Below are 136,513 nucleotides of genomic sequence, written 5' to 3' on the forward strand. Positions count from 1 at the left end.
ATCTTCAGTAATCAGATCATGAGTTCAGCCAGCACACAACACGTATGATAACTGTGTTAAGTGTACAATTTCGGGTGCTGAAACCTCACAGTAAGTGAAGTCAGAGTCGGAGGACCCAGTTTGGCGCGGCAGTCTACTCCCTGAACCCAGAAGCTCTCTCCAGTGCTTGACAAACAGCACCATTCCCCCGCTCGCCTTCTTCATTTCCATCTGTATGCTATCACTTGGCTGTCAGCGGCCGGATTGGCCTGTAGTTCGCAGGATGAAAGGGAGAGAGATCCTGTTGAGTGAATAATCTTGCCAGTTTACAGAAGAGAGTGGATGTCAACTTGACAGACTGTGAGTAGCACACAGATTTGGGATTCATGGGCAATCCCATAGTCCCTTTAAGTCCGGACGTGTGAATGTGAAATCAATGGTACATCCATACAACAGTTTGTTTGCTGGACCCCGGGACGCTTTGTTATGAAAATAAGAGTCATGGATCTTCACCTTAAGGATTGAGCACACAGAATAGGAGAATATAAACACGGGCTTTCAGCATGAAAATCCTGATCTTTTTTTTTCTCTCTCTCTCTCTCTCTCTCTTTTTCTTTTACTGTAAATAAAAGCATGCACTATTCAAATACACCTATTTATCAACACAATGCAATTTGGAAAACACGAGAACCAGTGCGAATGATCAGGTGCTGTGTTCGTGTTAATACAAAATCCCTCTTGTGTAATTATATTCGCCGTGAGTGGGTTAATTTTAATTACCATATTTACCTGTGAAGCTTTAAATTAAAGTGTCACATCCTGAAGGTAAAGCTCACCATTGGAAAACATCCCCTCGGGACTTCGCACACACCACGTACAAACCACTTCAACCTCAGACACTATGTCACCATGATCTGTATCATAGCACATATTCAGTAGGCTTCAATGGCACCTTTATAGACATGTGCATCACCGTGTACGTATAACATAGCTGTCTGGGTTGGCACCGCCATCATGCCCTGCTGTTTATTTGATATGCAAAGGAGTGCTGTGGAGCAGCTCCACGGTCTCTGCTAAAGTACTTTACTCCTCACATAACCCAAAGTGGCAGCAGCAGCATCAGGATGAGCTCCAAGAGCGAGGTGGCTCCCTCTCAGTAATTTATAATGCACTTAACTCCTCTACCCTGTTGATTGTCTGCATTACCAAGAATCAAACACGAGGCAAAACAAATAAAAAATGCCACTTTTTATTCTGGTTTAACACCGTCGAGAGCACGAGTCTTTCATTGCGTTCCCGCTCATTCACATCAGGGTCTGTGTGGAACAGAAACAGGGATTACGGTGGCAAAGGAAAACCACTTCAAACTGCTTCCGTAAACACCATCAAAGAACAGTGGCTCGGAGAAGCCTGGGTGAAAAAAATGCGAAGAGGGGAAAAAATAAACACAAATGTGTCAGTTTAACAGTGCGGTTGAATTCAGTAGTTTGTGGAGAGAAGCCAAAAATATCATGATTGAAAACACTGCAGCGCTATTAAGATTCGCGAAACAGACACTGCAGGGACTCTGACCACACCCTTCATGCCAGTACGACAAGCCTTCCCAGAATACCGTGCTGCTGCCTCGAGCCAGGAGTCGTTCGGACTGCCCACCGCTCGGAGGTGGAGACCATTATTAAATATGCTCTGTGGAGGGCCTGCAGGTAGCTCCCAGGATCAGACACAGGGAGAGCAAGAGGGGGCTGTTTGGCTTAAGTGTTTTTTATTAGGATAGATGGAGACCTAAGCTCCATAACAGAGCTTCAGCCCTTTCTCCCAGACAGGGGCCCACTTTCCCCTTCTCGCTTCACACAGGCACACATAAAAACAACGGCCCCCTCGCAGACACGCCGCTCAAAAATGGCATGTTTCTCTTTTTTCTCTTGGCTCGGCCTTCTCCCTGTCAAAATACAAAACGCTCTCTGATGGAATTCTGCAATTTCCTTTATCATCTGCAACAAGGCCGTAATTATTGTCACTGAAAACAAAACTGCACAGAGGACTGACGGGGAAAAAAAACCATGTGTGTCCTCGCATGTGTGAAAATGAATGATGAACTTGTGAAACTCTGCCGTTCACTGTGCGTCTGCACTCCCAAACACAAAGCTGAAACACACTCGGCCAAATTTTGAGTTCTGGCTCCACCCCCGCTCCATATTTTTTCACACAATGCTGCGGCACATATTAGAGCCAGCTGGCCCGATGACATAACTTCCTCTTCCAGTTGTAACGATATGGCGACATGTGTAAAGCCTGCTTTTACACTGCCCATCACTGACACTGGAACACCCTGAACATCTGCTCCGAGAGGAGGACAGCAAGCCGGGGAAGGAGACCGCCTGCGTCCTTCAACTTGATCACCAGGAGCAGTTGTTAAAAGTCATTTTGAAGGGATGAACTTCATGTGAACTTTATAGTTACAGAACATATAGAATATAGAATATATATATATATATATATATATATATATATATATATATATATATATATATATATATATATATATATATATATATATATATATATATACTGTGTAATGTGTAATTAAACAACAAGGAGGTCAGGACAGGGTGAAATCTCCTGTCCTGACCTCCTTGTTGTCATCAGTGAATCCAGAGAAAAAACAACAAAAAAAAACATCTGCCTTGCCATCACTCCAAAACAGTGCTGCTTTTACGTGTGGGAACTACAGTGGCACAGAGGAGGAAGAAAAAGAGGGAGGAATAAGAGGAAAGAGGGATGGATTCACTTGAAAGATCCAGCTGTTAGGCCATCCGAACCCTGGGAAAGTCTGATGCTGTTTTTTAATGTATGGGCGATCACCTCGCCAGCACATCAGCCCGACTTATAAAGCCTCCTAAAAAATGTCGGGAACAGGTGGACGGGGAAGTTTGGCAAAGAGTGAAAGAGGCCGAATGCCAGGTCTGTTCTCTCTGCCAACATTATACGTCGCTTTGAACCCCCACCCCTCCTCCTTTTTTTTTTCTTTTTTTAAGTCCTGCGGGGCAATAAATCACTTTTATTTTGTAAATCTCTCCACACATAAACCACAACGCCATTACACATTTATGTCTCCACCTTTATGTATGTATGTCCGCATGTTGTATGCAGCAGGGGCAAGTAGATATGAAAAACTCATTCCGAAGCTTTAATGTGGTGCAATGCGGGTGAGGACTGTACAGCAGTGTGTATATTGACTTCTCTGTTTCTGTAATGTTTCATTGAATAAAACAAACAGCCAGCCCCCTCAATCCAGTTTTATCCATAACCTCTGAAATGAGACTTTATGTTTCATACAAACGGCATCTCGGTTACATCAATAATCCTGCAAATGAAATCGATTTCCCCTCCCGCTCTTCCAATTCTGATCACAGCTGGGTTCCCCATATGGAGTATTAATGGGGTGGAGCACCCTGAGCCTGATCTAAAGCTGGAGAATTCTGGGCACACCACAACATCAAATCCCACTGTAATTACCTTCATGCAAACACAGGGGCCCTCTCCAACACAATATGGGTTGAAGATTAGGATTTGTGTGCATTGTTTTTGACGCTGGAATTGATCTTGAAAATTGTTTGGTGCAATTTACCAAGATGCTTAAGAAAATTGAAGAGCGGCGACTGCACGGCATACAAATGTCTTGTTGTGCCGAGCACAATGTGCGAGCTCTAGGTGGCTCATCTACATTTTCTGACAGCGATGACTTTCGGGGACAATGCAACAATAGCTAATCGTCGTGTTTTCCATAAATTCAAATTACAGAGATCATAGATCTTGACAATCGTCACTCATCTTTTTTGCTCGACAAGAAATTCCCCAAATCGAAGATGAAACCAATTTTCCCCCTGCAGATGGCTAAGCAGCTGGTTCTTCTCAATTAGCTTACACATGTATTTGAGCCCAATTTTGGCACAGCAAATAAAATGCCATTTTGTCACCAGATTATGCTATCTGACATAAGGCTATTGTCTTAATTCCCTTAGGCTGTGGTGGAGGGAGAAAAAAAAATTCACTAAACATTCAGAAGGGCCAGGCTATATCCTGTCTTACAGATGCCGCTATCCCATCATGCACACCCCAGCCTTCTCTCTCCAGCAGGTGGGGGTGGTCATGCACCACGCAACACGGTTATGGGTTTAAGTCTGAAATCTACATACTGAAATGACTTCAGCTCTCTCGCACAATGCCAAACTTGCTGGAAGTCTGATGAGTTTATTTCATCAATTCCAGAAATGCTGCAGAGGGGGAGAGAAGGGGGGGAGAGAGAGAGAGGGAGGGGGGAGTGAGAGACGGACCGACAGAGAAAGAGAGATGGACAGAGTGAGAGGAGAGAGTCTATTTCTACATACAATAGCCTGTGTCCATCATCCTTGGAGTGTGTGTGTGTGTGTGTGTGTGTGTGTGTGTGCGTGTGTGCGTGTGTGTGTGTGTGTGTGTGCTTCCATCCCCTCTACCTACATAGATGTGTGGAAGTAAGTTTGATGTGGATCCTCTCTGCCCTCTGAGTAGCTCAGTGACTGCTGTCCATCTGCTCCAGGGTCTCAGGTGTGTGTTATCTCTTCCTGTGCCCCTGGGAACTTTCAACAGATATGCCAGTCAGCCTGGGCTGAACTGCTCTTGTAAATTACTCACTAAACAGCCCTGCCCTGGATTCTGCATTCGGGGGAAAATCAATTATTTGACCCCCCCTTACATTTCACAGTCCATTTTCAGCATGCTGGGGCCAATTACACCCAGCAGAAAGACTACTCTTTATGTCATTCCCACGATGACCTCCATCTTGCAGCTCCACACGGAGCACTGTTAATGCACCAACTACAAGCACTTGTGCCACGAAGGAGCGTGCTAATGCACTGGTTACCCACACTTTAGCCACACCAAGCACACAAATACAGCAGCTGAGAGGCAGCAGCACAGCCGCACATGCACAGCCAGCTGTAGTGTCTCTCAACTGGGAGGTGATCATCCCGTGTCCAGTGCACTGAGCGAACGCCACTGACGGGTTGACAGCCCTAATGAAAGCTGATTACCAGGAGGCATCTATTAATTTGTCCTTAATCATGACAAAGAGAGTCTGTGGCTAACAGCTGTGAAATGGCAGCCGCCGCGCGGAAATGAGGCTCAGGGAAAGGCCGGGGACAAGGGGTTAGGCCCTGCGCTGTCATTAACTGCCTGCCATTGTGTGTGCTCGCTCAGAGCTTAGCTACAGGTAACTCAATAAGATAACACAGAGCGCGCTCTGCCCTGCTCTTTGTGAGAGGCTATTGCTGTGAATCCTGGGCGGCTGAGCGAAGAATAGGAGGATATTGGTTTGCATGCTCGGAGCAGGAGTTCTTATGATCCAGGTGAGAAGCTGACAGTAACAGGTTTAAGCTCTGTTCCTTCATCTGCTGGAGGGGCGCTGAGGGAAAAGTCAATCACGGACTGAACAGGTTGCTGAATAAGGAACTGAGCTGGCTTTTCAAACAGACACAGTGCAACAAATGTGCTCAGTCAGGCCCTAATTTTAGATTTTTTAGAATATGAAGATGTAAATGACAAATCAGTCTTGTGTTGGAAAGGGACCAAAAATAAAGCAAAAACAAATACTGACTCCAATATACACAGATTTCATGCAGGGAGGACACATCATAATGAAATCATCATATTTGAATATTTACAGCTGTGTCAAATCCTGGATGGAGCTGCTTTGGTGGGTCGGTTAGAGTGATGTTCAGAGGAGGAGGTCCCTCTCATAAATGATCTGCCTGGCTACAGTGGCTAATGTGGTTTATAGGAGCCTTAGGAAGCACTGGGAGGGCAGATAATCACAGTGGCTGTCACAAAGTCTGTGACATAACAACAGAGTTCACCTCAATGAGTTATTACAAAACTTATGATGTTTGAATTTCTGTTGTCAGGAAGCACAATAATGCCTGATTGAAAATGATCACTTTGGGCCCAAAATACATCAAATCAAAGCTAAGTGGGCGTCACTCACTTTTTATTTGTATCAGACTGTTTTTTACAAGAAAAAATAAAAAACAGCAGACACATTTTTTGTTCTTGTCCTTAGGATCCCATCTTAGGTGTGGCAAAAAGCAACAGTTTTTTTTTATTAGAAGAATCAGAAATCCCTATATTACATTTGTTATGATCAAAACTAGCCAATTGACAACTAAAGCAACTTCGCAATCCAGCTAATAATACTTACCAGTCCGTCTACAAGAAGGCTGTTGGTGGCTGGGTTGTTACAAGTTATGGGTTATGCAAAATAAATAAAACAATTTTTAAGGAGGCAGTGCTATTTATATTCATTTTTAAATCTCCACTTCTACATGTTTGAGCCAGTAATCAATTTATTTATTTTATTTTGATATTTTTCTTAACCACATTTGCCATTTATACTGTCGTTACAACTACGCTGCTCTGAATGCTGTGTTGAGGGGAAGAGCTTGCAGGAAAACCTGGAACAACAATGCCTCGCCACATCAGGCCGCACTTTTTATACCAAAATCTACAAAAGACAACTGTTACATGAGGTGCTTGCTGTGCGATCTCCGCTTTTAAAAACTGCTCTCCACAAGTAGGCTACTGTAAGCACCACGTGCTGTTGATGAAAAGGTTTTTTTGCTAGCTAACATCAGCCATGTTAATTTTTCATTTTCAACTCATCTTATCTTGTGGCTCTGTTGGACTTTTAAACTACAACTCTCATGTTACTTTCATAATTAAAATGTATAAATAATGTAAAAAGGTTTCTGTAAGGGTCATTCTAACTTTTACTTTAGTCATTCTTAATGGGGATAATTGTACTTTTACTTGAGTTTAGATTTTTAGCTCTGTACTCACCGCTACAAGAGGGCCAGCTCTGCGTCTGTTGTGCCGCTATTTATTTTTTACGAATGATTAAAAGACAGTCCAAGATTTACTCTTGTCCTGCCTCCTGTAAGGTCACTCTTACTTTTTTCTCTTCTGAGCTCCCTCTTTTAATGTCCTCTTTATTAGTCTCTTCACCTCTGAACGCTCCCCAGTGCGCTTCCCAGGCAGAGTCACCGAGCATCTCTTCAAACTGAGCTAACTAGCTAACGTCATCTGGCATCACAGCTATCTGCTAACAGCAGCTACAGTGAGCAGCGGTTAGCGGATACATTAGCAACAAGCGGAGCTATCTGCCAATCGGGAAACTGCATGATTCACAGAGCAGCTAGGGGGCATCAGAAGGAAAACCAGAATACTTTCTATCCATAAAATATTGTGAAAAATATAAAGGTTGTGAAAGAGGCACCAATCTCCCCATAACAAGTCAGCGTACCATCAAATTATTTTGAAGCTGTCATTTTCAGGTAAAATAGTTATGTAATGATTCTTCAGTCATGGTTTGTGGCACAGACCGGGATGATTTGCTGTTGATAAGCGACCACTGAGCGCTTAGCTTGACCAAATGTCCATGCATCACTAATGTGAAATAATCTGAATAATCCTGTTAATTAGTGTCCTACAACACAGGCAGAATTGTGCAGTGATGCTGTTACATTCGCTCTGGAACATGTTTTGTATTACACTGTTCCTGTTTTGGATTGTTCGCTGCCTTTTTCTCATGTCAAACCACGTCTAGCCAGACACTGTACACATTTCCATGTGTAGTCAAGATGGAGTTGATTTGAGATCCATTGGTTTGTATTTCACTTTGTTTGAAATGAGGAATTTTGATTACATGGATTTTGACATACCACAATGAGACAAAAAAATCCCTTGTTCTGTCAGAGTTTGACATTTAGATGTAGATGTATAAGCATGATTTAGATGTTGTATAATAACCTTATACCCATGGTACATGTGATTCTCTCTGATGCTTTATATTTCTGTGTTTTCTTACCAGTCTAAAAAACATTCATCGTGATCGGGGGTAAGACTGCAGGGCTCGGATGTAACATGACAAACAAGGCAGAACATTTCGTTTGGCTTCATACGTATTAATTAGTGGAAATGGGCAGACATGTTGAGCAAACAGTCATTTAAGACTCTGCTGAGACACTGATGGGAGCCATGATTCAATTACATACCGAGCTCTTAGAGATGCAACAAGTATTTCAGCTCCAGACGGACGGACGGACAGACGGCAGCAGCCACATAGACCCATAACCGACTGACACACACTTTAGCAAAGCTAAATACTATTGGGAAAATGTGAAAAAAAAACAAGCAGATGAATATTTCTGGACCAATGAGCTATTTTGTTTATCATTCGTGCACATGTGATCATGTGACATCTTCTTCAACCTTTTAACCCCATATATTCAATTTTAGTTGCTTTTTAACAACTTTATGATCTCAAATAATTACAAATGTATGACTGAAACATATGTAATAACCATCTTAATAAAACTGTGTCAGACCATTTCGACCACGACCGGGTGGGGTCATTTTTCAGGTCCCTGTTTTGTATTTCGTTTATTTTAACAACAACAGAGACTGAAGGTGCAATTTTTTATCTACCATATGTGTAAACTTGCTATGAACTATTTATAGATTACAAAATAATGTATTAGATTTGATGTGCTACCAAAATATATATATGAAAAAATAATGCTTGAAAATGTATAATTGTGACAGAACAATCCAACGAGTTATATTTTGCTATTATTGAGAACCTCACAGTATATTCATCTGATTTAAAAGGTGTAACATAAAATAAATTGTCTACTAATCAGAAAACTGCAAAAGCTTTCCTACTACTTAAGTGCTTATTTGCATAACTTATAAGCCAGTTGCTGAATGTGTGCGTGATCAAGTGACACATCTTCAGACGGAACTCCTGTTTTTTTTTGTTGGTGTTTTAAGTGTTTTAAGTGTTCTGAGTTAAATTCAGTTGAGTTGGTTAATGTTTGATTATCACACACTTTTGAATCCGGCCGCACTGAGGAGACTGGATGATGGAATGCAGGCGCGGCGAGTGTTATTTTGTATTTTTTGTTTGCCATTTGGTCGGTGTTGTCGGCGTTGGGTTGGTGGCAGCGGGGAGTCGAGAGGCACCGCCAGCCTCACGCTGAGTCCCCTGGTGCTGCCCCCTCTCATCTACGAGAAGAGTCTCTTCTCCCCCTGCTAAGTTTGCAAAGTCCAATTTTCAGCTAATATGGAGGTCGCAACAGCAGGCGCAGAGGGCGTAGTAGGACATAATGGCTATGGGATTGTAAATATTGGTTTTAGAGAGACACAATTGGAGGGCAAGCGGAGAGAAATTTCCATAGAGTATGTGCTGGCGCCATTGGAGGCCTTGGTGCGGCAGAATAGATTTTCCATTCTAGTGTGTCACATTAGATTTTCGGAGGTGCTCAGTGGCAGGTACATGTCATTAGTAACACTTTAGCACAGTAATGAACCTTTTTATTTATCCGGTACTTCTCTCATGAATGAATAAGGAGCTGCTCCCCAACTGTGCCCAGCCGTGAGGAGCAGACAGAGGAGGCGGAGGGGGGAGAGAGGGGGAGAGAGACGGGGAGAATGGGAGAGAGAGAGAGAGAGAGAGAGACGGGAGCACCATGAAGTCGAAAAAGGGGAACGCGAAGCCCTGGGGAATGCTGAGGAGGGTTAAATGATCATTATTGTGACATTCACACACACACACACACACACAGACACACATGCGCTCACATATGCATCAGTGAACAAAAGAGCACACACACATGCGCACACGCGCGCACACACACACACACACACACACACACACACACACACACACACACGTGCACGCTCCCCACCTCCGCTCCCTGGGGTCCTGATCTGACACTCTATTTACACACACATTTACACAGTCTACTCCCTCCTTTATAAAGCTGACAGGTACTTAAGCGGTACATTACTCTGAGGAGCTCAAGCCTCACGGCGGTGTAACCAAACTGTCCATTCACCGCGAGCCTTGTCTCAGTGTTCATTCAATAATGGCCTCAGAGAAATGCAGCAGTAACGAGCAGCTTGTAACCGGGGCAGGCAAGGCAAGGCGAGGCAAGGCCGGGAGTCTGACGGCGAGCATCAGGAGACGTTTAAGATGGCCCGGGCTCATTGAGTGGAAGAGAAAAATCTGTCAGGGTTCAGTAGCTTGCAGACACAACGGTGGAGTTTCAGTCTCATGGGAGCTCGGCTCCTCCAGACCTGCCGATACCAGCAGAGCCGCTCTCTCTCCTGTGCCGCGTCACAAATCAATGCTACAAGAAGGTTTTGAGATCACCGAAAAACCAATAAGCACGTCTGTCTTAGGTCACCGACTCCCTTTACCGTCATATACAGGTGTCAAAACCTCAATCTCAGCACCTCCTCCTCCTCGGATCCTCTCAGATCAGACCAGCCCGGTGCAGTGAAGCGTTGAGAGTGGGCAATGGCTGGCGTGGTCAAGGCCCCATGTCACCCCCCCAGCATCCTCAGTGTTCATTTCCCTTTCATCTTGAGTGTGAAATCGCTGCCGGTGCAGCGCTGACCTCAGCATTAAGAGGTCAACTATTGAAATCTGATGTGCGCCTCTCTGGCTGAGGGACTTCAACAGATGGAGGGAAAGTGAGGAGAGGTAAGAAATGGAGAGAGAAGGGAGGCACTTCCCAACAAGTCGGCCATTATAGCCCTTAGAGTCTTAAAAGGTTACGTTGCTCTAAATAAGTTCAAGAATACCACATATTGGTGATAGTATCTGTCTTTTTCTAGACTCTAGATCTGATATTTTTAAGGATAAACCTTTGAGAAAAGATGATCGTTTTTGTGTGGAAGTGAACGTCTTTATACTCCTGCAAAATCACGACTACCGTAGCCTTTATCTGACTGAATTGGATATAGAAGAAGGGAAGAGAAATAAATTGGATATAACAGTAAAGGCAGTCATGATATACCCAATTATCATGGTCAAACAAATTCGCGATAACAATGTTTTTGCGATTCTTGAACTATGTGTATTGTGTGTTTCGTCTCCTTTTTGGCAAATAGATAACATGCAAAAATGGTGGAGAGAGTGTGTAAACATAACTTTTAAAAAAAGGGTCTAAGGCCAGACATCGTCGCTGGATTATCACATGATATTAGCATGAATATATGATTAACACAATGTTAACGTTTCAATTTTGAATATCACGATTTTCGCGTGTCTCAACACCCCTTAAGGAGAAAGCGTCTCCATTTATCTAAAGTCATGGTCGGTATCTATAAAAACATAATGTGTTCATAATAGTTTACACTATTTTATAATAGTCTCCATTTATTTGTGAGAAACTAATATCGCCGAGTAGAGACAACACCAAACCCCCAAACTTTGCAGCTTTTGGCAGCTCCCTCCAAAATACACGCCAGAACTCGGTGTCTCTGCGTGTTTCAAACATAAGGTTCTGCATTTAAAGTCAATTCGACACCTCATCTCAGTGTGAATCCCCTCCGAAAGCATATGCGATATGAAGCGTCAGAGAAGTTTTGAGGTCTTGTCTCATATTTCCCATCGGCTACACTTTCATCCCTCGCTCCGCAGCAGACCACCCCTAGCAACCCTGCCCAAATAAGGTGTTCTGCCTTCAGTGCTCTCCTCTCTGAAGAATCTGAGGAGTTCAGAATCTGCCGAAACTTTGGATCTCAAACACAAACATCTTTTATTCAAAGGGTGTCTGTAATCACAAATAAATAGCATTTCTAGCGATGAGCACAAGGCACAAGAGAGGGAGAGAGAGAGGAGCCTATCTCAGGAGCAGATAACTAGTAGATATGATTCCTTAGATAAGGAGCAATAATTTGGCTTTTAGAGATAGCTCCGGGGGCCGCTGTGCTGAGCTGCGCTGATTTACTGTGTGTATGGGAGGTTGTTTTTTTCCACATTTTTATCTCTCCTGTTGAAGAGCTTTTCATCTCTGATGATTTTCTCTCTTTTTTATGTATTTCCCCCAGAAGGTGAGATCACAAACCCACAGAAGGCAGAGTGGCATGTTTTAAAGCGATGGACAAAATACAAATATTTGAAAATGTATTTCATGGTAATTATGTCAGGTTTCATGGCCTTGGCACAGTACTGAGGCACAGCCTGGATGCCTTAATTTGTATAGAAACTGTAATCATTTGTTCATTTCAAGGTGAAAATTGCATTTTTTAATTTAAATTGTATCCTGCGTGATAGGCTATTATCTAGAAAAATTGTCGCTGTGTATGGCGGTCTATGCCCTGCCGTCACGCCTGTTTACGAGCCCACCTCTCCTGAGAAAGGGCTTATATATGAATCTCCTGACTGAATGCACCCAGCTTGTTCTTCACTTAGGGCCGCCACTGCACTCATTTCCATTTTTGTTATTAATATTAATTAGTTTGAGAGCACAGCTCAGATTTTAAATGTAAATCAAGCTCGGCTTCACAGTGATTTTTATCTCGCCCAGATTTCTTAGATTTACAACTTTACTCTGACTTTTCTCCTTTCGTTTCTTAAAAGATGGCTTTAAGGGAGGTGTGCATTGGTGTGTGTGTGTGTGTGTGTGTGTGTGTGTGTGTGTGTGTGTGTGTGTGTGTGTGCGTGTGTGTGTGTGTGTGTCTCTGAGCATGCATGTGCACACTTGCATTTGCGCTGTAGGACAAATAAGTCGAGTTATATCTCAAAAACCAAAATAAGACTGATCAAATGCAACAGAGGTAAAATATTTCCCTGACTGGGTCAAGGTTTCTGATAAATCAGATGACTTTAAGCTATGACAATATCCCATTTGAGCTCTTGCTTCTTACTTATACATGACAGATTGTCTATCTATAATACCTGAGAGGGGTAACCGTGAAATTAAAAATACCTAAAATGTTCTGAAAATAAGATTTTCTCCCTATGCAAAACACACAGTTGGGTAGCAGATATATGCACACCAAGCTGTGCGTCTGTGTCTGTGTCAGTGGGATCCTTGAGGTGACGAGCACAAAGCTGAGGCTCAGGTACACGGCGTATGCTGGCATAATTACAGGATTTGGAGGATTATTATACTGTAAGTGCTTTCATGGCGACAGCTGGGAGCTTTTTACTCCCCGTGACACATAATCTCAAAGAATAAAACCAAGACCCCCAGAGCATCTCTTAATCATTTCTCAGCATACCTGCACACGGCTCTGAACTCTCTTTCTGAAGACAGATTTGTAAAATTAGAATATAATTATCATATCTGCCATAAATCATTCTGTTTTGAAACGCACGTTTTTCTCTTAAAATGGAGACGTTTCTGGCCTGTTTTCCCTCCTCACTGAAGGCCCCACTGGTTGTTTGTGTTTCCTCTTCTTCTTTCTGGCTTTTCCTGACTCTATTTATCAGAGCATGGCCGGGTTCAGGAGCCGGGGTCCTAAATTAGATCTGAATCAGAGCCTCTATTCCATGGCTCAGGCTGAAAGCGAGTATGACCAGGCTGAGGCTGTGACTTCTCTATCACTGCCTCCTGAGCGAGCGATAGGGGCCTCCTGGTCTCTACTGCGAGGCTCAGGAGTTTCATTTCCATCCCTGTGATCTAAACAAACCCATTACCGCCAGCCAGTTATGCACAGGGGCAGTACGCAAGCCCGGGGCCTGAGGACACAGCCCACAGCTAAGCTACCGTGGCACAGAGCCACCTTCAATGGCCGTGTGTCCATATAGAGAGAGGAGAGGAGGAGCGGAGAGCCCGGGCCTCTGCACTTTATCTAAACCACTCCAGAGAGGCGAGTGGAATCGGCTCTTGTGGGCTCTGTTTATCCTCTGCTCCTGTAGTCAATCAATTAGGGGATCAAAGGGGGAGATGAGGGAAGTGTCGCAAAGCTCTCCCACACACCCCTGCCTGAGCCGCCACCTCGTCCAGTCTGAGTGACAGCAGACCGGAGGGGGACAAAACTCTCGGGGCCGGCACCTCAGGAGACAAGCCGGAGCAAAGGGGACAACCATAGCACATGCCAAGGTCTAATCTGGACAACCAGAACACAAACTTTCAGAGGAATATGTGAGGGATGACACAGAGGAGGCCAACAATGCATATTCAAAATGTTGAGGGGATCCACTTCGAGTCTTCTCAGGGTTGGGAGAATTTTGCTCTGGAATCGACCATATTCCCGCCTTATTGACATGCCGCTCCACAGCCCGAGAACAGTTGTGTGTTTTGTAATTAAGACACCGACGAGATTTGTATTTATTTATTTATTTTTTCCCCATTTGCATCAAACTTGAGTGAGCCTCGACGATGTGGAGTGGCGATAACGCTGCGGTTTGTTGCTGATCTGAATCTGTAAATCTAAAGAGAATACTAAACATTCTGCGTCTATTTATACTCACTGAGCCGTGCGAAGTGTGAAACATGAGCGACAGTCACCTCACGATGATAAACACATTTACTCTAAATACAAGTTCTATTCAGACGAGTGTTGAGCATCAGATCTTTCCCTCATTATGTGATTAGTGATGCGTTTAATTGCTTTCATTTAATCGCAAATAAACAGTAAAAATATTGGTGATTATTTTCTGGTGTAAAAAAAAATGAAATACATTTCTCACACTGTCACTAAATTATACATTCATTCTGTGGCTGTGGTGACTCCAGGACTCAATGGACAAACCCAATTCGTGTTTGAAATACCTCCGGCAGAGCTGATGGTAAAAAAAAAACTGAATGAGCTCAACTGTCCTGACGTGTAATATTATAAAGCACAGCGGATGCTTCCGTACCACAGCAGTTAGTCCCCCCATCCCCCAACTACATTCACACCATACCATAGAGATTTGGAGACAACATTCCCCCGGACAGCGCTGCTGGTCAGTGGACAGAATGAATGACTTCCTCCAGCTGCAACCAGACACGCTCTCAGTCTGCGTCTCTGAGTCGGAGACGTCTGAACTCTCATCACTCCCCAAACACATCACCAGCACCGGAGGCACTCGCCGGTGGACGGAGGACACACACATCCATACACTGATGAATGCACGTATACAAAATGAGCACAGGTGCACTCATAAACTTCACACCAGGGATGCAACCAGCAATTATTTGACTTTTTTCCCTTCATTTATTATTATATTTATAATGCCCTAATGAATGTGAGAAAATGCTAAATAACATCACAAATTGATGATGTATTTTGTTGTGTCTGACAAGCATATTCAGTTCACAGTGATACACGGGAGTGAAACGCAGAAAATTCTCACGTTCAAGAGGCTGAAACTAAAACATTTTTTGTCATTTTTGTTTGACCTAAAGTTGATTTTAATCTCTTAAACTCTTAAATACTTCCTTAGGTTTTCAGTACACTGTAAATCTGAGCAAGTAACTTCACTTAAAAAAAAGAATTACCAAGTAAAGTAGACTAATAACTTTTAATGACATTTAAACTTTTCAGCTCGTACAACTTACAAATGTAATAGTCTACTTTTCTGTGTCATTCTTTGGTAATCTGTTTTCTGATGTTTTTTTTAAAGTCAGCGTTTCAAATGTACAGTGTCGAGTGTTTTCAATTTATTACAAATCTTCATTCATGCTTTGTGATACTTTGAAACACAAGATGCAGCGCTTTTTTTTTGCATTATCCAATTAAATAGAAATGTTATGCATGTGCATCATTTTGTACACAAAATTCACATATATTTCACAGTAAAATAGTTACTTACTTTGTATGTATGAAACGGATTACCTCAAAGTAAAGTAGACTCATAATATTTAATTTCTACTACAACTTAAATGTATACTCTACATGGTCACTCTGAGGTTTCCTGACCTTTTTTTAAGAAAAGTCAGCCTATAAAATGTGCAGTGATGCATCTGGAAACATCTCAACTAGAATTTCAAAAAAAGGTTCTGCAGGTTTGACCATGATCGGCTGCACAACATGAGGAGATAAAAAATTGTTAATCATTTTTTGATTAATTGATGAATAACACTGTTTCACACACATGTATAGTGAAACTACGTTCTACAATATGACAAAGTGATTTTACTTTTAAGAAAAATTACCAAAGTAGACTAATAACTTTAAGTTCTTAAAACTTTTTAGCTCATAAACTAACATTTGACGGTCTACTTTACATTGTAATTCTGAGGTAATGTGTTTCCTGACTTTTTAAAAGTAAAGTCATCTTTTAAAATGTACAGTGTGACTGCAGTCAACATTTAATGTGTGAAGGAAAAGATGCAAGTCAATCAACACACAGGGGGAAAAAAAAGAGAGAAATGTCAGAATCAGTTTTGGATCTTTAATTGATAACAGTTACGCCAGTGTTACAGTAAACACACCAACAGGCTGAAGGTAGTAAATACCAGTACAAGTTTCCCACTACTCTAATACTTCATACAGCAGAATAAATTATACCATGATAATATACACACATGCGGAACAGAAGAAGGAGTAAAGCAAAGCACAGATGTCAGAAAGCAACTAAACAGGTTAAGGGTCAAACAGACGGGAGAGGGGGGAGAAGGAGTCGAATGCTTTAAATATCCAAATGTTTATTGACGCAAGTGTTAGAAATGGGTTTGATACACTAAAGACGAGTCTGAAATTCTTCCTTTTTAAAATATACACATGAGTGAGGCGTCTAAGCGGAGCAGCCGGAAGCGCTGCCGAGATTCAGTGCGGAGTCAACATTACTTTTTGACTTTTTCTCCAAAGTCTTATTGGTCCCACAAATCAAATGTGACTCGATTTCCCAGAACAGAGAGGGCTGTCTTCACCAGTGTCATTGTCGACCTGTCGACGGACCACCCGCACACAAGTCTCAGGAGGGTTCAGGTGTGTTCAGGTCCAGTCAGGTCTGTGAGATCAGGTGGTCGACAACAGCTTCCAAAGCCTTTCAAATGTACAGCAGTACTGTGGTCCAGGGAGTCAGTCTGTGTCCCCCGAGCTTTCCATCGAGCTCAGTTTGATCCTCCTTTGTACAATTTTCAATCGGAACATTTTTCATGGAATTTATATTTTTTTTACTAATTTATACAAATTCATTCTTGCCTGGGCCCGAACAAGAAACAGAACTTTTGGTAAAAAAAAAAACAAGTTAAATACAATTAAGAACAAAACCAACAGAAAAAGAACAAGCCAGTTAAAGGAAACTCAAATCAAACATTTACTTCCACAGGTCCCTCGCTTACCTACCACTCGACATAGTTTTGTTTTAGTATAAAACATACTCTTTATAAACAAACAATACACAATCTGCTCCAGCTACTGTACAGGTTTTCAGTTTTTAAAAGGCGACTGAGGACCGGATCCTGTCATCATCATCATGATCATCATCTTCATCAAAATCACAAAGATCTGGTCCTGGATCGCGTCAAAAAGTCAACTATGAGTGCTACACAAACGTCTCATATCCAGCTATCCTTTAAATTTTTTCTTCTTTTTTTTTTTTTTTTTTTTTTTTGTACATTTCAGTGAGTATGACAAAGTGGAGGATTAGAGGTGGCTCTGGGCCAGAACCAGAGAGGGGGGCCAATCAGCGGTGTTACCTGTGCCCTTTCACAACTGACTGGATTATATGATTTTCCAGAGTGCATGTGAATGGCACAGCTTGTGTACTTTCTTAATCTCGTAACAGAAAGAGCTGGAATGCTTATATCGGAGATGGAGGCTGTGGAATGTTTTCGAGGAATGTTTATTTCGTCCGAGAGTGGAAAACCAAACCGAAGGTGCATTTACAAAATGTGCTAATTAGTCTATAAAAACAGAAATACTGACGGGCGATGGGAAGGGTCACTGTGAATTAGCTTTGACATTATTTTTGTGTGATTTAATCTGCTTTACACTGCTAAAGTCACACAGGGTTTCCTGGCAGATGGGATTTGGGAGGAGTGGAGCGGGAGGGGGGGGGCTGAGTTAGCCCTCCTTGGCAAGGTCCATATTTCTAAACAAAATGCATTAATATCCCCAATCCTGTTTTTGCAAACAATGCCCCCCTCCCCATGGACCGCGGCTAAGGATGGGATGGAGGTTAGAAGGGGAAAGCTATTGGCCGCCAAAACGCTGCTTTAATTCCCTGCAGAATCCATCCAGCCAGACTTCCCACAGAGTGGCCAAGTTCTTTAGGAATGTCAAGATGAATATGAAAGTGGGAAGGTCAAATCGCTCACGAACATTAGAGCTCAGGGAACAGGCAGAGGAACAGCAGCTTGGAAAACAATCATCCTCTCTCTCGTGTGACTGTGCCGACACGCAGAACATGCACACGCAACAGACACTCACTCCCGAAATCGTCTCAGTCATCCACACTGTGTTTTACACACCAACATCTAACAGAGAAAAGAGATACGAATGGAATCAAAGAACAACATAAATCACATTAACCATAATCATATAACAGCAACAATAATCTTAACAATATCAAAAAGGAACAAGAAGAAGAGTCGTTCAAATGATATTGGCTTTGTTAACTACTATGAACAGCAAGGTCAAAGTACATGTTTTTGATGGCTCGTAATGTGTGCTGGACTGCAGCCACGACAAAAAGGGACCCGGGCCAAGGCGGCCGGCTATGCTGGGGTGTTCTGGGGTGCCGTCTGGCCTTCTGAGCAAAAACAAAAACAGGGTTTGGGGCTGGGGCGGGAGTACAGGGAGCAGGCAGAGACGCCCAGATATTGAGAAGAGAGGGTGCAGAGCCGCCTGGTGGTTGACAATGGTTTGAAAAGTTTAAAGTTCCATTCCCCGGAGAGCCTTGTCACACCCGCAAGCGTCACCCTTTCACAGCTGCGTGTCTGTGCGCTGATATCATGGCCGGAACTGCAGAGCGAGGCGAGCTGGAGTTGGAGTCCAGACTTGATGGAGCATGGAGGAGGGTGGCAGAGTGCGGAGGAGAGCGGTCGCAGGGCGAGCTTTAGTAGGCCTGACCCGTCTCCACCTGCAGCAGTCCCAGCACGGCCGAGTGGTCTCCCAGTTTCATCCTCCTCTGGGTGGACAAGCTCACGTTCTTGGCCAGGTAGTCGACGGCAGCTGAAAATAAAAGAGAACAAAACACACGTCAGACAGGTGGTAGATTCCTGAGACATATGTCCTATTCACTCTCATTTCATTTCTCTGATTAGGGCTGAAATAAGTTGTGGCAGAAGCGAGTGAGTCAAATGAAAAACAATTCATCAAGAGAGAGTGAAAGATAAAAACCCCTCCCCTGTCCCTTGTCTGAGGTTGGCACGCCGCTGGCACGGAGCATGTGCATCCTGGTAGAGTCTCCATGCTGTCACTCAGACGGCTCCCCGTGTGTGTTCTGTGTGCCAGTCTTCATTACACTTGGCATCTCTGATTTCATGCCCTCCACACTCCACATGGCCGATCATTTTCATCCTCAGACAGCAGCTCTCTCCTCTCTCCTCCATTCATTACCCATCTACTGTGCTCAATCACCATCTTAATTAACCTCACATCAGCTCACATCCGCACTGCCATCAGTTTCTCACTGCTGACAAAACGCCGGCGTGCACGCGCATGCGCGGAACATGACGGATCGGCACGCGCCCTCGTGCATTCACGCCCCACAACACAAACACATTAAAAAGGCAAACAGCAGATGCACAATGCAGCCGATCGCTACAAGGAGCTGCACACAAATACAAACAAATGTTAGCGAGCTGTAACCGGCACTGGAGCCGGCGCTGGCTAGCTTGTTGGGGAAGTGTGCTTCATTTTAGTTCTTATGAATGGCTGTGACAGCATCAGTCAATTATGCTAATCTAATAAAGCAAACTCTTTCCTGCCCTCAGGGTGTGTGTGTGTGTCTGTGTGTCTGTATGTGTGTGTGTCTGTGTGTGTGTGTGTGTGTGTGTGATGGAAAACAGAGGAAAAGGCAGAGAGAGAGAGGTGGGCAAGAGGACACTGTGGCCCCTAAGGGTGTGCCGTTCTTTGAAGTGGCCCTCTCCTCTTTCCCATCCAAATGGAGTGGGGTGTGACTAAGGCAGCTCTCTCAGAGGATGGTGGTGTTGGTGGTGGTGTGAGGGGGGGTCTTTATCAAGAGCACGTGTCTGCCTCCACCAACCAGGGTGCAAAGGTCAGGAGGCTCAAGGAGGTGGGCATCACTTTAAATCAACTTAAGGGGAGGATGTAAAAGAAAGCTCTCGTCTGGACACAAGAAGCAGCTCTTTATGCAACAATCATACTGAATGTAATTGTTAATACAGGTTTTACTCACTCTGGCCGTACTGGCTGTACTGGTAGCCCGCAGTGACGGGGTCCACGCTGTAGCTGGTGGCGCTGTAGGTGGGGGGGGCAGTATGACTGGGAGGAGGCCAGGCTGTCCACACTCTTGATGGTGTCCGAGCGCTGGCTGCAGCTGGCTGAGATGGGGTTGGAGCTCTCCAGGCTGCTGTGCAGGGGGGAAATGGAAAAGTCGTGCTGGGGCTGGGAGGGTACGGCGCTGGGGTTGCTCAGGATACTCATCACCTGGAGGGGGAAGGGGGAACGGAGGATGTTAGAAATTTGGAAAATTGAGGATCAAAGCATTGACAGAGTTGAGGGAAAGTACTTTTTCTCTGCAAATATAGAGCCATCCTGGCACTTCACGGTAAAGATGCCAATAGAAATACACCATTTCAACTTTGAAATAGGGGAAGGGAAAAACTTCCCCATATTTTTTTTTTTTTTTTTTTAAAGAGTAGGGGGAAGGATACATGGAGGGTGATGAGGTTAGAAAAAAGGAGAAAGGGAACAAGAGAGACTGTTTCCATTAGCTGGCGCTGCCAGTAAGTGTTCTGCTGTGGGACAGAAGGGTCCCAGGGTGATAATAGACCCACCATCCGTGCCAGACAGCCCCTGTCCCCGAGCCTGAGGCCTGAGCCCGAGCCTACAGCACAACAAGCACCAAGGGAGTCCCTAATCCCTCGCCCCTAGCCTACCCATCTCATGAATAGTAATGGAGTTGGAACTGGTAAATGATCCCTTCAGATCCCCACACAAAGTAGGCTCCACAAACCTTACTGAGGGGCCCGCTGATACTGCAGGTTGAGGCTCGCCTGAATATCACAGTGTGTATATTATTCATAGTGTATAAAAGCTTCCAATTCAATATTCTAGATTAATGTAATAGCATGTGACATTCGTCAGAAGAAGGTCTCAAAATATGTTAAAATGAAAGAGATTACCTCTAGTGCTCCTCCATTCTGAGGGACAGCGGCCCAGAACACTGTGGAGAATTTTGTTTTCTTATGCTGCGAGTTTCTTTAAGTGAAAAAGGAAAGTGTGTGTGTGTGGGAGGGGGTGGTAAAAAGGGAATTGTCCCACACATGCTTCCCTCCTATAGCAGGGAAGCCTTCCCTTCAACATCAGGTTCATGTTGAGTTTTGCTATGCTGCACTGGCCTTTGGCCCCTCGGCTGCTAAACCAATTAGCCCATCATGGAGGTAGTTACACAGGGGTGATGCACACGCAGACATATGTTTGCATGCATGCACAGATGCACAGACTCACAGAGGCAACGGAGGGGCAAGCCAAACAGTGCACAAACGATGCTCTAAGCCAGGGATATCCCACAGAGGGAAAATTAACCATATTCTGCAAATGAATCACATCTTTAGAAAAGGCCTCCCAGGAAATATAAAGCACTCGGAGCACATCAGAAACATAAAGGCTGGTTAGTCATTTCCACATGTTAATTCTATCAGTATGGAAACCCCCACCCCGTCCCCTCCACATCTGCGGACAAAGCATGTGACATCTATCCATAAGAGGGAGATTCATGGCCCTCTTCATGCCGGACACATGTGATGCTCCCTCCCATATGGAGCCGGGCTGCAGACTCTGAGGAGCAGCTTTGTAAAGGAGGGGAACGCTCGTTAAGTGTCCTGAGAGAGACAGCTGCAGGGCACGAGTCCATTTTAGTCATTGGTTAATTGGAGCTTGATTACATCGCTTCCTTATGAAATAGAAGAGCCAACAATTGGCCCGATTATTATTATTCATGCTCATGAAAGTTCTTCAAAAGGAAATGACTCCTTATCGTTGACATTGGAGCAGTTTTGCTATTTTAGTGAACGAGGATGGGCCGGCTACTTTAGAGTCTAACAAGTGTTGTCATGTGTGAGGACATCGCTTTTACTTCAGTTGTCCTTCTAAGCTTTTCTGCAGGTTCTCACTGCATCAGTTAGATTCGAAAATCAATGCTGTTTTCACCACCGTCCTCTGGGTCTGACGGAGGGACAGATGGAGTCGAACGAGCGCCATGTTTGGACTAAGCAAAGTTGTCTCCTTCAGACCACGTCTACAGTATTTTATGTTATAGCGAGGTCTGTTTTAACAGAGCGAGTTTGACCGTTTGATGTCCCCATAAGGAGCTCTCACTTCACATTCAGGGGTTAAATGATACCGAGTCACGTGAGCTCATAAAAAAAAAAAAAAAAAACGCCTGCAGCTGGATACCTTTACACACTTTTGTTGCTACAAATCTTTACAGATATTGAAGTGTGCAGCGGAGAATTTACTCCCAGAGAGGAATAAATCACTATTTTGTTATATTTCTATATATAACAGGAACACAGCTTGATAGACATTGAGGGAGTGTGGTTTTGGCTCAGCAAGCATATTGTCGATGCGATAGTTGACGGAGTTTCACTGGATGGGGTCTGCTGCACCAGGATTTAAATTACAACTCTCAGGTGCTTTAAACAAGACTTGTGGAGTTTGAATTTAAGAGCTGAGAAAGAAATCTTAACAGCCACATTATTCCTCCTAACACACTTTTACTCTCTTGCAGAGAAGACTTCCTCCCTCCCTCTCTCCCTCCCTCCCCCCCAAACACCCCCCGCCACCACCACCTCCCTCTCTTTCCTTGCATACGGCGTCCTCAGCAGCCCAGAGTTCGTTTGTTGTTCGGCGTTGTGTGAGTGCTGGTTTGGGAGATAATGCGAGCCAGGACCTAGTTTAAAGGACAATGCTCCAGGGCGTTCCCTGCCTCTCTCACACCCCTCCTCCTCCTCCTCCTCCTCCTCCTCCTCCTCCTCCTCCTCCTCTCCCCCCAACCCTCTCCTTTTTCCGCTCCCTCTCCTCTACAGATAGATTACTTTATAAATAATAATAAAAAAGTAATTAATTCTCTCAACTTCTGAGCCCTCCAGCCTGTGGCGAAGTGAATGGGGAGAGTGTAAATTGATACAATGTGCATCCTTTCAGATAAATAAATAGCGCACTTGAGAGACAAAAAGAGGCCCTTTCAAACCTCCCTAATTTCTTCAACAGTCAAATTACATTTTTTTTTTGTCCGCGTGAATGTTTGCCGAGATGTTCTTTGTTGGGTTTGCTTTCCAGAATAAAACAATGTGACAAAAACACAAGCTGAGAGAAACACTGAGGAAAAAATAAAAACAAAGGGGGGAAAGTTAGCAGGGAGGTTAGCAAAGAAATAGTGAGGACGTGACCAGGATTTAATTTTTTTTAATGAAAACTTGTTGGTGTTTTGTACTTCCAGTGTCTCGTGCGATATTAAAATGTGCAGCATTTTTGTCATTTTCTACTCGAGTCTGTCACTCAGAAAAATGACGACTACTCGTCACCTGACGAAATCGAGCGGACGCGCAAACTCTTGCGTTGCACTAAAACAAAAAAAAAATCCACAAACGTACAGAGAGGAAGTGGCGCTGAGAAAAATATGATAGCCCATAGGAAGAGGGCGAGGGGGGGGGGGGCAGAGGAGGGAAGAGAAAGTGATATAGAGTGAGTGAGAGGAAAGTGGAGGCTTTGGGAAGTACAAAGACTCCTGTAGGACTGCGCTGGCCTGAGGGCTAGCCTGCCTGGAGAGCTGATAGGAGCCCCTTCTGTTCCATTCCCAGCGCCAGCGCCAACACACCCCACTCCACAAATACTCTTAATCTGCGCAAGACTGGATTAGTTCCTCTGTCACCGATAGCTCCCTGTTCTGCCCAAATCAAAATGCCCCCAAGATGTACCTTTAAGTTAGGCAGAGGTCACCGGGGCAGACAGGGAAAAATGAGCACTCCAAATGTCTGTAAGTTATCTGAGCGCTGCAGAATAGCATCTTGCACCTTAGCTGATCGGCCTGGCTGATATTCGGCTTCAGCGGAGAGTGATTAAAGATCCACAGTGATGACACTGAATTTCAGATCAATATTTGAAGGCCAGTCCTGAGGGTGTGATTACAGGAAGAGAATTGTGTTTAATTCTGTGACCCGGGAGTCACACAGATCCAGTGTGTGGAAAGTGTCTGACTTTGAAAACATAAAATTTAGACTCTTAATAATGTCCAAACACAAATACAAAAAATTGCTAAATTTCATGCCTTAAAATTCTCAGTTAAAAAAAAATCTGAATCAAACTCTTAAAAACCTGAAAATGAACAAACACAAATGAAGTAAATAACAAATAAAAATATCAGGGATCCCCCCCCCCCCTCCTCCAAGTCAGTCGACTCCTGCTCCCACAATGTTCCACCCTTCCCCCATCCCTCACATGAGAGGGCCGGCCCAGCGGGCAGTAAGGCCCCTCATCTGAGCAGACAAAATGACTATTTAAAAATAACAGTGATTGCATAAATTGAATTAAAGCGTTTTGGTCACGGTGGAGGTGGCGCGAGGGGTGGCGTGGGGCCGCAGCAGACAGCCGGGATGGTGGCAGGCAGCAGATGACGGGCTCTGGCCTGCATGCCACTGCGTTAATTGGCCGCGGCACATTAATAAAAACTGAAAAGTGTCTTCCACCACCAGTGCCATAGGATGAAGAGACAGAGGCAGAGTGAGAGGTAGGCGGGGGGGGGGGGGGGTTTGGTGCTGGAGGGAGCGAGAGATGGGCCTTTGAAGAATGTGGTGCATATGGGGGGCTGGGGCGGGGTGCTAATTGTGTTCAATTAATTGGCTGATTGGCACTGACAGAATCTGGGCATTGACAAGGCAGGCACAGATGAGGACGATTAGTGGGCACTGGAACAAGCTGTCACTCCTCACAACATGTTAGCCACCCTGCGCTCCGTCAGGCTGCCCATGCATACAAAGGAGGCTCGAACAAGCAGAGATGGAACAGAATTCATATTTATTTTAAGGTTCTTCGTCTACTCTTTGCAACTTTCCATTTAATAAATCCCCTGCAGCCCACTTTAGCTCATGCTTGCCTGAATGTTCAAGAAAGCGCAGCTGCTGGAGCTGAGGGAAGCCCAGACACCCCCCCCCCCCCCCGTCCCTCCTAAACGTCCCAGAGTATAAGCTATAAACTTGGCCCTGCACTAACCAGAGGTTAATATGCCGTCTATTGGACTGCAATTGGAGAACGTGTGGGGAGCAATCCTCTATTCTCTGCTAGTGATATGCTTGAGTAACTATGGGATGGATTCAGCCACTGGGAACAAGAGAGGCCCCTTCAATGCACACACATAGGCACGCACGCACACACACACACACACACACACACTCTTCAACTCCCCGCACCTTGCACCGACGCCTCTCCTAAATTAAACGGCAGATTTTCTGATTCCAGGAGAGTGGTTTCAGCCAGGCAGGGCCTGTGTGTGTGTGTGTGTGTGTGTGTGTGTGTGTGTGTGTGTGTGTGTGTGTGTGTGTGTGTGTGTGTGTGTGAGGGAGCAGCTCCAGAAGCAAAGCGAGGCGGATCGAGGGAGTGGAGGAGCAAGAAGAGGGGGAGGAAGAAGAGGAGGAGGAGGAGGCGGAGGGGAGGTGGGGGTTGTTTGCTAAAAACAGCAGGGGCCAGGTCTAGTGAAAAATGTCAGGTCAAATTGTTCTTGACAGTGTTAATATCTGCACCTCATAGCCATAATTACATGTAAATAAATAGTGAAATAGCTCTCAGCTGGAGACTGAGAGGGAGCGAGCTGCTGCATGAGACAAGCAGCTGAGGACCAAACCGCCTCCCATATTCTCATCTTATTGTCAGAAGGAAGAAAGGCGGAGAGAGAGCCGTGGAGGAGACACGTGCAACGAAGCATGCTGCCAAATAGATACTCATTTTTCTGGCCTTTTGCGAAGGCTAAGAAAACTGTGAAGAAGGGGACCAAGAGACCAATGGGGGACATGCGAAAAAAGAGATGGAGGGGGAGGAAGGAGGGACAGACTGAGAAAACGCGGGTGAGAGAAGAAGTCAGAGAGAGTATTAATCACAGCCATGCACCTGTCAGAGTGGCATCTGGAACTAAAAGGAACCACATGCAGCTAGACAACATCCCGAGACCTCCGGCTAGCAGGACAAGTTCACAGCAAACTCCATCTTCCCCCTGCACCCTGACCCCTGACCCCGGGGAGGTGGGTCACGTAGCGTATGTCGAACAGACACTTCACCTGCTTTATTATTATTATTATTATTATTATTATTATTATTATTATTATTATTATTACTATTTCAGTGTGAGTCACCTTCAAATTGTGTGTGGAAATCGTCGCAGATGAGCATGTGACACACTGTACGCCTGTGTGTAATAGGTATTTCAGATAGGATCGATGTCTGTGCCTATACTTTAATAAAAGGCCGTACCACTCTCCACCTTATAGGCATTTCAACTGCGTGGGACACACAGCGTGTGAATCAGTCTCAGTCATTTTCTTCCTTAAATCCCCATCTTCCAGGATTTACTGAAATTCATATTGGCTGCCTCTGCAAGATAAATGTAAATCACATTCCCTTATATTTACTATTTATCAGGATGCAGCAGCTCACTTTCAGCAGGAAATATCTCTCACCCGCACACAAACACCCTTGCATTTAAATAGCATTTTTATTGTCCGCCGTAGCCTTTCATCTGGGCGTAGGGAGAAGAGCTGCCTCTCCAGGGGAGAGAGTTGGAGCAAGAAGGGAGGAAGGTGGGGAGAGAGGGAGAGAGAGAGAGAGAGAGAGAGAGAGAGAGAGAGAGAGAGAGCAAAGCACTATTGGCAAGGCATCATGGGATGACAAAAAGCCAAATGGAGGGAAGGAAGGTTGGTAGGTGAAAAATAGATTATGAATACATAAAGCTCCGACCCAAAATATTTTGGAATGAGGAAGAAAATGGCTTCACTTGGGTGCTCAGGAGACCTGAACGATGGAGGGAGCAACAAATGGCTCAGGTGTGCAGATGGCGAGCAAGCTGCGTTTAAACAGCTATGACCATAATGTGCACTGTGATTCTGAAGCGTGGACTGAGAAACAATGCTATTACTGATCAGTAGAAACAAACTATCCGGCAGGAGACGAGGGCCAGCGACACACGGCTTCGACGAGTGCAGAGGTGCATTTCTAGTGTCGCAGACGCAGAATCTTTCCTCCGAGTTCAAAAGTGTTGCACAACAACAGCAAACACTAATAATCTGTGCAGAAACAGTATAGCCAGTGGATATGATTTACAGTCCCTGGATTTTCTTGGCAGCTGCCAACCGCAGGTCTCTTTTTTCTGAAAGCCTCTTACATCTTTTTTTATACTTGCCAAATTGAAACAGTATTTGTTTTAATGGGAGTTCTAATTAACCAGTATGTATTCCCCCTCTTGCTCTGCGAGTGGCTGAGCTGTGAATGCAGGCTATGTGCTCATCCCCTTTGATTTGTTGTCAGTGGAGCCTGCCAGCTGACACAGTGCCCGGTGAGAGGCTTAATGCCCAAGTTTTAATAATGTGGGGGACTACATGAATCTCCCCCTCTCATTGGTATTCAGGTGCAGAATGTCTTGTTAGAAGTCAGGGAGGGAGGCGGAATGAAGCCAGCGCTCCAGATTGTTCCGTACATTTTCCCCTCACCATTTTTTTTTTTTTTTTTTTTGGCAACGGCAGAGCTTGCTTCTTAAAAATAATTCATCCCGTTTTTAAAAGAAGCGTCTGCGCTAGCTAATGGAAGAGCAGCAGCACAGTTTGGAGTCTCCCCTGGCTTATCTCTCTCAGACAGTTGTGGGGAGTCGCTGGTGAGCATGGTGTCAGCGTGCGTGGTACGGTGCAGCGCCGCGCGGGCAGGCAGGCCTGGGGACACAGATCAAAGGGAGGCAGGGGTGAGAGCCGCTCTGCCTCTGATCCCGTGTACGTGTGTGTGTGTTTCTGTGTGTGTGTGTGTATGTATGTATGTGTGGAGGCCCGGCCCACTCACACAGCCCAAAGGCCCTCCTCAGATACACACACACACACACACACACACACACACATCCTTGTCATTCCAAAACACACAACACTTTCATAAAACTGCAAAACAGAAAAAAAAAAAAAGAAAAAAAGAAAGTTCCTCACAAAACTTTGTGAACTTCCTTCGTCAAAACAGCAATAAGATCTCCGTCCACCGCACCTACGGAGCACGCAGACTCCGTCCAGGATAACCTCGGATTGCCGCAAAAGCACTCAACAATGTATTTTCCTCTCCATCTATCACCTGGTGTCATTATTTTCTAGACATTTCTCCGAGGAGTGAAACCCAAGCTCTGCCACTGCTGAGCTCCTCTTGCTTGGCTTCAGCTCTCCGGTCGGTGCAGTTGTTTTCTTTCCTCTCCCAGCAGGTGTCCCTGTCATGCAATAATGAGGAATTCAGCCCGCAAATGCACCGGCCATGGACACCGCTTCAAAGAATCATTTGAAAAAGTATCTAAAAAGGCTCTTTAGTGTTTCCCATTACAAGGCTGTGTTGAAAATGCACAATGTTCTTGAGAGATGGCTGTAAAAGCATGACCTCTTCGGTTAATGGGGAAAGCTGTATGTCCAAAGAAAAATATTGCTTGTTTGTTTTGTGGGGAGAATTCAGATTTGAAGCATCATGAGGGCTATTTAAAATGAAATAATACAAATGAAAGAGACCGTAAGGGAAAAGCGGACGCAGGCCTAAATCTCCAGGTAAGGATAGAGGAATAGTGGAATGCCTGTCCTCCGTGCCCTTGCCTTTCCTTCTTTCCAACACCTGCTGTGCCGCTAAATGAAACAAGACCAACAACAAAACACACTTCTGGTTTCATACCTTTTGCCCAGCCATGCACAGCTTCACTCTCACCACCCCTAATACACTGCCTCCCTCAACCAGCCAAACACGCTGTATATCCCACAATGACAGCGACCAGTTTGAGGGTGCACGGCTTTTTCCACCGCCTGTAATGGGAAAATGTGTGCTGTCGGGATAGGTTATGGGATTGGGATGGACGCGAGCTCCTGTCGGGACTGCTGAACGCTGCAGGATTCCATTACAGACTTGGCACCTTGCCACCGCAGCCCATTTACTGTGAATCAGAGAATTTCTGTCAATCTTTACAGCAACAGCTAGGCCATCAATGCCAGACACTTGAAGAAATAGCTTGCACATACCAATGCACAAGCATATCTCCCGCAAACAGATGCTGTCTGTAACTTACAATATCAAATTCTCATTTCCATCTCGATAGAGAGTCTCTTTGTGTTGCTCCTTTTTCCATTACAGGGGGAGGGAAGAATTTGCTGTAAATCATGAAAAATAAACTGAATGCGGGAGAATCTTTTTTTTTGGCTAAAAGTGATTTGCCGTTTGAGTGAAATTTGTTTAAATGCAAAGACAAACAAGGTAAACTTAGTGTTTATTGTGTGAGGGAGTTTAATGCATGTTTGTGCAGAGAGGGGGAGAAACGAGGGGCTGCCCGGCTCAGCAGGCCGCTGCACCACAGAATGAACTCTGATTCTGCTGTCAGTGGGAACATTCATCTCCATGCTGAGAGACTGATAGGAATGCCACACAGCATTCTGCATGCATTCAATACATTTCAATTCTGTGCAGTACAAACATGGTGTGACACATCAAAACATCCACACCACACGCTTATGCCCCCCCCCCCCCGAAAAAAAACATGAACTCAGAATCCACAATTTAACTTTCTAAATAAAGAAGTGAATTCAAAATTAAAATGCATCGCAGGTGGGTTTTTCTTTGAAAAAAAAACCAACAACACTTTAATCAAACCCACTTGATAGAGTAATTGAATAGTGGAAATCCATGCTGTACAGTTGCCCAAAGGCTCCTGTCCTAATCCTCACTATGACAGGAAATGTTTAATATCCCAACACATTCTTGAATGCCTGTGAAGAGAGGAAGAAAAAGCCACAGTGTACCCCATGCCAGTATTAGAGAGAGCCATTAATGAAAAAAAAAAAAAAAAAAAAAACGACTCCATGTTCCTGGTGTTTTTCTGCAGGTTTGCAGTGAGAGCATTAGCAGTTAAAGCCCCTGTGCCACGATTAACAATCAAACACGCTGTGAGCCTCCATGTTATCCTCCGTCGCTCCAGCAGGAGAGAAAATCTCTTTTTTGTCACAAAATCCTTAATTCTTTCTTCTCCGAAGAAAGAGGGTAATACCAAGAATGTTTCCAATCTGCTTTGAGAAATATTTGAAGAAGAAAAAAAAAAAAACTCCCAATAAAACACGTGTGAACGACGGGGTAATTGTGGACAAATGCAGCATTGAAATTCATTTTCAACTCTTTACACACCATTTCAATCTTATTTTCTGCCTGTTAACCACATCTTGTTGGTGAGGGTGGGCAAGACTGGCCAGTATTGATGGGTAATTGTGCATAATTCACTCCGTACACACGATTTGCATCAATACAAATCATTTTTCATTCAGTGCTACTTAAAGCTCAACCCTTACCATAGAGTCGCATTTTAACGCTCATTAATGGAGGTGTCCAAAGAGGTTAACACGTGAAATCCGCCGCTCTTTCAGAAAGAGGGCGCAAAGAAACCCGCACATCTAGCACCACACATTACGGTGGAAAGAAGGAGAAGATATTTTGGGGGGCTTATTTAGATTTAAACTGCAATTAGGAAACCCTAATGTTGTTCTTTCCTCGTGTGAAGTGGCCAGCTCGACAAACCTACACGTCGCCTCTGTCACTCTGCCTGTAAATCATGCAGTAAAGAGATGAGGGAAATCACACATAGCGCCGGAGTCTTCCAGCTGCAGACAATTACGTGAAGAAGATTATGGGTCTACATTTATAAGCTTTAGCTAATTATTTCATCTGCATGTGTTCTCAGTGCGCTGCGCGAGGATTTAGATGTCCCAGGAAAGTCGGGGAAACCGCTGTTTGGAGCAGCTTGAGCACTTGCGGTACTATCAAGATGAATTTTAATTTGTTGATGTTAATCCAATTGTTTTACAAATGTAGCAATTTGGAGTAGCTAAAATAAATCCAGGGCTTTGGAAGGCGAACATAAAAGCCCACACTGGCAGTTATTTTGCTGAACATGCTGTTTCTGAATTTTAATTTCAGTCAAATACAATTACATGTTCTGAACAGCGAGGGGAGGAAGTGGAGGAGGGGAGGCAGAAGACTGAAGGATGTGAATGCGTACCTAGTGCAGATACTCTGAGGGGGGAAGACTGACCTGTGGGGAGAGCCCGTTGCCGACAGTGTTCATGTGGTTGCTGGATGCTGAGGGGCTCATGAAAGTATCGGAGTAGCTGGAGAAGCTGTGGCGATTGGACGAGAGGCCATAAGCGGAGCCGCTGTCAGCGCCCAGACCTCCCTGGTGCATGGAGGATGGAGGCAGGGGCTGGGGTCTGTGCAATGTGCTGCCCTCTGCAACACAAGCAGGTAAAAGAGAGTTTAGGTTAAAAGAAAACAAAGTGAAATTGTGAGCTGAAGCAACAAGAATCATTAAAGGGAAGCCGGGAGATGTGAGGTCATATGACGTACATTAACTGTCCTCCCTGCAAACTCTTAAAAAAAATGTCTCTTCAGTGTTTTTCAAAGAGAGAAATAAGTGGAGGCTTGTGTCTGCGCCACTGTGACAAACATGTGATTGTAAACATAACGACTTGCTGCATGGTTCTTATGTTCACCACATGCTTCCTATATAATTTATAATGTTATTAAAAAATTAACATTAAATATGGATGGCATACCTCAAATAAATAGGACTAATGTGATTTTAGACCTAATCTTAGATCCGACAGAAATTAGATTAAACTCAGATTACAGAGTTTACTGTATGTTCTCCACGGAAGTGTTTTTGTGAGGCTGAAGCATTGCTTTTCTTACCCTGCGATAGCGTGGTGCTGGGGTAGCCGGAATCCGGTAGCTGGTATGTGGGTAAAGTCGGCATCCCCGTGGGCGGGAATCCTCCCGGAAGCAGGTGGTTGAAGGCGGCTAGCTGATTGGCCCCGGCCTGCTTGCGCCACCGAGCTCGCCTGTTGCTAAACCACACCTGTAAGGGAAATACACACAACTTGAAATCAAAAGTTCCGCTTTGTTAAGTTTTATTTTACATTCATATTAGGGAGCATTTGACTGCAGTGGACTCTCAGTCGAGCCTGCTGCCTCCTGCCACCTGTGATTAATCTGCTAGTTAGAGTGAGTGGTGTGCTGGTGCTAGTTGAGAGTGTGCTGTCCCTGTGGGAGCCGCCACAGAGGCTCAGTGGTCCGTCCCTGTTGTTGTTAAGGGCCTGAAGCTGTGATCTGTGTAAACAGGCTGCCCTAAGCCCCCTTCAGAGGGAAGAAGTCATTTAAAGGTCAGACGTAGGCCACTAGCCCCCACGCCACACACCTCAAGTATGTTTGTGTAGCTATTAGATGCTTTAAGAGAGGCCATCACTTCTGCGGGTACACCACCACCGTGCCTGTTTTTGTGCGGTTGTTTTTAAAGCTTTAAAGTCAGAAGAGAAAGAAGGTGTTTTAACTTTTGAGACGAGAGTTCTGAGGCTGCAAAATGCTCACAAAATGAGCAGCACCAAATTCCCCACGTTGAAAAGAGGGGAGAAAAAAAAAAATAGGACTCTTTTGAAGCGCAAAGATTTACACATTTTAAAAAGGCTTCTGCCTCAACAAAACATGAATATAATCAGGCCCTTTTGAAAAGAGCCAGCAACCTGTTCCATTTAACCAAGACAAGGCCCGGGCTTCGCTGTGTGCTAAGGGTTGAAGGACATTGATCTATGCCTCGCACAGGCAATTCATCAGAGTTTAATACACTGTCAGCGCAGTTCATCTACTGTTGTGTTTCAAACGGCCCAGGCCATTGTGAGAGCACATGAAAGAGGGGGACAAAAGCCCCTCCATACGCCACGGAGAACAGTGGACACAAAGAGGGGGCGTCCCTTTTAAACAGGTCTTAAAGAGGGACACTTTCAAGGGGACTTACACAGCGACATACTCGCTGCTTTTCGGGGCGCTGCCTCTTTTTGTACACACAAACATACATATAAACTCGTATAGGCCTACAAGGGATCTCAGCCCGATGGAGATCTTAATTTGAATGTGCTTCTTTTCCCACACGGTCACTGCCTCTGCAAAGACCATGTGATTCTTTTTTTTTTTTAAATGCTTATAGCTCGGTCCGGAGCGCTTTGCTCGGAAGAAACCGAGGGGCAACAGGTGACGGCCGTGTCAATTACGCAACTGGAGAAAACCAACAGGAAATCTTTATCTCGAGTCCGATCACTTCTAAAGACCTCGTTTGAATCCCTCAATCAGCTATTCCAAAACAAATGTGGTGAGTGGCTCCAGTGAAATTTCTGCTATTGGGATGAAGTGGAGCGTGGTCCGAGGTCTGAACTAAGCTCCTACTGGGCCAGACAAACAGCTGCCTGCCCCGGCGGAGGGGGGCACGGGGAGGGGGGCACACCCCTTTCTTCCACACACTCCCCATCACCCCACCCCGCCGTGCCACTTCACCTCCGACCTCATCCACTCACCCCACCCGTCTTTTATGTTCACTTTGACTTCCTTCCCCCTGTTGTCATCCAAGCCGAGGAAGGAGGTGTTCCATCATGGAGGACACAAAACTGTTAAACGTTAGCGCCTGCTTTCCCTTTTCTCCTTTGTCGCTTTGTCATTTCCTTTTTCCCGCGGTCTCCCAGTCCCAACTTAACTAGGGCTGCGACTGATGGTCATTTTCACTGTTGATAAATCTGTTGATTATCTTTTTGATTAATCGATTAGCTGTTTGGTCAACAAGAACATCGGAAAAATGTTGAAGTCCCAAGCTCAAGATGACATTCTCAAATATCTTGTTTTGTCCACAACCAAAAGAAATTCAGTTCACTGTTATAGAGGAGGAAAAGACATTTAAGCGGCTGGAATCAAAGAAAAATGACTCAAAGCGATTCATTGATTATCATGATAGTGATAGTGGTCCATATGGTTTCAAATCTTTCTTTATTCTGTTGATTAAAACCCATCGTGTTTCTCTTACTTACTTACTTGTATTACATAAACGTGATTTCTAGGGGACAGGGTTGTCTAATCACCTTCAGCCGCCAGAGAAACTCACATAAAGAGAAGAAAATGAAGGGTATCATTGTAATTTATTGGAATTAGTCTTCTCAGGCTTTGAACAGGCTGGCTTCAACGTTAACATGCCAAATGTACCTAAAGTACCAAATTGGCTGCAGCTTTATTGAGTTAGTATGCACAGCGGCAGTGTGTCCACTTTAACATAGGAGACATGAGATGAGCAGGCGCCACTGACTGAGTGACTTTGTCCAGCAGTCATCAGGCTCTCAGCACAGACTTGGATAAACATGTACACAAGCGGCGACGCACATGCGCACAAACGCCCCATACGCTATCGCACACATGCATACATTACGAGCACACTCTTATACGCATTCCCTCTCGCGCAGACGAACACACAGCCTGGAGCTGAGGATTTGAGGCTGCGCTCTGGAAGCTGATCACAAAGTCACCTTGGACCACAGATTCTCCTCTGCTCTCCACAATCCGGTTTAATTCTCTGCAGTACAGAGGGCTGCGGCGCTCCTCCATGTCTCCCCATATCTACCTACAAGTGTGCCGGCGAATTCATGTGGCTCACTTCTGTTTCCCTTTTCACGGACTAAAAGGTTTCCCTCTTGGATACGACTGCAATGCATCTCCAAGAAAGTTTGGGGAGGCAGGGAGGATGGGAGAGCAGTAACCCATCTCATAGAAGTCGAGCTTAGCCCTTCTCTGGGAAGAGAAAAGGCGCGACTAGAAGGAGGGCCAGCTACGAACATTAAATCTGCAATAGACGGTTCAAGTTAGGTGTCTTTGCCATAATCTTCCATTCATTCGCAGCCAAAAGAATCGATTCAAGCGATCAAGTGGTGTTTTGCATTTTCTTATCTCCGATTGGCTATAATACACACTCCTGACATGGTAAACATGTGACACTGCAGTGCAGTAAAAACCCATCTCTCTGTTGTCTCTCTTAAATAGGATCACTCATATTTCAGAATTCCCCCGTTCAGACAATCCTTCATGAATTTCTTATTTATTTATTTATATTTTTTTTGTCAAAGACGGGCGCTGAATGTGTGTGACGCCTTTCAGGAGCCAATTTGCAACATTCGGTAGATGAATACCAAGAGCCGAGATAATGACAAAACAAAATGTGCTGCTGACTTCATATCCACAAAAACACAGAGGGGTGATGCAACCAGCCTCAACATACAAATCCTCTTCTGTCTCATACCACGCAATGCCCCCTCCTCCTCCTCCTCCTCCCTCCTTCCCCTCTTCTTTCCCCTCTCCCTCTCTCTGTCTCTCTCTGATTCCCTCCCTGCTTGCCTTCCAGACTGGCACTATGCTAATTAAAGTAGCTAGGAGTGTGAATTTGAGAGGAGAGTGGGATTAGCTTGATAAGTATCAGGAGTACAGAAGCACTGTACCAAAGTCATTTAAATTCTAATAATAAGAAAACTGTTAGAACATTCACACTGATGCATTGCAACAATTTCTCCCCTACAATCTACACAAATCCTATTTATTCCTTTATGAAACATAAACCCATACTGGCGGGAATACAGTTGCCTGTTGGGTTTGGTTGTCACCACTCAGCTCCATTGTGATTTCCTCTCTTGCCGCTGGTACTCGACTGATATTATAACAATCAGGAAGCTGTGTATTACCTCCTGATACCTCCCCTATGGGATTATATTCTCGCTCGCTGTGTTGAAAACTTGTTTTTAAAAGCATCTGTTTCTGTACTGGTCTGTCACATAGAGCTACGGGGGCTGGCTACACAGTATCCATATAGGTCTTCTGCCTGCGCTCATTCCATGCATCAACAGGCCAGCACAAGCCACAGATAAAGAGAGAAACTTTTTACCAAATTGATTTGCACGCTTCATAAAAAGCAATGGTTGTACCTTATTAGATTCCACTAAGTATAATAGCTACATGCAGAATGTTTATTGGTAATGAAAGAGGAGCTATGTGACAGATTCGGTAAAGTGAGCCAGAGGCAGCGTGCTGAGATGATGAGCCTCAGCCGAGACTCAGGAGTCACTCTCTTAAAAACTTCAGTCTAAATAGAGGAGAATGTAATTTGCTTCATCTGTGAGCGGTGATTTACAGCGGCCTGCAGCCCATTGCCTGCCTGCAGCCCCCACCCCGACACTATATACCCCCACCTGATCCACCCCCTCAGAGGGAACGGACACAAATGATGCTCTCTCCTCTCTAATAGCTCATGGAATGGCTCTGCTGCCTGCTCCTGTTAGAACTGAGGGGTTATCAGATGGAAAGTGGCAGCGTACACTGCATCAGACTGAAGGTAGACTTGGCAGTATCCCCTCCCACTGAGACAGCCTGGAACTAATTGCTGAGAGATACGGATCATATCCCACAATTTGTCAGTTGGCGTGATAAAACCATTGCAGGGCGGCTCGCGGTGGTGAAGGAGCGCTGGTAGCTCTGCTGAAAGGGGGCAGCGGGGCTGATAAAGATGGATGGCGAAAGGGTCTTAAAATGGCAGGCGAGGGCAGACACAAGGGAGTTAGTTCTGTTTATGAGTTTAGGTTGCGAGTCAGTGCTAAGCCAAACACTCATCACTTCCACAAGAATCCGGCAGTGTAATTTACAGCTGCAGCTCCGGGGCCACGGCGGCCGAGCGCGGCCACGTTCGAGTGCGCTCTACCTCAACCTGAACAAACGGCTCTCCACATTATCGCCATGTTTAATGACAAACGGATAACAGCGAAGCATGACGGTGGACACAAATTCAAGTTAAAATATGAGTCTGTGGGAGCACCAACACCCCCTGCCTATAGTTTTCTCTCTCAGCCCCGAAACACCGGTTAGTGCGTGAACGACATCTGGAAGATGCGTCATTGCAGCTGTGCTGGAGAAGCTTTGCTCTCAGGCCAAAGGGTCTCTTCTCTCCTGCCCTGTGATGGGCCTTTGGGCACCTATGTGCAGGCCCAGCTGGTGGACATTTACAAACATGCACACACCATCAAATTCACATTTTGCCTGAATTCTTCCAGATTTAGCTTATCGTTTTTTTTATGTTAATGTTTGTGTGGTATTTCTTGAAAAAAACAGAAACTGTGACTCCTTTGAGATACATTTGAGGGAAAATGCTTCAAAAGAAATGACTATATATTTCTCTACATCGCCAAACTGCAGCACAACTTTAAGCATTATTTATTTTGGCTACCAGGGCTTAACTTTCTCAGAAAATTAAGTTTGACTTGACCTTTGGAGACTTTCAAAGACTTTAAGAATTAGATTATGAGGTAAACAGCATTAACAAATTATAGCCATGACTCAAATTCCTCAGGTTCCCACATGACATCATTTAAGTCTATTATCTAACAGCAAAGACACAGCAGTCACTCCGCTGTCTTTCTTCTCTCGCTTTAATGTTTGGATATTTTCGTCGGGCTCTGCAAATACTCAGGCGCTAATAAAAGAATAGATTTTGCTCTCAAACCTGCCCTACATGATGAATTGGAATTAAACTACACTGATGCATTTGCACTTTATTATAATCATTTAAAAAATTAAGCCAAACATGTGTCGTTATTATAATGTAATCATTGAGGCTCAGGCTAAAAAGCGCCACATTTAATTTTACTGTCTGCACATTTATTTTTCCGATCGTGTTCAGTTCTTCCACCTCTCGTCCACATTTACCTTTTATGCACTAAATAAAATGCTAGTGTTTTGCCTTGTAACAGCCATGAGCAAAATGTCTCCTCCCTTGAGTGAGGCATTAAACACTCAGACACACAGGACATCCCTGCATGTTGGGGGGTTTCGAGATGGACAAAGATGTGTGGAATTAGTTACCCAGGCTGATGAACAGTTAGCATGCGGTGAGCAGTCTGGGGGCTTCAGAGGGAGTGTGAACGAGTGTGGTAAGAGGAGAGGGGTGCCCCAGACCCCCTTTTTTTTTTTTTTTTTTTTTACTAGCGGCTGATTGATTAATGTTGTTGTCGGGGCATAGGGTCCCTAGAGAGGATGAGGAACCCTGTGTGATATGTGGAGGGTTTTACAAGCAGCGGCGAGCTTGAAAGTGATGGGATGAGATCCTGGCCAAAAGCCGAAATGAGAAATCCATCAGGAATGCATTCCCTTTCTCTCTTCTCCTCTTTTTTTTCTCCCTCTCTCCGTCTTTGGAAGAACAGCTGCTGCTATAACTCTACTGTACATATCTTCCTTCAATCTTACATACAACCGCTGGGCAGCCGGGCTGTCGGACAGCGTCCTGCATGGGCTCTGAGGTGTGAAGATGGGGAGCGTCTCCGTCAAACATCTTGAACATGAAGGCTAAGCAGCAAAACTCCCCCGACATGCACAGCGCAACGCGGAAAAGAGGGCAACTTCCTTCTGACAGATGAGTAAATCATCGCCATGGGTGAAAGAGGGGCAATATTATTATGATTTTAAACGGAGTGCCTTCAAGCGTGAGTTCAGTCGAGTGTGATGCTTTTTTGCTGTGGAATTACGGTATTTGCTGTTCAGGCAGCACAGATCCCTGTGAGGCCTGAACAAGGTGAAACACAGTGTGAACCTCTTTTTGTTAACGACTCGCAGCCCTGAGCAGCTACAGCACATTGATGTCGGCAGGTGGAGTTTTACACTCAGCTTAGGTTAGGCCCAATTACACGTATTCACCCAAAATACCAAAAAAAGAAGAGCATGTTTTGGTTTTATTTGTCCAGGTTTTAAGATGTACTGACACCACACAATAATGTCGAAGTGAATGTCTTCATTGAACAATTACATTACGTCTTTGGAATGTGTCTATCTTGAAACAAGGTCTTAGTTATTCAGGGTCATCAACAAACATCACAAAAAATACTCTTCACTGGAACTTCTGCCAAAGAAATCATCTCTGTGAACAAAGTAGTGATCCAGAGAGACAGAGACACTCTGTTCCTGTGAAGAGATGTTGCTGTAATATTTTTAAATGGAAATCTTTATTTGTATCTGGACAGGAAAGAGGAAATCTCTGGAACTTGCTGCAAAGCTAAGCAGTTCTGGGGAGGAACTAGTTACATGTAACGGAGTTGTGAGGAGAAGTGATGAAATCACGAAATAAATGTCATCGTAATGTGTTAAATGTTACTGAGCCTCAATTTAAAACAGATACCTCGAGCAAAAACATTACATACACATACAAACATATAGATATTCTAGTTATTTTTAATGCCTGTCACAGAGTTGGATCTGACTTATCCAGGTTGAATACATCATAAAAATTAAAACTATTTCTTATGGCAGAGTGCTGAGGATGGGTTGAGTGATAACTCAACGAGTCATAATTCGTCCACAGAATCAACATTTTTTTTTTCTTTTTTCAAAAACTACTAAGGTGTAATTAATAACATAACAATGGAGAAATAAAAATAGATACATGCAAAATGCAGTTACCTGTTTATTTGTATCCTGATTACATAATCCTGTTACATGTATTCTGTTACTCCCCATGCCTTCTTATCTGCTGTATTTTATTTAATGTTAATATGGATGTGTTTTGTTTTACTCGAGACCAGAGTGAAGCATTGTCGTGTGTGCACATGTTCCTGGTTACAGACGAGTATATCATTTTTTATTTTTAAAACTGTAATCCTGTCAGTAATCCCCCTTTTGCTGAATGGATTTGTAATCTAAATACATGTTTTTATCTGTAACTTTACCTGAATACAAATTACTACTCCCCAGTGATGAGTTCTTGACAGGGTAAGCGATGTGTGACCTATTACATTTCAAAAGCAGCTGTAGCTCTATACGTGTATATGTGTTAATGATTCAGATGAACTGATGCTTGCTGTCACTGCGACTGTACTGTTCGTCTGACCTGTACTCTCGCCTCTGTGAGTTTCGTCCTCTGAGCCAGCTCCTCTCTGGTGTAGATGTCTGGGTAATGTGTCCTTTCAAAAGCCTTCTCCAGCTCCTCCAGCTGCTCGGCGGTGAAGGTGGTGCGGCTGCGTCTCTGCTTCCTCTTCAGAGGCAAGTCGGGCTCTGAGTCTACATCTGAACCGTCGTCTGTGCGGTTACCTGAGGTGAACAGAAAAAGACAGAGGGCCATCTTTGTGATCACGAAATGAAAACAAGTTAATGAGTCTTTTGTTTGAATTAACTCAGGGCTGTTTGTAGAAAAAAAAAAAAAACGATCACGACGAAGCTCTAACAGTGTTTATCTGCATTTTGGAGCCTCTTTTGTGGCTCAAATGACAGCCTCTCCTCTCTGAATACACAACTGGGAGAATATTATCTTAATCTGTGGATATTTATTTAATATAGAGGAGGCCCTGATACACAATCCTGCCTCAGTGAGGGGCCCCAGAGGCTGTAAAGGCAGAGGGCTGACGGGGAGCGGGGGTGTTGCTGGGTAGAGGGGTTAATCTGCACAGGCCACCTTGCTGCTCTTCACCCTGCTTTTCTCTCTCATTGGCCCAGGGCACACTGCTCATACACAGCACAGCCAAAAGTGTATAAAATAGAACACAATATCACACCAAAACCATTCAGTCCCGTGTGTTTCCATCTGCTGTCATTAAATGAATTAAAACATATTTTACATTACTTTTTAGGCATTCAACTAAGCTGAATTTTTGCTCGAGGAACATAGATACAGCACAAAGCTGTACAATCCGGGCCGACAGGGAAATTTTTGACAGCAAATACGCATTACCATTGCACATTACCATTATAACTGAATTTAGAAAATTGCATCATTTTCACCTCCTCTGCACGTCTATTCAAACTACATGGCCCTTTTCATTTCGTGTCATAAAATTTATATTTTCATAATTTCCTCATTGAGACATTGACAAGGCGGCGTGATGTGCCAGTGTTGCTCCAGGCCTAGTTGGATTGCATCATGCTCAGTCCAGAAAGTGTGGGAGAGGGAAAATAAAGGGAGATATTGAAGGAGAGGGTGCATGAAGAGATTTCTGCTTCTGACAGAGAAGCCCTTCACTATTCAGCTCAACGAAAAACTATAAAGCTCACCTGAATGTCTCGCCCAAGCGAGCTCCTTTCCTACCGCCTAATTCCTCGTTTAACGGCCACGATTTCTCTGTTTGCTGCTCACTCCAGTCAAATCTTTCAACATAAGTGGACAAAAGAATACTCAAACCTAGCCTCCAAATAACAACTGTGAGAACAAAAGAGCAACAGAGCTGGCGGAGTCTCAAGGCCAGCTCCAGAGTTTAATTAAACAAGGAATTATGGGATTATATGGAGACTATCATTACAGGCCACTCTATGAGTCTTCTACGAACATTTTTTGTCCCCCTGAGCTCATGCTCGATGATTCTCTGCGGATTACATGTGGCTGCAGGACATGAGGCCGCATTCATTAAATCAATTCTTCAGTCTTATCCTTTTTAATAAAGATTGATTCTTGAAACACAGACTCACTCCGCTGCAGAACACCCTTGAACATACAAAGTTGAATATGTACATAGACCACATATCCCTTTGTTGGTTTTCATGAGGATGCGTATATCCATTCGCCTGCTAACTCGCCATGACGACACTTGAGACCAGCCCGGTAGACTGAAGATCACTTTCCAAAGTCACCTCTGTGTCCTACAGGGAGACGTGGGGGCCACATACTCAAGGGGCCCAGAGAAAGACACTGAAGTCTTCTCCTCCTCAAATTATTTTCTTTTCCTCCCCTTTGTTGTTTGAGGTGCTTTCGTGGACTTTATTTTGCGAGTAAACCTCTGCGGCAATCTGTGTCACATTTAGCATGCTATCAGGCTAATGACTGATAAAGCTCAGCAGACAATAGCTCGCACCGCTGCTCTCCATTAAGCCCTACTGAGCCAACACATCTGCTCTTGTACATGAACCAGAAGCACAAGGTCAACAGCCCTGCCTATAATGAGTAAGGGAAAATGGAAAATGGCACACGCTGCGTGGGTCCAACTGGGATTGGGCTTGGACGTAAAACTCATCTATATGCTGACTACATTTGGAGACTCGCAGAGAGAAAATATATTGAAACATGTGGCGGCTCTCCATTTTGATGCCTGAAACTGACTTCTGGTGAATATTTAGTAGTGTTACAATAGACTCAGAAACATGGTGGTACATACAAACAGCTAAACAGACAAAAAGAAAAAAAAAAAAGAAAAAAGAAACCCACTGTTCTAGATTTGTTTTCCATTCAAAACCACTTTAAAATCTAGATTTCATGTCTCCTTTTCCCCCTAACACATGAGCCTAATGTTAACAAATCACAGACATAATAAGACTCTGTGAACAAAAATCCCTGCAGGCCTGTCCAGGTCAATTCCTTAACGGTCCGCTCAGCACAAAAAGGTACACTCTGATTAGACGTTTGTATAATACGACTGAGGTAATTCCATTCACAGGTTCACGGGATATTGATAAACCACTCTCATTACTTATCGTCCAATTACAATCTAATTATGTGCCGTCCAGTGGGCACGATTACCGCCGTGTACTCTCCTCCAGGGGCCCTCTGAGGTTTTCTCCCACAATATTGATTTAAAATTGCGCCCTTTATAAATAGGAATTAATCAGGTTTGCACACTGCTTTGTCGAGGTAAGCGCTTGATTAAGATTAAAATTAAAAAAATAACACTGGGTGTGGTTTGAGTAAATGCAACCTTAACCTAGATCGTGATAGTTTAAAGATTTAACTGTAGAGGATCAATCTCTGACCTGCAGTGAATTTGTTGACCACTTTAAGAGGTCAAAAGCAGACACTAATGCAGTGTTCACAACATTAAGGATGGTTAGGGTTTCCACGTTAACAACTTTGATGAACGACAGACATTTGCTGAAGTCGGAGTTGGGTATTTTGTACGTTTCGGAAACTCTCATGATTGCTGGTTAATCTCTGCCAACAATGTCAAGAGATCGGTTCCAAATCCATACATACACATACATACATACTAACTGTTTACACTTTAAACTACATACTAATCCTCATAGTATACAGAATCAGAATCGGAAATAATTTATTGATCCCATTGGAGTAAACTGTCTACTTGTATGCAGTTTTGTAGTTAGTATAGAACGATTTCAACAAAGGTAATCATTTTATGCTAACAATGCTAAAAGATTCAATATTTGCAGTTGGTTTCACTGGTTTAAACTTTTATTCTTGCTACGAGCAGCTTCTCTGCATCCGTTGTGCACTACATTGAGATGAGTTCACATCAACAGCACACTCAAAAAGTAAGAGTGAATTTGTGCTAGAAAACTCAGCTTTTACTGAATAAACGTGTGTTTACAGTGATTAACAATTGGTTACCCCTGTTTTTAACACTGTTGTTGATTCCATACTAGAAATAATCCCTAAAGTCGCCAGAGAACCACCAAATTATTCCATCCTGCCGGTGTGACTTTGCTTTAATGATGCTTTAATTTTGACCAGACCTTTTAGATAAAACCGAGTTCTTGCTCTTGAAGGACTTGTGCTGCTAGTTAATAGTTTTAAGGTCAGTCTGAGGTTTAAAGCCTGCTCTCTCCCCTGATGCTCCTCCGCTGACCCCGGCAGCCTCTGCTGACAGTCTCTCCTCAGACTGCAGGCAGATGGGATCCTCATCATCACCCCTGTTTCCTCAGAACCTCCTCCTCCATCAGCCCTCCTTCTCTTCTTCTCCCTCCAATCCCTCGGACTCCTCCAGTCCTCCACCTTTACCCCCGAGATGCTGAAGTAACGCTGATTAAACAGACAGCTGTCCGCTCAATACCGGCAATTAACCAAGTGATCTGTCAGGTTACAGATTTACGAATAACAACTGCAATAAACTTCAGGTCAACCAAGTTGTTGGAAAATGTTGGTTTAAAGACGTGAATCTGATTCCTTGAGGCAGTTTGCAATAAAAAAAAAACAGTGACGCATTGCAGTTAAATAATCATAAAATGCATCAAAATTGTGTTTAATCTCACTTTAAGACCGCATCCTCATATGAGTCACACCAGGAACAAAGTTAAAAAGGTAAAAAACTAAAACTTAAACTGAAAAATGAATAACTTCAATCCAGAGGTATAACAATGACTGGGAAGAAAACGACAATATCCACCGTGAAAATAAACAAAATGATACAAATAATGAAACACTATTTGTGCAAATGTGGAATGAATATCAAAGGAATTGCTCCTTAAAATCAGAAATCAATGACTTCTTTATGAGAAAACACTGTGCGGTGGTGCAGGGGGTCAGGTGGTTTTATCCCTCCTCTCACCTGTGAGCAGCATTAGCCTGAAGTTAAGTAGCGCTCATCTTCAGTCAGACTGTCTCTGATATCATAACCCATGGCCTCAATATCAGCCATACCTTTGCAAACTATCCAAGACAGAGGGACAAAAACAGACAGGGCTTTGGCAGTGCAGCATTAGCTCATAATGGCTCATTTTGAAAAGCATATTAGTTCCAGCATAATTACAATCAGGCCTCACGCTCTGTGTTTTGCAGGCATTCACAGGACCAGCCTCTGAGCACAGAGTCACACCAGTTGACTGTGACTGACAGCAGATTTAGTTTAAAATGCTGTTTTTTCCTCCCTCTTTTTTTCCCACAGGACAAAAATAACACCGCGTCTTTTCTCCCTATTTATGTTGACTTGTTTATTTTGTGCCTACCTTTTGTCGTAGTTGATACTGCAATTATACTTTTTGTCAGTCAGAGGGGGTGAATATCAAAAGGCCTAATTATGCAAACAGGCCTATGATAAGAGGCATCTGCCTGAGATGGGATCTGCTATCTCTGACATGCATCTGTCTCTGTGCTGTCTTTGGGGCTCCAGGCCTGCATATAAACAGCCCTGCCTGTCCCCAGGACTGCATACGATTCAACCACCAACACTGGAGTGGAGGGATGTTTCGGGGGCGGGGGGGATCGTGCTGCAACATCAAATAACTAACAACTTCCCAATTTGCATTTCTCTGAGAATGGCGCGGCATCTCCGTTTAATGCACTTGCCTGTTCATCCCAAAGGGGTTGCCAAGTTAAGGGAGGCATGTGATTCAAGGCATTTACCGAAGGATGTATCTGAGATAGGAACCTTATGTGAATACAAGATAGACGACAGCGATAACCAGAATGGTTTAAAGACAAATTCTCTATGAATAATCTCTTCCTGTAGTTATCTCCCTGCGTGTGAAAAACAAAAACAAAACTGTAAAAAAAAAAGTGAGCGGAGCCTCAGTGCGGTTCGCTTTCAGTCATATATATATATTCGATTAAAATATTCAGATCGACATACCAAACAATCATATGTGGCGAAATCAAGTTAACTGTTTACTCAGTTTCGTAACATGCCAAAATGCATCATCAATTTCCCCTGGTTGTCAGTGACCTTCTCTGGGCCGTAATTTGACATTTAGCTGAAATTGAATCTGGATGAGATGTGTAACTATACATAAGGAGATTAAAACTGCGCCGTCTATCTAAAATAAAATCATTCTCAGCTCACCTTTATGGACAGATGTCATTGGATGCAGCTTTGTCTCATGCCTATCATGTCAATTACCAGTTTATGGCAGGTGGTTGACGGGCCAAGGGCACTTGTTCCGAAATCTATTTCAAGTGGTCAGTTAGGAAGAGTGAGACAGCAGAAGGGAACTGTGCTCTTAAATTTGCAATGTTTTGTAAATACTTTTAAACATAAATAGCTGCTAAAACAGACAAAAAAAAACTACCTGAGGAAAATAATGAAAGTCGCCTCTCTGCACCCTCACTCTCACTGCCGGTGTCAGAGTTTTTAGGCTCTTTTACATCGACATTCCTCAGGAAAATTCCAATACTTTTCTTCCCTTGTCTCTCGGACAGAATCACATTCTTTAGAAAAGGAGTAGGGGGCTTGAAAAAGAAGAGAAAAAGGCAAAGGAGGAAGAAAGATGGGAGGCTCTATAATCTTTGGCTCTCACAACAAACAATTAGCCCCCTTTTCTCTGTTTGAGGTGGGGAGAAAGTGGGAGAGAAGACGGAGGGAGGGGTGGGGGAGCACGCAAGAGAAAGCGGAGGAGACAGAGAGGGAGAAGCAGCGAGAGCGATGCTCTTTTATGGCTCTTGTCATATGGATGAAGGCGCGGCGCGTCCATGAGAGCGCACGCTCACCTTCAACAACAGGGCGTCCACTGGGCCTCCCGGCCTTTTCAGCCTGGAGAGACGAGCTCCTCAGGGGGCCATTAGAGCATGAATAGGGGCCTGACAGCCCTGTGCAGCTCCGCAGGGCATCCATAAACGCTGACATATTGACTCCCCATGCCTCTGCGCTGCCTGAGTGTGAAAGCGTGAAGGGCTTGAGGGGTGGGATTCTTCTTCTTTAATAAACTACTGACTAAAACTAGGATATTAGCAACAATACGAATGTTTGTTTTTAACTCTGACATATTCTTTGAGTCCACATGACGCAAGTATTGTTGTTCTTGGGAGTACTGTTTAGTTTTTATTCTAAAATGAAAAAAACTGTTTTGAAGACTTTTGCACTTCTAACATGGCAAATATGTCAGATATTACATATATGAAATTACTTACTAATTTGTTATATATTTTCCTGCTTTTTTAAAAAGAATCAGGATTATAAAGGCTCTAACAGGGTCACATAAAGACTTCATGGGACACAAAATGCAAACCTTGTGAGGAAGACTGTTGCCACCACTCGCTTCCACACTAAGTCTGAGCTTTTGCACCAGGTTTCCTCCTCTGCCGAGCAGAATGTCACCGCCTGAGCTCGAGTCTTTGCTAATTGAGGTCACAGCGAAAGTAATGAAATTAACAGAGAGCACAAGAAAGTAAAAAGGAGCCCATGGGGGTCTCTGCCAAATGGCACTGGAGCCAGCGCCTCGGTCCCCCAGCAAAAAGCTCTAAAAAACCTACGCAGGAAATCAAACAGTAACGTCTCAGGGCTATGAGCCGAGGTCTCCTGGAGGAACAAATCATTTTCTCAACAAAGCCAAAGAGAGATTACTGGGCACAGTATAGGAATGCACAGCGAACATTTTTATGTGCCCAAGGGAAGTTTCCTAATTTTCTGGACAAGGCTAGGCAGCAAATATTGTGGAAAAGTTTGTGTGATATAGAGGACACCAGGAAGGGAAGAAGAGTTGTGAAGAATGATGGAAACTTGAGTAAAAAAACCTCAAGATTGAAAAGCTAAAGAAAAATACAAATATCAAATGATATAGCGCTGTAAAACTAAGGTCCTTTTTTATAGATAACGTTGCCTTTATCGCTACACATATATATGTTTGAACATTACTTTATTCCTGCACATCCCAACACTGAGTTGTCTCCAATTCGATAAATAGAATCAGCATAGGTGGCTTTGAAATCTCAGAAAAACGGCTCCATAATCTTTATAAAATGCTATTATACTCCGCAGTGTTATTATGCACTGAGTAAACAAACTGTTCCCAAAGAGTTCCCTTTATGTTCCAACAATTTAATGAATGTTTCCTGTGAAAAGCTTTTTTTTCTGGGCACAGTGAAAGTATCATAGCGCTTGGCATTCATTTCTGAGATCCCTCCATATTGAGGGGTTGTAATGTGGCACAGTGGCAAAGCTTTTTATACTGAGACTACATATTCCCCAAGGAGAGAATGACTGACGATGCAGAAATAAGCCCATTAGTTGAAAATAGGGGACAACATTTGAAGTTGTTATTTTGTCGGGCAAGGACAGGAGCTCCACCCCAGTGTTTGGACAACCGCTTACACATTTTAACTTGGTGGGAAAAAAACACATTTCTGATTCGCAGCACTCGGGGAACATGTTTATTGTCTTTGTGGCTATGAAAAAAAAAAGAAAAGAAAAGAAAAACACGCGCACAATTAAAACAAATGAATATTTCAGTGTTGAAGCAGATCAAGAGCATAAAATGTGAAATGTTCTGGCCCTAAGTAGCATAGGCTAATGGCGATTTTTAAACTAGCAGACCATGGTCAATGTTTCTCATTCATCACTGAGGGAGAGCACGGGCGCACTGTGCTAAACGTAATTACTGTTGCACATTATGTGGGCTATTCCTGTATTATAATAAAATTAGCCAGAAATGCTTTTTGTCTTTTCTAATGCAGCGCTATGGTAACCAGTGGACGGTCATAATGCAACACAGTGTCCCGATCTGTGCCAGCTGTCAGAGTTTGACAACCTTAGGTGGCAAAGCGAATTGGGGGAAACTACATTTCTTTCAATAAATTATGTGGCTCTGACCTGCTCATCCATTGCACAATTTAACATGGCCATGATAATGTCCTGATGCACTGTACACTCATTTTTTTGTGATCCTTCAGCGTTATTGTTTGGCAGAATAACAATGGTTTAATCACCAAGACGAAGGACCCGCTCATTATTACACTGCCCATCTTAACATGTTCCTCAGATTATCTCAGACAGGCAGGAAATTCAATTGCACTATAGTTTATTCTATATTCCTCAGGCTGCTGAGAAAAAGGCTTTAACATAACATTTTAAATGCTGTCAGAACACAATGGATTGTTTTGATGGCAGGACCGCAAGAATACATTTACTACAATGATAATCAAGCATTGTAATTAATACAGAAGTGAAACAAATGCAAAATTATATTACATTTGAAATATACATATATATGTATTTATATATATGTATATATATATATATATATATATATATATATATATATATATATATATATATATATATATAGTTAGATATACCTACAAAATCAGTTTGTAAAAGCAGACATACACAGGATGAGAATGGTTCTGAGTAGCTGGTGGAATTCGAAAACACATCCGCACGCCAGTATTTGTCTCCAGACTGATAAGGAACTACACAAATACACTGAAGAATTACTGGTGGACCTTTCATGAATTAACCGGCCTTTGTCGCCGTTTGACATTATCTGTCAGCTGGAAACAACAAATTTATGTTGTTTGGTAGATAACTTATTAGGCAAAATGATGACGATTTATGAGATTACACGGTTAATTAAATACTCCACAAACTGTCTGTCCCCTTTGGCAATTCACCTAGTCGAGATGAAAACAAAAACGACTCAACATGAGATTTTATGGCCTTTGGGAGAAATTCTGATCAGTCTGTGTTTTGCGGGCTTGTTCTCTACGTTAAGCCATGAATGCTCAGTCATTTTATTGCTTGTTAACGTGCTTATTGGTGCTTTCTGACAACAGGCAACATCGTCAGCAGAGGTCATGAGGTCAGTAAATTACGCTTGTTTATTGCAGAAAAACGGTGCGTGTGCAGGACGACTGCACTGGGAGGTTTGTTTTAGGGGATGTTACCTAAATTGAACTGTTTCTTTTTTCTTTCTGTCTTTCTCGGAGCCAGGAGGAAAGACGTCCCGGATCTCAAAGCAATTAAATGAGATTTCTGTCTGATAACTATAGTTTTTTCCCATTGAAAACCTTTGAAACTAATCTCCCCCGCTGAGAACACTTGTCTCTCCTCGTGGCATGGCTAGGAATCAGCAGTGAGAGATAAATAAATGGCCTTTAAAAAACATTGGCCCTCTTGTCAAGACACATATCCACTTGAGAGCAGCGACAGTCCACATGTCAACTCATTCCCTTCCCATTTCCTCTGCTCTCTTTGCAAAAGACACTCCTGTCTAATGAGGTAGACGAGGGGCTGCAATCCCACAGGGGCCAAGCAGAGCTCTGTCATCCCTGAGTGTTGTTTTCCCTCCGGACAGCCCGGTCCACTATCGAAGGTAATACCCACCAATCAGGATTCATTACAACACCAAATCTATGAATGAGCTGCCCACCGCAAGCGAAACTAACACACAACTGCCCGGGAGAAGAAATAGGCCTCCCAGGGACCCCCCTCCAAACTAAATTGGATTGCCAATACGGCCCACAGACGTTTGCGAAGTCGAGAAAAACAATGGAGAAGAAAATAAATACTCCAAAGCCACAATGATGACTCCACTTGGTAAACTAACACAGTATTGATCGTCTTCTTCTTTTTTTGTTTGTTTAGAAAAGCCTCATCCCTGCTAATAGCTGTCTCAGAGTGTAATCTCTCCCTTGTCCTCCCCCTCCTCTCCTCCTCCTCACATTCCCTATTATGTGGCTCCTTTCAGCGCGCCTCAAATAGTTTAGGTTCAGTGTCGCACTGGGGTACGGGGCATGGGACTGGGGACCAATTGTTTGCTAATGTTGACACCTGCCAGAGCAGGCTTGGCCTATTTGGGGCCCGCCAAGCTGCAAACTGGATGCTCCCCCTCTTTAGCGAGATTAAGTGTGGGTTGCTGGGGTCACAAATCACTGGACTCCCTCTGATGTTGTGAGGCACAGAGCCAGAGACTGAGAGGACTAAAAGAGAAAGCTGGAGAGGGAGGGACAGAGGAGGGAAGAGGGATAAAGAGTGACAGTCTATTGTTTACTGAAAAGGAGGGGAATAATGTATCTTCTTGAGTGCGCATAACCAGTGTGCCCCATTGAAAAAAAAAATAAAAAATCAACAGTGAAGCCACGTTGCCAAAGCAGCACAACAGTTTTTCTTTTTGGGGTGCATGAATGATCGGGAATATCTGAAAGCCTTTTTTTTGTCAGAAATTCAGCATTAACAGGAAAGACCAATTGTCACACTCGCCACCTAACAGCTTGTGCAATTTGCACACTCATAAAATATAGCGGGAGAAACAAGCATGCGTCTGCTTGTATGATGATTCACAGGACAGACTTTCTCTGCTCGAATTTCCCCACACATGACGCTGACAAAATGACCTCTGCTCTTAGAGAATAAATAAAACATGAAAGTATAACATACGGTCGCTTCCGCGGGGAAAAGAAGAAGTAGGAACGTAAGAAAGTGATCGTTTATTCAAACAAATCCATCTTCTTTTGAAAGTTTGTTTAAGCGCACATATAGTGCGAAAGCCCAGGGGAGAACCAGCGTGGCCATGACAGACAGCGCCCAGCTCCTCCTCCTCCTCCTCCTCCTCCTCCTCCTCCCGTCCTTTGCAGATGTACATTAATGCAAAAGAAGGCAGAGATCTGAGCTGCAGCAGAAGCACCCTCTCTCCCTTTAAAACTGCTGCTGTCCAGCCTGATCGTGTCAGTTTGAAGGCCCCTATTCAAAAGTATTCATGCATCTGCCTTTGAGGCACAATAGCAGCTAGTTTATAAACTGTCTGCCCAGGCACCCAAAGGCTTTAGTTCTTATTGTTTTCGGCCCCTTAATAAACTTTTTGGAGGAGTTCATCAACTTGCCTGAATAGCCCATGCAGCAAGTCTCAAGACAGAAAATAACAGAAGGACCTTTTCTCCTCCCTCTTCTTTCTCTCGTCCTTTTCTAGTGGCTGTTCGTCTAACAATGGTGAGAGTAGGCTGTCAGACATCACAGGGCTTTTTTGTACCAATACAAGGAGAGAAAAAAGTATTCAATAAAAAGAGAATGCGGCCTCTCGAAATGGGGATCGAAGACGATTGTGTTTTCGCACTTTCGCAGAGAAGGTACAGGCTGACTCAGGCAGCACAATAAGTTACAAAGTTGTTTATAGAATAAAGACAGAACATGTTTAAGCCCTTTTTGCCGCAACAATGACCCTAACCCTATATTGCAGAAATTGTAGACAAAAATATTTGGATTTAAATTTCGAATACCCGTGTTTGAATTCCTAGATTAAAATACGCACGAAGGTGAGAAAACTGAGCAAACTGAGATTATTTTTCTTTTCCTGTATCTGCTCATTCAAACGTGGCCTGACACCTGTTAGACAGGCAGCAGCACAGAAGTGATGGGCTGCAATAAAATGTAATTTTGGCTGTAAGCCATTAATCCACTGTTATACCTTTAAACTCTGTGGAGGAAAAAATAAAAAATTAGCCAAACTTAAAAGTCTTTAATAGATGTCTGCTGTAATTAATTTCATACCTAATTAAAAACGAGCCCATACAGTCCATTGCAGGATGGCCTGTTTAGCCCGCTGGATGGCCATAATTGAAGTAATAGCGGAAGAAAAAAAAAAAAAAAAAAAGAAGAAGGGGGCCTGCTTAGAAAATAAAAGCCCGCAGCGGTCCAATTCAACAACTTCACCATCCCAACCCCCCCCCCCCCCCCCTCCACCATCTGACCCAAAAAGGCCTTATTGGCTGCCCCGGACCAACCACCTACTGTTTCCCACCGATGCACTCCGCGCGTTTTAAAACCCTAATTAGATGTGACAAGTTCAACGAGCTGGTTTTTCGGAGGAGGAAAAGCTGCTCAGGTTATGATTTCCGAGTCACACTCGCAGGGGAATCTCCGGACAGCTGATTCCTGTCAGCCTCATTCATCTTCTTCCAGCCAATTAAACATCGGCGCTAACAAAGCGGCGGCAGTTTACGACCGGGGGGAAATTCATTTAGACGCCTAAAGTGGGAATGTAAATGTTTGGTGGGGCGATGTTCAGCAGGCCAGGGACACTGAAACACTAACATAATAATAATAATAATAATAATAATAATAATAATAATAATAATAATTATTATTATTATTATTATTATTATTATTATTATTATTATGGCACAAAATGCAAAAAAATGACTCTTAATTGAAGACTTATTAAATTACAAGATACTTGTAGACTGTAATTCACGCATATTATGTGCTGATGTTGACGATGGAGCTGTTGCAAAAAAATAATAGGGCCACACACACACAGAGAGAGAGAGAGAGGGAGAGAGAGAGAGAGAGGGCTGAATCTGTCAGTGAAATAAAACGTATTTGCCTCTATTTCAACAACAACAACAAAACACACACACACAAACACACACACACACAATATCAAATTACCAGCACACACCACAAAATGTACTGACCTCTGGAAAACATTACGAGATCAGAGGAAACTGACGTTTTTAAAACGACATTATAATTTTAAAAAATATAAACCCGAGCCACCCATAACATTCGAAAATGAATTACACCAGACACACAAATCAAATAAAGCGAACCAGCTGTTAAAGAGTAAATAATGAATAAGAAAAAGAAAGTACAAAGTTGTGTCACTATTGCTCCACCTGTTGACGTGAGAAGTGTGTGTGTCAGGGAGGGGATAGAGTCGAGCTTAAGCCAAGAAAAAGATCAAAAAAATAAATAAAAAAAAGAAAGAAGGGGAAGATGAAAAATTGAGATTTCTCTATTTATTTTGGACCGCAGCCCTGCAGGCACACGGCGCTCGGATTCCCGGAGCCCCAGAGTGAAAATTGGCGGAATAAAACACAGACAGAAATGAGAGACGCGCTGAAGCACCCTACTGTTGTGACAGGATACCTGGAGGGCAACGCTTCCTCTTTAATTTGTCTCGTATGGTTTAAGACCCCCAACCAGACACTCAATCCTCAGAGTCTGCGTAAGCCTACTGAATTTAATTCTCGATGGTGGAAATTATATGCTATAATTAAATATCGTATCATTTCAAAAAAGAGAAGGAAAAAAAAAACTAACTCGGTGGCATGAAGGCATCTTATCGACTTGGTCTCCGTCGTTGTTATCACATTAATAGTAACAACATCTAAAAGAAAAAAAAAATGGTGCCTATCAACATTTTGTAGGCAGTCAAATCGCAGGGCTAAACAAAAGGGCACCTATGGGCTTACAGCTTATATTCCGATTTTTTTTTTCCCGAGCAGGAAATGTTAACCTTGAAATGCTACTATCTGCGCCTAACAATGTGTGATCATAACCCCATAAATGAGGGGAGAAATTGAATCCTTTTAAGTTATTAAGCAGGAAAGGATTATAAACTCGTCTTTATAAATGAGCTAGAAATCCCCATGTCTTCCTCTGTACACTTTTTAAATTTCCCACAAGAAAGCTGGAGAGGAAAGATTGCCCCTTTTCAAGAGCCCCACAAGAGATGGAAAAACCATTTTTGTGCCCAGATAGGGAGTCGTCCCCACATGGTAAGCGCCACTTTAATTAATAGACAGCCTTGAGAGGTATCACTGTCAGCCTGGATAATGGTGGCAGAGCCCTGTGTTTGTGCTTCCATGAATATTTCTGATGTGATCAAAGTCAAATGCCAGCACAGAATGAATTTAAGCCTACTCCATTTTTATTTATTTTTTTTATTTAGCCTAATGCTGCCGACACTTAAAGCTCCTGACACTGAAATGTCTCTCCAGTATGGGCTCTGGTAGGCCTACAAGCTTAAACTGCGCTCCTTTAAAAATTGATGCATTACTCATTACTCATAAGCAATGGGCTTCATGTTATTATGTTGCACGGTCGGCTCGTGTTACCTTGCTGGAACCAATAGGCTAATTTGTTACGCTCGGCAGACGCTCGTCGCCGTAAAATATCGCGATATGTCATTAACAACAAATTAAACCACCGTTTTTTCTTTCTTTCTTAAAAAAAAAAAGCTGCATAAAAAAAAAACAACATCAATTCCATATGGTGGAAATGTTTGGGCTACACACGGATGTCTCTCGTCTTAAGCAAAGGCAGTGTTGTCATAAACGGCAGTGAGAATGAGGAGATAAGAGGAGATAAGAAAAATTAAAAATAAACGTTTTTTAATAAAAAATTATGTCTGGAGGTAAACATGTCCCAGCAGTTATGATCTTTGCCCATTTCTGAAGCTAAAATTAAAACTCGTTTCACCACTTCCTGCATAGGAAGTGAGCAGTTAGCCATTAGGAGTGTTACCTAGCAACCACGAACTAAGCTAACTGCCATTTAAGTCAGCTAATGTGCTCAACAGCTATTTAGCTTACCCATTCAACGTGTTATTACCATTATTATTATTGATAAACTTATTATTGAGTACCTGTTAAAGGCTGTAAGATATTCAATGACATGTAAATCCGGCCACTTTTTAAAACATTAAATTAATAAGAAAAATACTACAGGCAGACTAGCATAGGCTATGTTAGCTTAGCTAGCTCACAGCCTGTGTGAGACAGCTAAGTAAATATGACCGGATATACAAAAAGAAAATATCCTAAAATTCAGAGATTGTGGGAGGAGAAGTTTTGAAAACTAGAATATTTAAGACAACTTTGCTATATAGCTTAAATATAGCCTACATTTTAACGTTTAAGGTGAGAGTGTCCTAAAATTAGCCCACTGTTTAGCCTAGCCCACTTTTTAATAGACTATTACAGATTAAATTAAGATAAAAAAGTAGATATATTTGAGTGGGAAAAGGAAGAAAATGCTTTTTAATTTTAGAAAAAACTTTTTTTTAATTCAATAAACCTAACTAACCTAACTTTTGTTGATTGTATTCATTTAAGCCTACCGCAAATCGGCTCAAACCTATCCTATTATTATTATTATCATTATTATTATTATTATTGTTATTATTATTATTATTATTATTATTATTATTATTATTATTATTACTGTGTGGTGTCTTTCAGCTCCTGCCCCCTTTATAAGAAATGTAGGCCTACCGATGTAAATTCCAGTGAAATGTGGCTTGAGTGGCTGCGGGGACAGGGGAGGTTAATCCGAGTTTAATGCAGTGAAGCACAGCGCAGGGTCTAGGCTATGATGGGTATGTTATCTCTGCCCAACATTTGGGTCTCCCTCAATTTCCACCCAGCCAAATAGCTGCGAGAAAGTGCAGATGGAGTCACTCTCAATGCCTGAGGAAAAAACGTTATTAATAGCTAAATAACTTCCCCATACTTTCACTGAATCTCTCTCACACACTGTTCCAGATGGATTTGTTTGAAGTGGTCTCTCGCTTCATTCCCCTGTCCTTCTCATTCAGCACGGCTTTAGACCCGAAATATAGCTACATTATATTACCATACACTTAGAGACTGGGTGTGTGTGCGCGCGAAATTGTCTGTCTGTGTGTGTGTGCGTGTGTTGGAGTGAGTGTGCGTCGCGCATGTGTGTGTTTGTGGCGCGCAGAGCATCGAGGGGCCAGCTTTTCACACCATCCATCACTACAGTCCGGGTTTGTCGTTATTAACAGCAGAAATGATTCTTTTTGTGTTTCTTTGTTTGTGTAAGAAAACACACAGCTGTACCTGGGAGTGGGGAGTAAACCTGGCCCCTGGACGCACGAGGTGAATAAACAAACGTTTACAGGTAACTTTTGGAGCACGCACTAACACAGAAATGTAAAAAAAAAAAAATATATATATATATATATATGTAAAAAAAAAAAATATATATATAGGGACATGTTTGTCTCTCACTGTATGTTTGTGTCACAAGTTACGCCTCATATTCCTCACAATAAAGATAAAATGCCACTTAATATAACCTCTCTCAGCTAAATCCTAACCTGGATCTTTGGTCCGTCTGACTCCCTCACACCTCTCCGCTGCTCTGTCACTTCCCCTCCCTGACGCGCGGAAATAATCCCACCTGGCATCTATTTAATTAGTTTGAGGACCTCAGGTAATCCTGCGATTTGCTGAAGTGTCCATCGCCTGTCTCCACCTCGTCTGACGGACAGGTTGGTTGTGTTACTGTGGCAGATGGACGCCGGACAGCTGATCCACCTTTCTTTTTTTGTGAGCGGTGTGGCGCAAAACAAAGGGGATGCCCCAGTTTTGTTTTGTTTTTTGCACAGATGTAGTGCAACCTTTCCCCCGTTTTTTTTTTCTCTCTCGAGCGCAATTAAACTTTGGCACAAATTTTAACAGCCGTACATGACCATGAAAGCGCACATCCTGGACAGGACAGAGGCTGGACCAAGATCTCCGCTCGGTGATCAACAGACGATTAACAATGATCTGAATAAAAAGAAAAGGGCCAATCGAGCAGCGTGAAAAGGTGGAGCTATTTTGGGTGCATACACTGAGTTTCAGTTGGTTTGGCTTCCTGAGGAATAACCCCATGCGACAAAATAAAAAAAAACAAAAAATGTACAATGCTGTAATATGGTTAGCAGTTTAAATACACGTTTAATAAAGCTAGATTAGAGCCGGGATAAATCCGTGATGTAACCTCTGAGAAAATCAAATACGCAGGCCTAATAAACAAATAGATAAATAAATAAAGTCTTAAAATCTGGATAAGTAAACGGGGGAAAAAAAAAATCTCATGAATTTTGTGCCCAGGGCGAGCCACTGTGAGCTCCGCTCTGAGATGAAAGTGAAAAGAAATAAAAGGCTCTATTTAATCTGCTTTAAAACCCCTCTCCACATAAGGGCTGTGCTTCAAACTCGGAGAGTGAGGGGCTGATTGGGGATAAATACATTTCTTACCATGCCTGCGAGCTATTACACCCGGCACGAACACAGCCACCTATTCAGCAACCATCGTTTCCAGTGCTTACTCTAATAAGTATTAACATTATTAGATGCCATCCGGATGCCGGTAGTCTAAACTGCAATACGCATAGAGGGGTGCGTCTCTTTTTATAGCAACGTAATTGCGTCCCAATTTAAAAACACAAGCTGAGCAAAGAGAGAGAGCGAGAAAAAAAAAGTATAATAAAAAAAATAGACGCAGGAACACTGTGTGGATATTTTGCACTAACAGTAGACAGTCGATAATGAAGCAGCGGTGATGTAGTTAACGCTTTTACAAGTCAAACTATCGCATTACTCACAAGACGTGTCCTCAGTTTTACGCGGCTGAGTTGTGCGTAACGAGCAGACTCTCCTTAGAAAACGTTGGTCATTTACCGCCAGCAGGGTTTACAGACCATCTACATGGACACCGGAGATATTTGAAACAAAATTGTGACATTTTTCTCATAACATTAACGCGTGGTGTGACAGAAAAAGGGACCGTTTTCACGCTATCAACTGATTCTTCTCCAACGGGCCATTATATAAAATTACAAAACTATCTACCAGCGGGGCGTACTGAATAATTCATCTCCTTTTATGTCTCTCCTTGCCCTTTGTCCAAACTTTTCTCTCTCTTTTTACCCGGTTTTTGAATGAGAATGGGACGGGCCCATACTCTCCTTTTCGCTGCCCTGCTTTCCAGGATTTGCTTTTGTACCTCGGACTCCTCACTTTAGAAAAGCGTCAATGGAGGGGAGGTTTCAGCTCGTGAAGTTCATCTTCAAGTTTGAAAAATTTCTGGCAGTGTCTTTTTTGAGGATAAAAAAAGGGGGGAGGCTTTTGTGAACTCTTATCTAAACCCCCTTTCACTCATGTTTGATCATCAAAAAAGGGGCCAACCTTTATGTCGTTTGGAGCTTGTGCGTTTAAAAAAAAAAAAGAAGAAGAAGAAATATAAAAAACACTTAAATTAAAAAAAAAAAAACATGTCAGAAAAGTCAGAAGTGTGTCCTTTAAAAATATCAAACGAGTCTTCTTCTACTGCAAATAACGTAGCAGAAGAAAAATCTCACATTCGCATGTAAATATCATATTCATGTATTTTTTTAAATATGTAAAATACGCCACAAAAATTCAACATACCACAGAAAACACCAACACATTTAATGCATTATAAGCTTGTAAATACTACTTACAAACACTGACAATAGCTGCATCAAAGCTTTATTTTCCCCTCCTCGTAGCATTACTAATAGAGCAAATAATAATATGAACACTGATTTCCACTTTAACTGACAAGTGGTGAAATGTCAGTGAACTGACATCGATTGTGAAATGGGTCAACTGTCAGCTGTCGTTTAGAGGTCGTTAAATGAGTGAATGAATGAGGAGGAATTCGCCACACAAATTAATTTTCTGCAGTTAAATACCTTCTGCCAAGGCTCTCATAAATAATTGAGTGAATGAACAACTGCTGGCTCGGAGTTAAAAGCAGGAATAAATTCTCTGCGTTTAGCTGCAGCTCGGGCTGTGGGACAATTTCCCAAGAGGACGTAAAGTAGGAAGTCTATTTAAAACAATTACTTCCTGCTTACAAGGGCTGCAGTTTACATTACATAATAATAATAATAATAATAATAATAATAATAATTTGATGTTTCAGACAAATACAAAAAGGGCCATATTTCTGCTGTTAACTTACATTTATCACCGAGGATGCCATCGATGCTATGCTTTGTTTTCTTTTCTCCATCTTCATCCTTCTTATCACAGTCATCCTCGTCATCTTTTTTGCCAAATCGGGCCCTCAAAACGCGGCTGATGGAGCTCACTAATGGCAACAAAAAGGTAAATGGGTGATTAGCCCTAAAACCCATAAAAGAACCATAGTAATCCTATCATACATTTTTTTTTAATTTTTTTAAAAAATATAAGAAGGATACAAAAAAAAATAGCACAGGAAAAAGTTTAAATGTTGAAAATGAAAATAATAAAAAGGAGCAGCATTAGACTATAAATGCAATAATATAAGAAAAGAATAATAATAAAAAGAAATAATAGCTAAAAGCACTGAAGGTAAATTTCCCCAACAGGGTGATTTTATTCTGGGTCAAACAGCTGTAGGTGTGCTGCTTCCTGCTACACTCAGACATGTTATTATCTTTAACTGAGGGGTCTCAAAAAAACATGTTGGATTCAAAGTGATGTGCACAAGTGATGCTGCGGTGTTCGCTCGTAATAAAGAAAAAAAAAAGAAGTGCAGCTTACCAGATGAAGCCTCACCTGAAGGAACCGTGCTTCTGTCGCACACCCCGTCCTTCAGCAGCTTATCCCGGATCTCCCAGCTGAACATACCCGGGTTTTCTCTCTTGTACTCCTCGATCCGCTTCTCCACGTCTGGTGTTGCCACCTGCTTTAGGTTGGAAGTGGCGCGTAGGGCAGGGAGCGGGGGGGGAAGACAAAATACAAGCGGAGGTTTCAGATTTTAGTTTGAAATTGAAGGGGGACAAATGATGGTGATCCGAACATGCAGAATAAAAACTGAACATCGAAAACAAAAGGTGGTATTTTTAATGGAAATATCACATGACAGTAAACGGCACATGCACGACATATTTTAACACCAACGTGTCCATGTAATATATATATATATGTGTGATTTATTTATAATAACAAAATACTGTTATGGAATAATACTGTTATTTAAGCCGAATAAATGTTTACAACATTGTATAAACCATCTCACTGAGCACCACAGACAAACAAATAACATGAGAGGAATTGATTTTTTTTATTTCACATTTTTAGGTACATCTTTTCGTGATTATTGTGATCGATTTTTTAAATTATTGGACATTAATTCAAATATTTAGTAATTTTATTTTTTTTAAATGTCAGCTGCAACCATGTTACAGGTGGGCAGCAGTGTAGATGTAATTACAATTTTAGGGGACACAAGACACTGGTAAGAGAATGGTTATTCTTCTTCTTCTTCTTCTTCTTCTTCTTCTTCTTCTTATTATTATTATCGTTATTATTATTATATTCAGACTTCCATACAGAGGGGATCAACCATATTTGTCGTCTTCACCAGTCTCTTACAACAAACACAACATCAGCCATCAGGTGTCATGCACCTCGTGACGCCACACACACACAAACAAACAGGCACGCACGCACACAGATCGGTTCATGGATCCCACTCACCCTGGGCTTGCTGCCTCCGATGGCCCCTGGACGGATCGAGCCGGTCTCCTGGTACCGGCAGAGGATCTTGGAGACGCAACCGTGAGAAACTCGCAGTTGTCGCGAGATTACGCAGGGTCGGATGCCGTGGTGGGCCATCTCCACTATCTTGTGTCGGATGTGATTTGGCAGGGGCCTCCCGTTGATGAACACGCCGCCAAGCTGGTTCACCCTACCCTGGCCCAGAGGGGTGGATACTGCGCCACAATAAACAATAAAAGTCTCAAAAACAACAAAACAACAACAACAACAGCAGCAGCAGCTCCCCACAGCTTTAAAATGTCCAGGCTTGCAGATGAAGCTAATTCAGCCTGAGTTGTAGTCAAACAGCGGGGCTTGTTTGCTGTGTTACTGACTTCTAATGGCACGCAGTTTACGCACATTATCATATTAGACATTTTCAAGAGAGCGCCGTGCCAGAAATGCACCGAGCGTCTGTCTGGCTGACAGGATGCATCCGAGGCCACTTCACGATCCAATTTCACATTCAAGAGACACTAAAGAGGGCGACACTTCCCACCTTGATTATTCCTAGTCATGCTGTACAAATATTGATGTGATCCTTTGAGTCGTCTCTTTGCTGTGTGTATTATTGCCATTTCCAGCAGCAGGACACTTGAGCAAATCCCGCAGCTCGAGTTACTTGCGGGCTACGTGGTTTTTGCACATTTCAGTCCAGGCCACTTGAGCACGAACCGGGGGCGTACTGGGAAAACAGTTTCCATAAATGCATGCAAATACAAAGCGATTTTTTTTTTTACTCCCATATGTTCAGACGACTCGAGAGGGGGCATGGAAGTTTTTTTTTTTTTTTTTTTTTTTTTTTTTAATAAATTACCAATTAGATTGCTTTTTTCCCCTTGTTGTGTAAGTTGGGTTCTTTAAAATGAACTAAAAGGGAGAAAAAAGAGTCTGGTTATTCTGTCATCTGTGATATTAAGACGGTGAATTATTATCTGCAATTTTAAGGTATTGTTTTTTTAATGCAATTTCTCTGTAATTTAAAAGTTTAAGCATACAAAAACAAAGCAAATACATACAATAAAAAATAAAAATAGATATAACTACAAATATTTCAGTTATATATTTTTTTGGTCTGAACTAAAATTACTTACAAATGAATGCAGGCTGGACACATACATTCGTGAATGACGACGTCATGTCAGGCTGCATCAATGCTCGTGATTATTAAGTATATTTGTATATTGGTGGCCGAAGTTCTCCTGCAGCGGGATCCGGCTTGTTATCTCTAATCATCACTGACTGGAGGTCGTTCTTCTTCACCCACCTTTTTATTTCCCAGCATGTCGCCGGTAACAAACTGTGTGCTCGGTGCGCCTATCACGCTACGAGCTGACAGAGCGCAGCGCTGACGACTTTTTGTCACAGCACAACTTCCAAAACCAAACACATGTTGTCGTCTCTCTCTCTCTCTCTCTCTCTCTCTCTCTCTCTCCCTCTCTCTCTCTCTCTCTTACCTTCCAGGGGGAAGCCGGTTCTTGGGTAGTTCTGGCCCGGCGCTGGGCGCACCATCCGGGGCACAGTTCCTGGTAAAGTAGCCATCATCGAGCCACTCGGACGAAAAAAAAACAACACTACGGACTCGAACCTGCTGCTCTAACAAAAAGTCCAAGACAACAACAACAACGATAAAAATATATATATAAAAAAAACGAAAAAACAAACACAAAAAAAAAAACACCCGGAATGTCTTCAAAAATGCTCACAAAAAAGAAGATGCTGCTGTCAAATCCCAATCCCAGGCCGAGAAACTGGACGGAGCCCTTCTTCCACCGGGGGAGAAATAAAAGTGATGCTCTCCTTCTGGTGCGACAAAACCAAGAATAAAGAATCAAATCAGCTCATCTGCACGTGGAATAAAAAAAAAAAACATTTGCAAAACAGAGCACTTGAAGTTATGTGTGTGTGTCTGTGTCTCTGTGTGTTTGTGTGTTGTGGAGAAAAAAAATGCACTGTTATTCTTTTTTCCCTTGGTGTAGTTTGGGTTCAGTATAATGTCTGCCGGCTGGCTGGAAGTAGTTTAAGTGGCCAACTTTCGTGCATGTCGTAGGAGGAGACAGCCGAGCGCTCCCATAGGCTCGCTGGCCTTTCTTTTATGGATGAAAGAGAGTGGGTTTATCCAGGAGCGGGCCGACCAATCAGAGCCGCACATTCCACTTTTAATTCACTGCTGCCTCCCTCATATAATACTCCATACAGCAAAAAGATGTTATTACACCTAAATGTTATTCTAAATGCTTGTCTTTTTCCAAAGTGCGTCTGCTTCTCATGACAGCCCAGCTGTTCAAACCTGTGGACTATATTAATGCTTTTTTTTTTTGTTTTTTTTTAAATAATCATTCTTCTGTTTTTCTTTCTTTCTTTCTTTGATTGATCAGAAGAAGCTCAATCTCAGAAGAATGTATAAAATAAATACATATGAAGCTGGAAAAATAAACTGGAAATTAGAAAGCCTGAAGTTTGAAGCTATAAATCTGTTATTTAAAAAATAAAATTAAGATAAAACACAATGTCGAGTTGTTAAGAATAGCAAAGTGTTCATATTCTCTGCAGGTAAATGAAAACATTCAGATTAAAAATGTCCTTTTTATTTGATAGCCTATATGAATTCATTGACCAACATCATCCTGTTTCCGATAAACCTCAAGCGCACAAACGTCGGTATCCCGGGTTATTCCTCTACAGACGCACCGGTGCGCACGCAGAGCTTTGTGTGAATTATAATACAAAAAAAAAAAAAAAAAGAAAAAGAATCACGGCCCAAAAATAATGGATTCAGAAACTGATGATGTGGTTCTTCTGGGTGGACAAACGCTGCGCAAAAAAGGCAGCCCCGCTCGGCGAAGGGGTTAGACTTTAAGATGCTGTTCGCTTGTTAACCTTTCAATTAAGTAAATGTGCGCAGCATGAACATCTTAAATCGCTCCTAAAGCTTTTGTGGTAATTACAGCATTTGGGGATCGACCCGCTATTGATGACAACAGGTTGACTTGCCCCTCCAGTACAGCACGAGAGTAATTGCTTAAAGGTAATTGTTAGAAAAAAATAAAAAATAAAATAATAATAATGCGCCACCATTAAACTTGAATGAAAAAAAAAAAAAAAAAAAAAAAAAAAGAAGAAGAGCACATATGGCAGGAAAAGAAGAGGTGCATGTGTCAACTCTGTGGGCCCACCGTGCATATAAAATTGTGTGACAATTGCCGTGGAAAACACTCCTGGTGGAAGGCAATTTCACAAATAATTTTAGCAACAATTAGGGAGTGTGGAGGGGTGAAATGGCGATTTCACATGCAGATGTGCCGGTGGGAAGGATCTGGTACCCTGCCGAATAGCTATGACCCTCACTCTCCCGCTTTTGGTCTGCTTCACATGGGACAGGGGGAGCACAAAGAGACCGCCTCACCCTCCTGGGAAGGCGCAAAGAGCACTGGATTAAGTCAAGCATCAATCATGTGAAATCCAAACAATGGCCAATTTCTCTGATGGAAAGCATGTTCCCCTTTGCGAAACATTTCACCTCCCTCTCTCTCTCTCTCTCTCTCTGAAGCCACAACAGGTATGTTTCTGACATCACACAGACACGCAAATAAAGCTAATAATCCCGTCTCTCTCCCCCCTGCAAAATATTATTGGTTCACGTCCACCAGGTCCTGCCTCTGTTATCCTAATCATTATTAGCCTGGTGTTCATTTGTTATGCAGCTGCTGATAATTACACCCAAACAGAGCAGAGTTTGAAGTGCAGCAGAGATCACGATGCATCGTTCTCATTCCTTTAAAATTAAAATGTAATGCTGCACACGTTGTTGTGTTTTCAGACACAGGTTTTTTTTGTTTTTTGCTTTTTTTCACTTGTGGGGCTGAAATAGGTATACTCTGGTATTTTTGTTTTTTAAGGTGTGTCATGAATATCATAATATCTGGTAATTTTCATCCGAGAAAAAAAGTTAGATAAATTGCCAGATTTTCATTTAGTTATTTTATTACACGGTATTCTATAGACTTGTGTTTTACAGTGTCTCCGAGGACATTTTTTAAAAAAAGGACAGAAGATGAATTAAAAAATTAAAAATGTCTGCTTAAATGTATTGCAATTTAAGCTTACCTGGTTATTACCGGGTTATTAAAGCCTCCTCTTTAAAGGGGCACTATGTAGTTTTGGAGAAGAAATATAATATATTATATTAATGAGATAATAACTCTGAAGTATTTATATTTTCCATAGCTGAAAAAACAAAGCTGTTCTAAGAGGAAAATAAGATCCCAGAACATTGTTTGAAGCTAGAAAGGTGGCAGGGTCCGCCACATATAAAAAAAAAAGTTAAACAGTATTACATTGTGTTGTTCTTTACGGTCAGTTTGTTTATTCAGTTTATTCAGTCATGAAAACAAAACAAAAAAAATCTTACATCTTTCTTTTCTGATTAAAAATCTTCTTTCATAATGCTCCTTTAAATGTTTTGGTCTGTAAGCCTTTTTCTTTCTTTTCTTTCTTTGCTATCTTTTGTTAGACCTTTGCGTGGGGTCAAAACTAAAATCTCAACATTGCAGCAAAGACATTTTTTATCTTACAAATGCCTGTAGATGGTTTTAACTGAGGCTTTGAGTATTTTGGATTACAATATTTTCACACTGTTGTGGCACCGTGTCCACTAGTGGGCGACCACTGTCTCACTCCCTCCGTCAGCTTATGTTAAAGGGCAGGTTTTATGTGATCTGTACGCTCCTCCAAACCACCATTTTTCATGTGTATGAATGCGTAATGTTTCTGTATCACCTGACCACAAGTGGCATCTGAATTACACTGGTCCTCGTCACAGCCTAAACTCCATTTAGCCGTGTTGTTTCTGCAGGGTTGGGCTCAGCGTCTGGCTCATATAAGTAACTCCATCACTTAGGTTTCCTTTCAGCTGCAGCAGACAGAAGAAAAAAAAACAAAAAAAAAATACTTCCTCTCTCTCGATACTGTCTCCAATCTTATCTTGATCAGGACCGCTCTTCAAACACTTCCCTGCATAGCCTCTCATTATTTGTGTTATGGCAATTACCAAAGTTTCTTTTTTGCTCGTAGGTGAACACTTCTCTTCCCTCACGCCCCCCCCCCCCCCCCCCCCCCCCCCCCCCCCCCCCTCTCCTATCTACATGTATTTTCTCTATACACAACGTTCAGCTAGCACAAAGAGAAAACACCTTTGATGAGAGGCATCGCCAATTTGGGCTTTATCTTCGTCTGAGCTGAACAAAGGCATGATATACAGGCATTAAGTGCACATAAACATTTTTTTTTTTTACTGTATTTAAATTTTAACAGTGCTTTTATCTCGCCGAAATGAGGGTAGAGTGTTGAATTCAGCCTTTTGTCTCTAGTGAATGGTGTGCAAAATATGTTTAGATGATGTCTAAAAGATGTCTGTTGGAGTTGATAGACCTCTGTTTTTGCATTATCTTCATGCTATAAATTTCATAAAATAAAAAAGGAATACGCTTGTTTTTGTTTTCAAGGGGGACTGAAATGTATGAAAGAGTTCAAATACAGGTTTAATTTATTTCTGAAAAAAAACCAAAAAAAAACCCCAGAACACAGTCAACAGTCAGACAAACACAGCGTCTCCTGCAGTCTTATGATCCCCGCTCCCCAGAACTTTAAAAATAAAATAAAATTCATGAATCAAATTACAATAGTTTCCTGAAGCTTTTTTCCATTTGTGGGCTTTTTAATGCTGAGGGCAAGTTCCGTTCTGTGTTGATTATATAACAGATGTATTTACAGATAATCTCCCATCTGCACGAGCACTCGATACATGAATCACAAGCTGCCTTTCCTCCCCCATGATGGCATTAAAAATGTGAAATGTATTGGATGCAAAATCTGCCTGCATGCAGCCGAACAGTGGTCACAATGATCAATTGTCACCCAAAGATTTCAAGGAGGAAGTTTTTTTTCCGAGGGCATAAAGCCCCCCAAAAATAGTGAACAATTCATCCTCCATCCGTTCATATTTTACCTCCACTGCAGGCTCCAGGCTCTGGAGACAGTTTCTCAGTGCCGCAGCACGCCACTTCAACAGTGACATGGTCTGCACTTCCACCACAGCCTTGTTAACTCGTTGAGCCATTTTTCACATCTGCTCAGAATTATCCAAATGTGTAATCACTTCCTTATGGGAATCACTCTATCACGATAGAGAGAGAGCGTATAAAATGCACTCTTAGGAGGAGACTGGCGAAAAGCTTAGTTTGTGTTGTAACTTTAATTAAAGAAAGCTGATTTGAGATACTCATCTCATTATGTGTGGCACAGGGAGGAGCTCCGAACAGGCGTGTAAGGGTCCGACAAGGTGATGTTTGGTTAATAAGGAGAGCGAGGACGCAGGCATTCCTCACACTCATTTGGAACAAGTTAGCCATACGTGTGAACCTTGCTTGAACTCCCGCTGTTCAGTCTCCACCTAGCCGGCTCTATACAGTTCATATACTGTATAAGAAACACAGAGGTATAATAAAATAAGGTCTGCAAAGGCGAGGCTGCTGGCTCGGAAAATGTAATACATTTTCCAAAGTACAACAGAGAACCGTATTTTACACGACCATAAAGACTACAGTGTGCACAACAAAGCTTTTTTGAAATGGTCCTTTCAAGAAACATCTTGAATCTGAGGGGTCAAAAAATGGGGTGAAAGACCAGAAAAGAAGATTTCTTTGTTTAACTGGAAACACTTTATTTATTTTTGATGTTTTTAAACAAGTTAATGGTTATAGAATGATGACATCTTTGGTGTTAGGATTGGTTCCCCATAAACCTTACTTGCACTGCACAGTTTCACCTGCAAACGCAGAAATCTCCTGAGAAAATGAAGTCAGGCTGGCAGCCCAGTACTATTTCCATCTGCTTCTACGTCTCCATTACATGAATGACTAAACTCGCATTTTGTCCTGCGTTGTTGGATGCTACACTGAGGAAAATGGAAAACAATCCAGTTGTCTCCAGTGGCGCCAAATAATAATACCACTTGGAAACGCTAGGGGCTGCAAGGTTGTCTGTTTCCACTTTATAATACTTCAGACCGCAAACATGAACAATTAGATCACTCATTTCCCAAGTGACAAAGTGTTTAATCTAGAGATATCCAAAGGAGTGGTGGGAGTCACAGAAGAACTTATGATAAATTACCCATGATCACAATGGTATCACAATTCGTGATTCTGCAATACTTGACACATTGCAATCATTTGGAGAATGGACAACACCAACTTCTGCCATTCAACAGACCATTTAGAGTCTCTATTTAAAAACAACAGGCTGAAGAATTATTCTTTACATCAATCTGTCCTGTTGCTAAACCGAATCAGTGTGCTGCTAAATCAGATCTGGATCTGAGGATATCATGTGATATGCAATAAGGTCATAACTTCTTCAACGTCATTTTATGAAAGCGATCTGTATGTGTGGCTGTATGTCTAACTTATACCTTTCAGTTTAAACTGACAATAAAATTGTTTCCTATAAAGGGCAAAAAGCAGGAATAATGAATGTATTCATTGACAGAAATTGACATGAACGTAGATGAAAAAATTATAAAAATGTGCTTTAAGTCTTTAGCCTCTTTAGCACACACACTGACTGCAACTTGTCCATGTCCATGTGTGCCATCATTACAACATAAAATAGCTCTAAATGGGCAGAAAGCAGAACATTTCTTTAAAGGAAGGACACAACTATGCCTCACTTTTAAATCTGTGTAAATTGAGTTTACAGAAGTTTACACACCACAAGTAGTCATGAAGTTGTGACTCTGGTAACATCAAACGTTTAGACAGCCTGTATGTTTGAATGAAAATATCAACATTTAGTACCATCATTTATCGATATCATATCGATAAGAAGGTGTAATACAGTATTTTCCTGTAGCGATATTTTATCCTACCGTTTATCCAAAGCCAAAAAGCTCGAGAATCTTACTCTTTCCTACATCACCCTGTACTCTACTCACACACAATGTGTGGTAACGGGGCTGGAAAACAACATATGTTATGTTGACATCCGAGTCTGGCGTCTGAGTTATGACTCACGGAGACAACTATAACTCAAACAGTGATCAAACACAGCCCAAAGGCCACTTGAAGAGGGCAGCTCTCACTTCCAAGAAGATCAGAGGTATCAGAGGGAGGAAAACACCAACGATGGAACAACTGTGGTAAAACTGAGAGGACAACTCAGTCTTATCAGGCCAAGGCGGGGAACGAGGAGACAGAGTGAGTGTTGCCTCCTTGTTGCAACACCGTCAACAGGCCTATCGGCTCTACAGAGACAACAACTCGGTGCGGTGACATCACACAAACAGGCGGACTCAGCTGGATGGGTGCAGGTGGGTGCTGGGGGTTGATCTGTGGCAGAGTGGGTGACATCCTGTCACTGCTCATTATAGTGTGAATTCTGTGTATCCTCAATAACACCTTCAGCTGGCACAGGCAGTACGAGCTGGTGATGTGACTCTGGAGATGGGTAGAAGAGAGGGTGCAAATGTAGTTTGATCAGTAAGGAACTGTTGGAAGACAATAAGGATGGTGGACAATGCGCTGCACAAAGACAGATGATCTCACACTTTGAGGCCGAGAAGTAACGAGGAACAAACAAGCAGAAAATACAAGGCACATGACAATGCCACGATGGCGACTCTTGTCTCCTCCGCATCTGGGGAAGTCCAACAGTGCTCCTTTATCCTCCCCACACAATATGCTAAGAAACCCGTTGTCTGTGTATCCTGGGGCTCTTATCACCCCACCGCAGAGCTCACCTGTCCGCTTCTGTTTAACGCAACAGAAAACCATTAAAGCACCTCTTTCTGTTCTACTGTCACATGGAATCACACTTTCACTGCAGCCAGTTTGTGAAACATTTGTTTATGCGAGGATGGCGTTGGTCGTGAGAGTTTAACGCCATGCCTGCTACTCTGAGTCGTGCATAAACAAGGTACCATGTCATAGCCAACCGCTGATCTCGTGTCTTTGATGATTCGCCTCAGACCGGCACAAACGCATTGCGATAATGCAACATTTTAAATGGTGTATAACTTGTCATGGCCGCCTACGATGTCCCCAAGATAAGGCAGCCTTTGGTTTAGTGTCAGTAGCCTCAGAGAGGGGTTTCATTACAGTTACACAAGGAGTAACTCTGTCGCTACAGGTTACACTAACACCTAAATGTGAGAGATCACAGATGAACAGATTTCCCTGAAGCATGCACGAATATGACTGAGACTAAATCAGTGAACGAACATTTTGGGAGAATTTGTCCCTGATGATATTTGCCACTCTGCTGAAATCCCTTCAAAGGTTTGACTGGAAAACAACCAGAAGGTTTTTTTTTTTTATATCAACTGGAGCATTTTTATTGATCAAATTAAAAAACTAAAACCTACTTTTAAGACTGTCAAACATAAACCTGTTTGTGTCCTGTCCAGTAAACATGAACCTAAAGAAGATATACAGTAGCAGTCAGTACAAGAAAAACAGATTATTTATATTGCAAGAAAATCTACAATTGTTAACAACAGCGGACACTGAGGGTACACTGAAACCTTTCATGTGTTTGGCTGTAAAGGAATACTGTGGGTTGCTGGCATCATTTCATTACAGTGGCCAGTGTTACAATCCATTTTACACGACCAAGAATGCTCTGTGTGTGTGTTGTACTAGTGTGAGTGTGTGTGTGTGTGTGGCATGTGATAGGACCAAAATGCTTGGGTATCACGCTCTGATGTGCATGCCAAATCCACTTGTCCTCTCACACAACCTACCAGTGTGGCTCTGCCGTTTCAGCTCTGCCAGCCGAGGTCTGGGGAGAGCAGCAGCACAGGAAGCAGGTCACGACCTCTAAAAGAAGAAATCACAATGTGATGTGCTGACTGAATGTGACCAAATATTACCTTTAACTAGCTACAGTTACCCCGTCTGCCCTCGCTGGCCTTCAATCATTTCATGGTGTAAATGATTTGCATTCTTAAAAAGAGTTTTTTTAGCATTTCACCTCCCTCTGCTACAAACAGAAATAGAGTTAGTGGTAAGACTTTATAATATGTATCATTAATAAACAGTAAATCTATAGTTAATCAGACTTTAATATTTCATTCTTAATAATGAATTAATTATAAAACATTTATTATGCAACTGATGTGTATAAACCTTTACAACTGCTTGACAAATGGTTAACAAAGCACTTCAGTGTTTATTAACAGTGTAAAAACTATTAACTGGAGTTTAACTATAATCTTACTGTGTCTAATCTAGACTGTGACAGTGGTGAAAGAAGTATTCAGCTCCTGTACTTTTAAAAAAAGTAATAAAACCCATTGTGTTATAATTCTCAATTACAAATAGAAGCCCTGAACTCACAATGTAGTTCAGAGGAATGACCAGCAAAATGCATAAAGCATAAAAATGACAAATTCAGCAGCTGATTGAGCTCATTAGTACATAGTGTATACGCATTTTGTCATAATCACTGATGAATAAACACTTAAGAAGCATTTTAAGACCAAATATTATTATTATTATTATTATTATTATTATTATATTATATCCATTTTATATGAAGGTCATGTGATTATTTTCTTTTTTATCTGAAATGTAACTGTAATCCTCTTTTCTATGTTGGTAGTGTTCTCAAAACGCACGATCTTGAATCTTCCTTTAATCGACACCGACATGGCAAGACATTGTGAATGCAACTTCACTGTCTGGGGGTTCAAATCACTATGCTCTCCTCACACATGTGCTCTACTCCATTAAGCTTATACCTGTCCCCCCTAAAACGGCAGGAAGGAACTAGTAGTAACTCTTTGGCATTGGGACATGAAATAGTATCTACCTTTGAACACATGAAATGCCAATACTAAAGTAAAGAACAAGTACCTCAAAACTTGAGTTTAAGTTCACATTTCTTAATTCAACTCTGACTTTAGTTACATGTGCCCCAGCTTTCTTTTTATATCTATTTGTCTTTGATTGAGCGCAATTTTTAACCTTCAACCAATGATCTGTCAGAATGTTGTTTAACTTAGTTAACTTCTCTACTGGCTCCAGTGGAGGAAACTTACCTGAGATGTGCCCTGTTACTTGTTAAAAATTTAAATGGTCCTTTAAAATGTAATTTAAACTGGCAGTAGTTCTGTTTTCTGCTGCAATGTATGTAGTAAATGTTGATTGCACAATGTAATGGATATAAGATAATTTAATCATCTGTGTCGTAAACCTCACTAACACTATACAATGTTTTTTTGCCATCCTGGAAAAGGAAGTTCAACTGGCAATCCATTTCTATTGTCGACTCAGTGATTGAATAAATACGTTTTGTCCTGTGGTGTTGTTGTTTGCAACTCTGAGGCAAACGGAAATGATCCAGTTGTCTGTGTGACAGCGATGGCATCCATAATACCACGTGCAACGCTAAGGGGGGAAGTTATTTGTTGCCACTTTAACAAGATGGGAAGCTCACATTATAAGCAGACAGGCACATTTGTTGTAGACGTGAAAATGTGGTGTCAAACGATTTCTTTTCATTTGGACAACTGGGATACATTTTTGGACAGCCTCCTGTTTCTTATGCTGAAGAAGAAATAAGGCATCAAAAGCAAATAAAAAGTTTACTTTAAAGCATTATTTTAATGAGTTCATCATGACTAACCCGCAAGCTTTCTATTTTTGAAACGTATCCTGATTTTTGAAGACTTATATCCAAGATAATGGATTTTGAATGCAAACTGAAACACAGTGTAGACCTAGTTGTTGCAGATGTTTGAAAAAAGGGAGAAAACAACAGTTTGCTTTAGTAATTTAACACTCTAACTACATAATTAGTGATGAATTAAAGATTTTTCTAAGTAACCAAATTAGTTATTTCAAATCAGATTTTGAGGACATTTGACATATGTGTTAAATGAAGTGGGCTGTGTATAACCCACAACATTCACTACTTTGTTGACTGTGGCAAAGTGACCACATGCCTCGCAATTCCAAAGAACACAACATTTCTGTACTAATCAGAAGCTGCGAGAGAAGTCAAATGTTAGGAAAAAAAGTGGCAGAAAAAGAAAAAGTCTCTTTGTTAATGAACATAAAAGTAATGCCTCCATTTTGCATGCTATCACAATTAGTCTCACCACAACCATCTGAAAGATCCTTCCAGAGAAGGGAGATCACTTGACCCCCCATCTGTGACCGAATCCTGTCTTTCCATTAGGTGCTCTCTGCAACCATAACGTCTATCTCCACTCGAGTTGGACACAGATGCTTAAGAAAGTGGAGGGCATCACAAAGAGCTCACAGACTAGAAGTCACACGGCGCCTGTGATTGAAAGGATCCATTATTCTGACTAACCGTGCTGAGGAATCTTACGCATATGTGGTTCCTTTCAAATAACAAACTTTTTTTTAAAAATGAAACACATAAACTACCAAGTGGTTGGAAAAACACACAAATTTGAATCTCAATAGGAATTCACATGTGCACCTTCTTTACACTGGATGTCAGTGAAGCAACATTTCTAGTCGGTATCTCCATGACTTTCTACTGAATACATGAAGATAAAAAATCTAAGAAGGATCACTCAGTTTAAAAAACCTACCCTGTTTAGCATTTATAAGAACTACACACACTTCATAAACAGTTTACCAAACTAAAACACAGTGGTAAGCAGATTTATGGCCTGTAAATGATTACTCAATATAGTTGTCATTAGATTTCCATTACTGTATGTTCATTATACTTGTTAAAATTACTGTGAACTCAGACAGTATCTGCTCAGGGTTACATTATAGTGTGTTGTAAACAATTTATAAACAGTTTTAAGCAAAGCTTATATATAGATACAAACTTCAAATCAATGTGGAAGTTTCCAGCAATAAAATATGCAAGAGAAGCTAATCTTGTTAATAAGGAGCTTTGGTTGTCACTTGGTCCAGATGAGCACATTGACTGATTTTTTTTTTTGCTGATGATTTGCCTTAGAAGATGCATTATCTGTTGCAGAAATGGTGGTCAGAAGTAAGAAGCATAAAATGGCAGGAGCCTTTAGAGAGGTTTGGTTGGCACAGCGGTTCAGTGGTTAAAAAAAGCTCTAGTACCGGCTGTGAATGTGATGTTTATATGTCCGTCTGTGGACAGATTTTGTCACTGTGATAGCATCACAACTATGCAAGATGCCGTCCTGAAACTTTACAGATGTGTAGTTGAGGTAAAAAAAAAACAAAAAAAACATCAAGGCTGAGTTTAAAGATGGGTGTGGTACGAGTGAGGGTGCTGGACCTACAGAGGTAGAATGTAGGAAAGGGGCCACTGGCTCCTCACTTTACGCCTCTGGCCCACATTAGTTTTAAGTTGCGGATCAGTGTTACCCAGTTTCTGGTATTGTTTCCACCATGTCTCTCTGTCTGTCTGACTGATTCTGTCATCACAATAGTATCACAACTGTGTAAGATGCAGTCCTGAAAATGTACAGGTAAAAATGGGCGTGGTCATACCCATGTGTACTGAACACTTGTGTAACAATGTAGTGATGACTACTGAGAGGTCATCAGAAGTAGTCATGGAAATGTAAACTTGTTTATGAGTGGTGTGGCTCATTCAAGAAACTGATATTCACTTGTGCTGTCTTGTTTTGGACAGAGAAAGGTCTCATGGCCTTCCTCGTTGCCCTCCCATTGTTCATGGGCTTATAATGGCTTCATTACATAGTTTAAAGGCATAAAGGCGAACACCACTCACCTATATGAATTAATGTCTACTATACGTCGTATATCTGTGTTGGGAAGTCCAAGGTGTCTTCTTACCGGCCATGTATAAGCTTCAAGGTGCTCCAAAGCGACTTCTTGTCTGAAAATAATTCAGCGGGCATTAGAAGATGAACGTTAAGGTTTTGCAAGATGTACTTTTGGACACCCCAACCCACATGCATGTACAACTGCATGTAAATATTAAAGTGTGATAATCCCTCTCATCTAACTCTTGACCAAAAAAAGTAATACACATCTTTCCAAAAAGAATTCTGTTTTCTGTCAGTGTGTTAAGGATGTAAATCATGACAGAAAGTGTGAACTTAAACGCACAACCATGCAGTTAGTTGATTAAAAAGGAAAGATCTATCACGTTATATTGTTATATCATAAAAAAAACATGGCAGAATATGATCTACAGGATTCATTTACATAGTCACTCATTTTGTATTCCATTTTGTGACACCACTCTTCTTTGACAAAATGAAACAGTAGATTGATGAATTGCGCTGGTGTCAAAGGAAGGAGATTGCTGTAGATTGTGGACGTACAAAGACAAAGACCATGACACTAAAATCCAGGGTTTGCATCCGGTCTGTGGTTAAGTTTCGGCAACAAAAGCACTTTGATTAAGGTTAGACAAAGATATTTTTAGTTTGTGAATCAGACACGACATTTATTCTGTAGGATTCACTTTGATTAATGTTTAACATTGTGATTTTGTTTATCTGCTAAAGTCAGTTATTGAAATTTAAAGGACCTATTTGTGAGAACAATTTATTTCTGAGTTCCATTCCAAACTTGTCAAAAAGTCACACTTTGGGATTGTAGGACGGGTCGGCTGCCATTCCAAATCTTCAGTTTTTGATAATTAGGAGTAAGACTTAAGAATCTTTTTATTTTTTTTTCTCAAACAGGACCTTTAACTTTTAGGATTCATGTACATACACATGAACTTTCCATTTTAAAGTTTTGCTGAGGGTCATGACAAAAAGTGAACATTCGTGTTAATGTGTATGACTCCCATAGATTACATTTCATCACTGTTTCACAAACAGCTTTTATGCTAGGTTGAATAAACCCATGACCTCAAACGATCTTAAATGTTGCTTTAATTCAGCTTACAGATGTAGCGAGAGGTATTAATAAGGACATGATGTAATAGCAAGCTCAGTGCTTAGACGATATTAGTGGAATCTTCTAATCTAATCAAATTAAATTCAGACATCTTTTACTATAATGTCTGGAGAAGCTCTCTTCGTTTAAAGCAGACTCGTCTTGTTTTTTCCAAGTAAAATATCTGGTCATCTGAGCGTCTCTAACTGAACTGTCACAGATGATTAGAGGAGGAACAACTCGTCTTGGTATCCCAAAGAGCATGGGGTCCTCACGAGAGACTGAGCCACAACTAGAATCAATGTCACCGTTCAGATAATCACGCATTGCCGATTCACCATGTAAGATGCATTTTGTTTGCTGCCTAGCTGTGTAAAGCCTCTATTCATTTTCAGATTTTTTCACAGAAAGAACGTGGTCAACCCCATAATGACACCCTCCTCGTGAAATTTCAGCCCTGGTGGTTGAGAAGCCAATGTTTTGTGTTGCGTTATTTGTCTGGTTGCTGACATGATTTCTGTGACAAACCAAACTGACAAAAATTCTAAAATCTTTTCTGAACTAATATCCTTGTAATCTTGTTATTCTTTTCAGTTAAAGATGTATGTGAGTGTTTTCAGTAATGTGTTACAATATGTCAATTAGATTTGTTCAAATTACAGCATTAGGTATCATCTTATTTTGGTAATTAAAGTATTCTGGCTTTAATATTTGTCATTATTAATTTGCAATAACATCAGAGCTGCTCTTCTGTAATAATGGTTTATCATTTAGATAAGTTAGACTAAATTAGAGACGAAACTATCTCTGTATTACTGGAAGCATTTCAAATACATTTTATAAAAGAGGGTTTTGCACAATTAAATGAAGTATTTTACTAAAGTTTTATGTCTCTTTTATCTTTTGGCAATCAGTTAAAAGTGTTAACTGGCTTTATTGATGAAGACACACAAGGGCAGGGGGATATTTCCAGAATCACGAACAAGAGCCCATCTCTTTTGTGTCTTCAGTGACCTCTTCTTGCAGAAAAAAACATGTGTTTGTCACACACACACACACACACACACACACACACACACACACAGAAAAACAAGCTTTACACAACAGGAGTGTGAAATCACCATGTTCCAATACTGGGGGGGTAGTTGGGCTCCCAGTGGGCAGAAATCTCTGTGCTCTCGGACGACATCAGGCAACGTAATGACCCCAGAATTCATGAGCGCTCTCAGGAAATCAGTGTTTCATCTCTGCTGGGGTCAACAGTGGGAACTGATTTGAAAATTCAATGCGTTGCTAAGGCACAACACAACACATGTAGAATAGAAATTACAGAAAGGAGAACGTGAAAGATGACATGACTGACAACACAGTTATAACCAGACAGCCTATAACCTCGAGTGACACTTACAAAGTCATAATTATAAATGTAAACGCTAGTTTTGTTGTTATTGTCATGCTTATGATACCATACTTGTCCTCGCTTTACCTTCACAAGAACTAGAAACTGGATCATGTTTTTGAAGCGTTGCACTGAGATACATTTGAGTACATTTACATATTCGCACATGTCAGGCATTTGGCTGCTTGTATAACCTATGAAGGCTACATATGAGATACATAAACACTATGTATTTGACCAATGAGAGTTAAGTGGAATAGCAAAAATTTTTAGCTATACTTCACCCTAATATGGCACTGAAATAATTGTTTACTTTATCATCAAGAGCAGTCCCTGACAGAAAAATTATTTGGATGAGAAAATTTTACATAACTTTTTTTACATTTCAATTGTTTCCCACTTTATACATCTAGTCTATGTTCTATTACATTTAAGTAAGTGTTTCCCAAATGGTGAGCTGTGAGGCAAGTCCATATGTGCCCCAGAATTTAGTTACATTGATTAATACCTTTAAATACAACCTAATGACTATGTTTTTAAGTTACCATATCTTTTCATTGTACATGTTCATTTCCTAATACAGAGGCAAATCTTAAGCCCTAAAAATTCCTTTTAAAACCTTACAGGGCACCAAAAATAAATGTGTACAGAATGATGGAATAACATGCTTTTGAGGGTATTTTGCATGGATATGAATACAGATGTAACTTGAGATTTTAACTTGCCCTTTTGTGTTTGAAAACCACTGATTTAAGGTAACACTGTATGTTTTATAAATACTGTACCTTTTAACATACTTCATTTGCCTGATAGCTACTGGTTGAATGTTTGACATACAAAACATAACAAACATAATCTGTTTATAAAATATGATATGTACAACACAACACAACAGTATAAAAAGTAGTTTGACTGAGCTCGACCTTTACCTTCTGCTTATTTAATGTTAACAGACTTTAATGTTATACCAGCCTTAAACTGTTGAAAGGGCCAACACTGTATCATGTGTCGGCCTACTCTTACTTTTTAAGTACATTTGCTGGTAATAGTACAATGCTTTTACTTAAAACTTGAAATACATAACTTTTACGGGTAAAATATTATTTCAAAGTGTGTTATGATAACTTTAGCCTATTAAGGGATAATTTCAAGGGCGACGTAAATTATTTTAAGTATTTCAACGTGTCAGAAAAATACTTCAGCTGTAACGTCGAAGCTCACATTAGAAACGTACCTTTTCCAGAGTAGCAAAGAGTCACATAAGCCTTCAGTTTTCTGTGGTACATTGGAGAGCAGTGCAGCAGCGCCATCTTGTGTCAAGGGGCTGGAAAGACGCTGGAGCAGCTACGTCACTTCCTGTTTAAACATGGCGGCGCACTGTTAAATGTCACATTACCTCTGCTGCTGAAAACATACAGTTATTTACCTTTTTACTCTATTATATGACCAGCAATTAAAAGGGCGACATCTGGGGAGATTTTGCGTTGCTTCGGTCAAGGTATTTTTTCATATGTTTTATTTGCATTTTTTTTTTTAAAACCACACGTTGTCTTCATGCAGGAGAGGCTCCGTACTATTAATGTTAGCTGTTAGCAACATCTCTGTAGCTACACTCCTAACATTAAAGGACATTTTCAGGGTTATTGGGTGTCTAGTCAACTTGATGTTGCTGATACATAAAGTTACTAATATACACTTGTGTGACTTTTGTCTTGTTGCAGGATTATCCAGACAGCATACAACATGGTTCATTTATGTGAGTATACAGTGTGAAAGCGTGACAAGTGAATGTAATATCACATCTATTTAAGAATTGCATTCAGTAAAAGCAACCAGGGCAGTTTACGCACACAATAGTCACTGTAAAGTTTATCTGTTCGGGATGTGTGGTGCATAATAACAGAATGCTGCCTCTCCATGTTTAGTTTTGACTCAAGGGACTGAAAGCAGACCTGTACCTGACGACCACAAAGGTCTGGATAGTTCATAATGTAGCAGCAAATCAGAAATGTATTTTGGCCCCAAACTAACCAAATCAGTGCTTGACAACCCAACAGCAGGAATAAGGAAAAATATATCCCAAAACTCTTAAAGGTTAAGTGAAACCAAAATGAAAATTCAGTCATGAGCTACTCACCCTCATGACAATTAAAAGTCATGTGTAGTTTCTTAGTCCACACAACATTTCTGGATCTTCACGGCTAAACAGCGATGCAACATTTTCCCTAAAAGCTGAAGTAGATTGATACTTGATTTGAAATATCAAAAAATAAATAAAAATAGCATAAAATGGATCAAAGCACCTCGTTCACCATTATCCAAGTGTCAGGAAGCCCTGAGATTCCAGATTAATTTGTTAAAGCTCTGAAGCTTTTGAGCTCAAAGTGTTAGCGTGCATCATGTCTGATGTGTCTGCAAAAAGCTTGTCACAAGTGTCAAGGGTGTAAATAAAGTCTTTTCAAATTATTTTTGTATCTTTGGGGTTCAGTAGACTTGGATTATGCTGAACAAGCTGATTCCATTCGATATTTTTCTTTTCTTAATGGTTTCAAACAAGTTCCCATCTCCTTCAGTTCGTTAGATTAGATTAGATTAGATTAGATTAGATTAGATGGACTTTATTTATCCCACAATGCGGAAATTCACTTGTTAGGACAGCTAAACAGGAAAAAAAAAGTCAGACAAATACACATAGTATGCAAGTTGAATAGAAAATAAATAGAAAAAAAAGATATTTACAAAAAAGTGAGTGGAAAGTTATTAGGACAAAAATTAAGAGAATGTGGCAATGCTGTTTTGCTGTGAAGCTGGATGATGAAACTTGGATGAAACCCAAAGTACCATCAGTATGGGGGTAGTAGATTCTTACTAAGGTTTAAATTTTTGATGAACATTTATATTGTAACGCATTTTATGTTGATTAATTTTCTGTAACTATCCATTGACAAAATGTTGACAAATTATCAAGTACACTCAGCTTCCAAATTTTTAGATACTCCCACTGAAAAACTATACAATTCTTTGTGAAGGTTATGATATTTAGTTTTGTTTGTACTGTTTTAAAGAGGCACTGATTTACCTCTATTGCTAGTTTTTAGATGTTTTTAGATGTCTCTGACACCCTGTTTATGTCAAAAATAAGACGAAATAGTGGAACATTTATGGAACACTTCTAACAGAAACTTAACTTTATAAAAAAGGATTCAGACTGCATTTGTCATAGTTAGGTATATACACTAGTTACACTGTACTTGTACCACTTTCATGGAGCAGATTTCAGTAGTATTTCACAATAAAAGAGAAAAACAATGGACACAATTTAACTCTATACCAAAGCAAGTTGTGGCCGTTTCACTATTTCTCCTCCCTTCACTGTTTTTCCATTCATCTTGTTCAAGGAAGTTACTTTGTTTGAAGCAGGAGGAAGTCAGAGATGTGGTAAACAGAGTTGCTAAGTACGATGTTAATCATTGGTGTACACAAGATTTTATGATGTGCAATATGTCTACAGGAAATAACTTGCATATTGTAGTAAATCCCCTTTTGACAATACAGTCTTTATGTGGAATGTGGGTTACCCTTCTCTCACTGATGCAGTGAGGTGACCATGCTTACTGTGCTTATTCTCCTTCTGCAGCATCACTCCTGCTGAAAAAGTACCATGGGGGTTATGTTGTCATCCGATTGGCTCTTGCAGGCCACAAACAAGCAAACAGACCCTTTTATCGCATTGTGGCAGCTTACAACAAAAGGGCCAGAGATGGTAAATACATAGAGCAGCTGGGTACCTACGACCCACTCCCGAACATCTACAACGAGAAACTCGTCAGCTTCAATTTTGACCGAATCAAGCACTGGATCGGCTGTGGGGCTCACCCGACAAAGCCAGTGGCCAAACTTCTAGGTGTGTATTTATCACATTAGCATGTTCGTTAAGATGGCTCAATATTGCTTCAGTCCATTGTGGGCTTGTCCTTAGAATATTGCTGCTCGATAGTGATTTGTTTAATCAAGGAGGTATGTCTGTAACTTTTATGAGCACCAACGCCTTTTAGGCAATATTCAGCTTGAGAAATACTTATCTGTGCTGACTTTTCTTTGGAAGGTCGAGTTCTTTCTTTTTATTATCTTCAGCCGTAAAGGTGACTTATGTAAATTATTGATGTGTTAACTGTGTCCCCAAGCACGTCAACCATGACCTCCGGTTTAAAGCATTGTACGGACACAGATAAAATTAGCCTTTCATGATAATAACAAGTGTCTGTATTACAAAGTTGGTTCTCCAAAGAGATATCCGCAACAAGGAATCCAAATTATCTTAAAAGTTATGATGCATCAGCTTCCAAAAAATGTCAGCATCTCTAGGCAACGTCGATGCCATTGTTTGTTGGAAAAGATTGTAGTGAAAGACATGGTCTTCCTTTCTCCACTTTCTGTTTCAACAGGGATTGCTGGATTTTTCCCTCTGCACCCCATGACAATAACAGAGGCAGAGCGTCAAAGAGCCAAAGCAATGCTGACAGAAACAGCAACAGGAACAGAGGATGGTCAAGAGGAGGCAAAGAAGGAGGCTGAAGTGTGAGAATTAAAGCTGGGAACTGTGTGTGACTGTCCAGAACAAAAGGATGTCACAGTCATGTGGATACACAAGCAATTGATTTGTGTCCTTACTTGTTGGGTGGACTGGAGGAAGCAACATCAAATATGGCATATTGTAGTCGTAGTTGCTTTACTAGCAGCTCTGAACAACTCATATTTAAACTGAGTCTTATTTGAACTTCAGGTTTTGATTTTGAGAGTGGAATGCCATAACAGGCAGTTGTCTGCATTTACTGTTTTGTTTGATTTAAATAAAGTATTTCATTATTATTGCATTTGTCTGATGTTAAGCTGCAGTTTTTTTTCTTTTATTCTTTGTGCAACTCTGACCTTTTTACAGGCGATCTACCCAAGAATGTCAAGAAGTGAATTTGTTTTGTTTCTTTTCAACCTCACTAGTGAACCTTGGAATCATTCCTCCTTCTGTGGTGTGCGTTGGTTCTTTTTTTGGCCTGCATGTATTTGAATGTGGACACATGAATCAATAGTGAACGTCAGTGATGTCGAACACAAGAAAAGAAAGAAATCAGAAGTGGGTGGGTTTGTTGATACAATGATTGGCAAGTTTTACAACATCTTGTACCTTTTTGGACAAGCATTCTCCACCCTTAGTTATACTGTGTGTTTTGGAAACCTTTGTAAATCACTATTTCCTCACAGAAGGCACATAATGGTCGACAGTTTTAGAATACCATAAACTGTTTAAAAGGGTAACAGCCTTGTGATATTTGTTCTCATTACAGGATCAAGATTTATAGACTAAATTCCTCTTTTTATCAGCTCTAACTTGTGATAATGACCAACAAAATTAATTTAACTTCTAAAGCGTCGTCACACCACTTCATTCTTTGGTTTAAAACCTAAAGCAGTAAATGTCTTCTTGAACAACTGACTGTACAAACAAGTATGTGCATGTTGTCTTTGTCAAACCTAGTGCAGAGAAAGCACAGATACACTGCACATTTAGTTCTATATTTAGTGTTTTGTGGTCCCTGTTCACTAAAAGATTAGCTCTGGTGATCAATACAAAAAGGTTCTATAAATCATTTAACAAAGTACCACAAACACTTACTGATGATGAGCTTTCATCAGTATTTATATAAACTGCTGTTTGGTTTGTGTGTGCATGGTTTTCCTACATGCTATAGTGGAGAATGGGCTAAAATCAGCAACTTTTTACGTTTTGCTGTTTTATTTCAAAATGAAAATATAATTTGTTTCAAGTAATGCTACAGTAAATACACCTCTGGCTGTGTCCCCACGGAAATTATAAGAAGTTATCTATGATGTTTTCAGAACAATGATTAATCAGAAAACTAATTGCCTCAAGGTGGGAGTAAAATGAGCCCTCTAGGTGTAAACAGCCGCCATTAAAGACTGGTATAAAAAATGACATAAAATAAAATAATTTTGAGAATTGTTTAAAACTTTACTGATACCATCAAAGATTAACTCAACTTTTTTAAAGAAAAAGTGTATGTTTGTGTGTTCCTGGTAAACATGCTAACTTAACATTTTCAGTAAAGATTAAACTAATCTTTGTGTGTATGACAGAAGGAATGTATGTATGTTTAAAAGTGCTTTTGTGTACAATACATTTGTGTGTGGTTTAAACTTACCATTAGTCAACAATTAGGTCAATCTAATTATTCTAAGATTGTAACAGTCATCAAATATTATGTGCACACCACATTTTACCATTTTACTCTACAACCTCCATCTTGACAAAACTGTGTAGTGTATGACTTTGTTTTGTAGATTAAGGTGACTTAAAGTAACATGATATAATGTCACAAACTAATTAATTTATTTTATTTGATATACAAGATAAATAAACTTTAAAAACATGGTAAATTTACATGGCATGAAAAGATATATTTTTTCTTTTGGCTGTTGTTTGCGCACCACTGTTTCCATGTGCTCCATGAATTGATTTATCTTAAACATATTTCCTTAATTTGTGGTGAAATGACTACCTTCATTTATGGTTAACTAGATGCAGGGGATCAACTCATTAAACCCACTGGCTTGACTTCCTCCATTCCTCCCCACGTACCTTTGAACAGGTCACCATTATCATAAAGCGATAAAAGCATTTATCATAAAGCGATAAAAAGACTGATTCGAGCCAAGACACACTAAACAACACCCATACAACATATGAAAGTGGAGCAGAAAGAATTAATTAACTTAAAATAGTTCCCCCGGTTGACATTGCTTCATTTCCTTGAGGATTGTGGAATAAAAGTCAATTTGATTCTTGAACATGTTGAGTTACTGAGCTTTCCCATACACCTGGGATCATGAAGCAGCAGGGCACTGATGAAACATTTTGGACACACTCAGGATAGTTACAGGCTATATGAAATGTATTTCAAGAACATAATGAGTAAAATTGTAGATTAAAAAAATTACCTGAGTACTAAAAACTCTGTTATGAATTAAATGCATTTAAGCATAACACAGTGAGAAGGAAATATTCTCTTATTTGCATGGCATTTCATAACATTGTATATTCTTATGGCAAACAAAGGTGTGGAAAGCTTTACCCAAAACCTCTTGTGGCTTCAAGATCAAGAGAAATATTTGTGTTTAACCTCGTCACACGTCCCTTTTTACCTGGTGCTATTGAGACTGTAGCTGTATTTGAATTCCTGTTAAACACTATTTATGGCTTGTCTATACAATTCATAAGACTGTATTGTCAATAAGTTGCTCAATATAACGTCACATATGTCACAGTCATATGACCTTCATGTCCAGTTAGGTCACAACAAGTAAATATTGGATTGAAAAGAATGTCAACAACCTAACAAACACAATTGAAATATAACAATGTATTAAGTGGTAATTAAATTCTATTACTACATTTTTAGTTTCTATTTTTGTATTAATTATTGAATATCATTAAGGTATATGAATATTTCCAGCACTTACTGTATAAAAATTGTCAGCAAATGCATGATGTTTTATGACGCTGGGTAAGTATTTTCTTACGAGAATCCCAGTCACCCAAACCCCACTTCACCCACTCACGCCTTAGTCTTTGTTGACTCTAACATCGCTCTGATCTTTACCTTTGTAAACAAGCATGTACAGGGTGTGAGTGCACTTTCAGGGAACTTCATAAATTGCTGCAGTGCCAGGCCACAATACTTAAAAAGTTTGCCTAGGGAGGGCACAACAGCTGTAACAAGCTCAGTTTAGTAGTTGGTCATTGATGACACATTGAGTCAAATAATACAGGTACTGATAGTTAAATGTTTATATGGCCTACAACTGCCAACGGCATCAAACTTAACTGCCAATTCAGAGACTGACATCAGCGGAATTCATTGGAAGTTTACTGCAAGATTGAAAATTGTAGGGCAGCTAAATTCTTGTTCTTCACCATACTGTATCCATGACCAAAACACAGTGCTGCAGTTGAAGTATTTCAGCTTTATAACTTTTGGAATGCATGGGAAAATGAAAAAACTGGATTATTTGGGAACCTTTAATTGGAGACGGCTACTCACCGTTGTTTTAATCCTTACCCTTGTTGTCATCGTGCTCATTGCAGTTTGTGTGTTCTTTACACAAAAAAGAGGTAAGTCTGTGATTTCCTAGATTGTTTATTGCATAGCCAAGTGAGCCTCAATAATAATACGGAATGTAATCCTCTTAACACTTATTATTTCTATGTTGCCATTAAGGTTTGACATTATTAATTTTAGTCCCGACAATCTGATAAGAAAGCAATGTAGAAAGTCAAAGTACAATGACTGCTAATCGCTGTTAACTTGCACCCTAATCTTCATACAATGTAATGTTGGTGTGATTTTGTTTTGTCATCAAGTAATAATTAAAATGTGTGTTTTATTGTGTCTTTTTAAAGAAGCTTATTCCAAAACATGTGAAAGATACAAACCATTGCTTATCTGTTGGATGACCTTTTAAACACATATTCGTACATATTCGATAGTAAAGTTTTTCAGTAAGTTACATTTTTTTAATAACCACGCATCATCTCAGGCTTGGACTTTTATTTCTTTTCATGATGCAACCTGAATTCCCTGGAAGCAGTATAGTTCACATAAAAGGAAAATTACAAATACTGGCTGTAGCTTGACTGGCATATTCAGTTATAACTGAAGAAACTAAATCATAAAATACAAACATTACACTATCACATATGTGCTTTAAATAAGTATAATATAGCCCGTTTAATGTTGGAGGTAGGGAATTTTATTGTATGTGACGATAATAATTGTTATATCAAATCTCTTGTTTGAGTATAGAAGTCAGGCTCCACACTGCTGAACAGGAAAACAGATAACACAGACGCAAAACTTGATTAAATCACAATACTATCCTATTTTTTATTTATTTGCAGACTGAACTGAGTAAGACTCTTGAGACGTTTCCAAGTTATAGATTTAAATAAACACATCCAAGAGACTGTTTAATTCATTGTAGCTTGATAGTTAAATTGTGATGGAATTTGCTCTGAGGTCTACTGACAAATACTTTATCATACAAAAATGTTGTCATATTCAACAGGAAATCATGAACCAAAACAGGATCAACATGATGAAACATGGTGGAAAACACAGACAACAGACAACCAGGAAAGAAAAAATCTTTCAAATATAAACATGACAGTTAATGAATTGTCAGAGGTTTTGGAAATGAGATTAGCATTTGATAATATCTCAACTAAGTCCTCAACTGAGATAACAAAATCAGTAATCTCAAAAGGAGGGGAGCCAACACTCACCACTGACGCATCAACACCTTTCAGTTCCATCATAAAGGTGAGAGATATGTCAGATAAAACAATGGAAGGTGGGGAATCGCCTGGTACATCCTCTAAATCCTCAATGACAACTCAAGTCACTGACACATCTCCAGAGCACAGAACTGAAACAACATATACAATTACCAAGACCACACAGCTTCCATCACTGAGCCAAGAACCATCTACAACAGGCAGATCCTCACCCACAGAGGCACGATTTACATCTACTGCGATGTGGAAATCTTCGGGAGAATTCGACACAACACTGTCAACCTCAACATTCAGTACAGGTGGACCTCCAAGAACATCCAGCAGTGTTCAAACCACAACTCTTATTGCCTCCAGAAATGCTGAGGTATCAGTCAGTCCATCTTCTGCTTCACCATCAATAACATCTCATGTCACTAAAACATCTCCTGAACACCATACTGAAACAACAGAAACAATAAGCAAAACCACTCAGCGTCAATCGTCTAGCCAGGAACCATCAACAACAATGATATCCTCACCCACAGAGGCGCAACTTACAACTTCTACAACGGCGACAACCACAGGAGAGTCTGAGTCAACGTTGTCAACATCAACAGTCACCACAAGTCCACCGATAGCAACCTCCAGCAGTGATCAAACAACAACTGTCATTACCTCCACAGTCACAGGGTTATCAGCCAGTCCATCTTCTGCATCACCCTCAATAACATCTCATGTCACTCAGACATCTCCTGAACACCCAACTGAAACAACAGAAACAGTAACCAAGACCACTCAGTTTCAATTGACTAGCCAGGAGCAATATACAACAATGATGTCCTCACCCACAGAAGCAAAGACTACAACGTCTGGAATGTTGACAACGACAGGAGAGTCAGAGTTAACATTGTCAACCTCAACAGTCACCACAAGTGGACCTCCAAGAACCTCCAGCAGTGATCAAACAACAACTGTTATTTCCACCACAAATGCTGAGGTTTCAGCCAGTCCATCTTCTTCTTCACCCTCAATAACTTCTCATGTCACTCAAACATCTCCTGAACACCCAACGGAAACAACACTAACGAGCCCCCTTACCACTCAGCTTCCATTAACTAGCCAAGAACCATCTTCAACAACAATGTCCTCACCCACAGAGGCAAAGTTTACAACGTCTGCAATGGTGACAATGACAGGAGAGTCCGAGTCAACATTGTCAACCTCAACAGTCACCACAAGTGGACCTATAGCAACCTCCAGCAGTGATCAAACAACAACTGTTATTACCTCCACAGTCACTAAGTTATCAGCCAGTCCACCTTCTGCATCACCGTCAATAACATCTCATGTCAGTCAGACATCTCCTGAACACCCAACTGAAACAACAGAAACAGTAACCAAGACCACTCAGCTTCGATCGACTAGCCAGGAACAATCAACAACAATGATGTCCTCACCCACACAGGCGCAACTTACAACATCTACAATGGCGACAACCACAGGAGAGTCCAAGTCAACCTTGCCAACATCAACAGTCACCACAAGTCAACCTATACCAACCTCTGACAGTGATCAAACGACAACTGTTATTACCTCAACAAATGCTGAAGTACCAGCCAGTCCAACTTCTGCATCACCTTCGATAACATCTCATGTCACTCAGACATCTCCTGAACACCATACTGAAACAACAGAAACAATAAACAAGACCACTCAGCGTCAATCGTCTAGCCAGGAACCATCAACAACAATGATATCCTCACCCACAGAGGCGCAACTTACAACTTCTACAACGACGACAACCACAGGAGAGTCTGAGTCAACCTTGTCAACATCAACAGTCAGCACAAGTCGACCTATAGCAACCTCCAGCAGTGATCAAACAACAACTGTCATTACCTCCACAGTCACAGGGTTATCAGCCAGTCCATCTTCTGCTTCACCCTCAATAACATCTCATGTCACTCAGACATCTGCTGAACACCCAACTGAAACAACAGAAACAGTAACCAAGACCACTCAGTTTCAATTGACTAGCCAGGAGCAATCAACAACGATGATTTCCTCACCCACAGAGGCAAAGTCTAAAACGTCTGCAATGTTGACAACGACAGGAGAGTCAGAATCAACATTGTCAACCTCAACAGTCACCACAAGTGGACCTCCAAGAACCTCCAGCAGTGATCAAACAACAACTGTTATTTCCACCACAAATGCTGAGGTTTCAGCCAGTCCATCTTCTTCTTCACCTTCAATAACTTCTCATGTCACTCAAACATCACCTGAACACCAAACTGAAACAACAGCAACAAGCCCCCTGACAACTCAGCTTCCATCAACAAGCCAGGAACCATCAACACCAAGAATCTCTTCACCCACAGAGGCAAAATTTACAACGTCTGCAATGGTGACAACGACAGGAGAGTCAGAGTCAACATTGTCAACCTCAACAGTCACCACAAGTGGACCTATAGCAACCTCCAGCAGTGATCAAACAACAACTGTTATAACCTCCACAGTCGCGGAGTTATCAGCCAGTCCACCTTCTGCATCACCTTCAATAACATCTCATGTCAGTCAGACATCTCCTGAACACCCAACTGAAACAACAGAAACAGTAACCAAGACCACTCAGCTTCAATCGACTAGCCAGGAACAATCAACAACAATGATGTCCTCACCCACACAGGTGCAGTTAACATCTTCTGCAATGGTGACAACGACAGGAGAGTCAGAGTCAACATTGTCAACCTCAACAGTCACCACAATTGGACCTCCAAGAACCTCCAGCAGTGATCAAACAACAACTGTTATTTCCTCCACAAGTGCTGAAGTATCAAATAGTCCACCTTCTGCTTCACCCTCAATAACTTCTCATGTCATTCAAACATCACCTGAACACCAAACTGAAACAACAGCAACAAGCCCCCTAACAAGTCAGATTCCATCAACTAGCCAAGAACCATCTACACCAAAAATCTCCTCACCCACAGAGGCGCAACTTACAACTTCTACAATCGCGACAACCACAGGAGAGTCCGAGTCATCCTTGCCAACATCAACAGCCACCACAAGTCAACCTATACCAACCTCTAACAGTGATCAAACAACAACTGTTATTTCCTCCACAAATGCTGAGGTATCAGGCAGTCCATCTTCTGCATCACCCTTAGTAACATCTCATGTCAGTCAGACATCTCCTGAACACCCAACTGAAACAACAGAAACAGTGACCAAGACCACTCAGCTTCAATCGACTAGCCACGAACCATCAACAACAATGATGTCCTCACCCACACAGGCGCAAAGTTTACAACGTCTGCAATGGTGACAACGACACGAGAGTCAGAGTCAACATTGTCAACCTCAACAGTCACCACAAGTGGACCTATAGCAACCTCCAGCAGTGATCAAACAACAACTGTTATTACCTCCACAGTCGCGGAGTTATCAGCCAGTCCACCTTCTGCATCACCCTCAATAACATCTCATGTCAGTCAGACATCTCCTGAACACCCAACTGAAACAACAGAAACAGTAACCAAGACCACTCAGCTTCAATCGACTAGCCAGGAACAATCAACAACAATGATGTCCTCACCCACACAGGTGCAGTTAACATCTTCTGCAATGGTGACAACGACAGGAGAGTCAGAGTCAACATTGTCAACCTCAACAGTCACCACAATTGGACCTCCAAGAACCTCCAGCAGTGATCAAACAACAACTGTTATTTCCTCCACAAGTGCTGAAGTATCAAATAGTCCACCTTCTGCTTCACCCTCAATAACTTCTCATGTCATTCAAACATCACCTGAACACCAAACTGAAACAACAGCAACAAGCCCCCTAACAACTCAGCTTCCATCAACAAGCCAGGAACCATCAACACCAAGAATCTCTTCACCCACAGAGGCAAATTTACAACGTCTGCAATGGTGACAACGACAGGAGAGTCAGAGTCAACATTGTCAACCTCAACAGTCACCACAAGTGGACCTATAGCAACCTCCAGCAGTGATCAAACAACAACTGTTATAACCTCCACAGTCGCGGAGTTATCAGCCAGTCCACCTTCTGCATCACCTTCAATAACATCTCATGTCAGTCAGACATCTCCTGAACACCCAACTGAAACAACAGAAACAGTAACCAAGACCACTCAGCTTCAATCGACTAGCCAGGAACAATCAACAACAATGATGTCCTCACCCACACAGGTGCAGTTAACATCTTCTGCGATGGTGACAACGACAGGAGAGTCAGAGTCAACATTGTCAACCTCAACAGTCACCACAATTGGACCTCCAAGAACCTCCAGCAGTGATCAAACAACAACTGTTATTTCCTCCACAAGTGCTGAAGTATCAAATAGTCCACCTTCTGCTTCACCCTCAATAACTTCTCATGTCATTCAAACATCACCTGAACACCAAACTGAAACAACAGCAACAAGCCCCCTAACAAGTCAGATTCCATCAACTAGCCAAGAACCATCTACACCAAAAATCTCCTCACCCACAGAGGCGCAACTTACAACTTCTACAATCGCGACAACCACAGGAGAGTCCGAGTCATCCTTGCCAACATCAACAGCCACCACAAGTCAACCTATACCAACCTCTAACAGTGATCAAACAACAACTGTTATTTCCTCCACAAATGCTGAGGTATCAGGCAGTCCGCCTTCTGCATCACCCTTAGTAACATCTCATGTCAGTCAAACATCTCCTGAACACCCAACTGAAACAACAGAAACAGTGACCAAGACCACTCAGCTTCAATCGACTAGCCACGAACCATCAACAACAATGATGTCCTCACCCACACAGGCGCAGTTAACATCTTCTGCAATAGTGACAACAACAGGAGAGTCTGAGTCAACATTGTCAACCTCAACAGTCCCCACAAGTGGACCTCCAAGAACCTCCAGCAGTGATCAAACAACAACTGTCATTACCTCCACAGTCACAGGGTTATCAGCCAGTCCATCTTCTGCATCACCCTCAATAACATCTCATGTCACTCAGACATCTCCTGAACACCCAACTGAAACAACAGAAACAGTAACCAAGACCACTCAGCTTCAATCGACTAACCAGGAACAATCAACAACAATGATGTCCTCACCCACAGAGGCAAAGTTTACAACGTCTGCAATGGTGACAACGACAGGAGAGTCAGAGTCAACATTGTCAACCTCAACAGTCACCACAAGTGGACCTATAGCAACCTCCAGCAGTGATCAAACAACAACTGTTATTACCTCCACAGTCGCGGAGTTATCAGCCAGTCCACCTTCTGCATCACCCTCAATAACATCTCATGTCAGTCAGACATCTCCTGAACACCCAACTGAAACAACAGAAACAGTAACCAAGACCACTCAGCTTCAATCGACTAGCCAGGAACAATCAACAACAGATGATGACCCCCAGTGATCAAACAAACAACTGTTATTTCCTCCACAAGTGCTGAAGTATCAATAGTCCACCTTTCTGCTTCACCCTCATAACTTCCTCATGTCATTCAAACATCACCTGAACACCAAAACTGAAACAACAGCAACAGCCCCCTAACAAGTCAGATTCCATCAACTAGCCAAGAACCATCTACACCAAAAATCTCCTCACCCACAGAGGCGCAACTTACAACTTCTACAATCGCGACAACCACAGGAGAGACCGAGTCATCCTTGCCAACATCAACAGCCACCACAAGACAACCTATACCAACCTCTAACAGTGATCGAACAACAACTGTTATTTCCTCCACAAATGCTGAGGTATCAGGCAGTCCGCCTTCTGCATCACCCTTAGTAACATCTCATGTCAGTCAGACATCTCCTGAACACCCAACTGAAACAACAGAAACAGTGACCAAGACCACTCAGCTTCAATCGACTAGCCACGAACCATCAACAACAATGATGTCCTCACCCACACAGGTGCAGTTAACATCTTCTGCAATGGTGACAACGACAGGAGAGTCAGAGTCAACATTGTCAACCTCAACAGTCACCACAAGTGGACCTCCAAGAACCTCCAGCAGTGATCAAACAACAACTGTTATTTCCTCCACAAATGCTGAGGTTTCAGTCAGCCCATCTTCTTCTTCACCCTCAATAACTTCTCATGTCCCTCAAACATCTCCTGAACACCCAACGGAAATAACACCAACGAGCCCCCTTACCACTCAGCTTCCATTAACTAGCCAAGAACCATCTTCAACAACAATGTCCTCACCCACAGAGGCAAAGTTTACAACGTCTGCAATGGTGACAATGACAGGAGAGTCCAAGTCAACATTGTCAACCTCAACAGTCACCACAAGTGGACCTATAGCAACCTCCAGCAGTGACCAAACAACAACTGTTATTACCTCCACAGTCACAAAGTTACCAGCCAGTCCACCTTCTGCATCACCCTCAATAACATCTCATGTCAGTCAGACATCTCCTGAACACCCAACTGAAACAACAGAAACAGTAACCAAGACCACTCAGCTTCAATCGACTAGCCAGGAACAATCAACAACAATGATGTCCTCACCCACACAGGTGCAGTTAACATCTTCTGCAATGGTGACAACGACAGGAGAGTCAGAGTCAACATTGTCAACCTCAACAGTCACCACAATTGGACCTCCAAGAACCTCCAGCAGTGATCAACAACAACTGTTATTTCCTCCACAAGTGCTGAAGTATCAGATAGTCCACCTTCTGCTTCACCCTCAATAACTTCTCATGTCATTCAAACATCACCTGAACACCAAACTGAAACAACAGCAACAAGCCCCCTAACAAGTCAGATTCCATCAACTAGCCAAGAACCATCTACACCAAAAATCTCCTCACCCACAGAGGCGCAACTTACAACATCTACAATGGCGACAACCACAGGAGAGTCCAAGTCAACCTTGCCAACATCAACAGTCACCACAAGTCAACCTATACCAACCTCTGACAGTGATCAAACGACAACTGTTATTACCTCAACAAATGCTGAAGTACCAGCCAGTCCAACTTCTGCATCACCCTCGATAACATCTCATGTCACTAAGACATCTCCTGAACACCATACTGAAACAACAGAAACAATAAGCAAGACCACTCAGAGTCAATCGACTAGCCAGGAACCATCAACAACAATGATATCCTCACCCACAGAGGCGCAACTTACAACTTCTACAATGACGACAACCACAGGAGAGTCCGAGTCAACCTTATCAACATCAACATTTACCACAAGTCGACCTATAGCAACCTCCAGCAGTGATCAAACAACAACTGTCATTACCTCCACAGTCACAGGGTTATCAGCCAGTCCATCTTCTGCATCACCCTCAATAACATCTCATGTCACTCAGACATCTCCTGAACACCCAACTGAAACAACAGAAACAGTAACCAAGACCACTCAGCCTCAATCGACTAACCAGGAACAATCAACAACAATGATGTCCTCACCCACAGAGGCAAAGTTTACAACGTCTGCAATGGTGACAACGACAGGAGAGTCAGAGTCAACATTGTCAACCTCAACAGTCACCACACGTGGACCTATAGCAACCTCCAGCAGTGATCAAACAACAACTGTTATAACCTCCACAGTCGCGGAGTTATCAGCCAGTCCACCTTCTGCATCACCCTCAATAACATCTCATGTCAGTCAGACATCTCCTGAACACCCAACTGAAACAACAGAAACAGTGACCAAGACCACTCAGCTTCAATCGACTAGCCACGAACCATCAACAACAATGATGTCCTCACCCACACAGGCACAGTTAACATCTTCTGCAATAGTGACAACAACAGGAGAGTCTGAGTCAACATTGTCAACATCAACATTTACCACAAGTCGACCTATAGCAACCTCCAGCAGTGATCAAACAACAACTGTTACAACCTCCACAGTCGCGGAGTTATCAGCCAGTCCACCTTCTGCATCACCCTCAATAACATCTCATGTCAGTCAGACATCTCCTGAACACCCAACTGAAACAACAGAAACAGTAACCAAGACCACTCAGCTTCAATCGACTAGCCAGGAACAATCAACAATCAATGATGTCCTCACCCACACAGGTGCAGTTAACATCTTCTGCAATGGTGACAACGACAGGAGAGTCAGAGTCAACATTGTCAACCTCAACAGTCACCACAAGTGGACCTCCAAGAACCTCCAGCAGTGATCAAACAACAACTGTTATTTCCACCACAAATGCTGAGGTTTCAGCCAGTCCATCTTCTTCTTCACCCTCAATAACTTCTCATGTCACTCAAACATCTCCTGAACACCCAACGGAAACAACACCAACGAGCCCCCTTACCACTCAGCTTCCATTAACTAGCCAAGAACCATCTTCAACAACAATGTCCTCACCCACAGAGGCAAAGTTTACAACGTCTGCAATGGTGACAATGACAGGAGAGTCCAAGTCAACATTGTCAACCTCAACAGTCACCACAAGTGGACCTATAGCAACCTCCAGCAGTGACCAAACAACAACTGTTATAACCTCCACAGTCACAAAGTTATCAGCCAGTCCACCTTCTGCATCACCCTCAATAACATCTCATGTCAGTCAGACATCTCCTGAACACCCAACTGAAACAACAGAAACAGTAACCAAGACCACTCAGCTTCAATCGACTAGCCAGGAACAATCAACAACAATGATGTCCTCACCCACACAGGTGCAGTTAACATCTTCTGCAATGGTGACAACGACAGGAGAGTCAGAGTCAACATTGTCAACCTCAACAGTCACCACAATTGGACCTCCAAGAACCTCCAGCAGTGATCAAACAACAACTGTTATTACCTCCACAAGTGCTGAAGTATCAGATAGTCCACCATCTGCTTCACCCTCAATAACTTCTCATGTCATTCAAACATCACCTGAACACCAAACTGAAACAACAGCAACAAGCCCCCTAACAAGTCAGATTCCATCAACTAGCCAAGAACCATCTACACCAAAAATCTCCTCACCCACAGAGGCGCAACTTACAACTTCTACAATGGCGACAACCACAGGAGAGTCCAAGTCAACCTTGCCAACATCAACAGTCACCACAAGTCAACCTATACCAACCTCTGACAGTGATCAAACGACAACTGTTATTACCTCAACAAATGCTGAAGTACCAGCCAGTCCAACTTCTGCATCACCCTTAGTAACATCTCATGTCAGTCAAACATCTCCTGAACACCATACTGAAACAACAGAAACAATAAGCAAGACCACTCAGAGTCAATCGACTAGCCAGGAACCGTCAACAACAATGATATCCTCACCCACAGAGGCGCAACTTACAACTTCTACAATGACGACAACCACAGGAGAGTCCGAGTCAACCTTATCAACATCAACATTTACCACAAGTCGACCTATAGCAACCTCCAGCAGTGATCAAACAACAACTGTTATTACCTCCACAGTCACAGGGTTATCAGCCAGTCCATCTTCTGCATCACCCTCAATAACATCTCATGTCACTCAGACATCTCCTGAACACCCAACTGAAACAACAGAAACAGTAACCAAGACCACTCAGCTTCAATTGACTAGCCAGGAGCAATCAACAACAATGATGTCCTCACCCACACAGGTGCAGTTAACGTCTTCTGCAATAGTGACAACGACAGGAGAGTCCGAGTCAACATTGTCAGCCTCAACAGTCACCACAAGTGGACCTCCAAGAACCTCCAGCAGTGATCAAACAACAACTGTTATTTCCTCTACAAATGCCGCGGTATCAGCAAGTCCATCTTCTGATTCACCCTCAGTAACTTCTCATGTCAATCAAACATCACCTGAAAACCCAACTGAAACAACAGAAACAAGCCCCCTAACAACTCAGGTTCCATCAACTAGCCAAGAACCATCAACAACAAGAATCTCCTCACCCACAGAGGCACAACTTACAACTTCTACGGTGGGGACAACCACAGGAGAGTTGGAGTCAACATTGTCAACCTCAACAGTTACCACAAGTGGACTTCCAAGAACCTCCAGCAGTGATCAAACAACAACTGTTTTTTCCTCCACAAATGCTGAGGTATCTGCCAAACCATCTCCTCCCTCACCCTCAATAACTTCTCATGTCACTAAAACATCTCCTGAACACCAAACGGAAACAACACCAACAAGCCCCCTCACCACTCAGCTTCCATCAACTAGCCAAGAACCATCTTCAACAATGATGTCCTCACCCACAGAGTCAAAGTTTACCATTTCTGCAATGGTGACAAACACAGGAAGGTCAGAGTCAACATTTCCAACATCTGCAGTCACCGCAAGTGGACCTACTGCAACTTCCAGCAGTGATCAAACAACAACTGTAAATACCTCCACAGTCACAGAGTTATCAGGCAGTCCACCTTCTGCATCACCCTCAATAACATCTCATGTCACTCAGACATCTCCTGAACACCCAACTGAAACAACAAAAACAATTACCAAGACCACTCAGCTTCCATCAATTAGCCAAGAACCATCTACAACACGAATCTCCTCACCTACAGAAGCACAACCTACATCTTCTGCGATGGTGACAACTACAGGAGATACCAAGTCAACATTGCCAACATCTACAGTCACCACAAGTGGACCTACAGCAACCTCCAGCAGTGATCAAACAACAACTGTTATTTCCTCCACAAATACTGAGGTATCAGCTAGTCCATCTTCTGCATCACCCTCAATAACATCTCATGTCAGTCAGACATCTCCTGAACACCCAACTGAAACAACAGAAACCGTAACCAAGACCACTCAGCTTCAATCGACTAGCCACGAACCAACAACAACAATGATGTCCTCACATACACAGGATCAGTTAACATCTTCTGCAATGGTGACAACCATGGGAGTGTCCGAGTCAACATTTTCAACCTCAACAGTCACCACAAGTGGACCTTCAAGAACCTCCAGCAGTGATCAAACAACAACTGTTATTTCCTCAACAAATGCTGAAGGACCTGCCAGTCCACCTTCTGCTTCACCCTCAATAACTTCTCCTGTCACTCAAACATCACCTGAACACCAAACTGAAACAACAGAAATAATTACCATGATCACTCAGTTTCCATCAACTAGCCTAGGACCATCGACGACAAGAATCTCCTCACCGACAGAGGCGCAACTTACATCTGCTGTGATGGTGACAACCACAGGAGAGTCCGAGTCAACACTGCCAACGCCAAAAGTCACCACAAGTCAACCTATAGCAACATCTGACAGTTATCAAACAACAACTGTTATTACCTCCACAGTCGCGGAGTTATCAGCCAGTCCACCTTCTGCATCACCCTCAATAACTTCTCATGTCAGTCAGACATCTCCTGAACACCCAACTGAAACAACAGAAACAGTAACCAAGACCACTCAGCTTCAATCGACTAGCCAAGAACCAACAACAGCAATGATGTCCTCACCTACACAGGATCAGTTAACATCTTCTGCAATGGTGACAACCATGGGAGTGTCCGAGTCAACATTTTCAACCTCAACAGTCACCACAAGTGGACCTCCAAGAACCTCCAGCAGTGATCAAACAACAACTGTTATTTCCTCCACAAATGCTGAGGTATCAGCCAATCCATCTTCTCCTTCCCCCTCAATATCTTCTCATATCACTCATACAACTCCGGAACACCCAACTGAAACAACAGAAGCAGTTACCAAGACCACTCAGCTTCAATCGACTAGCCTAGAACTAACAACAACAATGATGTCCTCACCCACACAGGAGCAGTTAACATCTTCTGCAATGGTGACAACCACAGGAGAGTCAGAGTCAACATTGCCAACACCAACTGTCACCACAAGTGCCCCTACAGCAACCTCCAGCAGTGATCAAACAACTGTCATTTCCTCCACAAATGCTGAGGTTTCAGCCAGTCTATCTTCTTCTTCACCCTCAACAACAAAAGGAAAATCTAGCAGTAATCCTCATACAGCTTCCCCAAGTACCCAAACTTCATCCACTTTGACTTCAACAGAAATCATCAGCACAACAACAGTTAGAACATTCAGTCCTTCAACATCTACTATTACCCCCCTTTCAAATGCCACAGTCACTATGACAGCACCAACTACACCTCATCAGTGTACTGAAAAGGACTGTCCAGGTTGTGTTGGAACCTGTATATTCAACACGACACTTGGAGGATGTTTCTGCAACTGTGAGGAGTTTGCATTTGGAGATGCATGTGTTTTTGGAGAGAATGACACCTCTGCTGATATCGGTGAGATTTCTATCCTAAAACATAGTTCTTCAAAATATCATATGAGCTGAAAATAAATGTTAAATGTATAGATTGAATATTTGCTTTTTGCAAAATATTGATTTAAAATTTACAAAAGTGTTTTGTTAAATTTTATTTTGTTGTGCAGATCCGGAAAATAGACCAACCCGAAATGCAACTTTTACTTTGAGGATCCTCATGGATTTTGATGCGGCTTTTGAAGATATAAATTCACCTCAGTCATTAGAATTCATCAAGACACTGATGCAGGAGGTACATCATTTTTCATTGTTGTATGTCTTCATGATTATTAAACAGTAAGTGATCAAACTTCAGAGCACAAGTAACTCATTTCTTAATAATTACCAGGCATTTTTTGCAGCAATAAGTGCTATTTATTTATTAGTTTTGCCCTCTACTGTTGTGATTTTATTCCCATAACAAGGCTACAATAAGATCTATCCTCTGTTTCAGCTTGAAGCTTTATGCAAAGAAGCAGATCCACAAAACTTCAAAACAGTACAAGTCATCAAGTTATCGTAGGTTTTCAATAGACTTTACTGATAAAATTATTCAAATTACTTTACCATTATGTACGAGTTGTAATATCTTTCTCTTTCTTTCTACTGTAGATCGGGAAGTGTGCTTGCAGAGAGCGTGGTGGATTACCTCTATGCAAACAATGAAACACAAATCCAGTTTGTCAACAATCAGCTTGATGGGGTGTTGACTAAAATCTTAAATGACACAAGTAACCTCAACAAAATTTCTCAGGTCTTTAATGCAAGTGTCACATTAAAAGAACTCACCTTTGAGCCACCTGAGATTACAAGTAAGTGCACAATGTGAGCTCTAAACATGCATATTTGACTTCCTGCTTCTTTGCACAGTCGATTTTTGTTTTTGCACTGTGTTCTGATCCTTGTGCAAAATGACAAATTTATATATCTTTTCAATCAATCAGATATCACAGACCTGAAGCCCTTTGTTAACTGCACCAAGTTTGCTCAGTACACTGCTGAGGTTATAAATGGTCAATGGCAGTGTATTGGACCTTGCAAAACGAACCCTGATTACTGTCATCAACATGGAGAATGTTTCAATAACATTAAGGAAGGGCCTGTCTGTAGGTAAGCCAAAACATCTATTCTTTTTTTAATCGCCAGGAGCTTAAATATGTCTAATATGTTTGCTCATACTACAAATTCATAAGCATAATTCACTCTCATGGTCTCTCTCCCCAGGTGCTTCGAGACTAGTCTGAAGCAGTATTATGGCCAACAGTGTGACCTCTTCCGTTACGGTCCAGGTTTCTATGGAGCACTGTTTGGATCTTTGGCAGGAGCACTCTTGCTCGTGATTATGATTGTCATTGCTGTCATTGCCAAAAAGAGATACATGGGTGTTTGGTGAGTCCTTTTTATAAGAAAGATAATGGTTAACAACTTTTATGTCTTGTTGCCTGTGATCGTAAAGTTACAAACATTGTCATGTGAAGCTATTGAAACTGTCTATATTTTAGGAAAACAACAAACCCATATAACAGAAGACTGTCTGCGTTTGATGAAGAATTCTTTGATTTCTCTGAAACAGGTCTGTCCTGGTCTGTTTATTTTAGTAATAAACTGGATGTTTTTTGTTATGTCTTTTTTTTTAAAAAGGACTTTAACATTTGCAGTTTCAACATTTTCAAATTCTTTTCCCCAGGAGATCACAACTTCGGAGCTGCAGGCACTTACACATCACAGGGTTCCAGGCAACATCTGTAAAACATTGAGACCCAATTGCAGGTATGCTTTTTTAATATCCTTCTAAAATACAAGGACAGTTGAACCGAAGACTATAGTTAACGAATTGACAGTAATATGAAATAACTATTGTGTATTTCCAGGTCGCAACAAATCATCCAGAAGTTTTGAACGTCAACCCTCGATGAAGGCCACAGACCGGAGAATTTTATTCTGATTACAATGTTTTCTATGCTATGAACAAAGAATATTACAGATCAGTATGAGCTAACAATTGTGTATTGCACATGAATAATATACAACAAATTTGTCCATATATATTATAATATCTATGATTTTATTTATGTAACTTGTAATGAACTATAGCCTGTTGTCCTCTATAAAACTGAACATGTCATTTCAGACTCCATTGTTGTTGATTCACATCACACTATATATACATTTATTTCTCGAGGTCACTCTGGGATGTGAAATTTGAGAAGTACATCATGCTGTATTTATTTACTTATTTAGTCAATGAGAAATGTTCACCTGCGGTTGAGAGCAATGGTTAAAAAGAAAACAAAACTGCATAAATATTCAGTTCCTTCCATTCCTAAGATTCCTCCCCAATTTTTTTTCAGCACTTTTGTCATCATACAGGAAAATGGTCTCCTCATTCAGTACATTTATGACCAGGTGGCTGTTTGTGCAAGCACTGTACATGTGCATTTACTAAGAGTGCACAAACACATCTCATATTATCCTTGTTTTAAGCTTACTTAGAGTTCCTATTGAATCCGAGTCAACATTTTTTTTAAATGTAAATGTTTTGAAGATGGCTTAGTGAAAGGTGCAATTTTTAATCAGAAGAGAAGATCCTCATTGACTGATAATTTTTTTTAAGCCTATACAAACGTATTTTGTTTACATGTCTAAATAAACTGAATAAACAAACTAACTTTAAAGGACAACACAGCTTCATACTGTTTTATTTTGTTTAGCTTTCTAGCTTCAAACAGTGTTCTGGGGACCTTATTTTCTTCTGAGAACAACTTGTTTATTCAGTTATGGGAGAAATGAATATTTCTGAGTTTGTAAAATTACCTCATTAATATTCCTAATATTAAGATTCCAAGTTCAAATTGTTTCTCCAAAACTATGTAGTGCCCCTTCAAGTGTAGATTTTATTGATGTGGGATTTGGAGCAAGTTGATTTTGAGATGTCATACCATTTTCTGTGTTGTGCGACAAAATGCAGAGGGCCAGGCAAACTTAGCACAATATTCACAATATCTCATGTATTAATATATGCAGTGTGCCATAACACTATAAGTGATAATTATGTGCAACACAAAATCACACTTACACATAATCTGTTGCACTCAAATACACAGGGTTGACACAATAAGAACATCAGTCAAATTTTATGCAATCCAGTACAGTATGCTACTTTAACTGTGTCAGTGTTGTTTTTTGAATTTGTGTCAGGTTGATTATTTCTCCTTGAGGTTTGGAGGGCAGTGGTTGTTGTCAGCATCCGTCACAGTAAATGCAATATTTTGTCACTAGATGGCGAACACGCATTGATTTTAATCATGTTCTGCCTTAGGTGAGGAGAAATGCACAGAGACCTCCAGGAGTTTAATGCACATTTCTAATATCTTTAAAGAGAAAGACAGTGATCTAAAAATGCTTCAACCTCACTAGTGACCATCTCTGTCCTAGTATAGAACTGGGACCGAGCACTGTCAGCATCAGGTGAAAACAGCTTTATAATTACAGTCCTATAACAGTCCATTATTACTGTTTCTCCAGTCTTACTAGTTGTAACAGTGTCTGCAGCTGTTCCACAACAGCAATACACGGTCCTTTGATGTCTTCTCATCTGGATCATCGTCGATGGCTATTTGTGTCGACCAAGTTCCTGACTCAGAACACACACTTGGGACCAATTTCTTTACCTTCAATTGATCAACTATATTTTCTTTACAGGTACTCTGACCTGAGTAAAATTTAACTACCAGAGCTTAGGCCTAAGTTAAATATTTACAACCCTGGCCAGCCCTTACAGCAAATGATAAGAAAAGTGACACCAAAAGAAAAGTCAGTGAACACATTAGAATTAATTTGCAGGTTTTTCAATATGGCTGCATGTTTTGTTTTGTTTTTTAGGGAACTTGGGAATAAAAAACACCCAAATCTTGCAAGACTTGCAAAACTGTCAGGGATCGATCAATTAATATTTTTCAATGGTAAGAAGATTTTACCACTACATTTTTGAAAAGATAATGATCAGTCTACCCATTTTGTCTTTACATATATACTTAATATATTATAGATAAATGAGAAATGAAATTTGATAAGATAAGCCTTTATTGATCCCCAGATCAAGTGTTGCAGCAGCACATAGGGAAAGTAACAAGAAGAAGAATTAAGAAAAAACAAACTGTAAACTTTCATAAATTAGAAATTAGATTAGGTGTTAATTAAACCTGGATGATTGAGTGCAGAGGAAGAGATTTTGACCGTTTAAGGTTTTGATGTAAAGTAACATCTGTTTGCCTCCATAGCCATTTTTTTACACTACAATACTACTGATGACAAAAGTTGAATTTAATCAATCAATGAATCAGTTTTTTGACCCCTGAGTTAGACCTATCAGGGTAATAATCACATCTGAATGAATTGTATAAGATGTCCTATTTCTGGTTGGCCAGAACTTTACAGCAGGAGTCAATGTTATTTCATGAATAATCAGTTTCTTTTTACAATATCCATACAGCGCTGCAGAAATATGTCAAGAGCACAGTCTTCTCCAGCACCTGCAGACTAATCAGCTGTAATCTGTTTTGCAATTAAAGAGGCAGTAATAGTAATTACGGTTATTAGTCTTATCGTTAAAACAAGGCTGTCCCACTTTTTAATCCATCAGCAGAGCCAGCCAAGGACTTTCACCTAATTAACTGAAGCCAAAAATATTATTTGATGAAGCTGAGCCACTAAAACTGTAGGTTAACTCCCACATATTTGAGGCCTGAACTGATCCCAGTGTCCAATAGAAGAAGTTGTGGTGACAATATAAAGCTCACTCAGGAAAGAAACAAGTTTATGTATAAATGTGGCACAGAAAGAGGAAATAAACAGTCTGGGACACTGAATTTCACTGAGAATCTTGGCCTTATTGACCAAGTTTGATAAGAAGTCGAATCAAAAGTCATGAAAGTGGTGAACATGGAGTCTTAGTAAGTCATGTGTCCGAGCACAACACCGCTTTTTAGTTCCACAGCGGTGCAATTACCTCTCAAAAGCTAATCTCAAAACACACGCCTTGTTAATTCACCTTTTTGTCTGGAACAGACCTTTACAATGAGCAGCCTGTCTTTAGTTGCTATAGTCACTACCGATGCTGTTGCCTAGCAGCTGACTTAAAAGTGAACCAGGTGAAAGAGTCTGCAGGTGGCCCAGAGAGTTCAAACTTCTGCCTTCGGTTCCATTTAGAGGATAATAAGAAATAATTTGCAGTCAGCACAGCAAATTTATATATCTTTTCAATCAATCAGATATCACAGACCTGAAGCCCTTTGTTAACTGCACCAAGTTTGCTCAGTACACTGCTGAGGTTATAAATGGTCAATGGCAGACTAGTCTGAAGCAGTATTATGGCCAACAGTGTGACCTCTTCCGTTACGGTCCAGGTTTCTATGGAGCACTGTTTGGATCTTTGGCAGGAGCACTCTTGCTCGTGATTATGATTGTCATTGCTGTCATTGCCAAAAAGAGATACATGGGTGTTTGGTGAGTCCTTTTTATAAGAAAGATAATGGTTAACAACTTTTATGTCTTGTTGCCTGTAGAGTAAAGTTACAAACATTGTCATGTGAAGCTATTGAAACTGTCTATATTTTAGGAAAACAACAAACCCATATAACAGAAGACCGTCTGCGTTTGATGAAGAATTCTTTGATTTCTCTGAAACAGGTCTGTCCTGGTCTGTTTATTTTAGTAATAAATTGGATGTTTTTTGTTGTCTTTTTTTTTTTTTTTTTTAAAAAGGACTTTAACATTTGCAGTTTCAACATTTTCAAATTCTTTTCCCCAGGAGATCACAACTTCGGAGCTGCAGGCACTTACACATCACAGGGTTCCAGGCAACATCTGTAAAACATTGAGACCCAATTGCAGGTATGCTTTTTTAATATCCTTCTAAAATACAAGGACAGTTGAACCGAAGACTAGAGTTAACGAATTGACAGTATTATGAAATAACTATTGTGTATTTCCAGGTCGCAACAAATCATCCAGAAGTTTTGAACGTCAACCCTCGATGAAGGCCACAGACCGGAGAATTTTATTCTGATTACAATGTTTTCTATGCTATGAACAAAGAATATTACAGATCAGTATGAGCTAACAATTGTGTATTGCACATGAATAATATACAAAAAATGTGTCCACATATATTATAATATCTATGATTTTATTTATGTAACTTGTAATGAACTATAGCCTGTTGTCCTCTATAAAACTGAACATGTCAATTCAGACTCCATTGTTGTTGATTCACATCACACTATATATACATTTATTTCTTGAGGTCACTCTGGGATGTGAAATTTGAGAAGTACATCATGCTGTATTTATTTACTTATTTAGTCAATGAGAAATGTTCACCTGCGGTTGAGAGCAATGGTTAAAAAGAAAACAAAACTGCATAAATATTCAGTTCCTTCCATTCCTAAGATTCCTCCCCAATTTTTTTTCAGCACTTTTGTCATCATACAGGAAAATGGTCTCCTCATTCAGTACATTTATGACCAGGTGGCTGTTTGTGCAAGCACTGTACATGTGCATTTACTAAGAGTGCACAAACACATCTCATATTATCCTTGTTTTAAGCTTACTTAGAGTTCCTATTGAATCCGAGTCAACATTTTTTTTAAATGTAAATGTTTTGAAGATGGCTTAGTGAAAGGTGCGATTTTTAATCAGAAGAGAAGATCCTCATTGACTGATAATTTTTTTTAAGCCTATACAAACGTATTTTGTTTACATGTCTAAATAAACTGAATAAACAAACTAACTTTAAAGGACAACACAGCTTCATACTGTTTTATTTTGTTTAGCTTTCTAGCTTCAAACAGTGTTCTGGGGACCTTATTTTCTTCTGAGAACAACTTCTTTATTCAGTTATGGGAGAAATAAATATTTCTGAGTTTGTAAAATTACCTCATTAATATTCCTAATATTAAGATTCCAAGTTTAAATTGTTTCTCCAAAACTATGTAGTGCCCCTTTAAGTGTAGATTTTATTGATGTGGGATTTGGAGCAAGTTGATTTTGAGATGTCATACCATTTTCTGTGTTGTGCCACAAAATGCAGAGGGCCAGGCAAACTTAGCACAATATTCACAATATCTCATGTATTAATATATGCAGTGTGCCATAACACTATAAGTGATAATTATGTGCAACACAAAATCACACTTAAACATAATCTGTTGCACTCAAATACACGGGGTTGACACAATAAGAACATCAGTCAAGTTTTATGCAATCCAGTACAGTATGCTACTTTAACTGTGTCAGTGTTGTTTTTTGAATTTGTGTCAGGTTGATTATTTCTCCTTGAGGTTTGGAGGGCAGTGGTTGTTGTCAACATCCGTCACAGTAAGTGCAATATTTTGTCACTAGATGGTGCACACGCATTGATTTTAATCATGTTCTGCCTTAGGTGAGGAGAAATGCACAGAGACCTCCAGGAGTTTAATGCACATTTCTAATATCTTTAAAGAGAAAGACAGTGATCTAGAAATGCTTCAACCTCACTAGTGACCATCTCTGTCCTAGTATAGAACTGGGACCGAGCACTGTCAGCATCAGGTGAAAACAGCTTTATAATTACAGTCCTATAACAGTCCATTATTACTGTTTCTCCAGTCTTACTAGTTGTAACAGTGTCTGCAGCTGTTCCACAACAGCAATACACGGTCCTTTGATGTCTTCTCATCTGGATCATCGTCGATGGCTATTTGTGTCGACCAAGTTCCTGACTCAGAACACACACTTGGGACCAATTTCTTTACCTTCAATTGATCAACTATATTTTCTTTACAGGTACTCTGACCTGAGTAAAATTTAGCTACCAGAGCTTAGGCCTAAGTTAAATATTTACAACCCTGGCCAGCCCTTACAGCAAATGATAAGAAAAGTGACACCAAAAGAAAAGTCAGTGAACACATTAGAATTAATTTGCAGGTTTTTCAATATGGCTGCATGTTTTGTTTTGTTTTTTAGGGAACTTGGGAATAAAAAACACCCAAATCTTGCAAGACTTGCAAAACTGTCAGGGATCGATCAATTAATATTTTTCAATGGTAAGAAGATTTTACCACTACATTTTTGAAAAGATAATGATCAGTCTACCCATTTTGTCTTTACATATATACTTAATATATTATAGATAAATGAGAAATGAAATTTGATAAGATAAGCCTTTATTGATCCCCAGATCAAGTGTTGCAGCAGCACATAGGGAAAGCAACAAGAAGAAGAATTAAGAAAAAAACAAACTGTAAACTTTCATAAATTAGAAATTAGATTAGGTGTTAATTAAACCTGGATGATTGAGTGCAGAGGAAGAGATTTTGACCGTTTAAGGTTTTGATGTAAAGTAACATCTGTTTGCCTCCATAGCCATTTTTTTACACTACAATACTACTGATGACAAAAGTTGAATTTAATCAATCAATGAATCAGTTTTTTGACCCCAGAGTTAGACCTATCAGGGTAATAATCACATCTGAATGAATTGTATAAGATGTCCTATTTCTGGTTGGCCAGAACTTTACAGCAGGAGTCAATGTTATTTCATGAATAATCAGTTTCTTTTTACAATATCCATACAGCGCTGCAGAAATATGTCAAGAGCACAGTCTTCTCCAGCACCTGCAGACTAATCAGCTGTAATCTGTTTTGCAATTAAAGAGGCAGTAATCATAATTACGGTTATTAGTCTTATCGATAAAACAAGGCTGTCCCACTTTTTAATCCATCAGCAGAGCCAGCCAAGGACTTTCACCTAATTAACTGAAGCCAAAAATATTATTTGATGAAGCTGAGCCACTAAAACTCTGGGTTAACTTATTATTATTATTACACATTTGAGGCCTGAACTGATCCCAGTGTCAAATAGAAGAAGTTGTGGTGACAATATAAAGCTCACTCAGGAAAGAAACAAGTTTATGTATAAATGTGGCACAGAAAGAGGAAATAAACAGTCTGGGACACTGAATTTCACTGAGAATCTTGGCCTTATTGACCAAGTTTGATAAGAAGTCGAATCAAAAGTCATGAAAGTGGTGAACATGGAGTCTTAGTAAGTCATGTGTCCGAGCACAACACCGCTTTTTAGTTCCACAGCGGTGCAAGTACCTCTCAAAAGCTAATCTCAAAACACACGCCTTGTTAATTCACCTTTTTGTCTGGAACAGACCTTTACAATGAGCAGCCTGTCTTCAGTTGCTATAGTCACTACCGATGCTGTCGCCTAGCAGCTGACTTAAAAGTGAACCAGGTGAAAGAGTCTGCAGGTGGCCCAGAGAGTTCAAACTTCTGCCTTCGGTTCCATTTAGAGGATAATAAGAAATAATTTGCTGTCAGCACAGCAAACCTTGCTGAGAGGCAGTGGTTGAAATTGTTACTGCAGCTGAAATACACCTTATTTAATAATTATTTGACTTCTAAAAGCTCTGTATGGCTCACTGTGGTTTCGGCTCAGTGCCCAACCACATGGACACAAGTCAAGAGTAAAACACTTGCAACATTGTCAAGTGCTTAAAAAAAACTGTGTGGGCGCAAAGCTGGCTGCCACGGAGCATCTAAGCAGCCATGTAGGAGGAGAGCATGTTATAACCAGGAAGAGGAAGACAGTATATTGTACACCTGTCAATCGACCATTGTAAGTCACTCTTCCCTCTCTGGATAGAGGCCAGTCACAATAAGGCACAGCATGAGGGTGTGTGGGTGATAAAACAGGCCAAACAGCTGAGGCTTGACAGATTCAAGAAACAGAACGAAGCAGGCTCATAAATAAGTCATTTTATTTTGCTTTCTTTTCAAAGACTATATACTTATCAACTATTCATAACAATTGGAATTGTTAAATACTGTACACAGCATACTGTACTCTCCCAGTGCATGTCTTCACCACAGCAGAGAAGTAATTTCTTGAGAAACTAGTCTTCATTCAGTTTTATTATTTCTAATAAGACATATGAATACCTTAAGATTAAATAGTATCAGTGTATGATGTAAACATTTTTTCAGACATTTAAGTCAAAAGCAACATTGTGTTGGCAAAGTTTCGTGAGCAGAAGGGAGAGAAAAAAGTATATTTCAATGACCGTTTGACCTTAGCAGATATCTGTTCCCCAAACTGAACACCGTGTTCGATACCTAAGGATTACTTCAATACATGTGCTACATTTACTATATCATCCTGACGCCTCTTGAATAATCTACAACAATAAATTTAATATATTTTCTAGGCTGCCAGCAGCCAAAGTCTCTCTGACCACACCCACTGCAATCATGTAAGGCAGGAATGCATGAGCAGAACAGGAAAGTCCATGTCAGGTAGGTAAACCCTGCACTGTCTTTGTAATTTGTCTGTATTAACATCTCTGCGATCTCAGATCCACGTGATCTTAAATCTCTATTTAAGGATATCCGGTTAGAGTTGACTTTGTGTCCAACTCTTCACTGAATTAAAACTTTGTGTCAGGTCACAGAAAGGAGCTGGATACCTCGTCTTTTGTCGATTCAAATGTCAGATTTTACCTTTATTAAATGAGTGTACGTGAAATAAAGGATTGATATCAAAAGGGAGGTAGTCGTTCCAAGCAATAACTCACAGCTTGACCAAAAAAAAAAAAAAGAAAGAAGCTTCTCCAACTGTTTTGATGGAATTTCAGCAAGAATAGTGTACATTCACTCGTAGTTTCCACAGGCCAATTTCTGTGCAACAAAACAGACCTGGACACCGAAAGGCAAGCAATCACGCGTGCACTTTTTTTTTTTTTTTATCTGAGGGCTGTACTCAAAAGCGAGCGCTGCAAATAAGCAGAGCACAGTAACAAGTATGGTTGACAATTATCTACAAGTAATTTTATCACCAGAACACTTTTCCAACTGCTGTTCACGTGCACGTATGCACAAACACGTCCACATACATACACACAGACACACACATCCACAGACAACTATACCATAAAAGCTGCACTAGACATTCCAATGGAAACATGCATAGCTACCAGTAATGAACCCACCTCTTAGTACAAAATGTACCATGACAACGCGTGGGAAACACAAATTTACACAGATACAGTGGCCTGAGTAAGACTTCATCGAGGCAGGGAAACCATATCAGTGTCCGTACATAATAGCGAATAGAATGGAGGTTTGTGTGCGAGCATCCTTCATTTTAGTTAATTGGCCTTGCATTTAGACTTCATATCTTAAGTGATACATGGTTACACTACTGACCTTTTGTCCCTTGTGAGATACAAAAGCAGCATCGATGTATCTCACAAAAACATCCTCAACCATCCACACACAGAGAACACAGAGAACACTGAGCACACGAGGTCCAAGGCCCGCTTGTACCTTCAGATTGTAACACATCATCAGCAAAAAAAACAGTATGATGTTGAATGTCATGAAATAAAAATCATATCAAAAATAAGCTCTACAATGTTGAATTTTGCCCACTTCTATAATCAGAGATATAGTTTGTTTTGTTTTTAAATCTCAGTGGGGGATAGCTATTCCAACATCACTAGTAACTGGATACAGTGCAACCATACCCTGTGTTCAGAATACATGAGGGGTTAAAAAAAAAAGTAAAAGCAGCAGTTTGAGGGTCGTTAGTGTCCAGTTTCACCATTTTTTTCCAAGTGGTTTTTTGCTCATGTACAGTAGAGTCCTCTGCTACTTCCACTCAAACCTTTCAAACTAAATCCACTGGGGCTTTCCTCCTGCTGTGGCAGTCACAGTCTGAGTCCGATACGTCTGTATTGCGAGCTGCTGGACTGTCCATCACTCTGAGAAATTTCTCTACACAAGGTGAGTCCACAAAAGCAGGCCGCTGAGGCAGGAGATAGTAGTGTGTGGTGCTTGCCTTCTTCCCCTTCTCCATAACGGGAAGGATGCAGGGGGAACCCTCACTGTTCTGTCTCTGTAAGCCCCGACAGCTTACATACTTAGGGTCTGGTGCAAAGCTTTGGGTTGGGGGCATTACTCCGTTAATGTATGTTGGGGTGCTCTTGGGGCTGGGGGTGCGGGAGCTCCCGCTGGACAAAGGTTCCCTTGGGGGCACCTTGGGTGGCTTGTCCTCGTCGCTGTATGCCCCTGACGAGACCTCTGCTGACCAGCGGCGGTAGTCTCCTGTCTTGATGGTTCGTGGAGGGATAGGGGGTGGCACCTCGTGCTTATCCATACCGTTGGGGTGGCGTTTGTGGCATGAGAGGCGCAGCAGCGAAGGTTTGTTAAAGGATCCAGCTGGGCCAGAGTGAGAGCGCCGCAGCTTCCTCTGAGCTTTATCCTGCTGTCTCAGACAGACGGCTGGCTCCCGTGGTTCCTGTCGCTGCTGCTCATACTGTTCCCTCACTTCCTGTGAAGCATGTGCCTGATGGTGCTGTTGGGGTTGCCTCGGGCTTTGTGGTCCTAACGGCCCGTCATAGTAGGCGTAGTTAATCTGCCCGCAGTCCCTAAAGCTCCTTCGACTAGGGACCCCATTTCGAAAAGGAGACGGTTTGTACTGATCAGACACCAGGCAGCAGCTGTCGTCCGAACTCGTGAAAAATTCTACCTCATTGTCAATGGCCTGCTCAGGGGAGATGTCTGTTTGCGGAGGGATGGGGGGGAGAGGCTTGGAGCATCTGCCCGGTGTCTGTGGTGGACTGCTACACTCGTACACCGAGAGCCTCTGGAATGAGGGGACCACCTGGTCGTCATCAGCGGGACTTGGAGTGGATGGTTCAACACTGCAGTACAGGGGGAGATGGGAGGGCCGGGATTTCTTTGGGGGCAATCTCTGTGAGCTGGGACTGTGTTTATGTCCTGTCAGAGGGGGAAAAAAAAACAACGTCACATTAATGGCACAGTATTAAATTACTGAAGTTTGATAACAGCATCCTACTATAACTTAACTATATCCTGTAAAAAAAAAAACTGTCTCTACATTTCTGGAAAACCACTTACTATATCAGGGATGTAGCAGAGGATTTAAAAGGCTCAACACATGCAGTGCAGCATCTGTGTATTTCATAAGACCTGCACTATGCAGATGACAGATCACGCACTTACTCTCATAACTTGGAGACGGTGGAGGTGGCCCCTTTTGCTGGGTACGAGAGCTGTGATCTGTGTATGCAGTCTCCATACTGAAGTAGAAGCTGTCAAAGAAAGAGAAATGCTTGATTAGCATCAGCTGAAATAAACCAAAGACCATTTTGTTGCATTTTTCAAGAAATCAGACTGGGTTGAGCAACAAAAACGTCAGCATGTCATGCAGATTTGAAAAACAAAACAAACCCACCCCCTGTTTCTTTCTAAAACCCTTCCACTATCGGACTGCTAGTCCTGGCAACCAAACACTCACTTGTCTGGCTCATGGCAAGAGCTCCAAGACGATTTGGATCCAGCCATGCTGTGACAGTAGCTGCCCCCCAGGAAGGGGTTTTCTATGGGAAAAGAGATCTCCTGGGCAGTCAGGCCCACTGTGGACATGCTCCAGGCACACTCGGGTCGCATCAAAGCCAGGAAACACTCAGATCGCCCAGGCTGGCTGCCCCTGCTTCTGGTGTACCTGTAAAACAGCCAAGACACAGCCATGAATGACAGTGAAAGGACGCTGAAAGCAAAAGCAGATGAAGAGAAACAGAATATGTGGCAGCACATTGAGAAACACTCTCTGAAAGCGGAGCCAACATCCTCTAGTGAAGCCAAGAATGAAAGAAAATACTGATATTAGAATAAAGGAACAAATAACACAAATCTTCCCCTTTCTGCTGCCCACCAAGCCAAAGACTTAGCTCTGGCCTTGTGCTTGTGATTTTCTTCGCTCTAAGACAACAGGACGGCCATCTTCTATGACAGAGGAATGACGAAAGCTCAGTTTGACAAGATTTTAGGACAAGTGTGTTTCAACACACCTTGACACCAGAGCTCTGTCATTAATAATTTTCTGCTCTCATTGTGTTTTGCATGAAAGCATAAAAAGCAGCAGACCTTCCTCAACGCAGATTACATTTCTTTTTTTAAAACTGCTATAATGCACAGATTTAGTTTGTTTTTCAATTCTTGAGAGACTCTTTCCTTTAACCGGATGGGAAAATTGAAGCTCATAAAGTGGAAACAGTGAGAACAATGTTTGCACTTATTTGGCACCTTAAATGTTTAGATTCATAAACAAACCACTGGAGTATCTTTACATTCCACCTATAGCTGGAGTCTACATAAGCTGTAGTTCAACATAGCAATCTTGGGTCTGAACTCATTAACCGACTTTCAGACTTTTTCTATGTACTGTGCGTCCACTCCTTACAAGTTTACAGTTTATTTTAAAACCCGACTGTGCTCTTGCCCCCGCGCTGCAATCTGGCCTGTCCTGAACAGCAGAGGAAGGGACTGCTCCTGTTACTGGAGATATACCTGATGTTGCAAGAGCTCCTCATGTCAAATGACCTGAATGTTCGTATCAGGGCTGAGTAAACAATGTATACAATATTTAGAGGGGAGGAAACCCTGCAGCATATTGATATTTCTGTTGTCGGCGATACACTGGAAGCAAATCTGATTTTAGTCTCCTACCTCGCACCGGATAAACCTGTTCAGTGTGTCACAATCTCTGGCGAAATGAGTTAAGAAAGTCACTAAATGTGCTCGAGCCTTTATGTTCCGTGGTCACTGTAGGTGTCACAGTGTTTGAGTACACCAGCCGTGGAATGTTGCAGCAAATCTCCTAATGACTTCAGTGCCCTGATCAGAAGTCTTGACCATTAATCCCTATTTTTTCAGAATGCTGGGAAACAGGTGCATCCACAGCCCCGGTGGTCATCTCTTCTGCAGTCCGCGGCCAGAGACACGCCATCCTCCTTATAATGTAGGAGTGATGACTGAGGAGAACACGGCCCCCTCGTTCCCGTTCTCCTGCGAGCCATATTTATGTGCTGCCCTGACAGCTGGTGAGAAACAAAGCTCTAAAACAACAGGAAGCCTGGGGCACCGGCCTGAGCCAAACTGCCCAACAAGGCATGCAATCCCCCCCCCCGCCCAGGGCCGTCGATTCGGTTCGGTGGGGATGGGAAGCAACATGATCCTCGATAATGAACCCCTGGGGGCTTGTGCTTCCTCTTGCAACAGGTGCAAAGACAGTTCATCCTGGCAGTTAACCACAGGGGCATTTACAGGCAACGGGATTAAACAAATGATGTGTAGTCATGCAGGGGCATTAAGGAGGGAATTCTCGAAGGCACCAAATTCAGATACTTTAAGTCTTTTGACCAGTCGAACAATAGGTGGGACTGGGCTCAGTGTGAGATTGTGGAGATAACACAGGGCCGGCTGGGGGAAAAAAAAGTAGGAGGTCTGATGGGGGTTGGCAGTGATGTAAAACATCAGCAGGCAGCTGGCTTGCTTTGCTTTAATTCGATTCAGGAGTGCAGTAGTCACACACACACACACACACACACACACACACACACACACACACACACACACACACACACACAGACCTTGACAGAAGCAGTTCACACCCCGCTCATGACACCCCTGCAGCGGTTTCCGAGCAACCATACCCGCTCTACCTGTGCGGCAAGCAAACAGCGCGCACACCCCCTCACTTTACCGGATTGAGATAATAATGGTTAAAAGCCCTCTAGCAGGCAGGTGACTCACACCACAACACACAGCAGTCGGCTATCTGGTGAGGCCGGGAAATGATCATATAAGACGCTCATATTGTTTTTTTTTGTTTCTTTTTTGGAAAGAAAATAAAAGCACGTTATTGGGGGTTTGCACTTGAAGAAAAGTTATGTCAGGTATGGAAAAAAGAATGATCAGGTGTTCATTGACAGACTTAAAGAGTGAGTAAATATTTGTGCCAGATTTGTTGTTTATTTTCCTAAATCCTCCTGATCACAGTTAAACACCACCACCAACAACAACTTGCTCATATATAAAATGAGACACACAGGAATGAATAATGGCAGGAAGGAGGTGAGGTTGCATCAATCAGCGGTGTGTCTCTGTGGAGCTGGCACCAACACACAAAACAACAGACAGGCGACAGAGACATTGGGTTCAGACATTTCAGACCACTTTCTCAACTCACCTAAATAATTTCGCAGTCGTCCTCGTCCTCCGCCGGCTGACTCCTGTACACTCTTCTGTGGTCAAATATAGCTCCTCTGTTTCTTTAAAAAATTCTCGGTTTTGACTTTGGGTCTTCAGACGTCTATTGCATCAGGAACAGTTGGTGACGTTCCCTCTATAATATGACACTTTTTAAATAAGTCTTGTGTTGTCGTGAGCGATGTCTTATAAGCTCCACCACCACACGAGAGGCACGCTGGCTCCGCCCCGCACACTTGCCCCTTAAAGGTACAGTGTCCGTTTATTTCCTCCCATTATGAGGTGTGTGTGTCTGCTGCAGTCAGTGTACGTGCAGCAGGAGAGGCTCTCAGCATGTATGCATTGCAGCAGAATCACCCTTGAACATGCACATACGCACACACACACACACGCACACACACACAAGGCTAATTAAAGCATAAGTGAGCTGATCAAAGTCTGCAGAGAGCTTCATTGGTCTCTCGCTTCAGTTTAGAGCTCAGAGGACGGTGCAGGTGTGAACACAAGGATAGGAGTCAGCTGACAGAGCGGTGGGATGGAGGACATGCAGCGTACAGTAAACACTTCGGCCATCAGACATCCAGCTGCTTGGTGAATAAAGGGGGGACTGGCAGATGCAGTGCAGTGATGTTTATTTAGTATGATGTTGTTCGCAGGAGTTAGAACAGAATGGAAAGCCTTTATTGTACAGACTACAATGAAATTAGGAGCGCTACTCCTGATCGGTGCCCCACTGAGCAAAAACATCCAAAAGGCATCCAGTGGAAAGTTAGCATTAAGGGTTTTTTTAATGTATTTTTAAGAGTACCTTTCAACATCTCAGTGACGTCCTTACAGGGTTCAGAATTAACATTTGTATGATTCAATTTCAGGACATCTTTTCAACATCAGACGTCTTAGGAACTTCTGATGGTTCAAAAAGTTTTTATTTCATTCGATGCAGCAAAAGCTGCAGGGAGGATTAGAACCCCTGGTCTCAATGAGGCATGTAGAGCTACTGATCAGCTTTTATTATGTACCATGTTTTGGTCATCCAACCTTGGAATATTGGCTGACTTGATGAAGGTCGGAATAAAGCTAATAAATAGCTCACCTGATACTGGATGTCTTCTCATCGTCGGAAAAGACATTGAATTGAAGTCTTTTAGATATGTTTTTGCTCAGTTGGTGAACTAAAGGAATATACAAAAAAATCACAGGACCAAAAACAGCCTCAGTAAACAAACACCTACAGCCAAATACTGGTTAGAAAACAATTGAATACTACAATAAAACGTGTAATCTCAAATAAGAAGATAAATGGGTAAATCCTGCTTGTCATTATGAAGTAAATCCTGGTTGCAAGTTTAATAGATGTACAAAGATAGACTGGTTCCCTATAAACCTTGCTCTAACATGCTATTTAGTCACCCGGCTGAAAGCTTCCCGCCAAAATGAAGGTTGCCTTACAGCAGGAAGAACAAAGAGGCATTGTTTTCCCAGGTTGCTATCCCTAGGTAATGGTGTCACCACTGAAGTAAATTTGGAACCTCTGCTGATGGAGGAGGCAAACTAGGCATCACTCGATGGAAAGAACCGATGCTGTGTCAAAGTCTGTTCCCCTGCTGATTTGTGTTTCCTTGAACCACCGGGATTTGAGTTGTTCCAAAATAGCTTTTTTAAATTAATAAAACCTGCCTGCTTATTCAACCCGGGTGTTTAACTCTGACTTTTGAAAGCACTGAAATCCCGGTTTCTAGGTTAAAGGGAAACTCTCGCCAAAAAGCAACCGAGGCTTTATTTGGGATTGAATATGAGTCAAACCTTCGTGTGAAAGCATAATTAGGACGAAAGAGGCACTTTTAAGATTTACCGTAGTTTAGGTTTTGGGCACGTTAATTTTGAACGGGAGTGCATGGGGCAGGACATGCTAGCATCAAAATCGCTATTTTTAGAACACTAAGAAGGCTCGACACAACATGAAACTTGTAGCATCGTAGCATCACTAGGGTCTTTACTCATGAACAAGAGCATTGAGAACATTGTATGTGTACAGAGAGTTTATGAAAAAGAAGGTTTTTGAACTACTCACGTTACCTGCTTCAGCTCCTGCACGTTGCCGTCATGGCAGGCAAAAAGTGTCGATCCCCGAGTGCGACCTGACAGGCAGGAGAGTAATGGTGAACCACTCCTCAAGCATGCCCGTCAGGTCGCACTCGGGGATCGACACTTTTTGCCTGCCTGACGGCGATGCGCAGGAGGTGCAGCAGCTAACGTAAGTAGTTCAAAAACCTTTTTTTTTTTCATAAACTCTGTGTACACTCGTCCTAATTATGCTTTCACACGAAGGTTTGACTCATATTCAATCCCAAATAAAGCCTCGGTTGCTTTTTGGCGAGAGTTTCACTTTAAGTTAGGATTCTTACTCTTGTTTTTCACTTCTAGCTGTAGCACTGTTGCTACAGCTACTAGCTTTCTTTGCGACAGTGAGGGCAACAGTTATGCTGCATTCACGTGCTCCACGAATGGTCCCATTTCCCGAGCTGGGCTTTTTTGAGTTGTTACGATTTGAGGGGACATTTGCATTTTTTCAGATAATTCCGTAAGCACATGAACGCACAATAATACCTCAGGGAGACACAATGACGTGGGACGTTTTAAAAGTTGTCTGTTTTAGCTTCAAAGTACTTATTATGAAGTGACGCATCAGCCTGTAGCCTATGTACAAAACAAGCTCACAAGCTGCAGTCAAAAGTAAACTGCACAGATCTGCAGTAATGGGGATGGCTCCAGGGTGGATAACACAGACAGCACGCAAAGAATCGTTCTTATCTGCACAGTGTTCTGCTGCCAGCTGAAGGAGCCCACATTGTTTAGCTACACTCTTATCAGATCACACTGGGTTCTTTCTTTCAGCTGGACCTGTTCCCTGTTTACCTGACATAACACCTACCTGCACACAGAATACATGGAAAATCTATGCCACAGGATCAATATACATTAATTTTTCTTTGTTTCGGTTTACAGCAGCTTGCTCACACCCTCCATTTTCCAGTCACTTAGCCTACTTAGACTGTAAGTGGTGTCACCTAACCGACTCGGGCTAAACAAACCCAACACTGACATGCACACTAACCAAACACAGCGATACAATGGCTACAAACAACTCGCGTGTTGAATCAATAGCGGCACAAAGCAGAGGTGTGTGTGTGTGTGTGTGTGTGTGTGTGCGTGTGTGTGTGTGGAGAGAGAACAGAGTGTTCTTGTGCCTGAGTTTGTAAATCCTTTACAGCTTGGGCATGAGAGCCTCCAAACCCAAAAGGCTTCTCGTTACATATTTGGCCCCTCACATGGACCAGGCTCTCGCTAATCCCCCTTTGTAATTTTAGGCACATTTTTGGGATTCCCCAGGGCCAGTTGTGACCAGCAGAAGAGGGGGGCGAACGCGTTGCTGGGTGGGATTCATAGCTAAATTTCAAGATATGAGCATCAGAGTTTGCACATTTAATGACAGATGCTGCAGGTAGTGTGCACCTGTTGCGATAAAGGTGCATTTTTAAGTGAGAGAAATGGAATCAAATCCAGTTGAATATGGCACGTGTTTAAGTTTTCTCTGCATCTTTGAGTCTGTTATTAAAACCATGTTCCTGCAAACAGACACACATTCAGTGGCTTCACCGTCTCTCCTCCTACTTCAACCCCCCCCCTCCCCGCTTGTGAGCCACGCTGTGATGTCATCATACACAGGAAGTTCCTTATAAAGTGAGTCAGGGAGGGGGAAAAAAAGTTAGCGAGGGAGGGAGATAAGCAGAGGCTGCTCTGATGAGAGTTAGAGATGGCAGATGAAAGATCTTGTGTAGAAAAGGATTTCCTTCCCAGGAACAATTACTCTGCCTTTTCTTTCGTACTGCTTCATGACTCACGCTGAGCTTTATCCACCACATCCAGCGCCCCCACCACCCAAAAAAAATTACACCTTCGGCTCGTTTTCCTTTCAGCTGCACTTGGAGCAGAGAGGAATTTCCCTTTGTGGCTCACACACCAACACAATGGTACACTTACCAAGTGATGCTTCAGTCTCTCAGCTTGTTACTATGAATCCTCCACCAACAGGACGGGTGGAGTCTAGTTGGAAACAAGGAACAAAAAAAAAAAAAAAACCTCTGTATCATCAGTGTAAATGATTTATTCACTATGGAGGTCACAGCATTGATTGCCTCTGCCTGCTGAGGTAATTAAATTACATGCATATTTAGCCTGCGTCCAAAGTTCACACTGATATAAACACAGCAGCAAAAAGTCCAGTGTAAGGTGACGTCAGGCCTGTAAGTCTGTAGATGATTCTAGTGAATAGGTGTGCTTGTTTTTCCTCTGTTTACATCTTTTTCCCCCGGATTGAACAAAGGTGGTCTTTTGTAAAACTGAAAACTGATCGTGGGCATTTTGTCGACAGCAAAGCGCAAATTCCACAAGAACTGTGGCTCGTGTTGGCGCCTTCAAACAGTCAGGTCACTCACAGAACAAAAACAGAGATTTAATGTACGATTTTATGTATGTTTAAGTATCTGTCTCTGCAATTTCTGCTTCCAGTTACATTCAAAATTCTTGTAACAAGTTCCAGGTTTTCTCCAGAGCTTTTAGCCGTATCCCATGACCGTCATCAACAGATGGAGTTTGCTCGGTTGTCATGGAGCTTTTTTAGCTCGTCACTGCAGGTGGTTGGACATGGGGTGGAGATCTCTTCTCTGTCTGAGGACTGTCTGTCATCTTAACTCCATCTGCTGAAAAAGGCATAAGATGTGACTTCCAGAAAAAACAACCAAGTTGCCCGTGATAAGAATTTGAGCTTTTTTGAACATCAATAAACCTTCAAACTCAGAACGTTGCTGTTTTTTTTTTCATATCTGTATCATCATATCCGTTTTATGTTTGTATCATAAATAAGATGCGATATGTTAGTTTAGCACTACAACAGGAAGCAGGGGAATGAAATTGCAGTGTTATCAACCGGATCATTTCCTGGCTGGGTGCAGTGACTAATTGGATTCTCTGCTGGCAACCTGACAGTGTCAGCAACAACCTTAAAAAAAGCATGGCACACAACCTTCGTAACACGTTTAGTTTTTTACAGAATAAACAATTAGAATAAACAATATATTTAATATGCATCTTAAATAGTGCTGGTAGATGAATGTTTTCACGTTTGAACAGAGCCACGCCAGCTGTTTCCCCCTGTTTTTAGTCTTCATGCTAAGCTAGGCTAACTGGCTGATAGCTGTAGAATTTCAGGAAACCACTGTTGGGTTTACATTTGTATGTGTCATAGGCTAAGTTCTTCTTCAAACCTAGTCATATCATGTTCAGATTATATGTTTATGACCTTACTTTCATATTGAGGCTGTGTTTCAACATTTGTATAAAAACTTGTATAAACTACTGGGTATTTTTAAGGAGACTTTAAGGACACAGTCTGGACAAACTCCAGCTGTGTTTGTGGTGACAGAAGTGGGTGCTTTTAACCAGACTTCAGGACATCTCCACCATGTTTTTAGCGACCAAGACAGCTATTTTAAGCCAAACATGATCTCTCTAACTCACCCTATCCAAGCTTTTGAACCTAAACCCGACCAGATCACCAGCACGGCGATGTCACAAAAGAAAGCTGAACAAAAAAGAAACATCTGATTTCAACATATCTGTGGTTTGCAGAAATGTACACTGCCATACAGTTGGTACCTTCATATTTACAAACATTAAACTGTTCAAAACTGTTTGAAACAAGGAGAACAAATAAAGTTAAAACTATCGGCTCAGCTAAGTAAGAACATTTAGATTTCTGTTACGGAGCTGATTTGACCTGACTTGCTTTAGGGTTTCTGTCCGATTCAACAATTTGTCACACACCTCTACAAAGGTGCTGATTGAGTAATTTACTATGTCGTGTACAAAGAGTGTCTATCAATCCATGATGAGCCACATAGAAATACATCAATAGCCCAAAGAAAGACTACACTTTTGATTTCAATATGACCAAGTCCTGCAGCCCCCATGGTTCACACTCGGTGCAGCTGTGAGCACCACAGCCGGGGCTCGGGCTGACACATCGCAGTGTATCACTGCTGGATCGTGGTTTCGTCTGGCAGACCCCTACACACTTGGCTCCTGCCGTGGAAACAAAACACAATTCCCCAGGCAACGGGCTGTCATCTCTCACTACAGTGTAAATACGACCATATTAAAGCTCTTCTACTTGTTAACCATACCAAACTCGTGAGACTCCTCCGGCTGCTTCTGTTATTAATCACTTCCTGTATTGGTAGAATGACTTCTGGGAAATGGAGGGGTATTAGGGTAAATTGCCTCACACACAGGTATTTTTCAATTCTGGAGAGCAACTTGATCAAAAGCAGCAATAACGAGTCATCATTGCATCACTCCTCGACATTGTTATGTTGAGTGGTTCAAGTGCAGCCACAGCCTGCTGTTAGTAATGGGTGGAGCGAGCCAGTCCGCCTCCTTGATGATGACAGGGTGTGTTTAGTCTCCACGACCAGAGGATCACTTTAGACACAGACCGGGGGAGTGATTGGCGAGCTCGTCCTATGACTGAGACTGAATCAAAGTCATGTTAGTAATTATGAGGGCTGGTTATTAGTGTGGGCAGCATGCTGTATTAATTCTAACTTTTTTTTGGTGGTGGTGGTGGTGGTGGTGGTGGGGGGGGGGGGGGGGGGGTAGTATAAAGAATGAGAACATACTGTAGATGTCATTCACAGCCACACATAATCTCATACATAGACACTCACACAAACACTCTCATTTGCGTCTGGTGTTTGGGGAGAAGCTGTGAAAACGACAGCTGTGGCGTGATGCAGAACGTCATGCTGGTTTCTCCGGCTGCTGGTTCGGGGCCAACTCTGCTCACAGGCTGCACCGCTGGAGCTCTGCAGGATTGACTGACACAGATGGAAACCTGCTCCTAATATGCCTTGTTTCCGGCCTCGCAACTAATATTCAGTTTACAGAACATCAAGTATCTCTTTGCCTACATTTTCATTTTCTGTTCTGGCTGCATTATTGAATCCTACAGGGTCTCGTGAAGAAATACATCACCAGTCTCCTGCTATGTAATGCCTGTATTGTATTTCAAACAGCCAAAACAGGAGTTTCTGGCATTTGGCCGATGAGTATCCCAGGTTTCCTGCGCCCCTGTCGAAGGAGGAGGTTTAGACTTTGCTTAATGTAGCAATCTATTAATCTTAAGTAACAACTGATTGCAGGGGGAGTTGGCTCGTCCCCTTATTTCCGGCTCCAGCCTCTCTCATGGGGGATTTAAGAAATACAGAAGACTGCAGGTCCCAAGGCCTCCTAGCTCTGCTGATAAAGATTTCAGATGTTGTCCACCAAGGAGATCAACAGGTTTGCCATCAAAGGGGGGCACTTTGAGCGGAGTAGAGTATAAATCAGAAGCCACATGGTTATGAAAGCACTGCTCTCGAGGCACACTTAGAGGACAGAAAAACACATGTGTAATGAAGGATGCAGTCCACAGATGAGCTACAGTCAGTGAGCTGAACAAGTCCTGTTTCTCCAATTGTGTGTGTATGTGAGTGAGTGCATGTGGCAGGGCCTGATGACAGCGACTGAGTCATTCAGGGCAGAGTATGTGCTTTGTCAGTGTGCCTTTTGTTCCATTCACACATGGATTTAAGGCCCCTGATGAAGTCAGCCAGACTACCTGATCCGGCGCTGGGCAGCAGCCACATTAATTCCTCACAACAGAAATGCTCTGGATCACTGCTCGCACAAGCCTTAAACGAGCTAGCCTACGGGTTCAGGAGAATGCAGATGAGGTCCAGCTCCCATTTTCCATCCCTTACGAGCAGGTTGGCTGTGCGGCCGCATATGTTCGGGGCAAAATGTGGCCCCCCAGGGAGAGAACCACGCGTGGGTGGAAATGCAGTCCTGTCCTCAACTCAATCTTAGGGGTATGAGGAGGATTATAAGAGCCTTAGGGCTCAATACTGAAAGCTGAGCCAGATGAATAACTAAACTATCTACTTTGCATTACAACATCATTTGTGCAAGCAGCATTGCAAAGTCAGGGTTACTGAGTTCTGGACAGACACAGCTTAATCAAGGTATTTATTAACGGTATTACTGCATAGTATACAGAAATATTTATTTTCATTACTTTATTGTTCCATTTTATAATATACAGTTCACTGACTGCTGGTGCATCAAAGGAAGTAAAGGAAAAGGAGAGGTAAAGGAGTATTAATTAAGTATCAAGTGAAATACCAGGTGGCATACATACAAGTAGGTTGTTGTGTTTGATGAAATGTGGTTATGATAGCTATGCTAACTAGCTTGTGGGCAATGACTGCGACTAAGTAAACTACGAGTAGAGAAGGGTTGGTAGGCTGGTAAATACTCAGTTGTAAGGGTGTGTTACGGAAATGAGCTGAGAAACAAATGTAGGTTCTTTCATATAGGGCAGTAAAGACTCACTGAAAGGTTTGATAGGTATGAACATTGAGTCACATTACAGTACGCTATGGTCTTTGGAATCGACAGATCTCAACCCAGTGGAAAACGTGTGGACTGATATTATTAAACCACAATCTCCACTACCTGAATGAAGTTATGGTGTTTTTTCTCTTGTAGCACCACACAGACTTCAGTGTACGACAGGGATTCTTTGAGTTGTTGTGGAGACTCATTGTGGCCAAACACTACTTTACCGAGACATCTTTCAATCTGTTATAAAGCATTTAAAAAAATTATAGAAAGTGACTTATTTTACTGCAGAGGCAAAACAGTTGGCAAAGTAGAGGCTTCACTGGAGCCACCTCCACTTCTTTGTAAACGTAGCTCTGGGTGGATAGACCAATCAAAGTCGAGTTTAAATAAGGGCTGTAATTATCTTGGAGCCAGCAGATTATTCTCAGCTCCACAGAAAAATAACGGGTTATCACTGCTCCGCACCCTATTTTTAAGTCCTGTAACGAGTGTAGCTGGTGGTTCTCGAGGTCTGATTTATTGGGTGCAATAAGGCAAGTCTGGTTAAGCTTCTCAAACATAACTCGTGCTTCGTACTGTAGTTCTACTGTACACCCAGTGACAACAGTTTCTAAATCAGTGGGGTCACTAAGTCTGGCAGCTTCTGTTTGAAGAGGCGATGAAATGTAGAATATACGGTTGTTATGCCTTGTAAATTTAATAAAACTCTCAGTTTATCCGTCTCTCTGCCTTCCGGCAAACCTTGCAGATGCTGTCCTCCACGCACTGCCGTGGTCCATGGCAGGAAGTAAATCAGCCAGGGAGCCGCCCCAGACCAAACGCTCCGAGGGCCCCTGGAGCCCGCAGGCGAGTGGGAGGTGTGCACCGAGTTCACAGGGCACAATGTGCTTGTTACTTCCTCGTCGAGTCAAAAAACAGACATGCACATAAACTCATATTGACTCATGAAAAAATGTGTACACACGTAGATGCCTGTTTACACACAGGGACTAGACAGACAGAGAGAGAGACGTGCACATGCGCACCCTTAAGTCAAACATTTTCAGTTTTTTTCCACACTCCAAACAACCCTTGAGGAGCTGTAGTCTATACTTATCACCTTCTACCCACAAATCTCCCTCTAAAATGGTATTTACTCCAAAGCTACCGACATAATTACTCTGTCATTTGTGGCCTTCCCTCAATCCCCTTCACTCCAACACGTTGTGAGATATACACTACATGGGAAAGCAGTGTCATTTTACACTTCTCAAAGAGATATCACACTCACATACATGTCCCTCTGACCTCAGACTGCCTTTGTTGAAGGACTGGCTTTAAATAGGGGCTCATGTCGAAGTGGTTAAGACACATTGTGACACTCTGCTTGCGTTAAAGAGCCTTTTATGTTATCTCTTGTGACCCGAGCCGGGCCCTGAAAGTGTCCGTCCTCAGAAGACATTTCCAAAAGAATAAAGATATTAAAAAGTTCTTGTACACAGAAGGAAAAGAAGACGGCATCCCGTGTAGAACTTTCTCACAAGAGAAAGTATTGCGAAAACATCCTCGGCTCATGTAAAGTTTCCTCCATGATCAAACATATTAGACATCAGACTACTAAGCCCTTAAGCACGTCTCTCTCTGACTTCCTCCAGCCTGATAATTAGCCTTGTCTAATTAAAATGCTTCCATAATACCCTGAAATAACTCTGCACAGAATACACTTGAGCACAAAGCTTCAGATTAACGCACCGGTAATTCTCCACGAGCATATGTGTTTGTGACGTCTGAGACATCCGTATCTGTGGCTTTCATTTGTAGGCGACAATAACCGGCCACCCGATTGCCAATCTTGTTTCCTTGACAAGGATAAGCTCGGCTGTCCTGACTACATATTATAGCCTTGACTCATCTGCTGCTCACTTCATTATTTAATCCAGATCCAGATCCATTTCCGAAAACTCTTATCTGCTCACAGGATGTGGAAACCGGAGGATTGTTTACATTAGTCAAACCGAAAGCCACATAGGATTGTGTTTTTTTTTCCACAGATTGAGCCTCTCAGGCCACCATTGTGTCATAAACAAGAGAGGGAGAGGACACAGTGACAAAGAGACGGGAAGGTCTTTGAGTGTTTGCTCAGATTAAAGTTAAAACTGAATGGGAGTATCTTAAAGGAGACACATCATGCTCATTTTCAGATTCACAGTTTCATTTTGGGTTACTACTAGAACAGGTTTACATGCTTGAATGCTCAAAAACACATCAGTGTTCTCATACTGTCCAGTACTCTAACCCTTTAGGCCCCCTTCCTGAATACCCAGTCTCCTCTGATTGGTCAGCTCTACCACGCCTGAGCCAGTAACACTAAAATCAACATAGCAGCTGTGCTAACTAATTCTTACTTATCAAACAAGTGAATGTGTGACATGGTGACTTAGAGTGATGAAATAAAATCATGGAATTAAAGACTTCTGACGAGGCCTTTCAGGAGCAGTGTTTTCTGTGGGAGAGAGGAGCTTCTGTTTGACTTTGACCATTTTTGATTTTCACGATGTTTTATGCGAACAAAGAGAAACACAAAAAAGGCACACTAGGTCCCCCTTAAAATGCAGGAGAAACTGACAAGAGAAGATGGCAGAGTCTGTCGCATTGAAGTCACGACTAAAAAGAAACAGTGATATGTGGAAAAAGAAATCACATATTTGGCCATGGCAGAGAGAAAAGAGGTTAAGAAAGTTCTGCTAAAGATAGCCGCTTTGCATAAAGATAGTTTACAAAGTTTTAAACAGAAGTTTGGCACATAAACACTGGAATATTATAGACTCTTGGTGTTTATATAAAACAAGGTCCTGCTTCACAGTCAGCGCTTTGAGCTTATCCTGCATAGCTGTAGTGTTTTGGAAGTGAGCTTGCAAAGGGTTCCCACCAGGGCCCACTAATTAAGCGCGTGCTCATTAAAGTGCTGGAAGTAGCTCCTTTGAAATGCTGTCTGGTATGCTGCAAACACCAAACAAATCCCTATTAAATCTTCCAGTCTGAGTTCTTTCAGATTAAACAATCAAAGGATCTCTGCATGGTGAGAAAACGTGATAAAATTCAGCGTTTTTACATTAAAGTCTGCCATCAGCAGTTCCACATATTGCTTACTATTTATGACAGAGAGAGGAAGCAGGAAGGCTTGATCACATTCTCCCAAACTCTGTCCAACTAGTGGATGCATACCAAACTCAAACCAGATAAGATTGCACGTCATTGAAAGCGGTCCAAAACACCCAGCTCTTCCCTCCCCTCTTCCAACAGCTCCTTTCAGGGATATCTCTACTTGGCCCTCTATCAGGACAGGAAGCACCCGGCTGAGAGAGACAACAACAGCTCCGCTTCCTCCGGCCCTGGGAAGCGGAGCTAATAGGAAGTAGATAAAGCATCTTGGATGGGTTGAGTTTGTGTTTATGAGCGCTCACATGCATGTACGCTATGCCCTCATGAGCTTGTGTCACCGCAAGCGTAAGAGTTGGGTAGATTAACGTCAGCGCGGGATGAACAGAGGAGCGCAGGCAGCACTTCATGGGAGTATGTCAGCGTGTTGTTGGCACTCCGTGTGAAGAGAAGCAGACATGACCCCAGATGTGTTTTCCTAGTCCCTGTTCGACTGTTGCGCAGTCCAACAACAGACACACAGGAGAGGAATGGGAAAGACTAATGGACCCACTGGCCCACACCAAACACCTTAATGGTACAAGAGCACAAACGCCACTCCTTGCTGTCTACCGGGCCTTTGTGTTTGCATAGGCACGTGTCCTCTTGATGCAATGCAGAGCTCTCATGTGACACACTGTGGTGAGGCAAACAGAGAACATGTCAGGAGCACTATTGATGATATTTACACCTTTCTGTCAAATCACAACCAGGAAGCAGAGAGGAATTTTTCTGGGGATAAATATTCATCACTTAATTTGGCCTCGATGATTCAAGTGGAAAGAAGGAGCTAGAGAGGAGGAGTGTGAGGGAGTTTGAGAGATGGGTCAGGGAGTAGTCACAGGAGGGAAGCCACCCACACTTACCACAGAGGCTTGAGTCATGCGGTTCGGCTGGCACTCGGCTGTGGGACAGGGACATTACACTGGGACTGCTGTCCAGGATGTGCTGCCTGCCCACTGAGCCAGAGAGGAGAGGAGAGGAGAGGAGAGGAGAGGAGAGGAGAGCCACTGACAACAGCCTTCTCGACTGGTGCCACAGTGACTGGCTTCTGATTAGAGTAGACGCACAATTATCTAAATGATGACATATGACCCTGCAGAGAGCACAGTGTCAGAGCCTGTAGTCATGCATGTTGTCATGAGTGTCACTCCTACTACAATGAGGGTGTGTAGCATGCTTCGGCAGTGAATAACTGAGCAATGCAATCCTTCTCGAGTTGGTTCGTCTGATTGTTTCATTTTCCATTATTGAAAAGTCCAACCTTTGTGGGAAAAGGATGTATAACTCATTTACTGGGAATGTTTTGCACTTTGCTTTGATAGTAGTTATGTACACTGTTGACAGCGCACTCACTTGCAAATATGTGCTTGTTAAAGCTCTTTTTCTCCAATCCAGTTACATTCATGATGCATAACAAGGTCAGGCGGTCAGGAAAAATGAGTCAAGGATATCATTTCCCTCGCGTCCGTTAGGAAAATGTCATGAGAAATGTGCCTTTTCACATGTGAACAATCAAAGCTTGATATGTAAATTGCTATTTTTCACGTGTGAACTTACATTTTAACACATGGAGCCAATAATATCAACTAGACATGAACATTTTGTGATTTTTATTTATTTATTTTTTTCTAGATTTTCCCACTCAATTGGCTATTGTCATGTGAACAAGTGATCTTATTTCACATGCAAATACAAATTTCAAAGCAAGAAATTAACATGTTCACATGTGAATTATATCGTTTAAAATGCAAATGGATTTTTTTTCATATGTGGAAACCACAATAAGAGATCTGAGAGAACTTGAAAAATAAGATGTGGGACAATCTCTTTTATTGTTTTGCTCTGAGTTGGCAATCAACATGAGTGGTCATGATCATATGTAACACCTGATGTTTTGTTATGTTGGCCTCTATTTCCTGTTTTCATGTTGCTGTGTCCCTGGTCACTTTGTGTACACTCTGTTTCCCTCCAGCTTGTATATTCAAGCTGATAAAACCCTCACTCCTATGGACACTCAGATAAGAGCTGTGATTACGACAGGTAGAATAGTTAGTGTGCACTCGTAACAGGGCACGACACACATGGTGAATATAAATCTGTTCTTACCAGCTCTCCTAGTACTTAAGGGTGTTTCCTGATTGGCTATGTTGAAATCTTCCCTGCCTGCGGCAGTAGTCTACTGGCCAAGTTGTGGTTGTCACCACTATACTGACTTAAGAACAGGTACCAGCTCTTGTATTAGGCCTAGTCCACACATATACAAATAATTCTCACTTGCGTTTCAAAAGAAAAATACCTTCAGCAAACATGTGACTACACTTTTGTAAACCTGCAGGACATTTGAAACAGGTTTGATATCCGAACGTCAGACTGGGACCTGTCTTGGACATGTTAGAAATACAGCTCAGGTTTAATATTCGAACGTCTGGCTAGGCACCATGTACAGGTTCCTCAGCAGCCAGCATTTTGATTGCCACCTGTGGCACCTGTTCTTCTACTCTGAAACTGCTCAATCCAACGAAAGGAGCAAAGTTGGGTTGCTTTATGAATGTCTATAGTGAGTCAAAATCAGACGTTGCAAAACTTTTATTTCGACCCACTAAAAGCTGTGCTTTGGGCATCTTTGATAGACGCCTAAAAATGACATCGTAAAAACTTTCATTCCGGCTCTTCAGTGGGTGTCTTCTAAACCTTTGACAAAGATGTTAAATAGTCGTACTTTGGCTTAAAATGATTTGCATGTCAAATAGATGTCAAAATGCAGAGTAAAATGTTAGTTTTGCAGTATATACACGCTCATGTGGATTGGGCCTTAGCTAACTAGTGACTGACGAACAACTCTGTCAAGAGGCGTAGAGCTCTGGAGGTTTACAGGTGTGTAAAGGTCCAATGGATAAACATGGCACTGCTACTGTTTTTAGGTTGCTGGGATATCCAGGAGGTAACGTTCCCACCAATAAATGAGGAACTCCAAATTTTGTGCAAAGCACCTGTGAAAAAAAAGTTTTCAAACACTGGCCCACTTCACTAAATTAACATTTCAAAGATATCATGACCTGCCTTTGTTTCGTGCCAACACGTTACCAACAGCCTGGGAAAAGTTAAACAGTTGGGAGCCAGCTCATCCTGGACACAAATCAGCCCCTCCACTGGAAAGACCTCAGTGAGCTCTGGATCCAAGCACGCCGGCTTGTTGGAATAATGTTGTGGCGAAGCCACTTGTTTACAGAGCTCCCCATTGTGGTAAACATGGATTAAAAAGAGTCTGACAACTTTTAAAACTCCCACCACCCACACCGTCTCATAAAGGCAGGACGTGGTTAAAAGTAGAGCTTGAACTGGTTGCAGACCTTCTGTTCCCACTAACTGCGTTTTGTGTCTAGTGTTTCATGCAGAACCCACACATTGTTTGTTTTACTTGTTGCCCTAGTGATAGTGGCATCTCTCAATAGTTGACCTGAATAGATGGCGTGGGGGTAGCGCCAAGGGCAGCTTAATTTGCTTCCGGTAAACTTATGAGAATAGAAACGCGTCAGACATATTGTAGTGTTATATTGAAAATCCCAGGAAATACATTATGGTGGGTTTGTTTGCTCTCAGTAGCATTAAGTACACAGTGTCCTCTTTGTTAGGATCCAGTGGCAGCTGCAGATACACACTAACAATGCCGCTGTAAAAGAAGACCTTTTCCTTCAGAATTAGATGGTCACTGTCAGTGCTGACTGGATGATTGGTAACTCTACCCAGTGTGTCTGTATGTGGCGTTGGAAGTCTGTTTCTGGAGTGACAGTGATGGAGAGAGACCAAAACAGATTATCCTGGGCCAGATGGGGAGGGGTGTGGGCTGTACGCTGTTTGTTTCTGGATCAACAGGCTGCGTCTCTGCTGCTCTGTTAGCTATTTGATAGGCAGAGGCAGATATATTACCGCAGGCTGATTGCTTTACAACCCCTTGGCACCAGACCGTCTGCCTCAGGTAGGATGTGCACCTGACGTGTGTTCAGCTAGACTGATAGGGCACAAACACAAACGACACACACACTGACTGGAAGCGGCGTCCCGAGGCTCCAAAGCTGACTGTCTCTTGAGTCAGAGCAGTCAGGTACTTTCTGAGTAAGTGTGAGGAAACAGATGGACCCATGCGATTTCCGCCACACCTGGAAACGGTGAATTTGAGGCTGCCATGCTGACGATATGAACCCAAATATTCTTAGTGTGAAGGTATGAAATTATACAGGCTCCTAATAGTTAATGAACAATGAATAATCTGTGCCGAGCACTGCTTTACTGAATAAGGCAGGAAATAAAAACGAGTTGGAGCTATTTGACTGTTGAAAATACGGTTATCAAGAAATCAGAGTTGTTCAAAGAAGAGCCCTTGCTGAGGGCTCAAATGTTTGTCAGATAATCGTGGGGCAACACTGAAGGTTTGTCATCTGTGACTGGTTGGACCTGATCTGTCACATGTATCTCTGTCCTCCTGCCGAGCACAGAGGGTGGGGTTTACCCCTGGTCTGTCGGTGCACAAGAGTGAAAAAAAAAAGACTTAAACTTAACATCTCTGTCCATACATCTGAGCATTTTCCATTCTCATTTCCCCAAACTAAATGGGTAAAGACTAAAGCTTTTTTAAATGACATGAATTAGAAGTTAAATTTGCAGATTGCGAAACAAGTTAAAGTAGGTCACTAGAGCTTTCATGTGGCCTCTTTTTATATCAACAGGTTTCTCTGAGAGGAAAGCTGACAATACACGTACCAATATGTAGTTTATAAGAAGTGTCACATATATTTCCAGCAGCTGTGGTGCACTTTATCTTCGCCATCTCCGATGCATGACTTGGATCCTGCATGCGCTCACTGAGGGACGAAAAAAAAAAAAACAGGTCAGCATATTGTGCAACCACTTGGCACTGACATCGCTGTGTGTCAGGTCATGCAAGTAAATGTGTGCACGAACATATGCAAAAATTGCATTTTGCAACCTGAGTGTGCATACACGATTCGGTGTCCGCCCACGTGTAGGATTCTCATCTCTCGCTGGAATACTTTGAAACGTGTTTTGAGCAGATATATTTTGCAGATTGAAGTGAGTCAAACGTGGCCTCTCTCTCTCTCTCTCTCTGCTCTAAGCTCTTATTTAAAGAAAAAGAAAAAAAACTTGAAAGTCAAACAGGAAAGTCAGGATTTATGAAAGCAGAAAAAATGTGTGGCTTCAAGGTTAACGCAGTGTTGGATGGGAAAAAACGAACGCACCGATCTCAAAGCAGGCAACCTTCTTTAATGTTTCCCCTCATCGCCCGCCTCCTAACCTCTGGACATGAGTACATATGTTTCCATCACCTGTGGCTCTGTGCATATACATGGGCACTGCAGGCTCTCAGTGTGTCATATGGCTACAGTTTACAAACAGAGCCTGTCTCCCGTTACTGGACACCGGAGCTATTCTGGCCTCCTCTTCCGATGCACACCATCCGAGTGTCCGGTCTCCATGTGGAAGTCTGCAAGCCAAGGTCAGCGGGTCACATTCCTCCAGCTCTTTGGCATTCTGCCCCAGGGTTCAAGTAGTGTGGAAGCGTGTGCGTGCGCATGTGTATGTGCGGTGTGTGTGCATGAGTTGTTTGTCTTTCATGCCGCAAACTGCATTCTGCTAGAGGAGAGGCATTGCATGAGAGTTCTGCGCTGGTGACAGACTGAGGAGCACACACACACACACACACACACACACACACACACACACACACACACACACACACACACAGTGGAGGCTGTATTTGAAATATAGAGCTTTAAAAGGACATGTTATACAGGGGTGTGATTAATGTCGCTGTCTCCACACATACTTTCAACAGTCCTGGTTGGCTGGGAGGCGTGCGCTATGAGAAAGTGCTGTTTGCTCCGGGGTGGACACTGATCCTACAGGATCAATTGCGGAGGGGACATACTTTAAGTCTATCTGGTTGATTTAGATTCTGTGTACTTGACACTTGAGCACAGCAGCGGAAGTGAAGATAGTCAGTGCAGCACTATAGTGTGAGAAATTCTACACAGTTTGGCAGCTAAAAATTCAAGTCATAGAGATGCACCAGAGGCAGAGACTGAAGAAATAAACACGTCTTTTTGTACAGGACTACTGCATAATTAACCAGGGATTATTTAATGATTTTTTTATTGCATTTCTTACAAATTAGCTTGAGCCCAGCAGAAGTGAAAGCACAAATATCGACAAAAGTACAAGTAATTAAAAGCAGCACAATTGACCTCAGCCGATTTATAACATTAATGTATTATATAACTTAAAATATCATGATTAATGCATTAACAATTTGCATTTTTATGTTGCGGCCAGCAGAGGTGGAGTTAAATAACCACCTTGCACACTGATTGGCAGTTTAATCTGTGGCGATGCTTCACAGATCAGTCAGGATTGCTTCACATGTCACATGTCTTCTTAATTTCTTCCAGTTCAGTCTCCTCGTCATCCAATCACAGTCTGTCACATTCTCCTCTAGCCAATCATTTGTAAGCTGTCAAATTTAAAAGCGTTTTCTCTCTGTCTCTCTCTCTGCTGTCGTTTAGCTGTAATTTCTGCCTCACAAAGACACTGCGACACACCTCCACTTCACCACCTCAATCAGAAATAAGCTTGTCAAAGGAACTCGACTAGGGATTTTGTCTGAGGAAAAACCCTTATTAATTTATCTCACAACACTATGGATGTACAAAAAGACATGAGCATTTTTATTTGATGTTTTATTGTATTTTGTCCACACAAAATGTCTTTGTTGGTTTCTATTTCTAAACAGTTTCTGCCATTCGAAACAGAGCTATATGTCCTGTTTATCTTTAAGGCTCTAATACAAAAACTACCAAGATACCTTAGGTCTCTGGTTGAATTAAACTGACAGTGCTAACAATGTCACGTCACACAACATTTCAACATTAGCTGTAGCTCCTGTGCACACTGAACTTGTCAAAAGTAGGTTCAGATACTACGCTGCATTTAAATGGAATGAGCCCTGAAGTTGCATTCTCTTATTTCAGTGGAACATTTGAAAAGGTTGCACTTTTATATAATCACACTTAGTAATTGTGAATGTGTATGTTTGTCCTTCTGTCTTTTAGTTAGATACACGTGTTTTGGTGAGGGTTCACTTTGTGTACTTGAGTAAGTTTAACCATTTGTGCCAAATTCGATACAAAAATATGACCAAATGGCCCCAACGGAAACACTTTAACTAGACACACACACACACACACACACACACACACACACACACACTCACAGAGCCTTTCCCCTGAAGTGACATGTTTGTTTTGATAGCCCGGTGAGGGAGATGAAGCCCAGGTAATCCATGATGACAGATGCTCTGTTCTGGTCCTGTCTTCTTCGCTGGCCAGCATCTGGAAAGGGCGGAGCCATATCTGAAGAGACTGCAGAGGAAGACAGACACAAACACAGCACATCACTGTCTGGAGAGGCTGAGACGAGGGGTGTGGGAGGCCAAGACAAAGACTTTTTCCCTGCAACAACTGTGATTACGTGCAGTCAATCACTTACACGAGACACGTCTGATGGCTGAAGATTTTCAAGTTAGGTCTCACTATTCAGCTGAGACTTTGTCTTTTTACCTATTATTCTACATATTTCATAATGGTGTATTGTCTCTGACGATGGATTGAATCAACAGAAGAAAGCTACAAATCTGTGGACATGCTTAAAACCCCATGAGGCTGAAATGCTGAGCTTACTAAACACCAAAAAGAAAAACTTTGAAAAAGATGGCCAGTGGTAATAATATGCTTTGGAAGATTACATTCACTTGATATGCCATAAATGATCACACTTCTGTAGACCACTTGGGCTCATCTGTGGTCAGTTATAGATCAGTGATCAATATCTGTCTGTGAATGAAATCAAAATTACTGATGTAGTCAAGCTGAGAAACTTGTCTTTTACCCTTCATGCCCATCATATCCATCACATAGGCTCTACTTCCTACGAAAATCTATGAAGACTAAATTCCAATCCGGAACCAGATTCTGGTCAACTTTTACAGAGGAGCAATAGAAAGCATCAGATCACAAACTGGTTCATGCACAGCCCAGCACAGGAAGGATCTACAATGAGTGGTCAAGACCTCCCAGAACATCACTGGAAGCCATCTACAGAAGATCATTGACATTGGTAAACTGAGATGTCTGCACAGAGCCCAAAGAATGCTAAAAGTCATCGTCCACCCCATCCACAGTCTGTTCACTCTGCTGCCATCTGGCAAAAGATACAGAAGTATCTGCCGCTGTACCACCAGACTACAGAGCAGCTTCTTTCCCCAGAAAATCATCAATTCATCATCAAGACTCTTCTTTACAAAATAGATGTAGCAGGACTCAAAGGTTACAATAAATGTACGTGGTACTGTGTATATTTCAGGCTTCAAGCCTAGTTCAAACCCATTTACTGGAACTCAATTTGTCACACAGTAAAATGACTTAATGTCAGTACTCACAGCCGCCGCTTTGATATATTAAAATGTATAAACCAGTTGAAGAAACACGATACGTTATATAAAAACATGAGGCATATTTTATTTACCACAGGGCAGTGAAGCCTGAACTCAAACAAGGCCATATCCCAGAGTTTCCTGGAGTTCTGTTCCCTGAAATTCCAAGAGTCCTGCCGGAAATCCAACATGAGGCAACAGGCCGCCCCCTTGAAAGGGTCGCAGAGTGTGAATAAGTCCACAGAGCGAACATGGCCGTGGCTGACAGACGGACTGAGTCAGCGCCACATTCCAGTGGAGTCAACCATCCACTTTACCCTCAGTACACGCACCCCTCTGCACACAACACACACACACACACACACATACTTGCTTCACCTCTTTACCCTCTTTTTCTCTGGCTCATACAAATGTACTTTACACTATACAGGTGGACCAGATTTGTACACTCCTCTTTACCCAAATAAAACATGTCCTAGTTTGACACAGTCACTCTTACTCATGTTCAGACATCACTCTTTTTCAGTTTTGTTGCTGACATCTAAATGTAAACATATGGGTTTTGAGATCTCTTGAGATATGAACAGCGGCTCCTCCCATTAACCAGACCTCACACAGACACACACACACACACACACACACACACCCCTACACACACACTCTGCTCAAACCAGGGGCCAAGTACAAGAGAGTGTGCTATCTGTGCTATCTCTCTCTCCCTCGCTCGCATACTGACCAACACGCGACATACAGCAGTAGGCGGGTGAGGCCAACTGCTCACCTGGTTTAAACATGACAGTCAGTACAGTATATCCCACGCAGCTGCTGACAGAAAGTCTGGATGCTGCTCTGATTCGTCTGCTCACAGACTAAACCCTGGCCATGTCAACCCAGTAGCATGTAACAGAGTTTAGTTAGCAGGGGGTTGATCTGGTGTTTCAAAAAGTAAAACCAAGCCAAAACAAAGTTCAAAACAGGACAGACACCTGCACATTACACCTAAATTAGATTTCTGAACATCTCGTTCCAGGGTCAAAGGTATTAATAAGGTGCGATGACAGCCTGCACTCTTCTGGGAATGCTTTACAAAGGACTTTAGAGCCTGACTCGTTCAGCCACAGGAGCATTGGTAAGGTCAGGTACTGATCATAGAGATAAGGCCTGGTTTGTATTTAATGTCCCAAGCCATCCCAAATGTGTTGGGTGAGATTTAAGACAGGGCGCTCTACAGGCCAGTTAAGTCACTAATTTCCCAGTAATCACAGGGGCATTGTCATGTTGAAACAGGAAAGGGACTTGACTGAATATAAATGCGTAATAGATCAAGATAGTGAACCCAAAGATGGCAACTATTCAATCCTATGAACATTGCTGGTGTGTTTTCAGCTTCCTGGTTTACTTCTAATGAAATTCAAGCATTTTCCAAACATAAAACTTCTATTGACCATATATCCATATAGAAAGAGTCATTATTGAGTCTTTTTTTGCATTTCAAGGTGTCTCGTCAACAGTTTTACATATGTCATTTCTATAATGGTGGCCTGAAGAGAAAATGCTTTTCAGGCGACGGGTGGAATGTTAAGCTGCAATACCACGAGTGGCCACTGGGCAAAACTGGGAGTCGAGCTGAGTGGCACTGCCGTATCCAGGTCTAAATAATAAATTAATGTCATACTCCAAAACATTTTCCAGCTCCTGGATATGCGGCCCATTGAATATATCTTGTAGTCTTTCTCCCGTTGGCCTGTGAGTTCATGCTCAGCCCAAAGACTTTACATTGTGATGATGTTTTCA

The 136,513-nt window shown here is 42.0% G+C and overlaps 5 protein-coding genes and 2 long non-coding RNA genes across 8 annotated transcripts; 4 read left to right on the top strand and 3 right to left on the bottom strand.

The window, feature by feature from the left end:
• Positions 1–18,653: 18,653 nt before the first annotated feature.
• pax7a (paired box 7a) lies at positions 18,654–62,583 on the bottom strand. The gene is given in 10 exon segments (XM_030420856.1): positions 18,654–18,915; positions 20,105–20,180; positions 20,182–20,355; positions 31,211–31,404; positions 31,867–32,032; positions 39,896–40,095; positions 58,932–59,060; positions 59,498–59,642; positions 60,437–60,672; positions 61,954–62,583. Coding segments are annotated over 10 exon segments (1,524 nt in total). The 5' UTR covers positions 62,042–62,583; the 3' UTR covers positions 18,654–18,799.
• Positions 62,584–67,835: 5,252 nt separating this feature from the next.
• Positions 67,836–78,104, bottom strand: LOC115584073 (uncharacterized). Its single transcript, XR_003984481.1, has 5 exons — positions 78,018–78,104; positions 76,506–76,634; positions 74,261–74,368; positions 70,296–70,371; positions 67,836–68,991 (listed from the first exon to the last, which is right to left on the bottom strand). It is a non-coding gene; the product is annotated as an uncharacterized LOC115584073 (long non-coding RNA).
• Positions 78,105–78,118: 14 nt separating this feature from the next.
• Positions 78,119–81,657, top strand: mrps16 (mitochondrial ribosomal protein S16). The gene is made up of 4 exons (XM_030421468.1): positions 78,119–78,281; positions 78,505–78,539; positions 80,421–80,687; positions 81,229–81,657. Exons 2-4 carry the CDS (start codon positions 78,527–78,529, stop codon positions 81,363–81,365), a joined length of 417 nt encoding a protein of 138 aa, XP_030277328.1. The 5' UTR covers positions 78,119–78,281; positions 78,505–78,526; the 3' UTR covers positions 81,366–81,657.
• Positions 81,658–82,877: 1,220 nt separating this feature from the next.
• Positions 82,878–89,848, top strand: LOC115582886 (mucin-2-like). The gene is made up of 4 exons (XM_030419112.1): positions 82,878–84,971; positions 85,925–89,459; positions 89,572–89,624; positions 89,742–89,848. The coding sequence occupies exons 1-4, from the start codon at positions 84,839–84,841 to the stop codon at positions 89,846–89,848; spliced, it is 3,828 nt and encodes a 1,275-aa protein (XP_030274972.1). The 5' UTR covers positions 82,878–84,838.
• Positions 89,849–91,711: 1,863 nt separating this feature from the next.
• Positions 91,712–100,535, top strand: LOC115582597 (mucin-2). 2 transcript variants are annotated; one of them, XM_030418635.1, is made up of 10 exons: positions 91,712–92,223; positions 97,894–98,392; positions 98,541–98,665; positions 98,867–98,931; positions 99,025–99,224; positions 99,357–99,522; positions 99,637–99,801; positions 99,915–99,985; positions 100,100–100,182; positions 100,284–100,535. In XM_030418635.1, exons 1-9 carry the CDS (start codon positions 92,059–92,061, stop codon positions 100,159–100,161), a joined length of 1,518 nt encoding a protein of 505 aa, XP_030274495.1. In that variant the 5' UTR covers positions 91,712–92,058; the 3' UTR covers positions 100,162–100,182; positions 100,284–100,535. The 2 variants fall into 2 exon arrangements, with proteins under 2 accessions (XP_030274495.1, XP_030274494.1); XM_030418634.1 differs by lacking the exon at positions 91,712–92,223 and having other exon boundaries at positions 94,371–98,392.
• A 2,937-nt stretch (positions 100,536–103,472) lies between these two features.
• LOC115583915 (uncharacterized) lies at positions 103,473–105,092 on the top strand. Its single transcript, XR_003984453.1, has 4 exons — positions 103,473–103,917; positions 104,030–104,100; positions 104,222–104,304; positions 104,406–105,092. It is a non-coding gene; the product is annotated as an uncharacterized LOC115583915 (long non-coding RNA).
• A 3,111-nt stretch (positions 105,093–108,203) lies between these two features.
• On the bottom strand, positions 108,204–114,752 carry errfi1a (ERBB receptor feedback inhibitor 1a). The gene is made up of 4 exons (XM_030421356.1): positions 114,515–114,752; positions 111,782–111,988; positions 111,487–111,575; positions 108,204–111,240 (listed from the first exon to the last, which is right to left on the bottom strand). The coding sequence occupies exons 2-4, from the start codon at positions 111,931–111,933 to the stop codon at positions 110,129–110,131; spliced, it is 1,353 nt and encodes a 450-aa protein (XP_030277216.1). The 5' UTR covers positions 111,934–111,988; positions 114,515–114,752; the 3' UTR covers positions 108,204–110,128.
• Positions 114,753–136,513: the final 21,761 nt, after the last annotated feature.

This window comes from Sparus aurata, chromosome 6, assembly GCF_900880675.1.
Source record: "Sparus aurata chromosome 6, fSpaAur1.1, whole genome shotgun sequence".
Lineage (NCBI taxonomy): Eukaryota > Metazoa > Chordata > Actinopteri > Spariformes > Sparidae > Sparus > Sparus aurata.

Coding starts and splice junctions, on each gene's coding strand:
- mrps16 (XM_030421468.1), top strand. Junction 80,688..81,228: donor GCCAGTGGCCAAACTTCTAG/GTGTGTATTTAT, acceptor CTGTTTCAACAG/GGATTGCTGGATTTTTCCCT.
- LOC115582597 (XM_030418634.1), top strand. CDS start 94,510: ATGTCCTCACCCACAGAGGCAAAGTTTACAACGTCTGCAATGGTGACA. Junction 98,393..98,540: donor TGACACCTCTGCTGATATCG/GTGAGATTTCTA, acceptor TTTGTTGTGCAG/ATCCGGAAAATAGACCAACC. Junction 98,932..99,024: donor GTACAAGTCATCAAGTTATC/GTAGGTTTTCAA, acceptor TTTCTACTGTAG/ATCGGGAAGTGTGCTTGCAG.
- LOC115582886 (XM_030419112.1), top strand. CDS start 84,839: ATGCATGGGAAAATGAAAAAACTGGATTATTTGGGAACCTTTAATTGG. Junction 84,972..85,924: donor GTTCTTTACACAAAAAAGAG/GTAAGTCTGTGA, acceptor CATATTCAACAG/GAAATCATGAACCAAAACAG. Junction 89,625..89,741: donor CACCCTCAATAACATCTCAT/GTCAGTCAGACA, acceptor TCACCCACACAG/GTGCAGTTAACATCTTCTGC.
- errfi1a (XM_030421356.1), bottom strand. CDS start 111,933: ATGCGACCCGAGTGTGCCTGGAGCATGTCCACAGTGGGCCTGACTGCC. Junction 111,576..111,781: donor TCTTGCCATGAGCCAGACAA/GTGAGTGTTTGG, acceptor TTTCTTTGACAG/CTTCTACTTCAGTATGGAGA. Junction 111,241..111,486: donor ACCGTCTCCAAGTTATGAGA/GTAAGTGCGTGA, acceptor CCCCTCTGACAG/GACATAAACACAGTCCCAGC.